This window comes from Mus caroli, unplaced genomic scaffold, assembly GCF_978045245.1.
Source record: "Mus caroli unplaced genomic scaffold, Mus_caroli_1 scaffold_1, whole genome shotgun sequence".
NCBI lineage: Eukaryota > Metazoa > Chordata > Mammalia > Rodentia > Muridae > Mus > Mus caroli.
Window position 1 is genome coordinate 184431476 of NW_028227256.1, and position 124316 is coordinate 184555791.

General features: G+C 44.8%; 1 protein-coding gene, 1 long non-coding RNA gene and 1 other non-coding gene across 8 annotated transcripts; 2 read left to right on the plus strand and 1 right to left on the minus strand.

The window, feature by feature from the left end:
• The first annotated feature begins 3496 nt into the window (after positions 1-3496).
• Positions 3497-25153, plus strand: LOC110296382 (uncharacterized). Of its 5 annotated transcripts, none has more exons than XR_015048611.1 (4): positions 3497-3583; positions 5987-6140; positions 6650-6738; positions 10240-11679. It is a non-coding gene; the product is annotated as an uncharacterized LOC110296382 (long non-coding RNA). The 5 variants fall into 5 exon arrangements; XR_002378195.2 differs by lacking the exons at positions 3497-3583; positions 10240-11679 and adding exons at positions 3628-3701; positions 22870-25153; XR_003835692.1 differs by lacking the exons at positions 3497-3583; positions 10240-11679 and adding exons at positions 3628-3701; positions 21027-21087.
• Positions 25154-33266: 8113 nt separating this feature from the next.
• Tgfb2 (transforming growth factor beta 2) lies at positions 33267-116067 on the minus strand. Of its 2 annotated transcripts, XM_021160653.2 has the most exons (8): positions 114256-116067; positions 100307-100390; positions 59248-59411; positions 41924-42056; positions 41703-41813; positions 39852-40029; positions 38169-38322; positions 33267-35265 (listed from the first exon to the last, which is right to left on the minus strand). In XM_021160653.2, exons 1-8 carry the CDS (start codon positions 114599-114601, stop codon positions 35107-35109), a joined length of 1329 nt encoding a protein of 442 aa, XP_021016312.1. In that variant the 5' UTR covers positions 114602-116067; the 3' UTR covers positions 33267-35106. The 2 variants fall into 2 exon arrangements, with proteins under 2 accessions (XP_021016312.1, XP_021016320.1); XM_021160661.2 differs by lacking the exon at positions 100307-100390 and having other exon boundaries at positions 114256-116057.
• On the plus strand, positions 86339-86473 carry LOC115032412 (small nucleolar RNA SNORA70). Its single transcript, XR_003838087.1, has one exon. It is a non-coding gene; the product is annotated as a small nucleolar RNA SNORA70 (small nucleolar RNA).
• Positions 116068-124316: the final 8249 nt, after the last annotated feature.

A 124316-nucleotide genomic window follows, 5' to 3' on the forward strand; every position in this document is an offset into this window, starting at 1 on the left:
AGAGTCCACATGGACAGACAAGATTAGCCCTGAATTAGGAGGAAGGTGGGCTACTCTTCTTACCCAAGGCCCCTTTGGGATGAGGAAGTCAAGTGATGAGAACCAGGAACCACTGTCAATTATTCTGAGAAACCATGAAGAGTATGCAAGGTGACAGAAACTTGAGAAGGCAAACTGTGGCTCTGAACCAAGTTCACTCTGACCTCTCTGAATTAAGCAAGGCATGTTAAACTGGCTTCCTGTTCTGACAGCTGAGAACTGGGTTGGCTAGGACAGTTGTCAAGGTGAGTCATGATGCCCTGTAGGGCAAGCAGGGGAATGTGAGCTGCAGTGACCCCTTGGTTGGTGACTTTGAACTGGTGGAATGACTGTGACCCACAATGGGATGACTCTGAGGGGCCCAGAACATTGACTGAGCACTGCCCCAGCAAGCTTGGTCCTCTACTGTGCCACATTGGATCAACATATTTAATCCCAGAATGAAATGGAATATTGGTGCCTTGCAAACTTCATACATACAAGTGAGTAGAGAGAATATTATTCCAAAGGGAATTTGTTCCTTAAGATATGGCCCATCTAGATGGGTAAAACACCATTGCCCAGAATAGACTAGACTATTCTGGAGCTGATGTTTTAAATATAGTCAAAAGTAAAGCATAGAGAAGTGTTTGAAGAATAGAATTGTCAAAAAGGGGGGTGAGGATTGAGGAAGGACATTGGAGGTGACAGCTGGAGATGACACTGTGTGGGTGGATATGGTGATATCTAATGGATATGGATATGGTGATATCTAATGGTGATATCTCTGTGTAGGAGTATCACAGTAAAACACACTAATCTGTACAATCAATATGGCTGGGTAATCATTTCTAAATTTTTAATAAGTAAAAGAACACTCAATGGCTACTAAAACAGAGGCCCATGGCTTGTTCCTACACAGGGAGTAAAGGACTGCGGAATCCATCATTCTGAATGAGACAACTGCCTCATGCTCCCTCTTTCCAAGGTAGGGAAATGCAGCAGCTTTCTCCTGGTATCTCTTTGTGCCTAGGCTGCTGCAGGAAGGTGACATCTACTGGGAGCAGGGAGAAAGCTGGGGGCTGTGGGGGGGCCTCCTCTCTCTCTCTCCACTCATCCTTTTTGTTGGCTTATCCTAACCCAAGGCATGTTTTTTAGTTTATTCCAGATCCAATGGAGTTGACAATCAAGAGTAGCCATCACAAAGAGAATGGATAAAAGCAAAGAGGTATAAATGGCAATTGTAGTTCACTGTAAGGAAGCACTCTTGGCATCTATAACAGTCTAAATGTGTACTGGCTCTCTGACAGACTAGGGGGTCTTTGGAACAAGTCATATTTTTAAGCCTATATAAAACTATGCTGGTTAGTCCAAGAGCCATTAGTAATGTGTGGCAAACAAGCCCATGAAGTATGAATGGTCTGCACCAAGGAAAATTCCAACTCTTTCTTTTTTTCTCTCTCTCTTTTCATTTTTTAATGTGTCTGTGTATGTGGTATGTATGTGGGTATGTCTATATATGCATGTATAGCACATGCATTTGTGTGGGTGCACATGTATGTAGTGCCTGTGGTGGGGGTGGGCTGGGGGACAAGACTGACGTTAGGAATCCATCCATCTTCTACCTTATTTACTGAGGCAGAGTCAATTAAACCCAGAGCTTAACAATGTGGCTGGTCTCCCTGGCCAGCTTTGTCTCTGCCTTCTAAGACTAGAAGTACAGTGAGGGATGTCACACTCACCTGACAGGAAGTTCCTGTCCTCGCATTCATGCGTCAAAAGCTTTAACTAGTGAGCCCCCTCCCCAGCCCTTGTTTCCCTGGCTTACTGCAGCCACTAGATGGTTTAGAATGAAGCCGTGGGCTGCACTTCCAGCTCACATTCCCTCTCGGGTGGTCAGTAGCAATGTAAGAACAGAGGCTGACCATCGTGGGCAGTCTCCAGCTGCTGAGCTGTGGGCTGGCAGCTGAGCTTCACCTCCTCAGACTCCAGCTTTCCTACTGTAGCTAAAAAGAGTGCCAGTGGGTACTTGCAAATAATGTCTTAATTGTTAGATGTTGGTGCCTGTTTAGGGACTACCCCACAGTTGTTTGAAGAGGCCTGCCTAGGTTAAGGCCATTTATGGAAGGAGCTAAACGGCAGTGACTCATTCCACAAGTATCTCTGGAATTTTCTGAGAAAGTACCATCATGTTGATCAACATTAACTAACATGGACTCTTTTTAGTTTTGTTTTGTTCTGGGTTTTGTTTTGTTTTGTTTTGTTTTGTTTTGTTTTGTTTTGTTTTGTTTAAAACAAAGCCATACAGCTCAGGTTGTCCTCAAACTCAAAACATAGCTGAAAATGACCTTGAATTCTTGATCTTCTGACTCTTCCTCTAGTGTTCTGGGGTATAGGCATATGCTGCCATACCCAGCTTCATATAGGGTCTTAAATTACCTGGTCAATTTCCTCTTAAATAGGTACAGTAACAATTGTGCTCAAGAATACTTTAAATGTGGGGGGCTAGATCTTCAGCACTGTTATCCCAGAATAGAACATCCTAATTATTATTTCTTAGAGCATTAAAGATCTAGATATAAGCAAGCCAACTCAACACTGTATCTTAAGGAAGACCAAAATGGGCAAATGTAATCTGTGTTCATAAAACCTTGACAATGACAGATCAAATCATCTCTTTAACTACATGGCCATCATCACTCTGAAATCAGGACACCAGTCCTCACTTGTGAAGCACGACCTTTGTAGAAGGAGGAAACTGTTAGGTGGAAGGTAGATGTCGCATACATACATGGCCGCCTGTCACAATGCAGCACATTGTTTTCAGAGAGGAACTGCTTTGCAGGGAAGCCCTGCAGACGACAAGAAGTTATCCCTGCAGATAATTCCTTCCCTTCCTCCCTTTAGAAGGTACATGCCCTTCAAAGAAGGCATACATACACTGTTAGCAAAGTCCAGAATCTTAGGATAAGATAGCTGGCTAATCTTAGGATAAGATAGCTGGCTATGCCACCCTGAAGCCTTTCCTGACAGCAGTCCTGACCTTTCACCTGTCCCCTACTACCTAGAAACCTTGAATAGCATGCCGGAAGATTTTAGTCATCTCTGGGAGAGAGGGAGCGCTTAGGGGGCGGAGGTGGTAAAAATGATGCTTAGCTGGAAAGATCTACTGATGTCAGTGACTATGGATTTAGGAATGCTGGTGAAATTCCACGGTCCCCACATTCTGCAGCGACCATCTATGTCCTTCTTGTGGCTACTGTTCTAACAGCTTGCAACTTGATAGAAAGCTGGTGATGGGCCTGTAAGAGTCAAAGGACACCAGTGATTAAGACTAGCCAGGAAGCATGATGTAAGGGCATCTCCATTTCAGACCGGGGAGAACACAGCAAGGCTCTGCCTCATGGATCATAGATAAAAATAGCTACTGTCTGCTGGTGCCAGGTACTTTTCATGATCTGTCACTGAGAGCTCACAGCCAATTTCATGAGACGGTGCTGCTACATTATCCTGCCTTCTTGCATGAGGAATTCAAGGCCACATGCGGTTTCGTCACTTGTCAAAGGTTAGTGTTGCTGAGGTTAGAACTGGGTCTCACTTTGATGTGATTCCAAAGCCTGATCCCTTTACTAGTGTGTGGAGCTGACTGTAGGGAGACTGCTACACCCAGGAAGCTGTCTCAGGTGAGTTTTGGTTAGACCTCATGAAACTGTCCCTCTGGAGGGAAAGTGGGTGCTTCCCACAGTGCATGGGTAGGAGGAGGTGGGGCACTTGGAGGGGTGAAGGGGCCAGGACAAGGTTCCATTTGCTGCTAGAGTATGAAGTGGCCCTGGTGATAAAGGATCTTGCTTTAAAGAATTCTGTGGGTGTCACAGCTGTGTGCCCACTCAGTATAGCAACTAAGGAAAAAGTCACCTAAAATTAGACCTGAGTATTATTAGAGGTACAAATTCAGTAATTACCCACTCTCTAATTCCTGCTGGAAATAAGTAAAGCAAAGCCTGTTGCTTCTCACTATGACTTCTGCCCCAATCATGATGTCATTCCCATTGAACTTAAACATCCCTTATGAACTAGCTATCTTTGTTTTCAGGTCTCAATTCAGTCACAAAATCCATGCTCACTTAGAGGGCAAGAAAAAAATGGATACACACACACACACACACACACACACACACACACACACACGTTACTGGCCACTGGCATCTCATCCCAAAGATGCTGGATGGGAAATAACAGAAACCAAACAGGGACAATGGTAGTGTTTCTTTCTCAGAGATAATCAGGGAAGATGCTAGAAAGGTGAACTGACCTATGAAGGGAAAAGAAGAAGAAAAGAAGGTAAAGGCTGGTTCATCTCTAAAGGAGGTTGGAAAAGAATGTGGTTTGACTGGAGATGCCAAAGAAGAGCAAGAGTTAAGCTGAGGGAACTCAGAGCATTGGCTGTCAGCTCCAGGCCATTCCAGTGCCCTACCTAGGGCCACACAGAGACGTCAACCTCAGCTGGGAAGGAAAGGCAAGGGACTAAAGAAGAGGCATACTGCTGGGTTGCTACCAAGTGTAAGCAAGAATTGGCTGCCTAAAAAAGTGGAGCCGTCCGACCTAGATGGTTCTATTCACAGTGACAGCATAGGTCTGATTCAGCCTGCTCAAGGCTGGGGCAGGCTACAGCATTCTGTGTCCATGAGAGGACACAATGTTACCTTAGAAAATGGCTATAGACTGTTAACAAGCCAAAGGGCACTGACTTGTGATATAAATATACATAAATATGTATATAATACATATATATGTATTAATTATGATCATATTATATAACACAAAACTATATACAGTTTATAGTTATATAGTTATATATATACAGTTCTAATTATATACATGGTTATAATTTTATAGTTATAAGCACTGTTATGGGGAAAATGCAGGACAGAAGGGACAGAAGTCAAGGAGGAAAGGCAGGAAGGCAGGAACAGGCTGATGGTTGAATGCCAAGAAAGCATGCCCCTAAGTTTGAAGAGTTTATGCTGGCATAACCTTTACTCTCTAGTCTATCAGCAACTGCCAAATAACAAAAGTTGTAATAAGCGTGAAACTGTTCCATGTGGCTAAATTATCCAGTGATTATGGGGAAAGGTGAGGGCATGATGTGATCGTCAATTTGGATTTTCTACCAGATCTTAAAACTATTCGTCAGGAGAGCTAGGAAAGGACACCTCTGGGCATGCCTATGAGCTGCTTCTAGAGAAGACTAGCTGAGAACTGAGTGAATGAGAGCCACCTTGAGAGGAGTGCCATCTAACAGGGTGGAGGTCCGGGTGACGTGAGAAAGTAGAAAGGGGAAGCAAGCCCTGGTTTAAGAGTTTCTTCCCCAGTGGATGTGGTTTTGTGCTGCCGATTCAGACGAACATCACACTCCAGCTTCTTCAGCCTTTGACAGACTTGCTGCAGTGAGATGCAAGGACCTTGGAGGCCCTCACCCTCAGACCCAGGACAACCGCTGGCTTCTCAGTCTCTGTTCTCACAAGCATCTTGTTCTGAGTTCCCTAGCTGACACCCAGCTCTCCAATCTACAGAGGACTGCTGTGGGGCCACAGAATACTCCAGGCTATTAGCTTCCTCTTGTTAGTGTATATATTCCTTACCCTGAATGGTCCCAATACAAGGGTGAATTATCACTCTTCTCAGATCTGTCACCATCAATCCAATAATGAAGAGAACCATTTTCATCTGAATAAGCAATTAACCTCCAAGGTAGGATGGCTCAGTGAGAGTGCAGTCCTATGCAACTACCAAATTCTATTGAGTTAAACATTGTGCCTGCTCTTGCCAAGGAGTAATCTACCAAAACACAAAGGCATTATTTAAGTGCTATTCATAAAGAGAAAAATAATTCTATATTTAATATCATCTAAAGGCATTTGGTTTATTATACAAGCATTAATCAACTGTTACTATTATTTATTAATAGTGGCAGTGTGGAACCGAGGTCTACAGTGGCTGCTGAGGTCAGACTTGAAGAAATGACTCACATGCAAGGCTGATCTACATAAGTAGCCTGTGCTAAGACTGCCATTTGGTAGAACAATCTACATCACAAGACTCCACATTTCCTGTTACCCAAGGTAAGTGCATTTCAAGCATGAGGGAAAACTTTATCAAGTTTCTCTAAGTCCCTTTACTTCGACACTAAAGTGGCTTACACAGGGAGGAGGGGAAGGAGAAGTACGAGGTGCAGGTTACTCTCTCATCTCCCCAGATTCCCTCTTCACAGAAGAGAAAGACTTTCTTAGCCATTATCACTCCTATCATTGAGTCTGTCAAATTTGCCTACTTGCCCTTTAACAATGCTCTTCAGGCTACAGAACAGGGATTTGAGATACCATTAAAAATGAATGTATTCATCTGAGTTTCTCCCACCCCATCTCCTACTACTTTCCCTCTCTTTATGTATTTTTCTTCCCTTTCTGTGTGTGTGTGTGAGTGTGTGTATGTCTGTGTGTGTGTGTGTGTGTATGTCTGTGTGTGTGTATGTCTGTGTGTGTGTGTGTCTTCCATGCAGAATTGAGTGTGTGTCACCAAGTCTATGCAAGGGAAGCCATATACCCTAAGCATCTCTCTGTTTTGTACTCAGGACTTGGCATCTGAGATAATTCTAACATGAAACTGGCATCTTCAGTTTGCTCCTGTCATAAGTAGAGCCTGCCATGAATCCTATCTCAGGTAGGTAAGAAGCCCGCTACCCCTGACACCCACCACCCACCTGCATGAGGCACCCTTGTACATCACCTCACCCTCCATTTCTCTCTGTGGAGATTCCAGGTCCACCCATCCATGAGTCCTCTAAAGGGGTTTTCAGAACACAGGACAAGCCAACATTTCTACTTAGTTCAGAGTCTTTTTTGATGTTTTATTTTCTTCAGACTTTTACAAATTTGGAATTTTGCAATTTAGATTTTAAAAAATAATTTTTGAACTATAAAATTTATATTATAATTTAGCTAAGTAACAGATATCACTGTCCCTTTTCTATTTGTAAGAAAATGTTGTCCTATACAAATTTAAAGGAAACTTTACTAGGCCTGGGAAGAAGAGCAAACTGCTGATTTAGTAACTGTGCTAATTAGCAATGATGGTGCTCACTACTAGAAATGCAAATCCCATAACACCATCGGCATTGACCCAGGGTGTCTGTCTGTGAAATTTTAGATATGTTAATCAAAGAGGTAAAAGAAAAGATATAACATGGGAGTTGATATGTAAGAGAAAAGACAAATGGAGCTTGGGTCTAGAGTTGGCTAACATTCATAATGACCCAAGTTTAATCCCATGCACCAATTTTATTAAAATGAGCCAAAAAATAGTGGGGAAGAAGAAAAGAAAGAGAAGGAGGAGGAGGAGGAAGAGGAGGCAGCAACCTTGGTTTAGACACATTTGTCTATGACACATTTAAAGCTGAAGGCAGATAGTAAGTTAGTAAGTTAGGGGTCCAACTGGAGAAAATCACAGGGTGCCATTCATATTTGATGTTGTATGATTATGGTAGCTTGGAATGAAATTATTAGCGTGTCTGTTTCCACGGAAACCAAGACTTCTAGACCAGCAAAGTAGAGATACCAAGCAGATTTCAGTAGCTTATTACTAGAAGCTAATTGCATACCTCTCTCTCTCTCTCTCGTGTGTGTGTGTGTGTGTGTGTGTGTGTGTGTGTGTGTGTGTGTGTGTGCTTGCATGTGCATAAGCCTATGTATGCTACTATGGAGGTCAGAGATTGACAGTGAGGGTCTTTATTGCTCTCCAACTTACTTTTCTGAGACATGGTCTCTTCTAGAACCTGGAGGTCATCAACTGGCTAGAATGGCAGGCCAGCAAGGCACAGGAATCCTCCTGACTCTGCCTCCAAGTGCAAGTGAGAGCTGCCACACCCGGTCTTTAACATGGATGCCACCATTCTGAACTCACCCTCTCTCACTCGCACAGCATGTACCTTATCCTTGACTCATCTCCTCAAGGAACCCATTTGTACCTCTTGAATTCTAGAATAGTAAATCCCAGCCACTAGGAAAAAGACTATACATAAGTTGGTGACTTAAAGTGTATTCCTCCAGTCTCCCAAGCTATTTATACCTAGTTGACACTGGAACTAAATCTTCAGAAGGCCATCTCACTGAACTGTAAGGACAACTGCTTCAGAGAGATGAGGAGACCAGAGAGACCAATAAATTCATGGGCATCACCAGCCCAATGCTGTACTTACCGTTCGGAACAATGGCTGGCTTTGTAGCAAGAAGAGAGACTACAGCACCCTTTAAGTCCGTAGATGGCAGTATTACAAAAGCGCTACAGGAAGTGAGGGGAAATAGGCAGCTAGAATTGAAGCCTATTCAGATGATAGCAAATTGTTGATGCCATCCCTCAGAACAGAGCAAACTGGCCCAAGCACAGTCTGTCACCAAGTGACCATTTAATAGCACAGGAGGAGTGGGGCCTCAGGGTTGCTCAGTACGGTGCACAGGCTGGATCCTCAGAGTGGATCAGCTTAACCAGCCCTGCTCATGTATGACTTACACCTCTACTTTTGTGTCCACTTCATACATGTGTACTAGAGTCCCAAGTACAAGGACAGGTTAAGTTGGAGAGAGTCACTGACAGATGTCAATATGACAAACCATCCTGTGCACACTGGTCCTTACATCCTCCTTTGCTGAGATGGTTCAACTGGCACACATTCAGAGAGGGCCTTTCATAATCCCCCTCTCCAAACTTAGTTATCATTAATTTTCTGATATGGTTTCCACTAACCATACTGCATCTAGACAACCTCTTCATTGAATCTAATTAGGCTTAGAATTGCTACTAACTAATCTTAAGAATTATCCTTAATTCCCTATTCTCTCATTCCAAGCCAAGAGCACAATAGGGTACACCACTTGGAGCTCGAGCCATTGGTTAGTGTTTTCTTTTGAATGGGACTTTAGAGTTCTGCCTATTGGGTTTAGGGAAATACTAACATAATATGAAGAACTATCCACAATCTATGTCCAGTGGGTTCCTTACCCTACATAATCCTCCTCCTATAATAAGGCTGTGCATTTCTGTTGAGAGGGAAGAGGCTGGCAAGCAGAAGTGAGTCCCTTCCAGAGGAGTGGATGTACACAGCCCACGGGCAGCTCCTCTTTGCTTCGGGAATCTGCCACAAGCTGAATTCATTTACATGGCTTCCATTTCAGCACAGTGAACCTCTATCTGCACACAGCTTATGAGCCAGATGCATGGGTCTTACTCCATTAACCGGAATTATGGTGCTCAGTCCTGAGAGAGCTCATTGCAAGCCAAAGCCATTGGACTTGCCACAGAGGGAAACAGCAGCTGATGGTCACTGGCACATCCCTCTAGCACTGACTGTGTTATCTAGCCATCTAGAGCTCAAGATTAAGGCAGGTTTGATGAGAGAGCTGTGACCTGTGGACCTCCTGAGAAAATGACAATGAGGGGGTACCTGATATATACTTCAGGACATAATAACCTGTGGCTGGTGAAAAACTCTCCCAAATTGCATATAATTTACAATATGTGTAATTTAAGTAAATAGGTACTTCTCAAAAAAAAATTTTTCTGTTCATGGTAGTCTCATGTTGTAAAACAAAACAAACAAACAAAAACAAAAACAAAAACAAAGCTCGGCCTCTTGTTAGTTCTTTGTTTCTTCAAGATTTAGAGAACAAAATAAGAAGTAAATGGTGATACTACTCAAAAGTAACATTTATTCCACCTTTCACCTGGAGAGCCCCTGGATCATGTTTTGAGCAATGTATACGTCATTTTGATTCAGGCAGAGTTGATTCCTGAATCTATGAAGAGAAAGTGAAGGAAGCATTTCTCTCATAAGTCCTAAGAAAATTAGCTTAGCTGCATAGAACGGTGTGGCACAGCCTCAGAAAGGCATTGTTTATATGGGAGCCTCACTGTTTGAGCCACAGTGGACTAAAGAAGGACTCTTCCTCAGGGGCCTCCAGGGTTGGATTGACAGAGATGTAATTTTTAAAAGTAGAGTCAGACTCCGATAATCAATCTCTCTCTCTCTCTCTCTCTCTCTCTCTCTCTCTCTCTCTCTCTCTCTTTGTGTGTCTCTGTGTGTGTGTGTATGTGTGTGTGTGTCCATGTACATGTGCACATGCATCAAGCATCTTCTTTATTCATTTGCCACCCTGTTGTTTGAGACAGAGTCTCCCACTGGACATAGAGCTCACTAATTAACTAGACTGCCTGGCTGACCTGTAAAACCCACAGACCCTTCTTTCTCTGCATCCCCGGCACTGACATTACATTTGGCTTTTCACAGGGACACTGGAGACCAAGTTTATGTTCTCTGGCTTGTATAGTAGCCCCTAGAACCTTCTTTCCAGTCTTCCAGGAGACTTTCAGTCTCTCAGCTCCCAGTGGTGACCATGACCTGCGAGTCCTATCCTTATTGCATAAATCTCTAAAGTCCCAGGGACTTCTCTAATGACTTAACAAAAAGGCAAATAAAAAGGTGCAGCCACTCTCAAGGCAAAAGTACAAAGTAACAACAGTGACAAGGGTCACTGCAGAGTTATCATTGATGCCAACTGCAAGACAATCTCAGCGTCGCAGTTAAGGTAAAGGTAAGGTTGGCTTTGGGATCTACTTCAAAATCCAGGAGTCCATCTGATATAGTCAGCTTTACTCTCTGGAGACATCTACCACCATGGCTCTGGGAAGCCAGCCTGCATGTCACATTTCCCTTCGGCTGATGTACAGAGAGGATGACCCCCACTGACCAAGGTGTATGTCCCATCTCATGCCAGTGGGGCTGAGGGGAACAGAGAGTGCTAAAACAAAAGGAAGGCTCATCTCACAGTGGAGTTACGAGACCTCCACAGTCCATGGGCAGACTCTTAGTTCTATCATCCACACTGGAGAGGATGCTTACAGCAGTCATGGGTCAACGTGCAAAACCTTCCATTCCCATGGCAAACAGTATTCAAAAGAGGAGCAATGTACAATTAAGGTTTGTTGGGATTTTTATTTTCGTTTCACATGTGGCAATATTTATCTTCAAAGTTCCCCCTCTGGCTCCCAGGCTCCTTTACAAAGCAGCTGGTCCTCTGTGGCCTCGTTGTGACATGACTCGTGTGATTCGGTAGCTTATTTGTCCAGTGGTTGGGTGGAATTTGTAAACTGCATACTATTGTTCTAGACTGTTTTCTCTTTAGTAAGAAGCCACCATGCTTTCTCCAGCGTTCACGACTGGGATTCGAATTAGTGGAGCACTTGAGATATTTCTATCCCGACTTCGACTTCCTCTGCTCAGTAATGACATTAAACAAAACAAATTATTGCAATTAAACAGAGAGATGGCAATGGGGCCTGGAAAGAGAAGTGGACTGGGAGATTAAGATGTGATCCGGCTTCGTTTTCCGGAGGAGAGCTTGTTAACAAACACTCAGATCTAACTACTACAAGCTGTGAGCATCTTCTAATTAGTCCTGGCTGTTCCCAGGAAAACAAAGTAAAATATGGAGTCTCTTAAAACAGGCCTCTTTGGCTAACTTTGTCCCTAAACAGACATTAATAAATGCTCTCAGTTACTTGTGACACTTTCCTTTAGTGATGAAATGGCTACAGAGCTGCCAGACCTATTAAAACAAAGCAAAACTCTAAAAGCAATTTATACTCTCATTTTTTTCACTAACAAGAAGTTCCTTGTATGTTTCGCCTCCATTGTTGTTTTTCCAGGAATAATATTCTGAAATGTGAATGGAAAAAACAAACAAACAAATGGATAGACCCAGAATCTTGTGTGGGGCCTAAATTCTAAAATGCGCAGTAATGTGAGGGCTGGAAAGAGGGCTTAGCAGTTAAGAATGGGTTAAGAGTGCTCTTTCACATGCCCACCTGTAACTCCGGGTCCAGGATATCTCCTGGCTTCTGTGTATGAACACATGCACACACAGAGCTGGAGAGGAATTTGAATATGGCAGAGTCAGCACATTCGCCGGTTTCCTAGCAAGGTCCATTTTAATGTTATGTAAATCAGTCACTGTTGCTAGACTTCATTCTCAGGGAGATTTTAAACAACCACCTACTGTCCCAACAAAGATAACAAAATGTTTGGCTACTGGTCCAAACTTTGACCTAAACCTCCACAGTCTTCACAGTGGTCCAGACCAGTCAGGGGCTCTCCACTGCCACCAGGATGCTGAACCAGATTCCTAGTCCTTGCTCCAGTCTCTTTCTTTCTTGGGTCCCCAGTAAACAGAATCCCCTTGGAGGTTGTGCACTGGGCATCAAACACCACTTCCTGCATCCCCAGTTCTCTCAGCAGGGCCTACCCTTCTTCTGTTGTATTGTGGTCCCTAATATTCAGGAGACCTCAGCTGGAGATAGCTACATGTGCCTACTGGCTCAGATGAGCCAGTCCTTCAGGGACTCTTACAGCTGTTGATTGTAAAGCCTTTGTCTCAAGGAGGCATTGGTGGTGGTTTTGTTCAGCTTCTTGGCTCCCCGCCCTCACTCAGAGGAGCCCATCTCCTCCCACATCCCACAGCCTCACGGGCCAAGTGTCAAGGGGCTCCCTCTGCTTATCTGAAAGTCTCCTGTAGCTCCGACAGCTGTATGATTGCATATTCTCTGATTACCCCAGTCTCCTGTACCAGACCATTGTTAGGACCCCCATCAGTATGCTAGATCACGGACCTTCCCTTACTGCACATTAAAGGTGGGACCTGAGGAGCACCTGTGGTCACTTCTAGGCCAGTCCTTTCCTCATCTCTACCTGACTTCTCCCATAGGATCTAGGGTTCGGAATTTCAGGGGTAATTTCTATATTACCGGTTTAACCTGGGTCTTCTTCACCTATTGGGACCCTAGTAAAAAACAAAACAAAACACACACACACACACACACACATACACACCAGCAGGTCAAAACCTTCATTTCTGTTTCTTTGATTCATTTCCCTGATGAATTTGAGTCAATACCAAAGATGCCAGCCACATATCCCTCTCTTGCTGCAATCCCCCTTTATACCTGCAGTCTCCCCACTGCACTATAGGAAATTCTATGTCCTATAGTAACAGCCAGGCTGCCTCGGCAGCTGCCTGCTGAGATCTCCATCCCTGATCTGCTATAGAGACAGGCCAGCATATCAAAACTTCCTCTGCAAACCACTTCAAACAGCTTTATCTTGGTTGCTTATCTCCTCCACATCAGGGACAACACCCTTGTTCTTCCACACTCATTTTCACGGTCCTCACATCTTGCTGACTACACCAAGTATTGCTGAAATCCCTTCTCAGAAGGAGACAGAAAAAAACATGGACGCTTCCTTCGGAGGTTCCCAACAATAAATCGAGTCAACCCAAGTTTACTCTGGGAAATCAGTGAATTATTGGACTTCCTTACCAAGAATAGGTAAGAGGTGATGGACTGGAATTATAGATATATTCTCCAAAAAGACCACACTGGAAAGTCTTTACCTAACAGGGATACTGGCTTTCCCATAACAACATAAATGGAGCCCCCTCTGCCGGACTCCTCCCTGGCCTATATACTGTAGTCTCTCCCAGAGGCCACGTGCAATTAGCAAAGAGGTGCACATACAAGTAACATGAAGAACCTGGATACTCAGCTGAGGGCTGTGACACTTCATGGCCCTCATGAGGTTGACATGCTGCTCCATGTAAATAGTCACCACCACCACCACCACCCTTTTTTTTTTTTTTTTTTTTGCCAAGTGGACACAGCTGAACTCTGAAAGATGGTGATTGGTTGGCTCAAAGAATAGTCCTGTACAACAATCACAAACCAAGGTTTGACTCTCAGAATTTGAAGCTGGGCAGATGGCTCTCATCAGGAACCCCACATGTCGTCTGAATCTTGAGGTGACACACTGTAAGTTCGTGGGAAATTAAGGGTCTAATCCCAAACCTTGCCCAGTGTCCTGAATGTTCTTGATTAAGCCACGGTTCTGCATGAACTGTTGGATCCATTCCCGTCTGCCCAGCTGAGAGGCTGAATGATCCATGTGAACATTGTCCATTGGCATGGAACACAAACAAGTAGATGGGAAATGTCTTGACAATCATGTCATCTGAGTCACGACAGGATGTAATGAGGTTCCCAACTTCTCACAGGGCACGTGCTCCAGAGCCACCTGTACTGTCCACTCCTCTATGGATGGACCTCAGCCATAACCTGCATCCCTGGTTCTCTGGGCCACACAATTTGCTTCAGAAGGATCTGGATTATTGACAACCAACATCAAAAAGAAGACCTGCTGTTTTCTCCCCCATATGCCTGTTTGATTTCTGACTCTTAGAAAGGACTTTTTACCTTAACTTGTCTCTAAATCTATCAGGAAAGCTTGTCCATTAACAGAGTGTGTCATCATCAGACTTCAGTCAATGATTGCTCATTGACATGGAATATATTGAGTGATTATGCACTAAGTACATAGCACTGGGTTAGAAGCAACTAATTATGTAAAAATGAAGGGCTAATATTGAACACTCAGATCAAGTTCTCGGAAAGAGCCACACACACAAATTCAAAAGAGCAATACCCTACAGTGTGTAGTTTAATGACATATACAACAAGGGGTTCAAGGAGAGAGGAAGCCAAGTCACAAAGAGTTTAATAGAAGCATTAGAAGGAACCCCACGTATGCTCCACCTTCGGTAAAGGTGGGATCTCTCTTCCAGGCATTATGGATGGAGCTGTCAGTCAGTTCTAGAGAAGAGGTCTTCACTATGCATTATGAGATGGTAGCACCTTACCAAGTCAGGAGACCAAAAATAGAGAAAGCGTCCCATGGAGAACAACTGGGTAAAGATGATGTCCCCTGAGTGAATTTTTCAGCTCAGCCTTAGAGAGGAATTGCCAGTCCTAAGGAAAGAAGCCAGACAGTCATGGATGGGGGTGGTTGAGCACATAGGGGCAACAGTGAACAGACAAAAATGCAGAGTTGTTTGGGGAATCTAAGAAGCGGGTGGGCCTAGGGCTGATGTAACCCAACACGTAATTGTAGCTAGTTTCGCACTTGGATTGATGTCTTGAAAGTGATTAAAATCTTTAAAAGTTCAGAGTTTTACAAAAGTAGACCTTTGAAATTCTTCCAAATACAGAGAACAGGTGTCTGCAGAGAACTAATTATCACGGAGACATGTAAATACTTTTGAAGACATCTGAAGGTCCTAGAGGAGGGATTAGAACTGCAAACGTGGAGGCTGGAGTTCCTTCTTTACTGTGCTAGATTTTTGCCCGTGAAGTGGAAAGCTACCCATAGTGCCAGGAATATATTGCTAGATGGTACATTTCAAAACAGCAATGTTTTCACAATTCATCATAAAATCTCTTACCACAGAGCTTTTTTTCCCAGCATGGCTTCATTCGGGTAAAATCCCAGTCAGGACCATTCACAGCCTCTGGTTTTCCCCCAAGTGCTAGTGGAACAGGTCGGCTTAGACACTAAGCTCCAAGCCTTACAGGGAGAAACTGTTGCTTCCAAATACTTTGTCACTCACTTTGCTTATGACTCTGGAGGCAGGAACAGTGAAAAGACCCACTAGCTGTATAGCACCCCATCTGTGTGCATGAAGGGACAGCTTCAGCAGGCTCCTTGTCTCCCAGATTCATTTTGTAATGGTTCTAAGAGGTCTGAGTAGCCCAGTGAGTCACTCAGAAATATATCCTTTAAAAAACAAAGAAAGGCAAAAGAACCCTACTTGACCTCCCTAAGTTGTTCAGATGTAAGCTGCTTCCTGGTTTTGCTTGTTTTCAAGTCTCCAAGCAGACAGGTACTGAGAGGAAACAGGAGGTGTCAGTCAGGGTCATTCTTTATGATGGATTTCAGAGCTGAGAGCAGGACAGTGGGCTATCTCCAAAACCTGTCCAGCCCTCCCTCCTCCTCCTCCTCCTCCTCTTCCTCCTCCTGCTCCTGCTCCTGCTCCTGCTCCTGCTCCTGCTCCTGCTCCTGCTCCTCCTCCTCCTCCTCCTTCTCCTCCTTCTTCTCCTCCTTCTCTCTCACTCTCTCTCTTCCTCCCTCCCTCCCTCCCTTCCTTCCTTCCTTCCTTCCTTCCTTCCTTCCTTCCTTCCTTCCGTCCTTCCTTCTTTCTTTCCTTCCTTCCTTCCTTCCTTCCTTCCTTTCTTCATTTCTCTTGCCTGGCCTCCAGCACCAGAGGAACAAGCAGCAAGGCAGAAACAATGCTGATTCAGAAAGTCTGGGAGCCAGACACTGTTGGAAAGAGAAGGACAAAGGGGATTCTGACAATTGGGCAGCTGGTAGGACAGGACTCTGGTCTTCTATCTTTTCTTGAACAAGAAACAAATAGTCAGAATCTTCCCAAGTTTTCTTCTTTTTTTTTTTTTTTAAAGTAAATAAAATCAGAGGGAGGTCTAGCAGCTTCTCAAAGAGTTCACTTTCGTGAGGTTTCCATATGCTGTGTTAGCCTCCAATTTGAAATGCCACAAGGGAAAGGATTCTTGAAGTATTTCTCCTCTCTATTGAGACAAAACCATTCTGATGCATGGAGTCTATGAAGTTATTGGTCGATATTAAGGATCTTGATGCATGGATTCTTCAAAGTTATTGATCAGTATTAAGGATGTTTTTACTTTTCTTTTGAAAGGGTTGGCTTAAAAAAAATAAGCAAGTGAAGCACTTTCATTAAGGCCTATACCTGACTTGTGCCAAGCCCTATTCTTAGACTGATATATAAAGAATTCACTTGCCACTCCCTTCAGGATTAAGGAGCACTGACCTTTGGAACATGGTCTTTATGTGCATGTCAGAGTATTTTTAAGAATGGGAAAATCCAGGATACGAATAAACAACAACCAGTTCCAAATGAGAGTTATTTTTAGACCTGAGATTCCAAAGTATATAAAGCCACAGATATCAGAATGGTTCTCACCCTAGTAACGTGCCTTCCTGTCCCCTCTAATATACTTTCTACCTTTTGTAGCATGTGCTCACACTCTTGGGGATGCACACACACACACACACACACACTCACTCACAATTTTTAGATTTCTCTTTTGAGACAGTGTAACTATATAGCCTAGGATAGATGGCCTTAAACACTTTGGGGTACGTGTGTGTGTGTGTGTGTGTGTGTGTGTGTGTTTGGTGTGTGTGTGCGCATGTGTTTTGGGAATGAAAAATAGAGATACACACAAATATGTTCTTATGGAGGCTTGTGATTTGTTTTAAATATAGAGTTCACTAGCCAGAACACAAATCAGGCTAGCAACACCCTATGGCCAAGATGGCTCCTGTCTTTTATTCCTGATTTAGGTGGCAACTGTGTCTCATTGCATTGGTAGGAGGTTGACTCCACAGTCCAATATAATTTGCTAACCAGAGGAAAGAGATGTGTGTGTGTGTGTGTATGTGTGTGTGTGTGTGTGTGTGTGTGTGTGTGTGTGTGAGTTTCCTTGCCTGGCTAGCAACCTTTGATAAACAACTACACAGAAAACTGGAAGTACTTCTCACATCATTGTGCCTGGAGCTGTGGATGAATCCACATGCATGGTCCGCATCTTACCTACTAGTTACTTCTCTAACCCAGATCCTCTTGCCTCAGTCTCCTATGTTCTAGGATTACCAGCATGCACTAACACAGCTGGCTATTACCTAGTTATGGTAAAAACTCACCTCATAACAAAGACTAAAAGTATACACGTTTTCTTCCGATGAGAGCCCAGCGTAGGTGAGGCTTTTCTACAAACCTTCTTCTAACTATGTGCAAGCTCCCCTATAAGCATTCAAATGTGTCTACTTCTCCCAACAAGATTTGAGCTCTCAAGGCAGACATTCTCTTTTCTGATGCCATTATCGATGCCCAGTCTTTGAGAGTTTGTCCAGTGTCTGAAAAGAGTGACATCTCCTTGCATTATCGCATATGAAATCTATAACAGAAAATAAAGTAATGCCTCTTGAAAGTGTCCCTTACTTGTGCTGATCCAGAGTTCTCAGCAGAGGAGTCCTTGTGTATTCCCATGCCAGGAGACCATCTAAGAACTAAGACACTCAGACACAGGAGTACTGTCTAACAGGTCTCCCACATCGCACTAAGATAGGAGGACATCTGCTACCCCTAAAGAGCTAATGGACTCTAAAGATAGCATGAACTCTCAGCCCACTCTAGAAAGAACAGTGGGTGTATAGTTCTGAGCCTTGGAAGAAACCAGTTTCTCTTGCTCCTTTTATCCAAATCATCTGGGCGTGATTATATTCCAGAAACTGCACCCTAGCCAGTAAAAAAAAAAAAAAAAAAAAAAAAAAAAAATCTTAGTCAATTAATAACAAAATCTGGTATTTCGTTCAAAATAATCCAGTGGGGGGGGGATCAGAATGTAAGTAGAGATATAGGCCAGCCACAGTTGGGAGTAGCAGGGAGGAAACACTGTACTGTTCTTATTACTTTGGTTTCTGTTTGAAATTTTCCATAATGATAATACATTTCAAAACTCTTTATGGAATTACTAACTTATTTGGAGTACTAAGTCTTCAAGTGTTCTCTGTCAAAGAGGAGCACTATCTTTTTAAGATACTGCCCTTCTGTGTATTTATTTTATGCTAGCAGACAAAGTAATGGAGTTTACTATGGCATTTTTATGTAGAAATGTGTAAATGTCCTGATTCTTGTCCTAATCCATCCCCTCCCAGACTGCTTCCCTCCAGCTCCCCGGTGAGCTTTCTGCTTTCATGCCTCATGTAGTCCACGACTCTCTTTTAAAAATATGTTTTCTAAGCTGGGTACGTTGGTGTACACCTGTAATTCTGCAGTCCAGGCACTGAGGGTGTGGGTGCAGGATTTGAAGTTTAAACTAGTCAGCACTACACTGAGAGACCTGATTATAACAGCAGCAACAACAACAACAACAACAACAACACACATCTTCCTAGTTTAATTCACACTGGGAAAACATTCTTGTCACAGTCACAAGGAAGTCTGGAGACACTGAAGGATAGCGTAAACAGTAAGACCCCCAGAGATGCAAATGTTAGCTTCACCAATTACAATCAGAGAGATTGTAGAGAACATTACTTAATGTCTCTGGAGTCGGCCATCTCATCTGTAACCACTGTAAGTAATGGCCACTGTATTGCTCAGCTCTGGAAGGTTACAAAGCTAAGATGGAGAAAATGGATCTGATACAGTAGGCACTGAGCAGCAAACCTGATGCTTATTTTTCACAAAACCACCCATTTGTGTGAGTTGAATGGTGATGGATGCAATACTAATATATAGCCATTGCTATAAAATCACGTAGCATAGTGGTAGACAGATATATAAATTTATGTGGCCCCTTGGGGAAGAGCTAAAATAAGAATATGTATGCAGAAGTCCTGGTGTTCTGGGAGGACACTGAGCTCTGCTGGGCAGGGGCCAGTGAGTGGTTAATCAAGAACTCAATTTGCCCATCCTACCAACAAGGAAGCCCTCCTTCATAGCCTTCCAGGACTCTCAAGCAGACCCCTGCCTCCTTTGGTCATATCCTAGGTAACAAATGGAAAGCCACCAAAACATATCATTCATAGTGGAAGAACACCAGAACAAACAGCCGCTGGCTTGCCCACTTATTTCCAGACAGTGCATCTGAACTGCTAATAAACAGAGAGAAAAGCTTCATCGAGATGCAGAGCAGACTGGAGAGTCCAGCTGGGGGGGTTGGTGGGATAGCAGCAAGGGTAGAGCCCTGCCACGCCCCCCTTGGACATCAGGAGACTGTTTGTTGCTGTGTCTGCCTCCGGTCAGGGAACAAAGAAGGTTTGGAAACTGACAGAGAGATCTAGCTGGCAGGAAAGCAAGGGTGTGGAGAGGCTCCAAGTCCCTGGCTCCACCTCTTTTCTATTGGCACTATAAATACCGTTCTGAAATGTTACGGTAACTTAAGGAGTCTCTTTTAGGAAGCATTTGGTAGTGAGTCATCGGACAGCTATGTGTGCACCCTACTGTGACTAGGCAGAGATCTGCCCCTGGCTCTCAGGATGGCTGTGTTAGAATCCCCCTCCTGTGACAAAGAAGAACATTTACCTTTTGCACACGGGTCGCCTCTACTGCCCTGGCATCACAAGCTGCTCTTCTGCCTTGTTCTGTAGCCTTCTAGGAGAGGAAGAGAAGACTCATAAGCCTGAAGGACGTGAATGCATCCACTTTAGAAAGACAAAGCTGAAGCTAAAAGCAGGGTCTGAACTGTTTCTAGAGCCAGACGTCTTTTCCACCATGAGGAAACTCAGTACAAGGAACTGAATTTTATTCCCAAATATGCTAGGCGCATACTCGTAGACTAGTAACTAGTATACTGGTTACATATATCTATTGCATGGGCATCTGCAGGAACAGTATTAAAGAAATACAGCTGCTACTTTTCACAGACGTGGAGGTGTGGCCTGCTGTTTCATCTAGTACCATTCCTATACCTATGTCTAAGCTGCCATGCTGGACACCTGCCTAAGTGCCACACACTTTCTTCCTGGGAGTCCTCTTTTAAGAAAGTCTTCCAGCCACTAGTTACCACCATCCAGGTTCTAAACTGCAGACACATGCTAGCACTCTGATGACTTGTCAGAGAAAGGGCCTTTGGTTTATATTTAACCCCGCCAAGCTCTGCGCATTGCTTATTGGTCTTAGATTGCTTATCCGTTGAATAAAAGGAGCTATTGTATACTAGTAACACATGTCTATTGCATGGACACATGAAGAAACAGTAGTGCAGAAGCATGGTTGCTCCTTTTCGACAGACATGGAGATGTGGCCTGCGATGTTTCATATGTCTTTGTGCTGGCTTGCATAGTACATGAAGACACAGACTCAAGGACCATTGCCTGCTTCGTGGTGTGTTCTTAGCTTCTCCTAAGACCTGTGTGACTTAAGCCAATTGACTCATGAATTGTGTTTGGTTTGGTTTAAGACAGAACATCTATATAGACACAACTGTCCTGGAACTCATCGTAACTCAGACTGACCTTGACTTTACAGGACTCTCCCCAGTGTCTTAGTGTGCTTCTCTGTTGTTGTGATAAATGCCATGACCCAAAACAGCTTGGAGACGAATGAGGGACCGGTGAGTTCATCTTTCACGTCTGGACCACAGATCATCCCTGAGAAGTCAGGCCAGGGAGATCAAGGCAGGAACCAAAGAGGCAGGAACTGAAGCAGAAGCCATAGAGAAGCACTGCTCATTGGCTTGCTCCCCATAGCTTGTACAACCTGCTTTCTTATTCAGCCAGGACCACCTGCCCAGGGGTGGCACTGCCCATGGTGGGTTGGCCTGCTCACATCAATCATTAATAAAGAAAATGCTCCACAGACTTGTCTGATGGAAGCAATTATGGTTCCCTCTACCCAGATGGTTCTTGTTTGTATCAGCTTGTCAAAAGCTATAGCAAACACAGTCAGCTCAGAAACTTTATATTCTTCACTAATATTTCTATGTAACTGTTTCACTTTTTCAGTAGCAGCAATGGAGTGCTAGCTGATCCATTAGCCACCACCAACATGTGGTGGGAGGGCACAAGCGGTATAGCCACTTGGGTTGCAATATTACAACCTATAGCGTACACAGCAAATCTTAAAGACAGGACTCTTAAACAAGTTTAAGATTTCTCAGTAATCAAGCAAGCTCTCTCTCTCTCTCTCTCTCTCTCTCTCTCTCTCCATATATATGTATGTATATGTATATATATATATGTGTGTGATTTTAAAGTGATAATTATTTTGATATACCATATCTAAAATTCATTTTATTCATTTCATTGTACTTTTTAAAATACAGATATTAGAATGTTTGAGACAGACATGCAGCAAGCATCTTATAGAATTTGAGAGCTGAATCTGTGGAGCTCATGTAACTGTTTAAGCATCTCAGCCAAAGCCAGGATATAGGTAACATCTTCTGGGTTTGAGGCCAGAATCTTTCCAGCTACATCCTTTGGGAAAAGGAATCAAGGTCACAGTGTGTCATTCCATGTAGGCCATTGTTTATTGATGCCTTTTCCTCGTGGTGTGACAGGAATTGTGATAGCTCTTTTGTAGACGTCTGTACATAGTCCAAGATATGTTTTTTTTCCTTGTTTTACAGCTGTATAAATCAAACTCAGTATTGCCCTTCTATATACAGAGGTTACCATATGTCTCACAGCAAAGAATTGCTAACTTTTTATGGGTGTCTGTGTGTGTATCCATGAATGAGTGTGCAAGTGTGCATCCATGTACGTGTACATATATGTGGAGGCCAGACATCAATGTTGGTTGTCTTTCTCAATAACTATCTACATTATATTATCAATATCATTATTATTATTATTATTTATTGCTTATATTTTCATTCTATTGTTATATAATTGGGATTTGTGACATTTTTTTTCTTCGTTTTTGTTTTTGAGACCAGTTCTCTCACTGAGCCTGGAGGGTGTTAGGTAGATCTGAGAGACGGCAAGCCTTAGAGAGCTTCCTGTCTAGAATAACAGGAACCTGATGCTTCACTTAGATTTGGGGGTGTTGGGGAATCTGAACTCAGGTCCATACACAGCACAGGGAGCACTTAATGAAACCAAGAATTATTCATTTTCATAATTGCATTATTCCCTAAGAGACAAACCTGGGAAAGAAGAAGGGAGATGAATAGGTATGATCAAGTTGTGAGGGGAGTATAGGAAAGAAGTATTGTGGAGGTATAAAAGGAATTATGAATAAAGAACAGTGAAGCCAGACTCTTTGTTAAGAATCATCTAATTGGAACCTTGACAATCAGTACTAGAAAATCAGTACTCTGATTTTCCTTTTTTTTTTCTTTTCTGTCTATGCCTTGCCTATACTGCAGACGACAGATTTTTTCAGTGAAAGAGTAACAGAACAGAGCCTCAGTGACCGCAGAGGAGGAAGGAGAAGAAAATTCTACTTGCTCATGAAGACTCAAGACCTGCTCAGGGCAACTAGAAAATTCAGCCCTGGTGAAGCCAAGATAATCTATGGGCCAAGAACATGCAGAGATTGTATTTTACATTGTATCTGAGACACAGATGCTCTGCTCATAAACATTCCTCATGCCTTCTTCAAGCTGTCCAAGCAAAACATGATTTGCTTTTAAATTTGAATATCTTTAAAAATTAACAAATTTAAGACTGTCCTATCTCAATCTCCCACATACTAGGATGGTGGATGTGTGCCACCTTCCCTGGCAGCAGGTGGGCGCCACCTCTTCCGGCCATGACGTAACATGTTTAACTGACTCCTTCTTCAGCATCTCCATGCTCTGCAGGTGCAGCTTCGATGGACCATGGCGATATTGCCCCATGACTATCAATCACACTGAGATGTAGTCCACACATCCAGCAAGCCACCACTCATGGGATAGGGGTTAGGCAAAAGGAACAACTAAGACAGTAGAGGAGCCCAGCACTCTGAACCCCTAACCATGCCTTTGGTGGATTCCTTTGGTAAAGTTTTCCTTTGTGGGTTTCTTTCAGCACTTGACCCATAGCCCATGGAATGTGTCAGCTCTAATTGCCTGTGTGGATTGGCACAAGTCGTGCCTCAAAATTGGAATGTTGTCACATATAACATAGCCTTTCAGAGGGATAAATGTGGAAAATGTTTTACCCATGAATTCCTTAGGAGCAATTGTGCTCTATCACGTGAAAGGCTGAGGACCTGGACAGAGCCTAATGACTATATCCCCAAGATCCCCAAGGTTCAGTGGCTTTCAGGATGTTGCTCTCCCTGACTCCATGGACATCACAGAATGACAGTTGTCCACTGGAGTATTCTTCACCCAGGCAGCTTTCTAAAAGAAGGAAATTTGAGAGTTGCAAGGACAGATGAGGGGGGTGAGGGCCTGGGATCCCTTTATGTGAAACTCGTTATTGAAGAACAACTTATACAATTATTATCTGAGGACCAGGTGACAGCTGTCAAGAAGGCCTCCTTGTAAGAGGGTGCAGAATATATGAAATTTGTCTTTAGGGAATGATCTACTACTAAGAGTGATGCTATGAGGTTGGCATCTAAGGAAAAGAAAAGAGGCTGGCATATGTTGAGCACCTAGTCTGTGCCATGAATTGTGAACTTAACCTTGAATTCTCATATGTTCATCTAAGGTCTGTTTTCTTTAAGGAGAGAATGTGACCCTCTTGGTCTGGTGGGCAAGCTGTGATGAATGCAGAGCTCTTCAGATGGATCAACCCTTTCCTTACTCACTCTACAGCTATCCTCACCAGACAGACAGACACACAGACAGACAGACAGACACAGGTAGAAGGACATGCATTTGGACCAAACACTACAGCAAAGTAGCTCAAAGATCATTTCATACATCATAGATTCAGATAACTTTCTTCTTTTTACATAAATAACTCTAATTTAAAATACACAGTCAAACACCAACATGTTGTTACCAAAAACAAAACAAAACAAAAAAAACCACTATAATATTATTTGGGGACCCTAATCTTGTCAATGAATCTGTTTAATTTTGGAGGTAAAATTAGCCAGGTTTTGAGATTGAGCTGACTAATCACAAAACCAGAACTTTCCATCAGCTGGGGAGGGGCAGTTAATAACTGCCTCGGGGGGGGGGCGTGGTGGAGAGGAAGGTCTCTCTTTGCAAGACGTTAGCATGAGAATTCCCATGCCAAACGAAGGCCCACAGGAAATGCCTAGTTGTGGTGATGACTCCCAGACAGCCCTGCTCGTCAGACCTCCATTCCAATCTCTTTTTGGCGCCACCATGTGAAGAAATTGTTTTTGTCCTAGGCTACATCTTTTTGGGAAAATAGCAGACCGTGAGCTTCTAAACATCTCATGATTGATAGTTGACATTTTTCCCAAGAGATTGGGCCAGGCTCCCATCAGGGAATGGGTTGGAGGCAAAAGAGAATCCTTTAGAGACCTGCAACCTTGCATTTGGAGAGCTAGGCAGGGACACACGCATCTCCTACTTTACAAATAAAGCCAAGATGACTGGGATTCTTGAACAAATGAGCATGGGACTCCTAGTATGAGGAATTATTGAGTATCCATCTTCTGCTTGAAAGTCTTGGGAGTCTTTCAGATACTTGTAGTCACAGGAAATCCTCTCTCACTAAAATGGTCTTTATGTTTGTGGCACTGGGCTCCATATGATTTGCTTGGAGTGTATATGTGTATGCATATATATATATATATATATATATATATATATATATATAGTAAGCGCTCCTTCCCATTTTTCCAAATTATCTCAAAAGGACCGCGATAGACTGAGAAGCTGTCAATTTAAAGCCCAAAGCCATCCTGAAAACTACCAACTACTGTGAACCCTGGTCTGAGATCAGTGACCATGGGAAGGAACAGAAACCTAAGACAGGTAGTAAGGACTGTGCCATTTCCATAGCTGTAGATATTTTCAGGAAATTGGGTAACAATGCAGTATAATTAGCCCTGATATTTACTCATTGCCAGCAGAACTATCTAGTCATTAGGAGGTTGGTAAAGCTGTCTTTTTTTCTTTTTTCTTTTTTGAATGCAGAAATTCTATTCCGTGAGCCCCTTTGGAAATAACTATTCATGCTCCTCAACAGCTTTGAGTTCCATTGACAGGGGGTGAATTGTAAGCCCTATTGTTCTAAGACATAGAGCTACAGAAGATTGACTTGTTTGGAAATAGACTCATTGCTTATAGGGCTGGAGGGATGGCTTACCAAGTAAAGGTGCTTGCCACCAAACCTGACAACCTGTGTTCAATCTCAAGGACCCACCTGCCGCAAGTTGTCCTTTACCTACACACACAGAAAAAAAATCATAAAAACAGAACAAAACCATCTTCAACAATAGTTGTCTTTTGTCATTATTGCTTTTTGTAGTTTTTGGTATTGACTAGGCTTTGGTCAGTGATTTCTATCAGAAGCCCTTTGAGTAGTTTAAGGAAGTCAGTGGGCATGATGGAAGCATGTGCAGCCCTCTTCATTTACTGATTCAGGGCTGATGTGACCGTCAGCTTGGACCTTAGCTGTGCATGCTGGCTTGAGTCATAAAACATGGTTTCTTCAGATGGCTTGAGCTTCCTAAAGCACCATGGCCAGTTTCCTTGCACGAGCGTCTCAAGAGAAGCAGGTGAAAACTATATGATTATCTTTCATGACCTAATCCTAGTACTGAGGAGTGCTGCTTCCATTATTGCCTCAGGCCAGTTCCATCTGGACTAAGAGGAGTCTCAACCTTATGTAAGGTGAGGACTCAGGGAGAGCCTGACACAGCAGCCAACGTTTGAAATCCAGGGGCTTTCCTGAAGCTATAATAATCCCTCCTTTTGACTCTCCACTTTCTATAGTATAGGCATCAGGGCCAGCTGGCATCACCTAAATTGATGCAGATCCATTTGAGGTACAGGTGAAGTCCCTACATGCACAGCTCCCCTGAGCACTGTTTCTGACATGGAGACCAGGGGAGCATACCCCACCAGGGCAGAAAAAGATGTTTTCTTTCTGAAAATGAAGTGAAGTATCACAAGCAAGTAGGGAAAGGGGGTTGGAGGGAACTGGATGCTCTTAGCTAATGAGGAGGAACAAGCCAGATAGCTTCTGCCCTGCTGTAGCCAGACACCTGAGAGAAATAATTTAAAGGAAGGGATGACCCTGGCTCACAGGATGAGAGGTTCTTGTCACTGCAGGGAAGATTAGCAAAGCAGAACAGCTCACCACCTTAGTCAATGTTTCTCTTTACTGAGGATGTCACTGAGGCCTTGGTGGCATTACAGCCCTAGCAGTGCCTCTCATCGATTTAACTAATGTCCTTTTAATATATTTTATGTTTATCTATCTATTTGTTTATCTACCTATCTATTTACTTGCTTATTTTTAAGTATAGAAATTCTGTCTGCATGTATTATTGTGTACCACATGTTTGCAGTACCCAGGGGGTGCCAGAAGAAGCTGTCAGACCCCTGAACCGGAGTTACAGGTAGCTGTGAGCCACCACGAAGCTACTGGAATCTACCCTGGGTGCTGTGGAAGAGCAGCCAGTGCTCTTAACCACTGAACCATCTCTCTAGCCCCCCCCCCCAAACAGGAGTGGGAAGCTATGTTAAATAAGCAGTGTCTAGAAGCACAGAGTAGGTATACCCATTGTTCTCTGAGGAAGAAGAACTTGGCATTCCCTAGGTCCAGGACATCAGGGCAGAGACAGGACTGGAAACCTCTCTGCAAGCATTTCTCTTCTGTAGTCTTCCTGGACACAGTGGTGCAGTTGGGTTCCGCCCTGGCTCTCCTGTTTGACAGTCCCTCACCGGCCCACTCGTTCTGTTTGTCTTGCTACACTTGTCTTCCTGCTTTGCTCCTGGTGTGGCTTGCTTGCTGTTTGAGACAGCGTCTCACTGAGCAGTTGAGGCTGACTTGGACATCATTATGTGCGCCTGTGTGGTCTCAAGTCTATGGTAATATAATCTGCATCACCCAGAGGGCTGGGGTTACAGGCAGGTATCATGACACTCCAAATAGACATCATAGACTTTATTAAAGATGCTGGTCACATAGTAGGCTCTCAGAATCACTTCTCCCTCTGTTGTCCACCTCCCTTTGTCTCTTCTCCCCTTCTGCTCCCATCCTGCTCCAAGGTCTTCCTTTGTCCCAGTTCCAGAAAGAGAGTTAAATAAGTTGATATCAATTTTAGAATTCTGGTGTGGTAATTTTTTATGCTGCACCCATAAGAACATTAAACATATCCACACATATACATATATATATATATATGGACATACACAATATACATATTTATAATTATGCATGTGCATGCATATATACATACATGGATGTATTTCTCCGCACTTTGGATAGGAATGAAGATGTCTTCAGTACTTAATATCTTCATAATAGACTGTCAGATCTATAACAAAAAAATCCATTTCAGAGGTCTCTGGGCCTCCTGGAGGGTCTCCAAGGCTTTCCCCTCCACTAGCCTCTTTCTGTGTTCCCTTTGCAAAAATCTGAATGCAATTTAAGGTCCCTCCAAACACCAGGCCAGGAGCAAGGGGAAGACACACACACAGGGAACACACACACACACACACACACACGCACTGTAATGGGAAACCTGACCCAGCACTGCCATTTGGTTGAAAGCTCTGCTCAGTTTTCTGGACTGTTTAATTTTGTTTCAAATGAAGAAACTTGTGTTCCACCCATACTTGAGATCTAGCCAAGCTGCATGACTTCACGTTGCCTTTAGAACAGAATTGGATTGCATAACTTCTTAGCTTGTTTGCTCCCAACATCCTGAGTGAGGCTGGGCATCTGCTATATGATCCAGAATGGAGCCTTGGGCCTATGTAAAGGGGTTCTGTCACCAAGGCTGGCAGAAGCTTGGTGCTGTGAACCGAGTGACACATCTGTGTTCTTTCAGTTGAGCTGGTATCAGCAGCAGAGAAAAATCCTTCCTGGGGGAGACATCCTGAAAGATTATATTGGGCCTTTCTCTTTACCACTAGGGTTTTTTTCCCTGTTTAATTATGCCTATTCTCTTTGGGTGGATCATTTCTCTAGTTCTGCTCATACAACAGTGTCCCTTGGTACATTCTGTTCCTTTTATGAGGCTCCTACTCAATTACAAGAATGCAGTCAACTCTCCTACAAACTGCCATTACTTGCTGAAAGAAGAAGAAGAAAAAAAGCAACTACAAAGAATTTTGGGGAAATAAAGACGCATGCAGGGAGAAGCCTAAAGCAATCTTTTAAAGATAAGGTCACTGGAAAACCTTTTCTTTGCATTCTCCCACAAAGTTAGATAGATAAGTAGGTAGATGATAGATAGATAGATAGATAGATAGATAGATAGATAGATAGTAATAGCTAGGTAGGTAGGTAGGTAGGTAGGTAGGTAGATAGATAGATAGATAGATAGATAGAGAGATAATAGGTAGATAGATAATAGGTAGATAGATAGATAGATAGATAGATAGATAGATAGACAGATAGATATAATATATATGCCTGATAGATGATAGAGATGATAGAGAGTATCATAGATAGGCATGACACATAAATGGTAGATGATACCCAGAGCTAGAATGTAGCTAATTGGTAGAGATAGAAGATAGATATTTACATAAATAATTGATAATAAATTTACATAACTAACGGAGGATAAACACATAAAAGATAGATGATACATGGATTCCATGGTCTAATATTTGTCTTAATCATCACTCCAGTTTCATAGCATCTAAGTGGGCACAGTGACTGCGGAGTCTCGGGAGGCAGCAGTGAACAGAGCAGGCAGCTTGCGAGATGAGTGAAGGGAGGGTGAAGCAGGTTTGTGTAGTCACCATCTTTGACAGGAAGCACGGAATCAATTACTAAAGATTGTTTGCCAGGACGACTTTGCAGCCCACATGTCCTACCTTCTCATGACCGTGTACACCTTCGAAGTCTCTAGCTTTAGTTTTATGAATAAAATATGTAACTGGGGGTGAACTACCCCAGGAATAGAAAACCTGACTGCCCCTAGAAGGTCCAATGGCTAGAGCCATACTGCATAACTTCTTTCCTGGAAAATCAATGTTGTCTCATGGCCAGTGACTCAAGCAAACACAGTAAATATTTGGGTGGTTTTTTCCCCCTTAAGTAAGTAAGGTGGGAAAGATTGCCACTGGAACATTACTGTAGCCTTTATGGGTTGAAAGCACTTGGTTCAATAGCTTAACGTCTCCAGGCAAGGATGAACGGCCTCTCTCCATTGCTAGCAGGCAGCCACCCATTTCACAGGAGCTTGGACAGTGAGGCTTATGAAATGGCCGTATTTTCCTTCTGACTTTTGCCACTGAGGACTTGCGGGTAGGTTCTCCCCCAAAGGTCTGCCATGTTTGTTTCACACAGGTTGACTGATCAAGACTGTGCTTTCACAGAATAGGTCCGAAGGCTGCTCAATGACACATGAATTACAAAAGCAACAAAAGCAACAAAGGCTGATAACACCGCTTGTAGGAATCCTTTTGTTTCCAAACAGAGCTGCTTTCAAATTCTACGGCAGAGCTAGGGAGGTACTACAGACCTGAAATCCCAGCACTGTGAGGCTGAGGCAGCCTGGCATACATAGTGAGGTCCCAGTTCACAAACCAGAAGAAGTGGAGAAAAGACAAACAAAACTCCACACCAGAACTGTCTCATGGACTACAACTCAACTCAACTCAAAAAAAAAATTTTTTTTTTTAGTAACCATGTAAAATATTTTTAAAGAAAAACAGGTGTGGTTAAAATAAAGCATTTTAGCCACATGCTTTATTTAAACTCTCACATATCCAAGAACATATATGTAATAACGATAAAAACTGCTATACTGAGACAGTTTAAATTTTGCATGTGTTTGTACCTAAGTCTTGAAAATGTTTGTGGGCATTTTATACCTTTAGCCTGTCTCAGGTCTGATTGGCTATAATTGCATAATTTCCCAGGTACCACATTGAATGATAATGTCCTCGACCCTCCTTAGCAACCCGCAGAGTTTAGAGGAGAGTAATCAACCCCCTGTGAGGCCCCATTCACTCTCCCATACCATGGTGTCATATAAAGTATATTTCTGGACTGGAGAGACTGCTGAGTGGCTAGGAAAGCATAGTGCCCTTATAGAGGACCCAAGTTCCCGTAGAACTTCAGTCTCAGGAGGTCCAGCATCCTCTTCTGGCTTGTTCAAGCATGCCATTCTCAAGTGCACATGACACACACCTACAAGTAATTAAAAATAAAATAAATCTTTAAAAAAACAAACAAACAAACTTCCACATCAAAGGCTGTGAGAGCAAATCTCCTGAGAGAAGGGGCCACAGTCAGGATTGCTATGTGATGGAGGTCATTCAACCAGCCGATTTTCAATATGTCATCAAAAGGTTAGCCCATAGAACTATGAAATCTTCTCGGGAATGGCTGATGAGAAATGTAGGTGTGGAGAGTTTCACAGATTTAGAACCAAGGTGGAGATGTATGGCCCCAAGCTACAGTCTGGACTACAAGGACTGCTGTGACCCGACACAAGAGGCACAAGACAATCAGGATGGCTGCTCAATGGTGAGTTACAACGGAGCTCAGAATTTCCCCTCATGGCTATTCACAAATAGGCAGACATGTGGGTCAGACATTCTGGGAAGGTAAAGAAACAGCTGGGGGTGTGCATCAGCCCTCAACCTTACTGCATTTGATTAGTGTATCTCCCCCCCACACACAGAGAGAGAGAGAGAGAGAGAGAGAGAGAGAGAGAGAGAGAGAGAAGAAGAAGAAGAAGAAGAAGAAGAAGAAGAAGAAGAAGAAGAAGAAGAAGAAGAAGAAGAAGAAGAAGAAGAAGGAGAAGGAGAGGGAGAGGGGGAGGGGGAGGGGGAGGGGGAGGGGGAGGGGGAGGGAGAGGGAGGAGGAGGAGGAGAGGAGAAATAAAGGGGGAAGGAGGGGTGCCTGGGAAATTTTCTCATGTTTGGGGGCTGCTGGGGTCTTTTTCCATTGCCAGGCCTGTACAACCACTTTGATTCCCATGGACCAATAATCATATGACCTGGGATGGTCGACAGCCTTTGGTTGACTCACTCTACACAGAGCCCTGGACTCAGGTTAGACTGCAACATGTCCTCCCCTTAAGATCAGACAGGATGTGATGGCAGCAGCAGGTAATAAGATGGTGAAGAAGTCGCCCATGCTCATACTGAGGGTTTCTTTTTGTAATGTATGTGCAGCACAGAGGGTGCAAACAAAGTTCTTACTTTAGACAATGCGAAATGAGTAGCCCAGGTCCCTTCTACTCTCCTAAGTTCTCTTTAGGAAGAGGCTGACAACTCCCTTGAGAAGTGGGGTCCTCTAAGTATGAACCAAGGAGATTCAAGACCATGGCCTATGTGTGTGTGTGTGTGTGTGTGTGTGTGTGTACACGTCTGTGCACAGTGCTGTGGGTAGAGCAGACAGGAGTAACCGCTCTCAAGCAGCAATCCCAAAGTGCACGTGGCTTTTGTTATATCTGGCTGGCTCACTAACTATCCGAATTATAGGGCGACAGGGGATCCTGTCTAGACCAGTACTTTTGGCCCTGGGATTGGCAGAACATAGAACCAGAAAGCCAAATCATGGCCCAAATATCTCTGCTTTTTTTTTTTTTTTTCTGGTAGACAGTCAAGCTGGGTGGAAACTAAACTCCAAACAATTACCAAATAGCAATAAATGAGAAAATAAAAAGCCAGCACAGCCTTCACTCCATCCAATCTTAGGATTGCTAAGTCCTGGCTTGGGAACCATAGTGTGGTATTTGTAAAGTGAACAGCTGTGTGACCAAAGCCTAGAGGACAGCTTTAAGCAGGACAGTCCCAGTGTAAACGTCATCTTACTACATAACACGTTCTCTAGTCTCACACAGCTCTTTGACAGGAAGAACACAGCAACATGTTACTGAAATAATTTATTTACCACTAGAGCACCACAAAACCGGACATGCATCGTGTTAAAAAAAATACAGCATAATTGGTCATCAAAACACATAACATCTGTTCTTAGATCCCATTCTTTAAAATCCATGCCAAGCATAAAACTGCGCTGTTGCTTAACAAATACAACCTGCTGCCCCACCCATATGCTAACACCCCCCTCCCCTCCTTACTACCACCGCTCCCGTGGCAATATTTACTAACGGGAAAGAAAGACCTGTAGAACCCACAGACTTAAACAAAAAAAAAGATTCAAGGACCCTTAAAATAGCAGTCAGTGCATTCAGAAGGAGAGACAAATCATACAAAACAAAAAAATGTTATTTTATCCGAGAGGGAAATATCTGCAGAAATGGGGGTGGTGGGAAGTTATACAGAAGTAACAGTGAAGTGGAAGGGGAAAGAATTGGAGCCCAGGGTGCAGATCTGGGGCTGTGTTGCACCCGACACGGGGCCATTCACCAGCAGCTGCTCTGTGTCTTCTGGCTTGCAAATTTCGTTCTTCATCTTAGTGAATTCAAGGACAGCTCCTCAGATAAGTGTACAATATCAAAGAAATTCTCCTTGCATTCACACCTCAGTGTGCTGCCCTTCGGGTGAGACCACAAATAGTCCATCATTTCATGGACTGGTTTATATTTTGAAGCTCTTGTGACGAGGATACCCACCCTGCAAAGCCCACCATCAGGTCCTGCTTCTTATGCAGCCAACCATCTCAAGCCAAATGAAAGCCAGCCTTGGCTGAAGAACATGACTGCTGGGGGGGAGGGAGGACGGAAGGATATTTTGACAAGGGCAATTTTGGTTTGTGCTTTTTTTTTTTTTTTAATCAGCCTGCAAAGAATGTCTTTCAAAACCTGAACTTCAATGAAATCAGGGAAATAATGGATGAAATTATGAATAAAATGATGAGTGCTGGCCTGGACTTTTCCCCCTTTGAAAAACTCAATCAAACTGTGTGTCTTTTAATACACCCCATGAGCACCAAAAAACCAATTAAAGATAAAGGTGCTTCCTTTGAACTGTCTGTTTTTGAACAGCAAAAAGAGTCCATAAATATATGAGTTAAGGAAACTTTTCCTAGCCCAGTCACTAAGACTCCAAGTTGAGATTCTTAAACCCTAGCTAAGCCTACATTTGTGCGCAATCTTCTGTGTTCACACAGAACATCCATCCCAGAAGCCCCACCGCTCACCCTCCACCTGACTCACACTGACGCAGAAAAGGTGAAAACACTGTGGAACTCAAACCTAGCTTTTTGGGCTTTGGTTTTGTTTGGATTTTATCTTTTGGAAAATAGAAGGAACTGGGGTTGGGGGAGGAATGGACCCAGGTAGCTCATGTCATTAAATGGACAATACATAAAATACAGGCAGAGAAGATAGTATATAAAAAAAAAATTGAATTTGTAGTGCAAGTCAAAATCTAGGGGTTTTATTCAAAGGTACTGGCCAGCTAAAGGAAACAAAGATACAATCTGAATGATCATTAAAAAAAAAAGTCCAAATTTAAGTTCAATCTAAATCATAACCATTATTACAGAATATTAAAAATGTGGTCAGATCTACACATTACATGTTAAGTAGTTACTGTTTCGATTTAATAGTTTGGAAAAACAGATCTGCAGTGTGTTTTCAATCATGCTGGCTTCTAGACCCGTCTATTTTAATAATATCCATGTAGTTACATATACCAAAACAAAGGAAAAACCTGTATTGTAGATCAACAGCCACTTCACGGTCCAAAAGTCTGACAATACACATCAAAACAGGTCAACTTTTCACCGGCTTGCTTAAACTGGCAAAGAACCATTTACAATTAAAAGGAAAAAAGAAAAAAAACCCAATCTTCTAGATTCCCACTGATTCCAAGTTTTCTTTGTTAACAGGCCTTCTGGGCATATGGCCGTCCATGAAACTTCGGCAGACACATGTTTGCTGGGGCTTTGATTTTTCCACAGACTTGCTCGGTCCTATAACAACTCACAGGGGGTCATCCAGTGTGACCCCTTTCCCCCTGGCTTATTTGAGTTCAAACTCCTTAAGCCATCCATGAGTTTGTGGCGAAGTATTTGGTCTCCATTTATACACCTGTTTTGTTTTCCAAGGGTAATGAAAGGTTCATTATATAGTAACACACAATAAATAACCCACTGTTAGCTTGGAGGAAGGGACGGGGAGGGCACCCACTGCAGAGCAATACAGAGGAACCAGGAGAGGCGTGGGATGAAATGCGGGCTGGAAACAATACGTACAACTCCACTGAACGGATTTTCCTGTTTTGTTTTGATGGGTTTTTTTTTTTCACATAATTAACACTAACAAATTCTTCCAGTGTTTATTTTTTTCCTTAAAAAAAAAAAAGATGTTTTCTTTTTGTGTCTCTCAGGAAGTAGGTGAGATGCAGACTAACGCCTTCCATTTTTGTGGTTGTTGTTGCTGTAATCTCAGATGCCCGTTTTAACAAACAGAACACAAGCTTGCAAAATGTTTGAACTAGTACCGATTTTTTTCTCCAATTTTTTAAACACTGAGGAATCCAAACTCCCTCCCTCCTGTCACAAACATCATGGTCGTTGTCGTTGTCATCATATGTCATTGTCACCGTGATTTTCGTGTCCTGGCTTTCCCAAGGACTTTAGCTGCATTTACAGGACTTGACAATCATATTGGAAAGCTGCTCGATCTTGGGTGTATTTCCAATGTAGTAGAGAATGGTCAGTGGTTCCAGATCCTGGGACACACAGCAAGGGGAAGCGGAAGCTTCGGGATTTATGGTGTTGTACAGGCTGAGGACCTACGTGACACAACACAGAGAAACACACACAAGAAAGTGATTAGTTTTGTTTTTAATTCTTGTGCACATGCGCATGTGCACCTGTGAGCAGGGGCCGGAGGGTGATGGTGGGTATCTTCCTCAGCCTCTCTCCACTTCACTGTTTGCTCATTTATTTTCGGCTAGGTCTCTCACTGAACCTGTAGCTCCTTGACTTGGCTAGATTAGCTGGGCCAGCCAACTCTCGGGATCCCCCTGTCTCCACCCTCACAGCTCTGACATCATTTCTGCCCCTCTGATGTTAGGGGAGTACAGTGGCATATCCGGCTTTTATGTAGTTGATGGAAACTGAAAGCAGGTTCTCATGTGCATACCATTTTAGCGACCAAGCCATTTCTCTAGCTCAGGGCCTCTGAGTACACAATCTTAATCATTACTGGGTTTTTGTTGTTGTTTCTTACCTCTAAATTATGGTCAGATTGACTTGTGGCCTTAGCAACAGCAAGTTTAGAATTTCCCCCCAAGTTGACTTTGGTTCTTTGTGTATGTATTAAAGAAATGACTCCATCAAAAGACAGATTGGACCAAACTGTTCAGGTAGCAGATTTTCCTAATTTTTTTCACTAAGTCTACTGGCCTTTGCTACATAAAGGCCTCCGCAGGCCTCCTGCTATTTTTTTTTTCCTATATAAATTTGGAATCAAAGTTACATGGATACCTATTTCACATCGCCACATCAATTCCGAGCTTCTGGGACTCAGGGACTCTGCTCCCTTTGTCTATGCCCTGTAAGTCCAGGAAGTCTCATCTGGATGGTCAATGATAGAGGATTTTCCATTGAAATCCACTTAAGAACTGTTATCTGCCCCGAGGTATAGAAAGCATACCTGCCTGCAGCAGGATATTTGCCAGTCACGTGTCTTCAGCCACATGTCTTCACGGGCCAATGAAATGCCACTTACGTTTTCATTTAAAACAATCTGTTTACTTACCATGACTGCATAATTACTGAGATGCTAAGAGTGGAGAAAAAAGCAACCTGAACGCCACAGGCATTCTTGGTTTTGTTTCACTTTGGTGCAGCCCTTACCTTGGTTGCTTACACTCTATCACAGATCAGGCTGGCCTTGAACTCACTATATTGCCCAGGTTGGCCATAAATTCCCAATCCTCCTGTCTCGGCTTCTTGAGTTTTAGAATTTCAGGTGTGCACCATCACTATCACCCTTCCCCTGAACCACTAATTTCTGGTCCCAGTTGCTCAACTTTCCTACAGGTCACTTAAAGCAATCATAGTACCTGACCCTCCTTTACCATTCATTCCTCACGCCACCTGGGGAGTGACTAAGTTCAAGAACTAAACAGCAAGTCCTAAGGCAGAAGAGGAAGTGCTGCATGTGGTTCTGCAGCTGTATCCCCTTCTCCATCACAGAGCTGCATGACTCTTACTGATGGAAGTGTGTAGGGCACCCAGTGATGACAGAGACATTTCCAAGGATGCCATTAATGTGCTAGTCAAACAAGTGACCTTTTCCTCGAGATTCCCTGGGATGTTTTCAACGAAGGACAAGAGACCTGTTGAGCACAGCAACACTGCCTACTTTATTAGGCTACCCCTGGCTTCTTGGGGAACTGTCCAAACCACATATTTGTGACCATGACAGTTATTCTTCCTTCTCCTTGAAAAACAAGCCAGGTCTCAGCCTTCATACACTCCCTCTGTATGTCAGGGAGGAGAAATACGCTTCGACTTGGCAACCAGGTCCTGCCTGCATTACAACTACTGCTGCTGCAGTCCAGATGAATCAGGCTGGCCAGAGAGCTTAGACAAAGGGACAGGCATGAGCCAGCTTCCCTCACATGGCCAAGCACGTGGTCACCCCCGAGTGCCAAGCCTACAGGGGCACTGGGAAAGGGACTGGAGGAGGGGAAGCCATGTTTGTCCACTTCAATTCCAGTCCAGGCAGGCATTTATAAATAAATAGGCCTTGTATTTACTAATACATAATCTTTCATATGTAAAAAGAAGCCATTTTTTGTAACATAGATTGTCTAAAATAATTGATAACCCCTAACTCTTGAATTCAGCCCAATGTGATCTCTCTGGCAGCAGATCCATTTTCCTACCCTGCAGTGAAAGCAATGTTCCTAATGCCTCTTTAATAAGGAGATTTACAGAAGCATAAAGAGCAGAGCAGAAATCTCTACTCGCAGCCACATTTTAGGAATTAAGCTCAGAGAGATGGAGTGACGGGAACTGGGTTATAAAGCAAGCAGGGCTGCAGTCCAAGGTCTGTGTCACCGCAGATTTGTTTTTATCTGGGGTTAGGCAGCCACAGCATCTATATCCTGATTCCATTGTCTATAGAGAAATTCTGTTTGAACAAGACCCTTTCTGAAGTCCTTCCCATCTTTAAATTCTACACCATGAGCCACAAAGAGGAATCTCATGGAATAATGTATATATTAGATATATTAGTATACAGAAAAAGCTAGTGTTCTCTGGGCTGGGGAAACATAGCAGCTGATGATGAATTTCTTGCTGAGTGAGCCCTTTGTCCTTGTTAAAGTAACGTGATAAAATACTTAGCTATATCTTCACTTTGAGTCCTAGTCAGAAAGATTTAGAGAGACAAATGTCATAGCACATGCCTGTAATTCCAACACTTGAGAAACACAACAGGAGGATTGCCATAAATTCAAGGCCGGTTGGTCTACATAGTGAGTTCCAGGACAGCCATGGCTACACAATTGGATCCTGTACCAAAAGGAAAAAAAGTAGCAAGCAATAAACAAACAAAAAAAAAGATCTTAAATATACAGTTTGCATTTTACAACAACTGTTGAGTTTGGCATTGTCATCATCATGGCCATCATCACTGACTTAGGCAAGAGGAGGAGAAACCAACACTCCAGATACTTACTTTGGTGTGTTGAGTGTCTGAACTCCATAGATATGGGCATGCCCCAGCACAGAAGTTAGCATTGTACCCTTTGGGTTCATGGATCCATTTCCATCCAAGATCCCTCTTAAAATCAATGTAAAGAGGGCGAAGGCAGCAATTATCCTGCACATTTCTGTTCAAAGAAAAAGCAGAAGGGATTTTGGAGTTGATTTTTGCATGCACCTCACCTTCAGTCAGAAAAATGACCCATTCACTTATTCCATTAACCTCAAGCACCATGAGATGGGCTTTGATGACTTATAACCTCATGTAATGTCAACAGTGAGACACTGTGAGTCCCTTATGTATTCTGTACTCTGACTGTCTCGTATGTGACCTGGAAAATCAATACACACCCCCAATGCCCATAGGCATAATCAGGAAGGCAGTTGAAAGGGGCAGAGTCTTTTCTGTAGAACATCTGCTGCACATTCCTGCCTCTATGGCTGGTTTATCCATACAACGGATAAAATAAAACATATTTTCAAAGAGCCCTTGGAGGCATTTTCCTTTGAGAATATATCCTCTGCTTTACCGTCTGTTACTAGATCAAGGAATGAACCAGAGTTCGAGAAATATGGATCCTGTTGGTATTCTCAATGTCTCTGGCAACCGAAATGTCCTTCTCCATTTGTGACCTATGACATAGTGAACCCCTCACAAAGAGGACCCTGCCTCTGATCCACAAGTTCCTAAAAAAGGAGTCCTTCTCCTACAGGAAACACAGAGGACCACACATCTTCCCCACATAAATTCATGTAAAAGTGGCAAACAATCTCTTGCACAGTTCTCTCGATTGTGACAGACCTTGCATCTCAAGGTATGGCCATGTGCCTTCTTGTGCTATTTCTATAACTTAGAAAAAGATCAGAACCCAGGGTAAGCTTCAAGGCATGGCATGTCTTACTGACCTAGCCAAAATCTCAGGAAACTTATGTTTCTCTTGTGGGCAGAGAGCTATGAGAACTTACCAGACCCAAGACTTGGAGAAAACACCCCATGGGCTAAATTTCTCCCTTCATACTCAGTTCACATTAAAGAGCTAAGGGCCACAGCACAAAAAAGAACTGTTGAAAGTCCTCAGGAAACCTCAACAATATGGCTGCTTAAACAAGACGTGAACAAGGACAACCAATACCAGTTGACATGCAGACAGGGATAGGGTAAATGTCACAGGACCCTGATCCCCGACGAAGACCTACAAACAATCAATGGTGGCCAACAGGTGGAGAATTAGTCTTCCCTAGGAATGCACCCCATAAGTGTTTATCCAACACAAAGTGATCAGCCTTAAAACATATACAAATTAAGTAACAGCAGGTTGTATTTAGATATTTTTGCATATATGTTACACATATATTTATTTGCATATATATTTTTTGAAGAAAAAGAAGTCATGAATTTGGGAGGAAACATAGGACAAAAGGGAGGAGATGAAGGAGGGAAATCATGTACTATAATTACATTTTAATAAAAATAAATAAATAAAATATTTTTAGAAAACCCTTGGGAAGAATGTTCTTACAAGAGTCAAAAGCGCAACCATCCTCTATACCTGGCCTTAAGCAGTGACTTCAGGTCAGGTCAATGTATGGAAGAGAAAGCAAAGGCAAGGCGAGAGCCAGCCGACTCAGACGCGTGCTTTTATTTTCATTCCTTTACCTAAAGCAATAGGCAGCATCCAAAGCACGCTTCCTCCGCCGGCTGGACTGTTGTGACTCCAGTCTGTAGGAGGGCAACAACATTAGCAGGAGATGTGGGGTCTTCCCACTGGTTTTTTTCCTAGTGGACTTTATAGTTTTCTGGTCACCACTGGCATATGTAGAGGTGCCATCAATACCTTGAAAAAAATGCATTTGGGTAATAAACATTTAGCTTTACCTTTATCAAATATAAGCAGCAATATTTTTATAATATAGTCCCTCCACCCCTGTATATGGTCACAAACAGCAGCGACGACTATCACAGCCTCATTAACTGGCTACCACCATTCCCCACAGCAGCAGATATGGCACAACGGGCTGCCCACAAATGACAAGGAACACATCTAAATGGGCCTCTTGTCCAAAGGTGGTGCTGTGTTGAAGACAGGACTGTTACTGGGAAAAGTCACTACACAAGAAGTCTTTGACCTATGGTCCAAGGGCAAGCTAGGCAGTTTATTTTAGTCCATCTTCAGTGTGGGCTGTGTGTGAGCTCTCAGCAACAGAACACACGGCCATAGAGCATGCCTTGTCGCCCGCTGGTTCCCTCTCTTCCTGAGACTGCTCCACTCAGAAGACTTCCCTAATGAGCATAAACTGAGGCTTAGCTGAACAGCCATGGACTGGGTTTAGGTGAAACAGGAGTCACCCTTACCTAATGCTATTTTGGGAAGCTGTGCAGAAAGAGCTTTTTCATTTATTTTATGGCATCCTCCACACTTTTCTGATTCCATCTGAGATTTAGAAATCTGAGCTCCCCACAGCATGCTCGAGAGGCTGCCAGTTTAAGCATTTAATCTCCACTCAGGAGAATCGTGGCTGGTCTAGAGACCGAAATAAATCTCTACACCTCTGGGAGTGTTTTTCCATGACCAAGGGGGCACTGAGGATTTTTAAAGTGGATGGAGGTCCCAGGTGGGGTCATAAGGGGACGTAGGCAGATGCCACAGCAGTGTGTGGGCAGGGACTTCTCTTTCACCTCGCCAACCAACAATTCACCGCCTAATAAGCCAAGTGACTTGGACCCTCAGCATCTTTATTCACTCTGGGTTTCGATGAGTTCAACTTAAAGATGAGCAGGGGAAATAGAGGTCTCAGTCTGTGTTTCTAGCTGCTACAGAAATCTGGAAGGGAAGGCACTCACAATGACGGGTACAAGCTAGCTAAAGGCCGTATGTCCCCACACCTAGAGGGTAAGTTACAGAAGCTGAGGAGTGAGGCAACACTCTTCTTGAGTGAAATGTACTTGTTGATGCTTGAAGTTTTGCTTAGAAATGAATTCTCTGGAATCCCTGATGCCTACTAATCTCAGCATATGGTAAGTTGATTCGCTTAAGTGAAGAAAAACAGACTTAACTGGCTGCTAGTTCACAGGATTAACTAGCTAGGTTCATTACTAGATATGAAGCAGTGAAAAACCTGGAATCTATTCTTTTCTCCCAACCCTTCCTCCTTAAAAGAAAATGCTGTTATTTTATTTCTTAACTCTGTATATGCATTGGTGTGTGCACTTGAGTACAGGTGCCACTGGAAGTCAGAAGTCAGCACATTGCCCTGGAGCAGGCACTGTAAGCAGTTTTGAGCTCTCTAGTGTGGATTCTAGGAACTAAACTCCGATCTTAACCATTGAGCCATTTCTCCAGGCCTAGTTTCTGCTTTCTTCTATCCACTGCTAAGCAAATCATTGCTCAAATAAATGAGAGTTCCCACACCTCACCAAACAACATCATTTTCACAACGCAAACTGACTTTATCACACCTCTCCCCTACCCCAAAGAGATTCTCACAGTAAAAACCAAGCTTCCGTTACCTGCGAATCTCGCCTCGAGCTCTTCGCTTTTATTCGGGATGATGTAATTATTAGACGGCACAAAGGTACAGCAGGGGCAGTGTAAACTTATTTTAAACCCCAGGTTCCTGTCTGGAAAACATTAAGTTAGGGAGTCATTTGTACGCATGTCTATGTCGGAGGACAGGTCACAAGCTGTGGGGGTCACTTCTAGAGAGAGAGAAAGAAGGTTTTTTTGTAACCTTTGTGGTGAAGCCACTCCTGCACAGCGTCTGTCACGTCGAAGGAGAGCCATTCACCCTCCGCTCTGGTTTTCACAACCTTGCTATCGATGTAGCGCTGGGTGGGAGATGTTAAGTCTTTGGATTTAAGGATCTAGAGAGAAAAAAAAAAAGAGCAGGAAAAAGCACTCAGCTGGCTGCTGACGGCATGACCAAACCCTAACCACGCGTGTTATTCTGAGTCATTATTGATACTGGGCTCTGAGTCTGGACTCCTGCACTGTCATCCTGACAACCATGTCATGGGCATGAGAACACAACACCAGGCCTTTGCTTTGTAAAGTATAACTACTCAGTTCACTGTGTGTTCTGATGAAGATGACATCCATAAAGACAACCATAAAGTCCGACATCAGAAGAAAAGTGACGACCATTATTTTACTTTGCTGACAGAAGCTCTCTGAGAACCCACCATTTTATGCTATGAAGTCTGCGACTTTGTTTTGTGAACTAAACTATGACCCTGAGTCTCCCAGGGCTCTAGCGAATCCAAAGTCCACTGCAGTGGATTATCTTTCGGTAGTGCATAGGGGCTCAGAGCACAGTGTTTTATACATGTCTTCCTAGTACTCAATCTAATTTTGAGGGTGTTTCATACTTGGTCCCTCTAGTAAATTCATAAGCTTCTTCAGGTCATGGGGCCATGCCACCAACTTGACATCATTTCAAAGTGTAGTACTCCACTGCATCAACAACTACTAATGACTCTCTAGACACCTGGTAGCTATCTATATCCATTCTCTGGTAAACCATAAAACCAAAACATGTTACCTTCCAACTAGTTGGGTGTGCATTTCCCCCCACAGCCACGATTTGTTTCAGGTAACATGGCAATAAATGCTTCCAGAATATTTGGGGTTAGTGTAGATTCTACCCCAGAACTGATAAAGTATGGCGAAGAAAGTAGCAAGAGCTGGGGCAGTACCTTACAGGGGGAGGGCTTATCTAGCATCCACAAGGCCCTGAGTTAGAGCCCCAACATACCGAAAGAAGAAAAGAAGGGAGGATGGAGGGAGGGGAGGAGGAAGGAGGGAGGGAGGGAAGGATGGAGGGAGGATTAAGAAGGGAGGAGGGAGAAACAAAGAAAGAAGGAAAGAGGAAGGAAGGAAGGAAGGAAGGAAGGAAGGAAGGAAGGAAGGAAGGAAGGAAGGAAGGAAGGAAGGAAGGAAGGAGAAAAATTCTATAAAAGGAAATAAAGCAATAAAGAAGGGGAGGGAAGGAAGGAAAAGAGGAAGAGGAGGAGGAAGGATGGAGAAGAGAAGAAAAAATTAGAAAGAAGGGAAGGGAAGGAAAGAGGGAGAGGAAGGGAAAGAAAGGGCAGGGAAGAAAGAAACCCCATCTATACATTTATGTGCTCAGGTGTCCTCATGAACTTTAGACAAACTTACCCATAGGCTTGCCCCCATGGACAAACCAACTAAGGGGAAGGATGTGGGGTGATCACCATCCTGCAATAGGCAAGAGGTTCTTTTTACCAGTTAAAGAAAATGAATGCCTGTGACTTGAAGGCTGAGTACAATGGGCTCTGGGCTTAACACACACTACTTAGTTTAATTTAATCCTCCAAAGATTCCTGTAAAGTAGATTAAGCAAATGGAAAATCAGAAAGGATTCAAAGCCCTCCCCACCCTAGAGCCATTTTCCCACTTTGTTATGACAGTCAGAGTGGAACTGTGGGGTCACGACCCTTTTTCATAGAGTAGAAAGAATTCAATAATCAAACAAAAAATCTTTGAACAGGATCATAATAACTCTTGATGCTGCAGAATGCATATGTAGTGGAGGCTGACATAAACAATGAAGACACAGCGTAGCATCCGCTGAGTCTCTAGGGATAAGAGCCTGTCTTGGATGATTAAGATACAACTTATCCAACTAAGAATAAAGGGCAAAACTGTGTGCTGTATGGAATAAGACGGACAAAAACATAGAGGAATGACTTCACTCGCTCGCCCCCCTTGTTGGACAACAGCTCAGAGTATGCCCAGAATGCACCGTTCTGCTTTGAGTTTTTCTCCTAGTAGGTTTCCTGTAGTAGTGTATTGTCATATGGTAATTTGCATCTTTTCTGTGCTATTGACTAACAGCAACAGCGTATAGCTTATTCATTTTCATATAATTAATACTTAGGGATACTACCCAGAACAAAACCTCATTTTCATTGTTAAAGCAATCATATATAAATTGACTATTATATAATTATTTGATACTATGATAGAAGTGCTTTATGACTATAAATCTCTCATGTAAAATTAAACATTTATCAAATATGTAATATATATATATATATATATATATATGACACATGTACATAATTCTATCCACACACACACACAAAACCAGACTAGACCTGTCAGCTTCCCATTATATTTTAGCCTTGGCTGCCTGAGCCTTTCTCCTGTCTCTAAAGCAGGGCCATGAATGTGAGCAGCTGCTGGCTCCTTCTGGATCCAAAGCACTTGTTTCTGTGTTTCTTTCTACACATTATCATGGCCGAGGTAATTTGGTCGGCAGTCGACGAGCAGCTGTCTTCCTTGGCCCAGTTAACCAATGCTGCCCATCCACCCCAGACTCTATCCTCTGCAGTATGCTGAGGCTCTTTTGAGTACACTACATCCTAAGCTCTTCTGGTATTTCCAGTTGAACTGTGTGCTTAGCAAACACCCATCGAGCAAGTTTCTCAACTGGTTGGTGACACCTGGGCTTGGTATTAAAATCATCCAGGCTAATTAAATGGCTAGAAGCTGTTGCCATACAAGACCAAAGGAAAAGGGAGCTAGCTGTTGCTTCTCTGGAAAAAAAAAATAGTTATTATCTTCATGATGCTGACTTTCTATAAGGGGGAAAAGGGGTATTTTTTTTAAAAAAAACAGTGTAGCAGTTCCTCCAAAGTGCAAAGCTATGTGATCCAGAATAAACAATTTCTACCTATAGCCCCAAAGAATTGAGAGTCCAGGCACGAGCACATAATATACCAGTTATCTTAGTCACCTTTCTATTGCTATGGAGAGACAGTGTGACCAGGGCAGCTTATAAAAGAAAGCATTTCATTGGGAGCTTGATTATAGTCTCAGAGGGTGAGTCCATGGTCATCACGGTGGGTAGCATGGCACCCACCAGGCGGGCATGATGCTGGAACAGTAGCTGAGAACTTCTATCCTGATACACAGGCAGAAGGGGCTGGGCCCAGCCTGGGCTTTTGAAAGCTCAAACCCCACCCCCAGTGACACACTTCCTCTAGCCAGTCCACACCTCCTAAATGCTCCTAAACATTTCACCAACACACATACGAGCCTACGGAGCCCATCCTCATTCAGACCACCACACTGATGTCCACATCGACATCACACACAGAGCCAAAGGGTGGAGAAGGACCAAATGCTCATCACTAGATGTATGCACAAGCAAAATGTAATACATGCATACCGTAGACTCTTGATCATCCAGGGAGAGAGAGGGAATCATGAAAGCTCCTACAAAATGCATGAACCTTGAGGACAGCAAACTCAGAGAAGAAGGCCAAGGCAAAACCCAAAGTACCCCACTCACATGAGAAGACAGGCCAGGAGAGTTCATACAGAAAGAAAGTCAAATGCTGTACGGGTTGCAGGTAGGGTAATAAGTCACTGTTTGGATAAATGGAAGCAGAGTTTCTGTTTTGGATGATTAATGTGAACAACACCAATCCTGAGCTGGTGAGATGGCTCAGTGGGGAAAGAAACTTTCTGCCATGACTAGTGTCCTCAGTTGACCCTCCATACCTACATCGTTGGAGCGCTGACCCCTCCAAGTTGTCCTCTGATCCCAAACTGAAGCATCATTGCATACTCACACAACCACACATGCACATACAGTTACTTCAGTTTTTTCAAAGAGAGGGGTGCCTTAAAATACTGGCAGTGGGCAGTGGTGTTAACCACAGAGCACTGAGAACACGATGCCCCTGGCAGCAAGCAGACACAGCTGAAAGATGCATTTTATTCTTTGTATATATTTTACCACAGTATTTTTTTTCTAATTTTAGATGAGAGAGAGAAAAAGCTATAAAATAAATACCAAAACAAAACAATACTAAAAACCTAGAAAGATCTGCTCTTTAGTTCTCAGTGATTTTCTTGAATCTTCTCTATTTCAAGAAAGTAAAAAGTCAGGATTAAAGATGACAAAGTCTGATAGGATCCTTAGAAAAATGTAACACACACATACACACACACATATATATATGTATATATATATATAAATAGCTTTGTTAAAGAAATTCTTCAATTCTTAAAAATTCTTGGAAAACACAGCCACAACATGCTATTGTGTGTGAGCATATATACATGTACTCATACATAATCAAGTTAAGGTAATTTAAAGTTTGTCTCATTTTTATAACCCTGTGTGTGTGTGTGTATGTGTATGTGTGTATGTGTGTGTGTATGTATGTGTATGTGCGTGTATGAGTGTGTGTATGTGTATGTGTGTGTATATTGTGTGTGTATGTGTGTGTATGTGTATGTGTGTATGTGTGTGTGTATGTATGTGTATGTGCGTGTATGAGTGTGTGTATGTGTATGTGTGTGTATATTGTGTGTGTATGTGTATGAGTGTGTGTATGTGTGTGTATGTGTGTGTGTGTGTGTGAATGTATGTATGTGTGTGTGTGCGCTCACCCATGAGTGACACAGTGAACATGTGAAGATCAGAGGACAACCTGTCACAGTCAGACTCTTGCCTTCTATCATTATGAGTCTTAGGGATCAAACTTGGGTCTTTGTGTTTGGTAGCAAGCACTTTTACCCACAGAGCCACTCCATAGTCTTGATCTCTAAGAACTGACCAACAGAAGTTTCTCCATAAATTAGAAGCCAGGACAGGGTCTCTGGCTCGGCTGCCACCCACAGGGCCACCTTCATTACGTTACTAATATGGACAAGTCATATCCAACATGTGCAACATACTCACAGCTCACCTTTGGCAAGGTTTTAAGTCCTTCGCGAGTTACAAAACTACTGCACAAAAGGATTCATTCATCCCTCCACCCCTGGAAAGCAGCCAGTTGGGGAGTGGCTGGAGGTGAAAGTCACCGTGTTACCAAATAGTTTGGGGGTTAAAAAAAATGTAAAAGTCTAGTTGGAAATTACAGCCAGAGAAAAATCTTCACCGTAAAAGAATAATACTATAAATCAACTTGGGATTTGGCTCAGTACCAAGTGTGACATCCCTCCATGAGATACCACAGCCTTGCAGGAAAGCTTTGGGAAATGGACATCACTATCCATCCGTATCCTGGCATCAATGAGCCTGCAGGAGAACTGAGGAGAAAGTTTACAACAGGGCTATAGAGAAAATCCTGAGCTGCGAGAACTGGTGTCAGCTCATCTTGCTCATATTGGCCTTAACGTTTCCAGTGTTCCAACTGTCATTAATGTCTAGGAGTGCTTAAATAGAAGTAGGATTTCCAGTGTATTAAGGAATGCTGATCCCAGTGTATGCTATCTTGGCTGCCACCATGAACCTCTTGCATGTGCTTGACCCCAAGCTATGAACTTCGGAACTATAAACCTGAAGACTGGAGAGGCTCAGCAGAGGCTGGTTCCTCCAGCCCGACCCGGCTCACTCTCATCTCTCTTTTTGTGCAAAGGCCCCTCCTCTCCTCTTGACTTTTCACGAAAGGCCTCTGTCTGTCACCTCTAGATATTTCATATTCTTTATATTCTACCTTATCTGATCATTTCACCCAAGTGCGCTCAGTTCACCGTAGTTCTGCTGCCTTGTGTCTGCACAGGCAATTGGGCTCTTCAAATATTTTCATGTTTGTTTTCAGTCCAACAAAAACCCCGTGGGGTAGACAGCATGGTTCTGAATCTCTGCACCCTATAGCCAAAGAGGGGAAAACCTGAAGTGCTGCTCACACATACTGGCGAAGCCTGGAAGGAAGAGCCAAAACACTTAGAGAAGAGGGTTTTCTAATATTGTTCTTGCTCGTTCTAGCAAATTGTGGAATTCTCTTTGTTCTCCATGACAGCTTCAGTCATAAGTGCTGGTTCTCTTCAGGTCCAATACAAGGTGCTTCACTGTTCTGGTAATGCCCCCATGCCCACCCCCAGCACTGAGCACTGGTCCAAGGCAAGTGCTTTATCACTGAGCTACATTGTCATCCCTCTTATTTTTAATTTTAACACAGGGTCTCACTGAGTTGTTCATGCCATAACTGAATTCATTCTGGACCAGGCTTTCTCTGAACTTATAGCCCTCCTACCTCTGCACCCTACCCCCACCCCCTGGGTAGCTGTGACTTAGATCTGTGCTACCAAGTAAAGATGTCTTCTCCATGTCTCTCTAAAGATTAGTTGTTCAATAAAGTCCATTATGTGGTCTAGATTATGGAAGGGATACAAAATGTGGACTGGGGGGACATTTACTTTCCTTGTTTGGGGCACACTTTTAATGTGAATTACTTTCTTGGGCAGTAGCCACATCCACCATCCATGAAGTCAATAGTTTATGTTTCTGTCTCTGACTCTCTCTCTCTCTCTTTGTGTGTGTGTGTGTGTGTGTGTGTGTGTGTGTGTCTGTCTGTCTGTCTGTCTGTCTGTCTGGGATTACAGCCATACACCATGATGCCCAGCAAATCTATCTATCTATCTATCTATCTATCTATCTATCTATCTATCTATCTATCACCAATAGATCTTAGTTGTTATACATAGCTTATTGTTAAGTCTAATTTTCTACCCCAAATCCTTTCTAAAATGAGATGAAAGAAATACAAAAAGAGGAGGGAAAGATTGATGCCCACATAGGAAAAATCTCAGGGCTCATGACCACAGATCACTAGCCCAGCTCCAGTTTCACAGGATAAGAATCTAAGAGCCTGTATGTGTGCCATATTCCCAAGTGATCCAAAGGCTTCAGGCCAGGACTCTGGACCTCACTGCTGTAATCTATACTTCTGTGATTTATATTTTGATTGAAAATACAGATGTTTCCCTTTCAAGAAACAAACATACACATCTATCTATCTATCTATCTATCTATCTATCTATCTATCTATCATCTCTATCTATCATCCTTGTCTTGACATCACATCTGCTACTGCTTTTCAATGTCTTCATCATGTTGGTGTCCAAGCTAACATCACAGCGCCCAAACCAGGACCCATTACTGGTGCAGTTCCTTCCATCCTGGTTGGTTGTCTCCAGGTCACACTTTATGATGCACTACCTACAGCAGAGAAAGTGGAATTTCAGTGAAAGAACTGCAGGGCCTGTTAGGTGAGAAGTCTCATTCACCTGGGTGAAAGGACTGCCTACTCCACCCACTCCATGGCCCTTGAGGTTCACAGGAGACTCCTCTGATCTATGCAAAGTGCCCTTGAAGATCATCAGTGCCAGGAAAAGTGTGAAGAGCTTTGGAGTCAGGCACACCCAATCTCTCACTCTCTAAACCTGTGGGTTTTCAAAACCAAGTTATGTATTAGCTAAAATGTCATGAGATGTCACTCTTCTGGTGCATCTCTGAGTTCATGGGGTCCTCTTGTAGTGGGCATTAGTCAGCCAGTCGGCTATTATGGGGCCATCCTCTTCCAGTATGGTTCCATCTTAACGAATTATCTCTGCAGTGAACTTAACTGCAAAGGAGATCATATTTTAGGAATTAGTACCTCAATATACCTTTGGAGAGGGAAAACCAACCTAGCTGGTGACAGTGCACACACGCCATGCCATGAAGGAAGCTTGTGATGTGTGACCTAACAGAAATATCCTTCAGGGCAAGGAATGTTCTCTCCATCGTTTCCTTATTGCTCCACACAATCTTCCCCTGGCACCTCATACAGCCCTGTCCTGGTAAATTCTTATCACTAACAAACCTAGAAGCACGCCTCAAGCGATAGGTAAGTCCCTGATGGATCAGTCTTTGATAGTAGCAAATGAAAACTCCCTGGGACTTTATACATATCCACACACCAGCCACAGAGCTTACACATATACTGAGAATGGAATCATTAGGGTCTGTAACTGGATAAGGGATTATACCAACAGGAGCAGGGGGCGCAGGGAGCAGAAAAGAGAATTACCAAGTGAAGGAAAGTGGAACGTTCTAGAGAATCAGAGCTAGGTGAAATGATTTTTTTCTTTTCCAGAGGCAGAACTGTAACTTTATTCCTTGTCATACTTGGCCACGTTAGAGGTGCCTCACAAATCAAGGCTGACATTATTACCTTCGGAGGTGGCTTAGCCTGCCTAGTACTTACGACTTCTGCTAAGGCCATGTCCTGTAATTGTCATGGCTCCTTTGTAATTGTACCCTTCCAAGAAGTCCCAAGTAATTTATGCCTAGCAAGGACAGCTTGCAGAGTCAGCTTGAAACACTCATGAGTGTTTTCCCTTTACAGTATGTAGCTTAGTACTTCCTAGACACCTATGATATGCATAATCATGTGTGCAGCCATGATCAAGAAGAACACACAGAATCTTTAATGACCTTTATGCTAATGCTACCAGATATGTGTTCAGATACACAGAGAGAGAGAGAGAGATACATAGCACAGACACACACACAGACATAGACACACAAACACACACACACACACACACACCACTTCACATCACTCTGTGATGGAAACACCTTACAATTCTCTCTTGTTCCCCTTTCTTTCCTTCCTTCTCTACAGATGGGCCTTTGTGCCAACTGTGACTGCATATGGCATAAACAAGTAAATTCACTTCTCCAGGTCTAAGGGATGAAAGAGACCTTTGTCACTTGAAATCTACATGCTGCCACTCAGAGGAACATGGGAGGTCATCGCTGACCTCTCTCACAGCTTGAGAAGGGATTCTACCAGACTGAATCATGTCAGTGCAGGAGAGAGACCATGCAGCATGGCACTCAATGGTTCGAGGACATGGTATCCTTTTGCTGGCTAAACTCCCTCACTCCTTGGTGGCTATGCCACCCAGGCTAGGACTATGCACTGCACCAGTGATGCAGTTGTCTCTTGCCACAGATGGGGCTGATTCTGAGATAGGCCCATGGACTGACTGCCCGGGGCTTTCTTCTGATTTTCTTCTCTGATTTCCTGTTCCAATTCTCTGAGCTGACATGAACACACATAGGCTTGAAGAACATATTTCTAATACCTTCTTTTCTACTTCCCAGTACCTACAATTCACATGAATTATAATTTGTGTATACCTTTACATTCATCTGAGTGTTTTCATTAGTGAGAGGGGCTATACAGTAATAAGCTTAAACAAGTCAATAGTAGGTCTATTTTTGTTTGTTTTTTTAAAAGATAGAGAGCTTAGTGGTTGTCATCTTAGTTTGCTTCCTGCCATAATGACAAAATGCCTGAGGCTCTGTACTTTGTAGAGAAAAGAGGATTGTCTGGCTCATAGTGTAAGGGGATGAAAGTAAGGACACATGAGTTATATCATAGCATGATGACAGTGTGTGCCAAAGTGGCATGAGTAAGCAGAGAGAGACCAACATAGGGTAGCCTTGCTTCGTGGTGTATGCAAGGGACACAGTAAAGAAAACACTGAAATGGCTGTTCCATGACCAAGGGGAAGGTTTTTATCATGGGAGAGACAGAGACATCTGGAAGAGTTCAGAGTCTAGAAAATGAGGAACAGACTGGACATGGTGGCCAGGGCTTAAGAAGCAGGGAGAATAGCAGAGAATGTTGAGAGAGAGAGAGAGAGAGAGAGAGAGAGAGAGAGAGAGAATATCAAGAAAGAGATGAATAGAGAAAGGTGGGGGAGGTGAGAAGGGCCAGGAGACTAAACTAAGGTGGGTGCTTTGGTAAGTATGTAAGTACCAAACTAAACTAAGTACTAAACTAAACTAAGTACCAAACTAAACTAAGTACTAAACTAAGGTGGGTGCTTTGGTAAGTATGTAAGTACCAAACTAAACTAAGTACCAAACTAAACTAAGTACCAAACTAAACTAAGTACCAAACTAAACTAAGTACTAAACTAAGGTGGGTGCTTTGGTAAGTATGTAAGTACGTATGACTAGGGACTGAGGGGCCTGGAGGCCAGTGTAGGCTTGGATGTGCTAATAGATATCACAGGTCTATGTCAGTGGAGAGCCATATGTCCCTTCTGCAGAGGCAAGGGAAATCCCTTATTTATTAGATGGCAATCCCTTTCTCACATTCCTGAGGAATGCCGGCTTTTATCTAACCACCAGAAATCCTTCTCTATGTGGTCCAGCTTCAATTGAGCCTAGACTCAATTTTGGACAAAGTCAGAGAGTCTGCCTTTTTAGGGGAAATTGAGGTAACCTTTGGACCCTCAATATAATAAGCCACTGTGGGAGAAAGAACAACTCAGTCTCACTAGACCTAATTCCCACCACAACATGAAAGTCAACCACTGTCAAGGTGCTTCCTTCAAGGCACTAATTTCCCATCATGCCTCACTTCTTCAATGCTCTACCATTTGACTACAGCCTCCCATTGGCAGTCATACCTTGAATACATGTGTCATTAAGAGACAAGCCATGCCTAAACCCAAGAGTATCAGTCTCATTAACTTGTTATAGAATCTTAGTTTTTAAAAACTTACATTGTTATTATGTAGGTTGCAGCTTCTTAATAAACAACACAAAATGGGTAGGTAAGTACATTCCTTTATCAATATTTGGAGAGAGATCTTTAAAAATCAATGTAGTATGTTTCCCAGAGTTAAAGAAGTGAGTGACAGTTCTTAAAGAAGCACTTAGGGTGTCAGCCATTTATTTTAACAGTGTTCTTGTGAATTTTTTTCTTGACTTCATTTAAAAGCACCTACTAAGCAGCTATTGTGCAGGCAAGGGTAATGGGGCAAGGGGAAAGCAGCATGAAGATGGACTGAGCGCACAACCAAAGGCATATGATGATGAAGAGCATCATCAAGGAGAAAAGAAAAGCTGAGGGCAGAGGTGGCTCTATTGGAAAGTAGACCCTGAGGTGACAGACAGGGTAGGGCACAACGTTACCAGCAAGTTACAGATGGAAGCCAGGCACATGGGTACCTCTAGAAGTACATTGTGGGTAGACCCAAGCCTTAGCAGGGAATGTGTAGAGAGTGGATGTGATAGACCAGGGACCAGCATTTGGGAACCATATAGTAGTCTAAGCCAGAAAGTAGCACTTTTCACACTAGCACGGACACAGCAGTCTGAAGGGGCCTGACTTCCTATCTAACTGAAAACCAGAACCATTCACCTCATTGTCTAAACTCTCCACTAGCACAGCAGTTTATATATATATATATATATATATATATATATATATATATATCACCTGTAGTGGCTTGAATAGATTTGCCCCCCCCATAGCCTCATGTGTTTGAATGTTTGGCACTCAGAAAGTGACAGTATTAGAAGGTGTGTCCTGTTAGAATAGGGTGTGGTCTTTTTGGAGGAAACATATCTCTGTGGGTGTGGCTTTAAGGACTCCTAGTGCTCAAGGTCCACTCAAGATGAAGGAGGGCCTCTTTCTACAGTGGGATAGTCTTCTCTTGACTGCCTTGTGGTCGAGATGAAGAACTCTCAGCTCCTCCTCTAGCATCATGTCTGCCTGCCTGCTTCTCTGCATCCCACCATGATGATAATGGACTGAACCTCCTAAACTGTAAGCCAGCTCACTTTATAAGAGTTGCCTTAGCCAGGCGTTGGTGGTGCACACCTTTAATCCCAGCACTCGGGAGGCAGAGGCAGGCCGATTTCTGAGTTCGAGGCCAGCCTGGTCTACAGAGTGAGTTCCAGGACAGCCAGGGCTACACAGAGAAACCCTGTCTCAATTAAAAAAAAAAAAAAAAGAGTTGCCTTATTCATTGTCGCTTCACAGCAATAGAACCCCAACTGAGAGACTACCTTTTAAATATCTAGATCTGTCCTTGCGGGGGATCCTTAAGAGCTATGTTCTAAGCCTACTTATAGAACAAAAGTCCTATCAAAAGCTATTTTGAACTTTATCAAAATGCCAGAGTCATACAATAAGCATGTTTTCTCCCTTGGGAGAGACTTTGGCCTTAAGGAGATTATAGAAGAGTTGAGAGATGAGACATTTGCTGCATGATAAAAAGAACCTTATTGAAAGTCAGTTCAGAGGGGGTTGTGGTTAGGGTCTCTTCCAGGGAACCCATTCCCAGTGTCTACACTGGGAGGTTCACAAACATTTGTAATGCCAGTTGTGGGGAATCTGATGTACCCTGTCTGGCCTCAGTGGACATGAGGCACGTGCGGCATCATATACACAAAAATTTAAAAATTAAAAATCAATTCATAATAGCAAATTTTTTGATAATGGATCAGGAGATACTAGTAAGAGACGGGGAGCAAAGCAAAGGGCTGTCCCCATTGACTTAATTGCATTACAGTAATTCTCCAAAGGACACAAAAGACACATCACGGCCCCTTGCCCACTCACCATCCTTAGAGATCTAATCAAGTGAACACACAAGCCCTAAAATGGCATTCAGCACTCTGCTCTGCTCTCTTCATAGCAGGAACCAGGTCAGACCAAGTCCAACCAGAGAGAACAGACAGCACTGTAAGTCATTTCCTAACCACAAGCCGGTTGTAGAAGAAGTACCTCCTCTAGGTGACCACTAGATCCAGATACTAGTCCACCTCTGCTTTTGATATGCAACTCTTGGAAGGCACATTGCCTCAGAGACCCATTCCAGAAAACCTTTCGCTCCAGTTTATGATGTAGAGGCTGAGAGAGGAGAGACATTTGCTGGGCCAAAAAGCCAATACGGAAAAAGGTAGGGATCACAAGCAAGCCCAGGGATGGCTAGTTACCAAGTTCCTTTTCTCCTCTACTGCAAAGGGCTCATGCTCGTGCTCAGAGGGTGTGGGAAATGTTCTCTAAGTAAGCCCTGAGGCAGCTCATGGGGGAGCAGGCAGGAATCAGACCCTGTGTGATAGGGACTACAGAGCTCAAGGTTTGTTTATGACATTTGGGAGCCAGACTATAAATTAGAGATATTGTTCTACGAAAGTTCAAAAGAGTGCTTGGGAAATTACAGTGGTAATTGCTGGAGACAGAGCCTGCCCAGGAAGTTTCCACGAATGAACTCTGCACCCGACACATCTCTGACAAGCAATGTGCTTTGTATTTGGATCACACCGACTTGCAAAGGGCCAAAGCTATACCTTCAACACACATGGTTCCAGCACCACAGCCGTGTGCTTTCTGCAGATATGGTGGAGAGGTCGAGAATATGGCTCCCAGAGCCAGACAGCCTGGATTGGAATCCAGACATAGCTCTCCTCAAGTCCAGTGGCCAACAAAGTCACTGAAGTTCATCAGGCTCTTGGTATCCTTGTTTATAACATACAGGGGATGGCAGTACCTACCTTGAAGGGTTTTTTTTTTTTTTTTTTATAAAGGGTGAATGTCTCTTTTCACACACACACACACACACAGAGAGAGAGCATCACACAGTGCATAGTACATACTGTGTGAGTTAGTACTATCAACATTGTTCTATTGTTCCTGGGTTATATTATTATAAAAACAGCAATACTAGCACCATTAGTCACTATTGAATGATTGGGATTTTTTTTTTTTTTTTTTTTTTTTTTTTTTTTAGTATGGACAAGAAGGACTGCTGTCTGTGTGACTTTCTGGGTCCCATCTCCTCACAAGGCTAGTTGACTCAGGGTAGCATCATGACTTAATAGAAATGCTAACAATTGAACCTCCTTATGAGGCAGGCAGGTCATTTGATCACTCTTAAGACCCTGAGATATCAATGGCCTTGTGTGAAGAGTGTGTTTTAATGCATCATGGTTGTTTTGTTTGTTTATTTGTTTTGGAGGGTGGCTGAAATGGTTGCTATGCTGTGTATGTCTCCGATGTGGCGCCAGAGGTAAGATCAGTCTTAAGGGGATTGTGTGTTGTAAAATTCCATACAACAGGAGCACAGTATAACTTTTTTTTTCAGTAGCATACTTTGCAAGTCTAATTTAACAGACAGTCAGGTTTTCTGGCTGACCTCTTTTTATTTTATATCCTCTTGGGCAATATGAGAAATGAAAGCTGAGCATTCTCTCTCTCTCTCTCTCTCTCCCCCTCTCTCTCTTTCACACACACATACACACACACACACACACACACACACACACTTGGTGTGGGTGGAGGAAAGAGTGGCAGTTTTCATTAACTCCATTAGCACTGTTTCCCCCACAGTAGCTAGGCACCCATCCTTTCACATCTAAGGAACCCAGATCTCTCCAAGTGAAGGTCCAGCCCATCCACTGTCATCCTAACTTACACTCTAAAGCCTCCGATGCACATTTCAGATTCCTGCCCAGATGAACTATGTAGGCCATCTGCTTCTGTGGGTGATGATTTGTTCTCTCTCCTAAAATTATTTTGCTCCACAAACATCAGTTCTCCACTTCATCTTTAAGTCTAAATATTTAATTCTTTTGCAGCTCAAACTAAAATATGAAATGGACAGAGAGGATCTATGGTTGTGCTGCTGTTTTCGTGAGCTGTTGTATCATGGCACTGTGTCTGCTCCCCTTCAGCTGGACCCTGTAGAGACCAGGTGTAATGGGGCAAGATGGAAGTTGCAGAGAGTAGGAGGTAAGAGGTCAGCTTTGATTTCCTCCTGTTAAGGTTCTTTCTTTCTTTTTAAAAAAAGATTTATTTACACTATAGTTGTCTTCAGACACTCCAGAAGAGGGCATCAGATCTCATTACAAATGGTTGTGAGCCTCCATGTGGTTACTGGGATTTGAACTCAGCACCTTCAGAAGAACAGTCAGGGTTCTTAACCACTGAGCCATCTCTCCAGCCCCCCTGCTAAGGTTCTAATGGATTACACTGGAGAGGAGCACTCTCGTGCTAAGTTCACAGTGATGCACACACACACACACACACACACACACACACACACACATATGACCAACGGCTCCAAAAACAGTACCACCATCTCCACTCCAATGGTAAGCTGACAAAAAACGGCAAAGAAAAATGGAGCTTCCAATAAAGGGATCAGAAGCAGACATCCTCTAGAGGACAGCTCGGGAGTGAAAGAGATAGAATAAGGGTGGACTTTATAGGGGTTGGTATCAAGGAAATGGTCCTCTGCAGACCTTACTTCCATGGCTGGGTTTTCTGGCCAGCATCACTCCATTATACTGGTAAAAATCTCAAGTCCAAAGGGACATCATTGCTGCTGGGGCATCTTCCATGCTCCCCCTTGTCTAATTCCATGCTTCTCACTTATGTTCTTAACTAACAACTCATAATCCAAATGAATGATGGACAAGGAAATGTATACTCCATAAGTAACTTCTGTTTAATAGTTATTCATATATTCTCATGAACTCACAGATAGCAGGTACACTGTAATTTCCCATTTTCATAATGAATGAGGAAAATCCTAATCTTGATTATTCAACTTTTCAAATAATTAAAACCCAGAACAATGACATTTCTACATATAAATGTCAATTGCTTTTTTTCTTCTTCTTCAAATAAGCCTACCTGTGAACCACACTGCCTGAACCAGGGATCTGTTCTTAGTCTCCTTAAGCCTCTCTCTGTTATACTCTGCCTGAAGGCCACCTTCTCCTGTTTTTTTTCTTAATTCCAGGCATGGAACACTTTATCCTGGGTACATACAATAAGCCCACAAAGACTCAGATGTTGGGAGCTTATGGCTTAGCTCAGTGGTAGAGTGCTTGCCCCACATACACAAAGCACTGAGCCTGATTCCCAACACTGCATAAATAAATAAATAAATAAATAAGTACAACATATTGGAATGCCTGTCACCACACTGCTGTTTCTGCTCAGAATGACCCCTCACCTTGTTTTAATATACTTTAAAATGGTTTTGGAAGCCTTATTTGAGCACTGATGCCTTGAGAGCTCCCAGTCTCTGCTTTCTACGCATGCAAATGTTGTTCCCTTGACATGATGACATTTAAGCTCTGGGTTTGTACATCTGCCTTCCTCACCAGATGTAGGGTTTTAAAGAACAGCTTCATGGTACACACAGATTACCTGAAGACAGTGGTGAAATTCTTAGAAAACTCAGTTATGTAAGTTTTATGTTCTTGTTTTAATCCCAGATGTAGAATACTAGGCTGCTTCACAGCAGGTGATTGTGATTTGCATCATGCACTAGCAGGGGTGTGATTTTTGCCAGCTGCACATAGTTTAATTCTGGGGATTCTGGAGGGGAGAGGGTATAAAGGGAAGAGACCCAAGAAGGAGGGACAGCTGCAGTTTCCCACTGCTGCTCCCATTCCCCACCCCTACCCCCACCCCTACCCCCATCCCTACCCCCATCCCTACTCCTATCCCTATCCCTGCTCCCCCACCATGCTGCTGGTCCCTGCTGGTCCCTGCTGGTCCCTGCTGCTGCATTTGCTATTGCTGGTTTGCTGATTTGCTAGATATCCTGATGACTAAGACTGGCCTTGCCCCAAGGAACTTTATATCCTTAATCAGCTGAAAGTAGCCTAATGAGGTCTACACCTTCCTTCCCTTCTAACCTTCTTTCTCTCTTACCTAGTGTTGGGGTGTTGGGAGGGGTTAGAAAGGAATAAGAGTTGGAAGGGAGGTAGAGATATAAGAACACAATAAACTTGTGTACTAAGCAATAACTAGTGTAAAAAGTACGCCAATGGGAGACCTCTTTAAAACAGAACATGTAGAAAAGGAGTATCTGCATTTCACATAGAGCCTATGATTCAAACCTCAGACCCACAAACTTCCCCTGAGACCCTTGATTCAGAGTCTATATCTGAAATCTCAAGGACCCCACTCTTCCCCTGTAGTTTAAACAGCACCTAGCAGCTCTACTGACAAGATGAGATATCAGGAGATGTCAGGGCAACTGGCACAGCGTAGAACAGAATCTGCACATGTAGGCTAGAGGCCAGTACATTCGGGATTGGCTGTGGGAGAGGGGAAAAAATGGGAAGCAGAGACAAGACAGGTTATAAGAAACAGGAAATGAGGTAGAGAGAAAAGAGATGAGGAAAAGGAGAGGCGAGTAAAGGAGAAAGGAGACCCCACTCAGCTTCTCTGCCTAGGGTGGTCCGTGTGATCTGGCTTTCTAGGCCACAGGTCTGACCTGTGCACTAGAGTCTAGGTTGAGTTCTCCAGGGTGTGCAGTGTTGGTATTCCATTCTATGTCTCTGCCTTGCCGAGTGAAGAGGGAGCAGCTGTTTCAGTGAGAGTATCAACAAAGTATCACGGAAGCATATAGAAGGAAATCCTAGGAGTAGAAAGTGTCTCACGCACTCACTCAACCAGAGCACAGGTTGGTTACCTGGTACAGTTCAATCCGCTGCTCGGCCACTCTGGCTTTGGGGTTTTGCAAGCGGAAGACCCTGAACTCTGCCTTCACCAGATTCGAAGCATTTTTCTCCATTGTTGAGACATCAAAGCGGACGGTTCTGAAGTAGGGTCTGTAGAAAGTGGGCGGGATGGCATCTGTAAAAAGTTAGCACAACCACCGTTGAGAAAGATTCAATCCATCATGCTCTCAAGAAAGACCACAGTGTGAGATAATCCCAAGGAGCCATAAAGGGAAATGGCTACAGAGTTTGGTTTCCAATGACCAATTTAATACCATTAGCAATTTAACCAGGAACAAACTAAAATCAACATGTGTGTTTGGTTCCAGGAGAAGCAGATTAAGAGCGATTAACAAACCATTTCCAACCACCACATCTGAATGCAAGCAGTTAACCCAGTCTTTTGAAGGCTGACAGACCAGTGGAAAACCCCAGATGGTTACGAATTGGAACAAGTTCATGACAGTTGATGGCTGGAGAGAGCTGCTGGGCTTGCATACACTTTAATCAGATATGCCAAGAAAATAGCTCCTAAATGGCAAGGTTTCTTTCTCCCCATGTGGCTTTTCCTTGAAAGTTTGGCACCCAGCTACCCTACTCCTATTCAGGCTCATGGACCAGGTCTTTTCTTTCTTTCTTTCTTTCTTTCTTTTCTTTTTTGTTTTTTTTTTACTTTTAAAGTCTGGGTATGCACACACATGACCAAGTCATGACAAGAAAATCTGAATAAAACAAGAGCAGACCCACAAACTGCCCACACCTGGGTCAGCCTTCAAATTCTTGGGGGAAGGCAACTTCATCTGTAGGTAAAAGGTGATCCTAGCTACGAAAGGGGAAGAATAAAGCACCAATCCCTTTACTTTGGAGTCTCATGGAAGACAACACATGTGATGTTACATGACAAGTTCAAGACCACGAATTGGTTAGAATCTTCTGTAATTTTCCAGCAACTGTCCTTTGCCTCTGAATATGGGCGTGAGATTACCCTAAGACCCAAGCAGGCTGCCCTGTCTCTTTGATTTCACTTCCAACACTTATTGAGCACCAACACTGGGTGGGCCAACAGAACACTGGCTTTTAAGTATGTTTCTATAATCACCCAATTCTCGCCTGTGAATATACCTTCCCCATTCTAGAATGTTCTAGCTGATCTGGACACTCTACTTCTTGTGCTTACACACACATGACATCATTACAACATGATCGTCCCCAGTTATGTTTCTCTTTAAACACTTTGACTGTTTCTGCATTGTTTGTTTGTTTGTTTCTTCATTTTGTTTTTTCCTGTAAAAAAATTTTAAACTCTGGAAAATAGAGACTACTTGCAAGGAATTTCTTCCTCCTCCCCACAGGGCAGGACTCTGAATATAGGGATTTCACCAAAGATTTCTTGTTTACATAGTTGATCATCAATGAGTGTCTCGAACGGGTCAGATATCTGGTTATTGGTAATACTAACTTATTAAACGAGTCATCTTGCTGATCAGCTATAAATAGCCCTCATGATTTCCTGGGAAATCCATGCCTTGACAATGTTACTGGAGTGTGAGATACAAAGCAGATTTCCTCACCTTTAGGAGCGCTGCAGGCTTTGCAGCACGGGTGCCCTTTTTTTTTTTAAGATATTTTCTTTATATACATTTCAAATGCTATCCCGAAAGTTCCTTATACCCTCCCTCTGCCCTGCTCCCCTCCCCACCCACTCCTGCTTCTTGGTCCTGGATTTCCCCTGTACTGGGGCATATAAAGTTTGCAATACCAAGGGGCCTCTCTTCCCAGTGATGTCCAACTAGGCCATCTTCTGCTACATACGCAGTTAGAGTCATGAGCTCTGGGGGTACTGGTTAGTTCATATTGTTGTTCCACCTATAGGGTTGCAGACCCCTTCAGCTCCTTGGGTGCTTTCTCTAGCTTCTCCATTGGGGGCCCTGTGTTTCATCTTATAAATGACTGTGAGCATCCACTTCTGTATTTGCAAGGCACTGGCATCGCCTCATAGGAGACAGCTATAACAGGGTCCCTTCAGCAAAATCTTGCTGGCATATGCAATAGTGTCTGGGTTTGGTGGCTGATTATGGGATGGATCCCTGGGTGGGGTATTCTCTGGATTGTCCAACAGGTGCCCTTTCTTATCTCTCCCCATATCCTCAAGACTCTGTGAATGTAGGCTCATGGACTTCCAAGTCAATTGCCTTGTGAGTTCAGGCTTCGTGGGCTCACAAACCAGAACTCTCAGAAACAAACAAACAAATAGCCCCACACATCTAAAATAAGCAGATTTTGGAGAAAAGAAAGGATTCACTGAAACACTGTGTTGGCTGTTCTCAGTGGGACAGACTTGTGTGAAGCCTTCAGACCACCTGAAGAGTCCTTGGAGCCTCTGAACATCACAATTCCACAAGGCAGCTGCCGAGACAACACTGGCTTTTCTCTGCTTGGAATATACCCATCCCAGGAGTCATGACTCCTGGTCCTATGCTAAGCAGTGCAGCTGAAAACAGGTCGGTTGTCCTGGCACAGCACGCCAGGCGGGCAGAGCTCAGGCCAGGCACTCTGGCTTTGCATGCCCTCTTGGCCAGAGCCATCTACAGGAATCATGGCCACATTCATCTTCGCTTATCCTCTGAGTTAGACAGCAGAGGCTTCAAACATCCTTTGAAAGCGCCTCCTGGAAGAGCAAGACCCGTTTTGTGTGCTTCCTGCCATTAGCCAGAGTAAACAGCTCCTCCTTTTCCTCTTTTTCTTTCCATGGAGCCCCTCCGGAACAATTTCGACTTCTACAAACAGCCGTCTTTCACACCCTTCCACCATAATCTTCTCCTTTATCAAGTTTGTAAATAAGTGCTTTGCAGATTTATTTTTATTCTCTTTTGTGTTTATTAAACTTTGAACAATTTTTTCCCCCTTTCTGGTCTTCTGCCCATACGCACACAGTTTCCTTTTTTACAGCTGCCTCGAACCATGAGGTCAATTTTGTTTCTACTTCTTCTAAGCAAATCCCCAAATGATCCTGTCCCAGGCTTTTGAGCACTGAAGGGGCATTGGCAAATATTTACAAGAGTGGCTTGACGGCTAAATGTGGTCCCTCTTCTGTGCTCCCTCCACCCCAGGCACAGAGTTGTCTCTGCTGCTTCGCAGAACCATTTAGACAGCTTATATTTCAACTGACTGATAATATCAATCTGCATTTAGGTTCCAGTTAATACGTGAGGTGGCAGGATGTCTGAGCAGGCCCAACCAATGTCTCTGGTCAGGTTTTGAAGCCGGGTGAAACAACCAGGCCTGGAGGAGGATGTGACAAGCCAATAAAAGCTGCTGACCCAAGAGCTGTCCCCTACTGTCACCTGCTTACAGATCGCAAGACCCCTGACCTGGATGAGGGGCTTGAGCAACTTGCCAAATGTTTGTGGGTAAAGGGTATTGCTGAAAACTGCTCTAAACGAAATGGGCTAGGTTACCTCCAGCCAGAACCAGAACATGGCAAGCCTGCTCCCTCAGCTCAGGCCGCCACCAGAGCAGCAGGGTAGGGGTTTAATGGCTTGTGCAGCCCAGATCCACCCACTTAGGAATGAGCTTGAAGGAATGAGCTGTTTCCTCTGCTTCCTCCAAGAACTCACTTTCCCCTCTGGGATGGGTTCTTGCTATAATCCTCTGTAATTCCAATCCCAGCTTCCGTTCTCCTTCTGGCCAGGTGGCCAGGTACTCCCACTTGACCGGCGCCAGTTTACCCACATGCACAGCCTGGCCCACTCCTCCCTCTCTGTTTCTGACCCACTTTTTCAACTCAAGCAAACTGATTTCCCTCCAACCCTTTGGCTTTCCCAGCAGCCACTGACTCTGTAATTTCCCCCAATGCATTCATTCCCATGCCTTGCACTCAGAGAAAAGCTTGTGCACTGGAGATTCCTGTGTCACGGGTCGAGTGGTCGTCTACCCCTCCCCTGCTCTGGCTACATAGTTTTGCTAAATCGAATTTGGGGAATTGGAGAGCTGGGGGCACAGGGATTTAACTCCTCAATAATTTGCAAAGTATCTGTATACAGAAAGCTAAATGCAGCATTTAATCACGTATGACTTCATAAACATAACATACTGATTTGAGTCTGTTCCAAATAAGTAATTTATTAGATATACTGCATTCTCTCTATAAAAGCACCTTGGGCTCAGGTGTCTTTTATTTACAGTTCTTTACTTCTGCATAGACCAGAGCTGACTTCTTGGCCTTGTGACCAGAGCAGGTGCGGGGGCCTCATATTCAGGCCCTTACTCTAAGTTGAATGCCCTATGGTATCATTTTGAAATATTTGATAATGTTTTAATTCATTTCTTTGATGTGAAGTCCTATAGGACAATGGGTGTGAGCTTGGAACCTCAGCCCTTGTACTGACCTATCCTGCCAGGATTTGCTGCTTCTGCCCTTTGCTCTCTGCTGGTCCTAGCCTCACACAAGGTTCTTGGATTGCATGGTGATCACTATTGTCCTCTATACTTAGAAGAGCTGGGGTCAGGCACAACACTCAAGTTATTTTGTGATGGCAACTGCCCCGTCCCTTGATGGCAGTGTCATGGTGCATTCAGGAAAACATCCACTGGGGATCCCTAGCCCACTTTACTTGCCAAGCATAAGCCACTAGGGAACTTACAATATCTTGGGATAGAGCAACAGACTTATGGGGAAGAATATGCCTGCTTGGAAATATCACAGGCAGCTAGGGTCAGAGGAGCCCTAGCAACAGGTAGGCTGAACATTTTGAGTTAACAAGTGTCTGTGAGAATCTCTCAGTGAAATATCACCTAGTACCATCACAAGGGAGCATAGCCAACATAGTCAGAGGCTAAGGGCAGACAGAGAGACAGAAAGAGACAGAGAGACAGAAACCAAGGTGAGGGGAGGCAGAGAGAGAAACAGAGAGAGACAGAGACAGAGAAAGAAACTATGAAACAAAGCCAAATGTTGTACACACTATGACCGACCTTTCTTCCTTCTTCTTCCTCCCTTCCTCCCTCCCTCCCTTCCTCCCTCCCTCCCTCCCTTCCTTCCTTGCTCCCTTCCTTCCTTCCTCCCTCCCTCCCTCCCTCCCTCCCTTCCTTCCTTCCTTCCTTCCTTCCTTCCTTCCTTCCTTCCTTCCTTCCTTCCTTTCTTCTTCACTGGTGCTTCCTTCCTGGTGGTATTAGGAAGTAATCCAGGGCCTTGTGTATGTCATGCAATTGCTCTACAACTGAGCTATATCCCCAGCTGTTCTAGAATTTTCTACAGGCTCTCTTTTTCTGACTGAGCAGGAGACCCCCATGGTTTCTCTTTGAAGAAAGGCCCTGCTACATTCACACAGAACATGAAGATCTCAGGACAGGAAAGGTCTCAGTGGGGATCTCAGTTCTAATACCAGCTTGGTGGCTGAATACACTCAGGAGCGTGATCTAGCTTTTCAGAGCCTGTCTCTTCTCTATGTACCCAGGCAAGTCAATATTGAATGGTGCTGTCGGGACCACATGAGAAAACAGAAGGGAAGTTGGAGCCCTGGATCCTGCACAAATCTATCCTCAGGTCCCTTGCAAAGCTGCCAAGTGGCCACTGGGTCTTTGTGAATGTGCCCAGGAGGGAAGCTCTCTTGCTGCCTGACAGAATTCATTAGAGGCAAAGAGAAGGAACAAAACCAGCTGCATGTCCCAGGGTACCAAATAAAGGGCTCTGTGTGCTCAAATTCCTGTCCTCTCTATGGTGGGGGGCAGGCTGAGTAGTAGTCAGAGTTTTTCAGTCCCCACCATCTTCCGCTTGTTTAACTGAAAGTCCTGGGTACTCTAAAGGGTGACAAGACAATTCCATTCTCCCATCAAAAGTCTCTACATGGAGCAATGCTACCCCTACCCCATAACGCTCAAAGAGGTCTCAAAAGGGGAGGGGGGTCAGGCATAGCAGTGCACACTCATAATCTCAATGTTTTGGAGGCTGAGGTAGGAAGACTGTCATGGGTGGGAAGCCAGCCTAGACTAGACATCAGCCGTTCTAAGCTGACTAGGGATATATAGGAAGACAAAACAAAACAAACAAGAAACAACAACAACAAAGAAACAAAATCCGACAGTGGTGGCACATGCCTTTAGTCCCAGCACTCAGGAGGCTGAGGCAGGTGAATCTCTAAGTTTGAAGTCAGCCTGGTCTACAGAGTGAGTTATAGGACAGCCAGGACTACCCTGTCTGGGGAAAAAAGACAAACAAACAAATAAAACAAAGAAACAACGTTGAAGAAAGGTCTTACATATGTGTTCTGACAAAGAACGAAGAAACAGAATCTGTAGACATGTGCTAGGATGTCCAGAGCTCTGCTCTTAGCGCTCTAGGGTTGATTCCTCCACTCAGTTGGTTACATCACAACATTGACAAGAAAAAGACAGGTGGCCTGTTGAATTCTTGGGTCAAAAAATCTACAGATATTTGCTGTATTTGCTAAATACTGGTTCTCAAAGTGCTGTTCTGGGTCCACAGCCTTGTGAACTTGGAAACCTGAGATAAAATACCCACCACTGGAAAGGGGCATATTATGCACCAGCTCTGAGATACCCTCCCTTTCCCCATGATTCAACCTGCTGGCTCAACCTCCTGGCACACTGATTGATCCCTGGCTGGTCAAGCCAGTGCTGTTACACAAGATCACTGGAGATCAGGAGAAACTCTTGGTGCCCAACAGCAGCAGTCATCTAAGCAGAACCCACCAGTGTTCTTTGTCCTTGGGGAATTTCCATGATGAGCAAGAAAGGTCAGCAGGTCAAAGTAAAACATAGACTGTGTGGGTTTGCAAGGGGTTGGTAGTAGTGTGGGGAGGTTTTGTGTGTTCTGCTCCCTGAGGCCATCATAACCTACCTGCACTTTAAATCCAGCTAGACTCCTTCCCCAAAGCTGTAAGAGGCTTCCAAGCCAATGCAGGGCCCTTCTGGAAAGAGTGGAGCTCAGACTCCTGAGGCTGGGGAAATTAGGAATACACAGGAAGGGAACCCCCCCTCACCTGGGATCTACTTTGTATTTCCTCTTGGTTGGGAATTGAAAGACTTCTGCACAACTGAGAAAACTGAACTTGCCTGCAAAGGCATCTCTTAAAAAGATGTTAAAAACAATCTCTTCTTTAGGCTAGAATGTTTGTAGCCTCTAGCTTAACTGTCAAACATTCCCCTCCCATTAAACCTAACCATACACCTCATAAAACTAGCTTACAGTTCCATCTGCCCAAGGAAATTCTTTGAGATAAGATAAATACATAAACCAGCTCATATATTTTTAGCTAATTTTTAAACCTCGTAATCTTTACATTTTGTTGGAAATTATGACATGACTTAAAGTATGGAATTCTAGATTCAGTCATTGTGGAAACAACTGAAAGCGAGGCTCTTGAGGGGCCAGCATGTAATACCTTGGTTGTATACTGTCCTTTCCTTAAGTCTCCCTCTCTGGAAACATTCACCCTTAAACCTGAGGCATGTACCACCCCTTATCTTGTCTCAATAAACTTATGTACTGCGATAAATGTTGACTGGTCTTCAGATTCTTTTCTGCAGTGTTGGCAAGGATCTGCTCTGCCTGAACAGAGATTCCTAAGTGGGGAGCACAGCCTAGGAGCACAGGGCTGAGCTCTCTGGCTTCCCACTACCGCTAGCACTCAAAGAATGGGGAGAATAGTCTACATTTGCTACATTTCCTAGGCGACTCTTGAGTACCTTAGATTTTGAGAATCACTGAAATAAAGGACAGGGGGAAAAAAGCCACAAATAAACCCCACAGCACAAAGGAGCATCTAGGCTTTTGATCAGACATTGCACATATCACATGATCACATTGCACATATCACATGAGTACAAGTATCCACCTGTCTTCCAAGATAAGAAACTCCAGCGCGGGCAGAAGAATTCACGTCCTTGCAGACAGCTGGTATAAGCAAACGTGGTAGGTCTTCATGCTATTCTCATTTTAATGGCCTCCGTTGCTTTTGTCCTCTGAATCCCACTGTTTAAGAATGGGCACTCAACCTGAGGGCTTTATCAGCATCCTAGCTGACTGGTTGGATGGCAGGTAATTCTTTGCACTGCCATTTTTGAGAACGTCGACCAAAGACTCTGATCATCGGACCCAATGAGTTTGGCCAGCCTTCCATTTCCAGTTCCTCAATTCATGAATTATCTAGGGGTGAATAAAGTGTGCCTACCCCACCCTCCCCTCCCATAAAAGAAAGGACCACTCTGCTCATACTGCGTGCGCTGCAGAAAAACCACACTACTTCTGAAATGAAGAAACGCAGTGTAGGCAAACGGAAATAACTTTTAGCTGGCATCAAGGGGAGGAGTTACTTGCAGTCAAAAGTACGTTGATTCTACACTCTCTGCCTCCTGTGAAAAGAGACTCACCACGTGGGGTGCATGAACGCCACCCGGGCAGAAGTGTCAACGATGGCATTTGATGGGCTACTGCGACAAGAACACACAGAAGGAAGCTTTGTCCCCTTCAATAAAGGTCACCTTGAGAAAGTTTGATGGGAGGAGCTACATCTTCACTCCCTAATAGACTGCTCCTTGGTTGGGTGGGGGAGCTGGGGCTGCACACTGTGACCATCTCCAGTAAGAGGGATGTTGCTAACTCCAGTATTGTCCGAAATCTTTCCGACTTCCTCCGCGCGTACCTACTCCCCTAACCCTATTAACATCTACATATAACACTGCTGGCGCCTTCCAACGAGCAGAAGGGACTCTTTGTTTCCCTTTCCACGACAGACTCCACCACCCTGAAGCTTAGCAGTGATTAGTATGGCCATGGGACATGCTTAGTGAGTGTAACGGTCCCTCGTTCCTGACATCCTCAGTGTGCAGGAAAGTAGACACCCCACCCCCACCCCAAATGCAACAAGACAATCAACGCACCCATCAGTTGGATGGCAATAAATCAGTCTTATTTGTGTGTGCATAGGTGCAGCCAGCAAGAAACCAAGACAATTGTGTTTTGGGGTTTTCTGAAATTTGTCTTGGCACACTGGCCATAGATTTAGTTTCACTGCCACATCCTGACACCGCTGACACTGAAGTCGCAGCAATTTAACACAAAATGACTGAGAAATAAACAGCACATTGGCCGTGGTTTCTGATTTTTCTCTCCGGCCATCCCACCTATTAAATGTAACAAGGCACCACAGCATCTGCAATTTACAGCAGAGTCTCCGAGAGGAGGACGGTGTCAGACTTGACATGCCTGCCGCTGGCAGTGGGGAGCCTAATTGTGCCAGCATCAGCTTGTGTGACTTGGCCTTCATCAAGTTGCTATTTGAGACCCTGCTATACTGTCAGCAGGACTGTTTGGGCCCCTTCTTACACGGCGGAAAAAAAATGAAAAAAGTGAAATAACAGTGGCGCTGGCTCGTGATGTTTGGTTTTCTTGAACTGTGACAGACACGGAGTTTCTACTTTCTATCCCAAAGTTTCCATTGCCCCCATAAAACCCCTCCTCTTTGGAGGCACCCATTTCTCTTACTGTTCCAGGTTTCTCAGCCACCTCTAGGCTGGCTGGGGAGGTTTGGGGCTTCACAGTAAAAGCTCTGGATACCGGAAAGCAGGTCAACTGTGTCTGCAAAGGCTACTGGCTAGCTTAGAAGCAATACAGGGAAGGGAATCATGGAAAGAGTATGGCTGGACCCACATTTAAAGAGCTAGTCAATGACCTCAATGGTCTTCCATGGACAAGCCACCATAGCTCTGGAGATAAGCTATGGTTTCTTTTGCTCACTTATTTCTTTGTTTTTGTTTTTTTTGGTGTTTTGTTTTATTTTGTTTTGTTTTTGTACATTTTTTTAATTGGATATTTTCTTTATTTACATTTCAAATGTTTTCCCCTTCCTAGGTCTCCCCTTCTGAAACCCCCTACCTTTTCCCCTGCCTCTATGAGGGTGCTCCCCACTTACCCACCCATTCCCGTCTTAATGCCCTGGCATTCCCCTATACCGGGGCATCAAAGACCCTCAGGCCCAAGGGCCACTCCTCCTACTGATGTCCAACAAGGCTACCCTCTGCCACATATGCTGCCGAAGCTATAGGTCCCTCCATGTGTATTCTTTGGTTGGTGGACCAGTCCTGGGGGAGCTCCAGGGGGTCTTGCTGGTTTACACTATTGCTCCCCACATGGGGCTGTAAACCCTGTCAGCTCTTTCAGTCCCTTCTCCAACTCCTTCATTGGGAACCCCACACTCAGTCCAATGGTTGGCTGAGAGCATCCACCTCTGAATTCGTCAGGCTCTGGCAGAGCCTCTCAGAAGACAGCTATATCAGGCTCCTGTCCCAGTTGCTTGCTTATTTCTACGAAAGGATCTAGCAATGTAGCACAGGCTGGCTTTGTACACATGACCGTTCTGCCTCAGCCTCCCAGTGGTAAGATTCCATGCATAGACTACCGATGCTCTGTTCAGCACTGGGATCTGATGTTTGGCATCAGTACTACAGGGTACAATATCTTTGTTTATAACACGTACATCTCTTTTTCTTCCTCCCTCATTTCCTCCTTTGTCCACATCTCCCTTCCTTTCTTCTTCCCTCCTTTCCTTCATCTCTTTCAACTTCCTCCCTCTCCCTTTCTCCTGTCTCTTCTACTCCATTCTCTTTCACTCCTTTCTTTCTTCCATTTAAACTATGCTTTTAGGAGCACTCAAGGGTGACCAGGGCTGGCTGTTTCTGCAGAGGACCTGAGTTCAGTCCCCAGCCCCCACGTGGAGGCTCACAGCTTAGTGCAACTCCAGTTACCAGGGATCTGGTACCCTCTTCTGGTCTCTCTGGCTTTGCATGCATAAGATACATACATATGCATTCAGGCAAAACATATACGTGCATACATAATACACACACATACATACATACATACATACATACATACATACATACATACCAAAGCATCTGTGCATTTTTTTTCTCTGACATCCAGTCACCTTTTTGAACCACCAGTGCAGCTAAAGAGGCTATGACCCCTGACCCCACAACATCATAATTCATACAACTACTGCAGAGAACAGCAATCACTCCAAACAAGCCCAATAGAACGACACCAACATGTGTTGATTGCTTTAGTAAATTTCACTGGAGCAATTTAAAAGTCATCCTGAACCCCTTAATAAGAACCATATTATTTTTCCTTTCTCTTTACAGATGAAGAACCTGAGGGATTAAGATTTTTCTACAATTCCACCAAACATTGGCAAAGCATGAGTTAACAGACACAACCCTTGACATCCTCGCTCTTCCTGGGACAATCTCACTTTCCCTGTGCTGCAAACAACATAGAGACAAGCCCTGGCATTCTCTCTGCTAGGGCAATGCCCCCTCCTGCAGTTCTGTTGTGATCTCTGTGCACACTGCGGGCAGAGCAGCTCCTTATCAACATGACAACATTGCCCAAATCTTAAAAGCAAGCAAGCAAACAAACAAATAAAATCAACCAACAGCTAGGGTGCTAGTTCCCTCTCCATTGCTGTGATAAAACACCACAGCCAGACTTAAAGAGGAGAGAGTTTATTTCCACTTACAGCTCCCTCCCAGGTGAACGGAAGTCAGCGAGGGGACTCAAGGCAGGAATTCAAGCAGACACGTGGAAGAGAGCTGCTTACTGGCTTGTTCCCCAGCTTCAAATTCAACTAAGCTACCTTTCTTACACCTCCCAGGATCAGCTGCCCAGGGATGGCACTGGCCTCATGAGATATTCCCTTCCATTTAAATCATTAATAAAAAATAAAATAAAATAAAATAAAATAAAATAAAAAAGTGCCCACAGGCCAATCAGATGGCATTTTTCTCTGTTGAGGTTCCCTCTTTCCCGGACATGATCCTAGTTTGTATCATGTCGACAGGATGGGTTCTTCCTGGTTTCTGCACGCTTCTTGCTTAGGGCTTTTTATTTTCCTTTTTGAAAGGCAGTCACTTAATTACTTTGAGGCGCTGTGCTGATACACTGCTCTGCCTTAAAACTAACGTTAATAAGTGGCAGGACACACCCTGCTAGAATTGCAAGCTGTGTGTCAACTGAGCCCAGTGGCATGAGATATTAGTGGGAGCATCTTAAATCCATGGCTTGGCAGAGAAGGGCATGAAAAGGAATCGACGATCCTGATGAGCCAGTCTGAAGGAAGTAAAGCAAAAGCCGAGATGCGCTGGGCGTGGTGGCGCACGCCTTTAATCCCAGCACTCGGGAAGCAGAGGAAGGCGGGTTTCTGAGTTCGAGACTAGCCTGATCTACAAAGTGAGTTCCAGGACAGCCAGAGCTACACAGAGAAACTCTGTCCCAAAAAAACAAAACAACCAACCAAACAAACAAACAAACAAAAAAGCCGAGACGCTCACTCTCTGCAGCCCTTCGGGGTGGTGTGAGCCTGTATGGAGGGGCTGCTTGTACCCCTCAGGTGTGTGCAGGGTCAGTACCATCTGACCCCTCTGACTGTCAAACCTGAGACTCAGCCCAGCAGCCTCTGAGAGCTCCTGAAAGACAAATGATCTCTGTCAGGGGCCAAGTGCAGGGCTTCAGGGGAGACCCAGGTCTGCTCCCTAAGAGAAAGGCTTCCAAGTCAGTCCCCTCAGTACTGATGAAAAATTCCGAGGCCACTACTCATCTCTTCTTCTCCTCATCTCACTTCTATGCAAATAATTTCTATTCCTTTTGCTGTTTCTCATATTCTCCTTTTCTTGTTCTTTCATATTCACTTTTCCTCGTTCTCTTTGCCCCAATATGAAAACTAATCCTTTAAGCCTAAATGTAATCATAGAGGCACAACAGGGATCCATTGCCTGCTCTGAACTTGCACTTTAAAAAAAAAAAAAAAAAACACCTACACCTCATATTGTGGATATTTTATTTTTACTTTTGTACCCACACTACAATTCTATGCATTTCTGTGGGAACAAATTTATAGTCCCTCCCCTCCCCCAACTTTTTTGGAGGCAGGATCTCACTAAGTAGCCCAGGCTAGTCTGGAACTTGCTATGTAGATCAGGCTGGCAGGGAAAGCAGAGAGAGTTCTGCCAACTTCACAAGGGCTGGAATTAAAGGTGGGGCACCACACCTGGCCAAGACACCACCATCCTGCACTGATGCCCTGAGGTGTCTGTGTATACAGCGCTCATCACTTATCACTATTCCCTGTGTGTTTAATTTGCTGAAGCTGATTTGGGAGTAGAACTCACTGAGAGGAATTTGAAGGCTGGCACAGCAGACCTGTGTATCAGTTTGTTAAATGATGTTTCAGGAGACAGGTAACCTAAATTGATAACCTAAATTCACAGATAAGAAACAACGTGTTGAACATGTGTTGAACTGGATACAGACCCCAGTGCTCGCTAAACTCACTCCTCCAGGCTCCGTGCACTGAACTGCTCAATTCCACACAGAGCAGCCGAGTCTGAAACAAGGCTGTCGCCTGTCATTATGATGGGGCTTCTGATTTAAACCAGTGGCATGCTTCAAAGTAGGTCATCAGGCCAGCTGTGCCCCTACTGAAAACAGACAGTAGGAAAGTTCTGGGAGCCGCTTTATGCCAGCATTCCCAACCTGTACTAGCCAACTCTCCAAGACTGGCTTCCAAACACATATCCTTCAAAGGCTGAATGCTAGTTTAGAGTTTTCTTTATGCTAAATGGTAGCTCTCCATCTGGACTGTAAAGATAGTGAGGTGTATGACCTGCTTGGAAGGATTGCTAAGTTCCTCAATATCTCCATTGACATTTCCGTAGATAATCACTTGGAACCTTACAGAAAACACTAGAGGTTTCCAGGATGGAGCCCTTTCTTAGGGCTGATGGGTACTTGCACAGGGTGTGCACGCATCCCTCATCCTGTTTGTACTGGCGACACAGCTATGGGCAATTAAGATATGGGAGCATATAGGAATTACAGGAATCCAGAAGAACCGTACCGCGCAGGAACTCTGGAGCACGGCCAGGGTGCGATGCTTATTTTAAGAATCCTGTTCATTTGGGCGTCAGGCGGCTTTCTGTGCTTCGAGGTCGGGTCACCATTTATAAGAGGAAAAACAAAAAACTAAAGGAGTCTTTAGTTGAGTCTTCACTGCAGAAGCAGCCCTTTCCAACGTTTAACATGCTACTTTAACAATTGAACTCGGTGAGAACAATCCTACAGAGTGACCCTACTGCTGAGCTGCGGTGCCAATATTTTTGTGTACAGAGGCCATAGAATGTCCACATTTTAATCCACTCTGAGGAAGACTGGGAAAGAGACTGAGTAAAACACGATACCCAGAGAGTCGAGCGGGTTAATCCAGCTAGTTCCAGTTTATTTGAGAGGTCAGAAAACTTAGATGGCACTGTGATTTTAAGAATGGAAAGAGGATTCTTAAGAGATAATGAGTTTCCTTTTGGGGGCAAGCTAGAGAGTTATCTCTGCTTGTCTTAGGAAGCTTGGAGAAAACTTTGTGACTGAGGTCAAAACTCAGTGGGCTTCAGACACCCCTGGCAGCCCTGGTCCCGCATAGGCTGCTGTGTAAATAGAATAGCATAAATGACCATTTAGTTGTGTCGCTGACTGCTTTCCTATGTATCTCTCTTAGCTAGGGTTTCTAATGCTGCCATGAAACACCTTGACCAAAAATTCAGTTGGGGAGAAGAGGGTTTATCTGGCTTACACTTCCATATTGTTGTTCATTATTGAAGAAAATCAGGAAGGGGCTCAAACAGGCCAGGCTCCTGGGGGCCAGAGCTGATGCTGAGGCCACTGAGGAATGTCTCCTACTGGTCTACTTAACACGGCTTGCTCGTCCAGCTTTCTTATAGAACCCAGGACCACCAGTCTAGGGATGGCACCACCCAGCCTGGGCTGGCCTCCCGCACTGATCACTAACTGAGAAAATGCCTTACAGCTGATCTTGGACGCATTTCCTCACCAGAGGCTTCTTCCTGTCTGATGATCCTTCGATCAAGTTGACACACACACCAAGCCTTATCCTTGCATCATTTACTAAATCGTCTTTTCAAAAGAGCTTTGCAGAAGACAAACCGTTATTTTACCAACGTGTTAGGATGAAATCAGAGTCCGGAGCACCACAGCGGAGTGTCCATGCATGCAAGCAAACATGAGTAAAGTTTACAAGGATACGGAGGTGGGGGGTTTACACGAAGGGGAGCTCTGCTCCTTCACTTATACCCTGAAGTCAGTGGGATCTCTCATTGTGTCGGGGGATAGGAGTGATATCACAGAAGATGCCCATTTCGTCTCATATGACGGTCTTATTAGACCCTTGTAAAGACTAACATATGAGAAAGATTCCCTTTGGATCTCTGTGGTGCTCTAAACACCACAGCCCTCATAGGCTCATATACTTGATTGCTTGGTCACCAGCGGGTGGAACTCTTCGATAGGAAGGATTAGAAGGATTAGGAGGTGTGGCCTTGTTGGAGGAACTGTGTTACTGGGGGTTGGGCTTTGAGGTTTCAAAAGCCCATGCCAGGCCCAGGCTGTCTGTCTGTCTGTCTGTCTCCCCTCCCCGCTTCCTCCCTCACCCCTAGCTTTCAGATTAGGACAGAGCTCTCAGCTACTGCACCAGCACTGACACCTCCCTTCAGGCTCCCCACCATGATGATAATGTACTAAGCTGCCGAAACTGTAAACCAGCCCCTGATTAAATGCTTTCTTTCATAAGAGTTACCTTACCTTAGTCATAGTCTCTTCTCAGTAACGGAACAATGACTAAGACAATTCCAGAGTTGAAGTCCAGCTTCCCTGGTGAAATACAAAGCAGCCAGTGGAGTCACACCATCCCCTACGGCAAGCACGCTAAATGTAGGAGGGCAATTCTGAAACCCTCATCATAGTCCAGCTTGAAGAGATAGAAAAACGTTTCAACACACAAGCTGCCTTTCAAGCAGCCTGGAAAGGATTTCTTCTCTTGGCTGTTACTGTGAACAACTCTGTTCAGTGCCAAGTGCAGAAGCGTCTTCCGGTAAGTGCACAGAGGCCTGAGGGTGACAGGACCCAAAGGGATCATGATGGAGGATGACTTATGTTCAGTGATCAGTGGCCAGCAGTTGACAGTAAACAATGATCTTCCCTGTACAGCACTTTGGGAATGCCCTGGAGGATGAAATGAGGCAAAAAGAAGGAGGAAGAAGGAAGAGAAGAAGAAAAGAGAGAGAGGAAAGGAAGACAGGCAAGTAAGAGAGAGCATATGCTGGGGTCCCTGTGATTCAGCGGGAATGAAGATGTTTTTGTGATGAAGATGTCTTTTTTTAAAATAATATTTAATATTTAATATTTTTAAAATATTATTACATTTAATAATGTAAATAAAATATTATTTACATTTAATGTAATGTAAATAATATTTTATTTACATCAAAGCTGCCCCACTCCTGGTCCCCCTTCAGAGACCCTCTCCCTCTCTCTATTCCCCCTCTCCTCCTCTGAGAGGGTGCCTCCCAACCGTAGTATGGAGATGTCTTTGGATGGGTTTGCTCTTTTGTTCCTGATGGCCCCCCGGCAGCTACACCAATAGGCAAATAGTAGGGATACCAAAATGATCATCAGACTCAGGGACAAAATTCACTTTTTGGTGCTCAAAACAATCCATAATTGTCCTGAAATTTACTGTGCTCACTGAATGTCCCTCCGGATACAGGACAACTGTGACTTCCTGTCCATCAAGAGCTCAATTAACATATGGTAGGCAATTGACTCAGGCCAACATAGACTCCAGTTGGGGCTCAAGAGGTGGCTCTGTAGATAAAGTATTTACTATGCAAACACAAGGACTGGAGTTTGGATCCTCAGAGCTCATACAAAAGCACAGAGTGAACTTGTGACACAGAGGCAAGGAAAGCTTGGGGCAAACTGGACAGTTAGACCAGCACACTCCAGGTTCCATAAGAGACCCTGCCTCAATCAGCAGCATAGAGAGCAATTAAGAAGACAGCAAACATGTACTTCTGACTTCCACACACACACTGCTACTCATGTGCACATGCACACATGCATATACATGCACTCACACATCACACATGCACGGACACCACACACATAAATACACATTTAAAAATAAATAAATATATATAAGTAACCTGAACCCTATCTCTGACTCTTTCTTTCAAAAAAAGAAACAACTGTATATGACATATTAATTTAGGAAGGCAATTGGGAGCTCTTACAACTAAATGTGCCTTTTCTACAGACTGGCTATAATTATACACAGAGTCTGTTCCCACATCCATTTCTCTGGGGTGTATGGGGCCTCTGGTTCCAGCAGCTATTCCTTCAAAGGACATCAAAACATTGTTTAAGTATCTACATATCTTCAGTATCTATGTATTCCTGCCCATGCAGTCACAGAGAGGGAGAGGCGAGACAGACCCATGAACTTCAATGGCATGTTCAGCATTCTAAATATCTTGTCTTGTTCAGATGGAATCCTAAAAGCATTTTATGAATCTAGTATAATAAAGAGGGTCAGCACAGAGGTGACTATGTCTCCAGGCTTCAATCAAGAGTATCTTGTGAGGTTAAAGGGATTTTAAAAAAATCATGCATAAACGGGTCTTGTACAGTGACCCCTGGGCTGTGTAGGAATCTGAGTTGTGCCACGTGGGAGGGCCTTTCAGAAATGAGTTTTAAGAGGATGCTGGTTGGGTTCCACTACAGATCTGCTGCGGGCACCATGACACCATCACATATAAACCAATTCCCTCATATCTAATAAGATTTGAGGCAAGACTCTACCAACTGTGGCTGGCAGAGACCTGGCTCTCTTTGATGTTCAAAGTTGGCACTCCTCTGCAGTAGCCAGGCTTGTTTGGAAGGAAGCGTCTTCTATGACTCCCACTGGATAAGACCATTGCCACTCTGTACCCCTGACTCAAGGCTTTCCGCTGTAGCTCATGTGGCAGTGATAAGCCCTTCAGTGACAATCTTCCCAGTCTCTCGGTCAATGGGACGAAGATTTCTATACAGGACTGCTGTGTCTTGGGGGGAATTCCTATTGGCCAAAACCATGTTACTTGAGGAAAAACCCATAGCTTCCTTGTACCTATGACCCTGAGATTGCCTTAGAAGACTCTAGCCATAGTTCAATATGACCATGCATGCTCAAAGCGCTGAGTTTTCCTAAATGCAAAATGATAAATAGAGGTGAGGCATTATTACTGCACTAAAACTAACTTTCATAGAACAAGCATAAGCAGTACACACATCTGCAGAGGTCATTCCAATGAGAGATGATAAAATAGAACAAGCCCACTTCCATTTTTAACTACCCCCCCAACCTCCAACAAACAGTGAAGTCTTAACACACCTAAAATACTCAGACAGACGGTTCCATCATGCTTATCTCTGTATTCTGTGGCCCCAAACTACCTTTCCAGATGCACGAGCATTCTGTCGCCTCCTCTCCACTCCCTTGGCAGCCATGTACTGGGTTCTTTACCCTCCTCCAAGCAGACCATATCACTTCCAATCTCCAGACATGCCAAGCCCTGCTGGCATGCCAACATGTCGGTCATTCTTCACCTAGAAACCCTTTACCCAAGAGAAATGCTGCCCACCCTTGAATGCCCAGCCCATGCTCCTCCCATAGGGGGAGTATTTCTAGCTCTTTGAAAGCAAACCCAGCTACTCCTTCATGTTTTGACAGCATTTGCCATGTGGAGTACATAGTCCTATTTAGGCGTTTACAGTGGCGGGAGAGGGTAACACCTCCTTCTTACTTATCATTCTGGATTTAGCAAGTCTACTTACTTTCCAGAGCACAGCCATTAGTTATTTGGATCTAACTAAAGCTTTGTAAAATATTCCCTCAATTCATAGACTTCTGCACAGAAGTCCCATGTTCCTTTTGGCCATGGATCTTTTTAACATGACCATACATCAGAACTAAAACCAAAGGCTCTTCTTCCCTGGGCTTCAGCAGACAGCCTTGAGTCAGGGGAAGCAAATGATGATGTATCTTTAAACTAAAACCTAAGTGCATTCACAGCTAAGAACAACCCTAAGAATGACAAGAGTCACTAAATGTGAGCATAGCAACTGCTCAATAAATGTAAGGTCATATCATGAACACTGTTCTGGGAGCCGAAGAGGAGAGTTATGTATACCTTCAGCCAAAATCAGCAAGTCTTTCCTAGAAAGGACAGACTATAGGAGAGGTCACAAGTCTCAAGGCAGTGGTGGTATGGGGAACCTTGTGGATGAGACCCAACTGTTTCTCTGCCCCAAAGCCCCATCAAAGCTCTTGGGGACACCTTGTAACCATTGGTATCAGGGACCTGTGGCAGATCTGAGCATGACACAGTAAAGACAACTCTTAGGATACTACCTGCTCTTATGGTTACAAACATCACTGATGTGTATGGGTGACATGGCTCAGCCTGTGCTAGACCTGATCACCTGTCTGAGCCTCAGGGCCCACAAGACATGAAATAAACACCTCTTTCATGTTGTCCTTCCATGAGGACACTGTGGCATAGGAACACACACAGGAAAGAGAGAGAGAGAGAGAGAGAGAGAGAGAGAGAGAGAGAGAGCAAGCAAATGTAATGAAGTTTTTTTTTTTGTTTTTATAAAAGTGATTAGATCCCCCCTGCCCCAAATCCAGGTATATAAGGAAACTTCCAGCAAATGAAATTACCATCAGCACTTCTCATGGCTGAATACATGGACAAAGTGCTTTCTTAGGCATAATAACCAATCTTGTAGCCTTTGTGTCATCTGGTATCTCATATAAATGCCAGCATGTAGGTAGTGCAGACTGTGCATCAAACAGTTTCTCACCTCCATCCTTCTATTGGCTGAAGAACTGGAGTTTACCACAAGGCAAGCCACTGTTCAGCCTCATAAAGCCAAAACAGATAATTGGCTGAAAAAGTGACACAAGTCTGTTTGTCTCCAAGCCTCCACCTCATAAAGAGGTGCTCTGTAGTGCTTCAAGGGATAAGAGTGGTAAAAGAAAAAAGAATTCCAAGAACAACTCAAGCTTAGCATAGGGAAGAGCCTTCTAACAGAGCACGGGAAGGACCAAAGCCACCCTAAGACCCTGAGACCAGCCAATGTCTCCTGCAGTGAGATTCAAGGAGATAACTGGTCAGCAGGTCACACTGTCCTGTGACACAGTAGTCTGGGCTAGTCTTAATTGCTCCATCAGTAAAAGATGAAACGGGGCCAGGTAGCATTACCATGTAAGGTAGAACTTCTGAAAAGCCAATTTCGGTTTGGAAGGAGATGACATGAGATCCACATTGCTGTTCGCTCAGACGGCGCTCTGCAGCCAAGCCTATTGTCGTTTCCCATTCATAACTATCTGCTAAAGCCCAGAGAAGAGACTTCAGTCTCGGTTCTGACATGTGGATGCTAAACCCTTCATGGAAAATCTTCCAAGTCTCATGGCCAAGGGATCAAGGGTTTTGACCGAGGACTGCTGCCTCTTAAGAGGAATTTCTACTGGCCTCTGAAGTCATGCAACATTGAGGAAGACTCAATCTTGTGCGTAGCAACTGTGGATCACTTTATAGGGCTCTAGCCAGAACCAAATAAGGCCATTCTCGTGAAAGGAAGTAGTCTTGCTAATTCATATTGAATAAGCCATCCTCAGATGCCCATCTGATTATATGTCCTTATCTAATTCTCTGGTCCTTTAATAACGTTTAAGTTTCATCTTCCAGTCTGCAGATAAGGCAACTAAGGCCCAGAGACAGCCACCACAAGCTACCAGTGAGGGGACAGAAAGAGTGACACCCAGGCCCTAAACTCTCTTTCCTTCCCAATCACCACATGCCCCTCAAACTGGGAAGGGATTACTTAGGCTTCAGTGTGTAAACCCTGGCTTCTGTTGGGAGAGAGAGAAGATCACGCTGTCATGGTGTCTATGGATGGCAGTTGGGAATGCAGGGGAGCACTCCCTGGAAACCTCTCAAGCACCTGCAGTCCATTCTCAAATCCTAGTGTGTGGATCCTCCACACAGATCAACCTCAAGTTCAAGAGCACCATAGTCCTTAGGAGACCAGATGTGAATTTCACCATCCACCCTTCCAAGGTCAGAACCTACAGCCTGCACGGACTGTCCATGAACTTTGAAGTTAGGTGAATTAAGTAAGTGTTTAGTTGGTCCTGGGGAGGCCAGTCTCAGTAGGTCAAGAGTCAATCACAGTAGCCAAGTCTGAAAGACTTTCTTCATTACCATTTTACAAGTGAGGGAACTAAGGCTCAGAACCGAGGCTTAGGAGAGTGACACAGTTCCTTTAGCTTTCACGGAGGGAGCCACACTGAACCACACAACTCCATTTTATCAAGTGCCAAAGGCCTGGAGCACACCCTTTTCTCTGTCCTGCTACCACATCTTCTCAGTCTCTGAAGCAACAGCCTTCGGTGCGACCCCTTTACCTTAACCCTCCTTCCTTTCCTTCATGGGCTTTCCTGGCTCCCAAGTCCTTGCTTACACTGCAGTACCACCCTGCCTGAACTAAACATCAGAGACCACACAGCTAGTAGGTGGTGGAGCCAGGAAAGAATTGGTTTATAGTACACTGTCAGGCCTTCCTTTTAAGATTCAGGTAGAATTTATTACCCAAAATATAGGTGCTTGCTGTTCTAAAAGGTCTGGGTTCTCAGCACCCACATCTGGAAGCTCACAGCCACCTGCAACTGTAGTTCGGGGGATCTGACTCCCTCTTCTAGCCTCCATGGCACTATGCTGAAGTACACATACACACACACACATACACACACACACACACACACACCTAAATGTTTTTAAAAGAAAGACTAGAGTGTGTTTGATGTGCTTGCCTGTCTATTACTTTCAAATATCCCATGCACCGCTAATGCCTTTCCACTGTGTTGCTCTCATTGTCCTGAATCTACTTCAATACGCACAGCTACCTGGATTAATTCCGTATGAAAGAAAAGAACCTCCAGTCCTGTAAAACAATGCATTATGATAACAAAATTCATTAAATATAAGACACATACCCAAGGTTCAAGGCATTCAAAATACTTATGATGTTTAATGGCGTTCCCTCTCCCTCCCACCTCACCACCTTCCCCTGGGGCTAGGGATGGACCTCAGGACGATGCCTGTTCTGGACAAGAGCTCTACCACTAAGCCACATCTCCAAACCTTGCTTTTCTTTTAATGTATCAACATGATCTGGAAGGTGACTGAATTGCCATATGTGGTTTAAATAACCTTTCCATATGCCTTCTGCACATCTCATTGCCAGAGAACTAGTAAACATAACCACAGAGTTTGCACAAATTCTAAACTCTGAGGTGTGGGAAGGGTACAAAGGCAGAGAGGAAGCACACCTGGGATGATGCACAGTGACTCTGAGTGTAAGAATTCGGGGCTTTTCCCCCAATACATGTTCAAGCTCCACCTTTCCTGATGGGGAAACTCGAAGGGAGCTCTTCCTACTTGCAATACCCTCCATGGAAATTTCTTCAGAAGTCGCTGGCTGATTCTACTGCAACTTCGAACTTCACAATTCCTGACTCATGGCCTGTGTCCCACGTCTTGTAAGTCCCCTATGCAATCGCTGGGGCTAAACCCTTTGATTAAAAAGGAAAAAGAAAGAAACAAAAACACACCCACACACTCATGATTGGTGAGTTGATACACAGCTCAAACAAGGAGTGTCAGTTCTTGGGGATTCTTATCAAGATGCCCAGTGCCAAGAGAGCACGTGTCATGCATTGCCTGTCACACACACGCACACACACACACACACACACACACACACACACACACACACGGAACTTTTGGAAGGCGAGTCAGCAATCACTCGTGGACAGTTTCATCCTTGTCTTGGTCCATGTAGACTGCTACCGCAATAGGAGAGGCGTTTTGAGAGACCCATGCTTTGCGGCCTCACCCTGTAGGAGGTTAGCAGAGTCACAGGAAAATGCCCATTCTAGCGCACGCTGACCAGCAGAGATTTCAGAATCTGCCAGAACTGAGCCCATCCATGCAGTCAGGTTGGACTGGGTAACGGAGCCCTCAGTGTGTCTCAGATACCTGCTTTCTAAAGTTGGGGTGAGGAGGGAAGAGAGAACAAGCTCAGCCCGTGCCGTCCACCACAGCGTTTGCAACGGGACATTCTCAGAAGAGCAGAGAAGCCGGTGGTGCCCGAGGATCACCAGAGCCTTGGGCTAGGAACAGGGACTGACGGCTTTAAGAATTCAGCTTCTAAACTCAGACTTCTCTACGCAAAGGGCAGTGCTTCATTTCCAGTTCATCCTTTTATCTCTCTTTTACCTGAACGTTTCCAATTATGGAAAACCATCCTTTGGATTTGGTCCCCATACCCCAGTGTTCACAGGACACAGTGGCGCTGTGAGGCCAGCAGAGAGAAACCTGATTCTCCACAAAGAAAAACCCCGACTCCTTGCTTTACTTAAGAAGTGAGAGTGGTTGCTTAGAAACAGCCATCCAGCCAGGGGTGGCCATCAAGGACCTTTGTGAATACAGCCCTGCTGTGCCTAAATGTGTGTCTTGGAGCACATCTTGTCCACGCTAGGGATGGCTGCTCTTCCATGGACACCACTCACCAAAAAGCTTCACTTCACACCTTTGCTTCTAGAATTTTCCACCTCCAGCTAAAAATATTGCTTTTGGGGTGAGATTCAACCAAAGCAGAACCTTCTGAGGCGAAAGGACTGGTAGCAGAATAAAGAACTCCTGCAAGGGGCCTGGGGGGCGGGGGGGGGGGGGGAAGAGGTCCTTCTGTTTGTGTTTCCAGCCTCTTTGGAAGGCAGCCCTGGCACTGCAGGGGGTGGAGGGGCTCATGAGGACCTTGCCTGGCAGGAAAGAAGACTGCATTTTCACAAAAGCACATCAAAGAGAATGTGGGATTATTTTGTGGGCAAATTAAGGCCAACAATGGCAATCCAACCCACTGGGTGTCTCCTAACCTTAGGTCATCAGGTGAAGGGATGAGACTTAGCTGAGACAAGACATGGGCACTCCTCTGGCACTTAGGGATTTCTTCAATCTGAAACTAATTCTTCCCTGCCCTAGTCTCAAATGCCCCTTTGCATGCATATGTTCCCATGTACACGTACCCATGCTTTCTTGCACATGCACACACGCAGACAAAGACACACCTACCTAAAAGATCTCATTGGAAGCTCTAACAGACACAGTGGTCAATACAAACCTCTAAAACGCTGCCTCAAATCCCACAATCACTTTAAATTAGAAGAATATTTTGTGTGTGCACCTGGTGTATAAATGTGCACATCTGTGAGTGAGACTGTGCACGGCACATGTCTGTGTGTACCACAGAGCATGTATATAGGTTGAAGACAACACATAGGAGCTGTTGTCTCTTTCCTTCACCCAGGTGAATCTGGGGTTGGAACTCAGGTGGGCAAGCTTGGCAGCATGTATGTTTACCCACTGAGCCACCTTGCTTGTCCTCAAACCTACTCTCCTTCAGGGATGTCATAGAGATCCCAGATGGCCCAGACTTCTAGGGTTTGTCTGTGATCTTGTCTTCGGTGCCAAATTAAGATGTAAAGAAACTTAAGGTTTGGGATCCAGCACACGTGGATTCAAGCCTGGCTCTACCAAACACCAGTGTAGCCTTTACCAAATGACTTAACCATTTACTCAGTCTCCAGGAACCTAAGACCATAACATCTGACTCCTAGGGTATATGGGATGGTTAAGGAAAGGAAAAGAATGGAAGACACGGTAGGTGGGTTCCTAGGCCTGTTTGGCTCTGCAGGATGTGGTATTAGCATTGCTGGCCTTATACCAGCTAGCTGCACTAACCAGGGACCTTAGAACAGCACAGGGTTAACAGTGGGTCATACGCGTGACTCAGCTGCACTTTCTTCACAAATAGAGGAAGAGTTAGCAGAGTCTGCCTTATAGGTGGTGAGGATAAAATAGAGATAAAAGCATCAAAGCAAAATATTCAACACAGCCCGGCACGTGCTGAGCGCCCCAAGTGGTTCAGCTCTGCTATTTCCTCCCAGATCCCGAGTTGCATTGCTTGTGGCAAACCTTCTTTTACTTTCCCAGGTAATCCCCCATCCAAATATGCCTCTGGTTATGGAGCCCACATCCAGCACCTATGCTAGTCCGTCTCTGCTCTTCATCTTGGGGGGAAAAAAATCTGTTAAATCTTCCACTTACAAGGTAAGAGGCCTGGAATGTTCGGTATCTCAGGCGGAGCTCGGTAGTGTCTTGGCACCGAGACACACACTCTCTGCAGCCTGGGGCCAAACTACATTTGGCCACTTTGTGCAATTCAAATAAAGATACTGAAAATCTCCCAGCTTATAAACGTTGGACTGCTCGCTAATCAGAGGACTTAGTGTGTGTGTGTGTGTGTGTGTGTGTGTGTGTGTGTGTGTAAAGGCTCCTAACAAGAATTTTGTATATGGTTATCTCCTTTCAGTTTGAGACCCTAGCGTATTCGATCCACTTTGACTAAAAGTTTTAGGTCAAAATGAATCTATTTCTAGACGGGAATCTCTTTCTTCAACTATTCAGACCTGAGCTATTTTCTCCCAAGGGTTTATGATGTGATACATTAATGACATCGGAGCCTTGGGTGACATAATTAGACTTGAGCTTCCCCTTCATGGGAGTGAGAGACGGTGGTATCTTTGGTGGGTGGGTGTCATGGCTCTGCCATTTAATCATCTGAAAAAGTAGTTTAGCCTCTCTTTGCCTTGGTTTCTTCAAAGAGAAATGAAGAAAATACAAATCTCATGACTGCCGGAATCAAACGAATCACAAGTCTCCACAAATGCTGGCCACCGGAAGCTCTCCTAAGTATCGCTGTTACTGCTGAGCAAGCACCAAGTGTGGCTAAAAGGAACACAGCCGGTTCTAGGCAAAGGGTACCTGGCTCCTTAAGGAAAAGCTTTAGATTCAAGGGGGCTTTTCTTCATCGTTTATCAAATAAACTAAAGGCACACAAAGAAAGGTGTAAGTGATATTATAGACCAGCCTGTAAGCGTTCATCCTGGTCTTCTCCAGTGCAGATGTCATAATAGCTGGACTCTTCACACACACACACACACACACACACACACACACACACACACACACACACACACGTGGGGTGGGGATTGTGGGGGAGGTCTTTCCATGGCTCCTCCTTCCGCACCTTCCATTTTGCCTCACCCATCCCTCCCCAGGTAGTCAGAATTTATTCCCTAACAGGTAAGGAAAACATAGCGAAACTGTATGTGTTTCTAAGGAGCTATGCAGAGGTGGTACCAGGGAAGGCCTAAGCTCAGCACTTATTTTAATGGAGATGTGAGAAGAGGCCAGAGCAGCTTTTAATTCAGTGACATCTTCAGGGGATTGCAGGCTTCATCTTTTCCATCCTGTTATCCCGAGAGTAGAGCTTTCCCCTGGGCACAGCCACCCACACAGGGACTGGGTAGGTCTCACCTTCCCAGGGGTCCTAGGTGGAGAAGCAGAGGGGGGGGGGGTGCCAGAAAAGAGTAGGACTTCTGTTCTTTACTTGAAGAGGGGTACATACCTCCCAGGGTGACATAATATTAGAAGCACAGGGCTGAATGAATCACAGTGCTGACATGGGGGGTGGGGGTGGGAAGGGATGTCCTTGTGGTTAACCACATTTTACTGGGGATTTTTATTGATTGCTGTTGTATTGAAAGAGACATGACTCAAAGGTACCGTATCCACAGTCATATGAAACACTGGGTTCTGGTGGGATTCAGCGGCTATGGATGTCAAGAACCACAGCGTGGGGTGGGAAAGGGTTTGCTGACGTCACAGTACCTGCTTCTCAACCTCTGCTGCTGAAGTGCTTGCTCTCCCTTCCTTCCCTGTGGCCGTGGCTGACTTGGGCTCTCTGAACCTGAGGGATGTTTTCCCTCACAGGTTGGCTTTGTCTGCCAGGCCACCTCTCCTGTATGTTCACATTGTGCTGAGCCTATAAATCCATTTTTTTTGTTGTTTTTGTTTTTAACAGTCTGCGTTGTGTGTCATAGTCCTTTTACAAGTCTATCTCAACAAATAGAATACTAACTGCCGAAAGGCGGGGCTAACAAAATTGAGACGTCAGAATGAATAAAAATTCTGCAGTCAATTAGGCCAGTCAGGTTCCTTTCCTCATAGGGGCCCCGCATGCAATGGCCGAAAACAGCAGCCTCCTAAAGAGTGTGTGCAGCCTGTCGCCTACGTGGATCACCCTGAGGGACTTTGGAGACAGTTTTCTGGCGGATGTTCACATCTCTGATCTCAGTGGCAGGGACGGTAAGGTATGCAGGGTACCTTAGGGAAGCCCCAGGGCACTGTTGCCAGAAGTCACACGAGCCAGGTCAGCCTGCCCGTCCATCCGGCTGCAACAATAAGAAACATGCAGCCTAGACCCTGTGTAAAGCCAAGTTCAAGTTCCCTGGCTGCCTGCAGATCCACGTCTCAAAGCGCGGCTTCACCCAGTGTGACACAGATGGATCTGAGACACACAGTAGCTCAGAGGAGGATCGTTCACAACGGCCGTGGGGTCAAACACATCCGCAGTCAAACCACAGTTCCCTTGGATGAGAGGTGGGTCTTACACTCCTTAGTGCTTCATCGTGTTCTCATACACCTGGCCAAACCATATTCCGTGATAAACCCTACATCCTAGAAAGATCGATAGCAGCAGCAGCAGCAGCAGCAGGGACAGTCCGAGGATCTGAAATAGACCGTCCGAGAGGGGACTTGCCCATTCTCTTGTCTATAGGCCTTGAGACATCTGGGCTTTACAGTCCACTCGGCAGGACCTTTGCACCTTTCTACTTGAGGCCTGTTTTCCTCTTCCAAGCAAATAGTCTTCCCACAATGCAGTGCGTGCATGGTGAAAATGAACTGAATAAATGAGATAAAAATGTTCCAGGTGGTGACTTTCAGGGACAATCCACGAAGAACTTAAACCAAGAGGTTGAAGGGGTGAGATAGTTAATTTGCTATCCACTCAGGGGCGGGGCGGGGGCGGGGCAGGGGGCGGGGCGGGGCGGGGCTGGGAACACGGAGGAGGTAGCTCTGGGAAGTGAGATGCTAGGCTACCATCAGGCCCTCAGTTCAGTCCCTAGCACCTGTGTTAAAAGCTGGGTGTGGTATGGCTGCACAGACCTCTAATCCCTGTAACCCCTATAGGGAAGTAGAGCTAGGAGGGAAGCCAGTAGCTTCCGCCTTAGTGAAAGATCCTATCTCAAGGGAAGAAGGAAGTAGGTGATAGAACAAAACACCCAATGCCCTCCTCTGGCCTCTATACACATGTAAAGAGCATATACACACAAATTATACACGACATACACGCATGCACAAACGCACACACGTTAGCTCGCGTGCACACACACAATTTAAAAACACAGGCTATCTACTTTGAGAAAGCCTTACTAATACATAGTCCTTTCAGGTGAGCTCTCAGTTTTCTGCCCTGACAAGGAATACCATTCTACCCTATTCAGGGCTTTGACCAGTCTTTCTGAGGAAGCTGGAGTGCAGCTGGTGGAAGCTCACCTCATATCTTCTCTACTGGCACAGCTTTAAGTGAACGCAGTCCTATCTCTGAGTAGCTACCACACCATTGTATGGTAGAGTTCAGGAGCTCTCTTCCTGCCGAACTGAAAGTCTAAAAACCCCATGCTCGGATGCTTTCTCCATCCACCTCCCCCGTAGCTGCCATGTCTTTTGGGATTTCTGAATTTAACAGTCTTTAGATACCTCGTATTTCTAAACAGTACCTGTAACATTCTTACATACTCTCCTGGAAACGTGTCCCTCTCTTGGCTTTTCTGTACCATGAGGTGGCATTGCTCACACCTCTCAGTGTGTATGTCAACGGTGTGGTTCTAAAAACATGAGCTGTCACTCCTGCTTCTTCAGTTGAATTCTCACAACAGAAAAGCAGGGAGGTTGAGGGCTTCAACCGTGGCCAGGAAATGAATAAAGGAAGGGAAATCCGGCCACAGCCCCTACGAGGGACCGAGTATTGTGAATTAGATCACTCTCTTCTTTAAAATTCATTAAAAAGTCAAATTTAAAAACAAAAATCCACCTTTTAAAGGAAAGAAAGTGAGGCTCTGAAAGGGGAACAGGCGTGCGGGATTTTAACCTGGTCTCTCCATGGAAAGCCTATAGTTTCTCGACACTAGCTCATAATTTCATTGTCACACACAAGACAATTGTCCGGCAGAGGTTAGGTCCCTTTCTTAGCTTATTTCTTAGCTTGGGGAGGGAGGGAGTCAACCAACAAAACAAGACATTAGCATCTTCCGAGCTGAACTGGAAGGACCACCTTCTGTTCCACAAAGCAAAAGTAAGGGAGTCCCATTACAGACACTCATCTGTCTAGACAGATGACTAAACAGGGGTCCCTCCAGGGTTACACTTGAATTTCCTCCATTCAGCCTGTTGGATATTTAGCAATAAAAAAAAAAAAATTAAAGGGAAGGGAAAAAACCCTCTATTTAAAGGCTGCAGTTCTGTTCTAACCCCTCCTCCACTGCTAAGAGAGTAGTTTAAAAGTCATTTCAACACAGACTACATGTGGTAAAAGTCTCAAGCAGAAGTCAGATTGAGACAAAGGGGGCCCTAAAAATACTCTGGTGAAGGCTGGCTACAGATACAAGAACACAGGCCTGACTGTCCCTTTATAGCCCTCGTGACAGCAGCTTGAACTCTTCGAGGGAGCCGAGTCTCATCCAGGTATTCCTGCAGCTGGGGACAGGAAGCCTCCATAGAACCCCTTCATATGGGCTGGGGCGAGAACGTCTCCTCTCTCTGCTCCTTCAGAGCCCCAGGGATGCTGAACTTCCCCTAACTTATAAAAAGAAAAATACTATATAGGGGTTTTTTTCCTTTGAAATTAGCATAGGAATTTTGACTACGATTACACACAATCTATGAACCGCTTTTGGTGGGATTCCACAATATCAAACAATTCCCAACTACGGGAGGTCTTTCTATCGTCTAGCATCTTCCTTAATTTCTTGTTTGGAGTTATAAAGTTCTCACTACAGAGGCCCTTCACCTCCTGAGTTAAGGTTCCTCCAAAGTAAGTTTTTCAAAGTCATCACAAATAGGAGCATTTCCCCGATTTCTTTCTTGGTGTGCTTATCATTAGCATGTAGAAAAGACTATTCACTTTTTATGTGTTAAGTCTGTATCCTGCCTCTTTGCTGAAAGTATTAACTCTGACAAAATGTCTAACTGCCTTCTAAATATTTATGTGTATGCCTATAGACAAATATTACTCTCGTAAACAGAGCAGCCTTTCTGACCATTGAACAGGAGTAAATACAGAGAGCCTGGGCTGTACATAGGATGAAGATACACGATTGCTCAGAGCTCAGACCCACATAAGATATTTGTGCCATCTCCTCGGCTCGGGGACACTTCAGGAGATGGGTCAGAAAGAATGTAAGAACAGAAAGATAAGGAGAAGAGCTGAAAAAGTCTACCACTGGGCAAGACACTGCCATGACAATCACACCCTCACCACAGATGCACATCTACACAAAAATGGGCCTATTGTTAACAGCTGGGCATGGAAAGGGGAGGAGGGAAGGGGCCCTGCCTGCCACTGTTGAGCTATCTGCTGATAGAGTCAGAGGGAGGGAGAGTCATTGCCTTCAGCTGTGTACCCACTGGTGACACTATTGGGCCTTGGTTAAACTAAGTGGGTTATAAAACACAATGGAAAATCATGAACCTGGGATGTGCGGGAGAGTATAGGGCAGAGAATAATTAGACTACGTTATATACACTTACAGAACGGCCAATAACGAGATTAATCAAAGAAAGAAAAATACAACATGGAGGGGGGAGTTAGCATGCCTTCATTAGCACAGAGAAATGGAAACACAGGCTGGTGGTGGTCAAATTATTATTATTATTATTATTATTATTTTAAAGCCTATTAATTAGTACTGCTACACTTAGGGGACACAGTGTTCCTCCAGGTAGGCAAGTAGGAGCTGGCCAGTCTGCCACTCAGGGAGAAATGCAAGCATCCTGTGACTAAAGCCTGCCCTCCCTCTCTCTTTTTCAGAAGCCCGCACCATGATGCACAGTGCCTTGCAAGTATTATGGTGCATACTTGCAAAAAACTCAGTCCCTGTCTCATTTAACAAATATTTATTGGGCTCCCAAATCTGCCGCATTCCTTCCCATGTGTGGGGATTGACAGGCTTGGCAGAAATGGCAATGGAAAATTTTGAGACCTACTGGTTGATCCTACCGGTGCTGGTAGGAGCCTAATCTTTCAGCAGGTGCTAGAGAATCAATGCACTCTTTAAGCAAGTGGGGAGTGCTCAAATTCGCCAGGCTGAAAACAAAACAAGGAGAAAACAAAATCAAACAAACAAACACCATCGCCGTTGTCTACACAAATGTAAGGACTGTAGATTGTACACCATAATTATTGACCAACGTAGGGAGAACGATAACACACTTGTCATGCATCTCATGTGCAGGAAAAAAAAATAGTTTTTGCTCTTCAAAGGAAACGCATGAGCCCCTGCTTCACCCTGATGTCTGTGTTTGAATCCATGGATGTCTGTCACAAGCTTCTAAGAGAGATATACTGTAGCTAAGAAACTGAAAAGAAGAGAAAGAACACATCTTTCCCTTTGCTGAAAAATGGCAACTTCCTTGTACACAAGACACACATGGCTCCCAGGCCTCCGAGTCTGTCTCTCTGTCATCTCATTCCTACAAATAAAATCTCACTTAAACTTGAAGCTGTATCCCTGAAGGGAGAGCTGCCTCTTGAGTCAGACAACAGCCCGAGTTCATGCTCTGCCGCTGCCATCTATCATCTGTGTGACTCTGGGGAAATGACACATGATCTCTGTAAGCCGTACTTCCTGCCTATAAAACTGAATAACCGTGGTCACATATAGGGCCAAAACAGACATTAGCCCAGGACCCAACTAATTAGCTACTATTAGCAACATCATTCAGAGTTTTGTTTGTTGTGTGTCTAGGTGCGTACCTGGCTGTGCATCTTCATGTATCTGTGGGTGCACATGTATGTATGAGCAGGTAGAAAGGAGAAGACAACCTGGGCGTCATTCCTCGCTTGCTGTCCATGTTTCTATTTGACACAAATAAGTTCTCTCACCGGCCAAGAACTCACCTAGTAGGCCGAGCTGGCTACAGTGAGTGTAGGGTGGCTTCTCTTCTCCCAACTCTTGCAAGCTCAAGTACTAAGTTTCCTAGCCCCACACCTGACTCCAAAGCTAGGATTATTAGCACAGAGCACAGACCTGGCTTTTTTATGTGGGTTCTGGAGATGAAACTGGCACCCTCATGCAAACCCTTTATAGCCTGTGCTATCTGTCCTGCCCTTATATTAGTAACGTCAGAACCCACTCTCTCTGCCAATCAACACTCCCATCCTAGATCCCTCAAAATATAACAAAATAGCTAGGCAGAACCACAAGGATTTATTATAAGCAATAGGTATTCCCCACAAAGAGGTTCCCAGATCACCTAGACAGCCTTTTGAAAGCTAAAGATTCTAGGACCCTCCACAGATGACTAGGTCAGTACTTCTGCAGTTGGTCTGCCTGTAGCACAGGTGATGTAGGCTTCCCAATTGACTTGGATGCACAATGGGGGCTTGAACTCTGAACTAGCGCTACCATGCCAGGACATGAGTGCTTTTCTTTGTGGAGCTCAGACAGAGTCAGCACACCTGTAGGTAGCCATGCTGGTGATTCACCTCGCTCAGGGTCTGAACAACAAGCTCCTCTGCTTCCTAACAATGAATGCTACTAGAGTTGATGACCCTTGAAGTCACCACAGTCTCAGATCCTCTGGGGGCCACCTCCAAAGTTCCCCAGATAAGGACAATGGATAAAGTCAGTAGCAGTCAGTCTTGGGAAAACAAGCAACTTGGACTAGAAGGACCCCTGCTGCTGCTGTGAGCCCATGTGGAGTCAGCTCTACTCTGGAGCAAAGACACAATCCAACCTAATATTAGAAAAATATGCTCTGACCATTTAGATTTCAGAAGGATCCAAAACCAATTTAGACTCCAGTCGGTGGACAAAGTTCACATTCAGCAGACCGGCTCCGGCCATTGCATCATACACACAACAGGGCAATTCAGAAATACAGATGTCCAGCCGTGTGCAAAACAATGCTTTCATTTTTTTCTTCTCCTTCCCACCACTGACCCCCGAGAGCAGGCTGGAAAAGCTTAGCATCTGTTGTTACTAAGAATAGGCTGTGCCGATGGTTATTTATGAACTCGTAAGACATATGCTACCTTGCTCACTCAGGGGTCCCCAGAGCAGAGAGCTGTCATGGCAGTGGGGCTCACACAGCAGCAGCCCTTTCAAGCCAGAGCTACTTACTTTCCAGTTTGCTCACTGGGTACAGCAGGTGAGAGCCTGACTCTAAAATCTGTACCTGAAGTGTCACTATCAGGAGACCAAAGTTCTAGAGAATAACATGATACAGGAGGCTTCAGCCAGAATGACGTTCGCATAAGATATACAAGGAACAGATCTGGTTCCCTCTCACAAGCTGCTAGAGACTGAGAGCCTCAGAGCCTCAGAGCCTCAAAGATGATGAGCCAGAATCCTAGCTGTGGACAACCTCTACTACAGACACCTCTGAGCATGTCAGAACTAGGACAACAATTTAGGACCCTAAGGTGAGGGAGGTCACCGCTTCGGAGGTAAGCCTATTTCAGCATTCTTCCAACCATGCCTCTGATACCAGAAACACGTGTCTTCATTGAGGGAACAAGCCATTATGAAAATAAAGGCAAGTGAACATGTATATCTCTGTAACATCTAGTCACTCACTTTTCAAAGCTGTACAGACACAGTTTGGACCGAGTTCATATCGACAATATAGAAAATTTTCAAGCCTGGTGAAACCACCTCTCTTTGCCAACTCCACTACCTACCCTATGATAGACAGTGTCATTTGTTTAAAATGTTGGCTACCCTCTTCTGTGGGCCAATCCTCACATTCCTCATCCTTTCTCTGTGCCCTTTCCTAATGCTACTAAAGTCATTCTTGGCCATGTGACTTGTGGAATATGGATAGGGACTGTCACCGTGCCTAAGATAGAGTCCCTGAATGGAGATCTTCCAGAGCATGGTATAGCTGGCTCGGAAGGCGTACTAAAACAAGATGAATAACAGATACACATTTACTGTTGGCCATTGGGACTGACAGCAGAGCTTCCCAGGTTGACCTTGAGCTTAAGAGTGATACTGTATTTCACAGAGTCCAAACGACTATAGCACAGCATTGTGTATGTCTCCAATTATTAGGCTAAATACATCTTCTCAATGAACCAACTTTGAAAAGCAAGCCCTTCATATAACTCTTTAATTCTATCCTCCAGCCTCAGTCTTTCAAGACTTACAAAAGGAGGGCTCTTGTAGACGCGCTTCAATTTTTTCAAAGACCCTGGGAAGTTTTCCTGGATGGCTGCTTCCTGACTTTTGTCATACAAGTTCACCGAAAAGGATAAATCTGTTTCCAGAAAACATAAGACACTTCCTGTTGCTGCCAGATGGCCAAACTACAAAGTACAATCCCAAAGGTCATCGTCCAGGTTCGAATCCCATCCCCCTCTCGAAGCTGTCCTTTACCTCCCTAAGCCATTGTTAAGCAACACTTTTGGCCTCTGGGATGCCTTGCTTGAAATCAATCACATAGTGGTGGCTTTTGTTTGGATGTTTGTTTTGGACTGCCTAAGTTCCTTACTAGGTTGTAGATTCCCTGAAAGTGGGGTCTGTACTAGTTAACCCTGTCAACTAGATACAGCCTAGAGTCATTTGAGAGGAGGGGCTCAGGTGAAGAAACACCTGGATCAGACAGGAAAGTCTATAAGCAATTGCCTTGACTGTTGATTGATGTAGGAGGGCCCAGCCCACTGTGGGCGGCGCTATCTTTAGGTCATCCTGGACTGTATAAGAAGACTAGCTAAACAGGAGCTGGCGAAGCAGCCTTCCTTCGTCATTTCTGATTCTACTTCCTGCCTTGGGTTCTCGTCCTGTCTACCCTCAATGATGGGCTGTTACCTGAAAGCCAAATAAACCCTTTCCTCCCCACGTTGCTTTTGGCCATGGTGTTGTTAGAGCAATAGAGAAGAAACAAGAATAGAGTCTATGCTATACTCCTACACTGGCCATCTGTAGACTCCATTGATCTTTCTTGTTCGGATAAAGGAATGAAATCAACCTCCGAGTGTGAAGCCTTTGTGCTCAGAGCTTGAATTAGACACCAAATTTGGCCCAACAGAGATCTTTTTGAGTGATTTACATGATCCCTGCTTTAAGAACTGACGTTAATACTTAAAGAAAGGTATTCTCGGTTTATTTTCTTCTATTGGGCTAAGCTGGGCAGACCCAAAGATTTGAGAGACTGGCTTTCTGCTTTGCACAGTGAAAAGCAGACTGTCATCCTTGGAGGCTAAGGCATGATCACCTATGAGTGATCTGTGTTCTTGGGCACCGAGTCAAAGGAGACGATTACTGAACATTACAACAAGCATACACTCCTCCAAAAGCCGCCTTTTCAAGTTTGTCAGTCCAGGATGGGAGGCTTTGGGAGATGTTTTCCTGTACAGAGGGAAGGATGCCAGGATAGCTCCTGGTAAGAGGAGAAAGAAGTGAGTTACTGATTACTCAGAATTACTAATTAAAAGCAATCAGGAACAGCGAGATGGCGCAATAGGTAAAGGTCCCCACAGCCAAGCCGGGCAACCTGAGTTCCACACAGCCAAAGAGAGAGAACTGACTTCTACATTGACCACATGCATATCTGTGGTACCTGACGACGCCTCATGCCACCCTACACCAAATTAACAATGGCTTCCCCTCACACATACACAAATGTTCATGGCACATGAGCCTGTGCACACAAATATCATTATGGTACAGATTTACATGGGAGTGTCCTTGGAAGGTCTCCCTCCCATGCCTTACAAAGATCTTGCTGGACTTTCTGCTTCTACCTGGGTTACTCTGTGCTCCATTCTCAAAGCAGCAGGCACAATAAACCTTTAGTAAAGCCACCCTGGCTTTCAAGAAAAAGCCAAGGCTCCACTGGCCAACAGGACCCTGCATGAACATTCCTTCATTTGCCTTCTACTTCCCTCTCCTAGGATACTTTTGAGAACCCCAGGCTATGCCAGCTCAGTCTGGCTGCTTCCTTTGCAGCTATGGTCTTCTCTCACAGACACTCTGCTCTCCTTCCAGGACCTGCTTGAACATTACCTTCTTAAACAGCTCTCCCATGCCCTGCCTGTGTGAAATTCTTACTCATCCCTCCCTCCATTCCCTTGCTCTTGTCTTGCCCATAGAGCGCTTGCACATTTACCAGATTGAGCCTTTTTCCTTTAATCTTTGTTGCTGATTGCCTTCTATCGGCAGAGTTACGATCTCTAAAGGCTACGGTTTGCTTCTGTGGTATCCACTTAACGGCAATATCAGGACTACAGTGGTGCTCAATGAAAGCAGACCCTCAATAGATTTTGTGAAATAAGTTAGTGTCTTCTAAGAAGTCCCCTCTTTACTTTTTGTTTTGCCATGATTGCTGCAAGCAGTGGATGCTTGTTTTAGGATTCTCTCAATGACTGTAGTTAATGTAGAGATCTTTCTATTAAAAGCGTGTTGTGGAGTAAAATTCACCCTCTCAGTGGGTCTCATGCCGCAGCAGTGAGGTAAGTCATGGGAGGAGAACTGGGCAGTTCTCTGAATGGTGTGGTAACTGAAACTGAAGTCAGAGCCGTGCTGAAATGTTCCTACTGTAGGATAAGACTCAGAATCCCAGGTGGTTCAAGAGTCGCATCAGAATTCTGGGAGGCACAGTGTTGCACAAGCCAATAATTAATTCTCATCAGCTCTAATACCTTTTCGAAAAATATCATTTGGAAAGCAAAAACTACAGTTATCAGAAGAAGCTTAGCTTGGTTCAGACAGTGGAGTTTACATTCTGTTGGTCAGATCCTAACCTCCATGGGATGTGTCAGAATGAGAACTCAGGTCACAATGAGGACCTCAGTGTTTGGACAAAACACCACCCTGGGAAATTATCTTGTGTCTATACATATCTTAGATGCATTAAACACACTTTGGGGGCTGAAGAGATGGCTCGGTTGTTAAGGGTGCTTGCTGCTCTTACAGAGGAGCCATGTTTGGTCCCCACTCCCTACAGAGCAGCTCACAACTCCAGTTGCAAGATTCAAGGCCTTCCTCTGTGCTCCTTGGGGACTGTATATGGTATACATACATGCACACAGGCAAAGAAAGAAAAGAGACAACTTCACACATATAAAATAAAAAATAATCTCCTTCATATCTCACAGTTGCCTGGTTGAAGGCACTTGAATGAAGAGATCACTCCCTCATCTGATTTCAAGATGGCCTCTGCTACCCCACACCCCTCCGCCCCCACCATGCACCTAAATCATTTCCCTATACACTCAAAGCCCTTCCCTGTGGTGAATCTGAAGCAGGGGCTTTGCACAATGCTTTACTAACAGTTCTACCTCAGTGTTTGTAGGTACACTGGAAAATGGAAGGCACAAAGGGAAAACTCCGATTGGGCTGTGGGTTCAGAGGCCTCCCTTGCAGCACCAGCTGATCAAACAGAGGTCCTACAGCATCCGCAGCCTGCCACGTGGGCCTCCGAGAGTAAACAGGCCAGCAGCATCAGAGGGGCCCCTGGCTCTCACAGCTGCCTACTTCAGTGACATCGGGAGCACCTGCAGACTGTTTAGAGTTTGCAACCTCCCAGCTGCCCCCTCCCAGTGCTTCTGACTCACTGGTCTGGGACAGGCCCAGGGAAGCTGCCTTGGGGTATACAAACACAGGCTATGCTTGGAATGGCACCTTTAAATCTTTGTTTTTTAAGACTTATTTATTTTCTTTTGTGTACATCTGTGCACTATGCCTGTGTTTGGTATCATGGAGGCCAGAAGAGGCTATCAGATTTGCCTGGAACTTGAATTACGGATGACTGTGAGCCACTACAGGGTTACTGTGAACCAAAACCAGGACCTCTTACCTCAGCTATCTCACCAGCTCTCATTGCTAAATCTTAATGGAGTCACGGAAATCTTTACATGATGGGAGACTGTTAATCTGGGTACCCATAGAGAGCGGCGGTTTCCCTAGTGTCCTGGGATGGTAGACATAGACTCCCCACACCTAGCCTCCTCTAGGATTGGGCACATCCAACCTTCTGACATTTGCAAAAGCATGTTGCCATTTACAAAGGTCTCCCTTGGGAACCACATAATTGAATTTTTAAAAATTGCAAAAGGCAAAACAAAACTCATGAAGTTTTAAGTAAGTTTGTGTTGAGCGGCATCGGTAGCCATCCTAGGCCAGATCAAAAGATCCTGGGGGTTGAACAGATTTTTGGAGACCAGCTTTTGTATTATATTAGAAAACACTTACACAAGTTAACCTCATATAGATAGATAGATAGATAGATAGATAGATAGATAGATAGACAGATAATTGGGGATGATGTTCTATAAGATCACCGTCTCTGACAAGCATGGGAAGGAGACTGAATGCTTCCTCTTCCAGGGCATTGTACAGATCAGCCCCATTGCCAGTGTCAGACACCTAGATGTCGCCAGCACTCAAGTTACAGGATAAAGAAAGGCAGATATCCCACCCTACTGCTGCTGTCTGCGCCCAGTGTCTCTTTGAAATGGAGGAACAGTTCAAACAAAGTGACAGGGCTGACTCTTGAGCTGGCCAATGAGGCCCAGGTATGCTCCTGTCTTCAACTCCCTGGGTTACATGTGTGTACCATAGTGCCTGCCATTTTTACATGTGTTCCGAGGATTGAACCCAAGCCCTCCTAAGAACAAAGCAAATGCTTCACTGACTGAGCCATCTCCTGGTCCTCTGTTAAGGGGTCTTGCCTGGAAGACCTGAAAGCGATTTGTCATGTGGGTTGGAAAAGCCTCCTAGTACACAAGGAGCTATCAAAGCCAGATCCCTGTATCTCTTCCTTCACCTTCAGAGATATTCAAGACAACTGCAGCATCCCAGAGGAGTGCTAGAGTTTCGCAGCATGTCTTATTCACTAAATGAAGAGGGAAACTCTGAGCAGTTACTAACTGAAAATAACTGCAACCAAATGGGAGAATGCAAAAAGAAAAACTTGTCTAGAAACTGGGAAAGGGCTCAAACCGATTGCTAGCTAGGATTCAGTCTGTTTGCTGGGCAGGAGAACGGGAGGAACCTTCTACCGAGGCAGTAGGTAAAAGACTTACAAAATGAACAGGCTTGGGTCCCCAGAGAGAGCAAAAGCACAGGTTTGGAGCCTGTGGTTAGGGGGGAGAAAAGCCAGGTCACCCCCGAATTCCAATGTCAGCCAGTTCTGAGAGAAGGACAAGGGACTCACTAGTCCACACTACAATTTCTTCTTACAAGAAGAAGAAAAAGAAGAAGAGGAAGAGAAGGAAAAGAGGATGGGAAGAGGAAGAAGAAGGAGAAGAAAAGAAGGAAGAAGAGGAGGAAGAGAAAAAGAGGAGGAAGAGAAAAAGAGGAGGAGGAGGAAGAGGAAAGGAGGAAGAGGAGGAAAAGGAGGAGGAGGAGAGGAGAAGGAGAAGGAGAAGGAGAAGGAGAAGAAGAAGAAGAAGAAGAAGAAGAAGAAGAAGAAGAAGAAGAAGAAGAAGAAGAAGAAGACAACGATAACAATGACGTTCTTCTGGTATTAACCTGGTCTTAGGATGGGTGTGTGACCTGGGTAATGGGGCTGTAGAGAGGATTTGACCAAGGTTTGTCTTTACTAGTTTGCTTCTATCCTCTCCTCCCCCAAACACCAGTCAATGAATGGCACAATTAACTCTTAGGTTTAGAGAGTGGAATGAAATAAAAATTCAGAACTGAGAACCCAGATGTAATTTGTCCCTCACAAGAGCTATCTCAGTGCAGAGTCAACATTTTACTGATTTTCTTCCCACTGTTCCCTCTAGCCACTGTGGGCCCTTCCATATCGAAATAAAACCACCAACATACACTCTTAACAGAACTGGGGCCATTGTTTTTGTTTTGGTTTGGTTTTGGTTTTGGTTTTTTCATTAGAAAACCTCAGCTGCAGCCACTGTATGTAACAGTGGTTCCTAAGAAGCAAAGCCAGGCATGGAGAGTTACAAACTGGATCTCAGTAGAATCACCTCCCCCATCCCCCATGCCTATGTAGAACCTCCACACACAGTTCGAGTCCTAACTTGGTCTATTTCTTTTCTTCCTGTGTATGGCTCAGAAACAACTCAACCACTGGTTTCCAAGAGTGTTGGCTTACTCAAATCTGATTTTCTGTGGACTCACTGTCCAGAACACAGTACACATTCAATCAGTGCTAATGGAACCAGTTGGTGGTCCAAACAGAAAGAAGTAGAGATCTGTGGTTCTGGTGGCCCGCATTCTAACATGTGCTGGTTAGGGGCTTACACCTGGTCTCCAGGCTCAGCTAGCTGAGAGTCTAACCTATCACAATCCATTTTTCTCATGCAACTCAGACATGTCAACAACGAAAATCAGAGATGATGGCATTAACACAACTCTCCCAGAAGCCTCCTTCTGCCACTCTGAAGGGCAGGGGCATGGGGGTGGCCTTCTTTCCCTTTGGTTCTATATAAGAAGCATTAATTGAACAGCGACAGTGTGTCAAAAACAGGAATGCACACACAAAGTCTGTAAAAGGGACCCCCTCCCCATTAACATAGAGGCCTTACTCCAGGGTTTTCCAGAAAATGGCCTCTGTGGGGATCAAAGGATCAATATTTTAAATCCCGTTGTGATCCCTGGCACACGTAGCTCACACTCGGTAGTAGCCATTCTTGCACATGGGGCAGCATGTCACTTCAAAGCTAGTCATCAGTCATTCTCATGAAACGGACCAGAAAATTCCAGGCACTTTTGTGACTGCACACCTACAAAGCTGTTTCTCAAAATCCTGTCTCCCCTCTGACCAATCAATTCCCCACTGGAGGCACATATAAAAGACTGGGTATCACCATGTCAAAGGAGGAATAAAGTGGACGAGTGTACTCACCAAGGTACCCACAGAGCACCTGGGACTGTCTGGAGCAAAAGCTGCCCACTGAGCCAGAGGGTGTTGTAACAACTGGGCAGACAGCTAGGAGTTTTAAAAAGCAGTCATTAGCTATTTTACTGAAGACATGCCCAGCCCAGAGCTACACTAAGATTCCAAGTAGTAAAGGGACTTGCTGGCTAGTCTTACCATCCCCCACACACCATCCCTCCAAACAGCAGGCATCTGGTACCCAGGGTGGGACATTAAACAGTCCAATTCTCAACTCCCACCCTTGATTTCTAGTTCCTGATCTCATGTCATGCCTTACCCAGCAGCCCACATTGCTCAACACAATTGTCCCGTGAAGGTGCACGGGTCGTGAAACAACAGTTTACAGTTTGTATACTGAACTGGGGAAATGTAATACCTTGCATTAGACTAAAGAGGAATGGGAAAGGCCTTTACCCGATTGGACGGAAGACAGCCTATCATTAAGAACAAAGCTTGAACTTCTGTTTGGCTGGCCTAGATTTCATGGTTCTTAAAGAGCACCTGGCCTTAGTTCTCTTCCGCATATGAAAACCCTTTCACCTATGGGTCAGAAATCCAAGGGTCTGCTGGTTTGGAGCTGTGAATCTATGGTTTCAAATGCTGACACATGTTGAAAGAGACAGAGCTCGCTGTCCTGATAGCCGACAGAGCTGTCATGACTTCCAACAGAGCAGCAATCGGCCTTAACTGAGGCTGTCTTATTCTCAGAGACAAAAGACACCTACCGGAACAAACAAAACCCCACACATGTATGCATGTGTATCAAAGGGAAGAGAAAACACTAATGAATATTCAAAGTAGCAGCTTCCCTCTTGCCACAGGATTGATTGTGTGTGTGTGTGTGTGTGTGTGTCTGTGTGTGTAAGAGAGAGAAGATGCAGATTAAAATCTGTTCGTTTCCCATGAATTTACCCATGCTTCTGTATTCAAGAGATGATAAACATGTCCTCCCCGGCCCCCAGGATGCCATATTTTAAGGACTGGTAGATAAAAGGCAATCTCATGATGCAATCCTATTAGTTATCTGGTTTGTGAAGTGATTGAAGCCTACATCCAGATCCAGCAGGGATGCAGTCCCATTCCGGCACTTCGCCCGGGTTTAGAATCCACGAGCCTTCTGTTTGTATGTCTGTATGAGTGTATCTTCAAGGAGTAACTGGCACCCGTCAGACCCGACTAGAACCTACTTTTGACGGGACAAAGGCTGGCATGAGCTTCCTCCCACTGCACTTTAGACAACGACAGCTCTTCCCACACTCTGTAACTGACCATCTCCAGCATTCACCCCACTAACAAGACCCCAGTGACAGATGTTCACACATGAACAGATTTGGCTTTCAAGACAGAAGAACATTCTTTGGTTTGGAAACGGGGCTCCACTCAGCTGGTATGGCTGGGACAATGAGGGCTACGGGTGATCCTTTCTCTGCGCACAGCGCTGTCACGTTGCTACCATATGCTGCTTCCAGCTCGCATCTGCGGCCATGTGTCCGCCCCAGTAAGCGACTGTACTGTTTAGTTTTAGAGTTTCTCCGCAGTCTGACAGGGAGAGTATCCCTCACCCTGCATATAAATTGTTTGTCCCAAGATTAGCAAAGGGGGCTTTTCTCTTTCATATCTGACCTTTACAAAGCCGTGCTGAAAGTTATCCTAAATAAAAATCTTAAGGAATATAATCAGAGACGGGCAGAGATGCAAAGCCAGCGGCTTGCTCCTCTGTGTGATGGCCCTATGCATTACTTGGGGGGAACCTAAGGCCTTTCCCCGGGAAACAGCACCTTCTTCAGGCCAGTCCATGCCCTGATACAGAAGAGACACCATTCTGCCACTGAAGTTAGAAGGCTGACGGTGCCCAAAGTCATGTAGATCACAGGAACGCTTATGAGAACAAGGAGAGGGGCGTGCTATTCTTGAATCCTCTAAATATGCACCTTTGGTTTGCTGTCATCGCACTATGAAGTTGCAATATTAATATCCCCCTTTCCCCTCTCCTCTTGTCTTATTCTGTTGCCTACTGTCTGCTTTTTAATCAGGGCCCCAGAAAAGGGGATCTCTGGTGGAAGCCAGTATGACAGACAGTAAGATCACCAACTGTGTGGCTCTATAATGAGGTCAATAGTGACTTCTCCGGCCACAGGAAGAAGTCCTGACTGTTAAAATAATCATTATTAAACTTCTATGTGATTGTATAAGCGGTGACATGGATAAATGAAGCTCTGGTTATCCATGATGCTTCTAGACATAAGAAATGCTGTGAAAAACCAGAGACATTCAGTCTTAGAGAAGATGGATGGCGTTCAAAAGTGCCTGGGTGCTAATACGTTGAGAAAGAGGAATATGAGTTACAGAGACTACGAGGTGGGGATAAAATGTTTAGCACAGACCCTTCCTAAAATAACTAAAGACTATGATGTAACTCACAAGAGCTCTGGGGTTGTTTTAGCCCAGGACTGGTAAGACATGAAGCAAACCCACGACTTACAAAGGGACACTTTTCCTTTGATGTAGCTGGTTGGATGACCCTGGGGGACACTGAGGTGTAGCAGAAGGCCTTTCTAGAGTCTAAGAAGCAAAGAGTGGAACTAGGAGTTTTCAAACTTAACTATGCCCATGAGTCCCCTCTGGTGTTTGTTATGAATGCAAATTACCAAGCCTTTGTCTCTGGCCGCTCCTGGTTGTAAAAAGCATTCCAGAAACCTCCATCTGGCCAAGGAGGTCAACAGCTCCTGGAGTGCCTCCTTTAGAAACCACCTGGGAATGCTGTGCGGAGTTCATTGGGTGTAATTAAATGTCATGTAAAACTCTCCGGTCCTCCGAATAGTTAAGACAACAGGTTACTCTTGCAGAGGACCTGGATTCAGTTCCAGTCCCTCTGTGATGGCTCAAAACTCTCTGCATTTTCAGTTGCAGGGCATCCTATTCTCTCTTCCGGCCTCCAAGGGCACTGCTTGCACATGGTGCACATACATGCATGCAGGCATGGCCATACACATAAAATAATTATATCTTTTTAAAAGTCTCAATAAACTTCATGTCAAATTAGCTCCTGAGAAACCCTCCCCAGCAATCCATTCAAGCATCCATGGTATCTCTTTAATAACAATAATTGCACAGCTGGGTTCTGCCACTACCTAACAGTACTAAACTACAATGAGTTTCAACTGCTCTTAGAATGTTGCTACAACTGTTACTGGGCAAGACAATCCTGTGGCTTGACTCAAGGCCCTCGTTGCATGATGCACACTTGTGAAATGAGATCTGGCTCTGCACACATCATTTCATTACTGACCATGATACTGTCTGACAGTGGAACTCTTCTGGAATACATCCCTGTCCAAGACACAGCACAGGCTTTGCAGGAAGCAAAGAGGCTGTTCAGGGTGCATCCCCCTTAGGTCCATCTAGTGACTTTAGCAAACTAATCACATGACTAAGGGGTACAAGAGTGGGCACTGTTCAAACCAGCAAGGTTTGCTGGTTGTTCTTAATGCTTCCAGATGTCTCAGATACAAACAAGACGCTGAAAGATAGGAGCAACTTAGGGGTTTCACAGACACCTCGAAAGGTGAGACATGCTGGGGCTTCCAGGATTGAAGGCTGGAATTCAGCTTTAGTGCTGCCCCACCACTTCCAGACCATGAAAGGGTTTTGTAGCCCGCCTTCCTCTGTCCCTGTCCTCAACTTCCAGAGCTTCAAATGCCAAGGGATGAGCTTGGATGTTTAAAGACACACCAATGGAATCCCAAGAGACATCCCTGGGGACAGTCCCTACCATAAACGCTCTTCCTCTGCAAAGAAATGGCCTTTATCTGGGATTGATCCTTTCTTCTTCTGGCCAGGGTCAGAGTACACTGTATGAACTATTTAGGACTTTCTGAGCTAGCCTCTTAATTACAGAAATTCCTTATAACTCAAGTAGGAACAACTCCGGGGCGATCGTGAAGATGTCAAAGCAGAAGTGACAATGAGATAGAACTGGTGGATGAATGGTGGACAGCCCTCTAAAAAGAAGAAGAAGAAGAAGAAGAAGAAGGAGGAGGAGGAGGGGGAGGAGGAGGAGGAGGGGGAGGAGGAGGAGGAGGAGGAGGAGGAGGAGGGGGAGGAGGAGGAGGAGGAGGAGGAGGAGGGGGAGGAGGAGGAGGAGGGGGAGGAAGAGGAGAAGAAGAAGAAGAAGAAGAAGAAGAAGAAGAAGAAGAAGAAGAAGAAGAAGAAGAAGAATTATTTCCCCAAGTGGAAAAATGACAAAGCTCTATGACATCTGGTGCAGACTCGATCATCGGCAATACACGTGGTCTGAGAAGCACTGAAATTGCCAAGAAGGAAACCAGTCCAAAGCTTGGAAATGAAATTGCATTTCCCAGAAAACTTCCACTTATATTTTGGCAACAATAAATGTCCCGGTGCTGTTAAAATTCACCAGGAAAACCTCTACCCAGTTCTTTTAGCTGCTGCTGTTTTCAGGTGGAGTGATTTGAGAGCTCCCCAGGCCTGTGACCACGTCGGCCTGATGCTCAAAGCCCACTGGAGGATTCTTGTTCACGGGACAGAATGAATGAGGTTTCCTATGGCTGCCTGAAGTTATGAATGGATGGTGATCCGTGAACTGGCTTGATGGGACAGATGTGGTGTTTGTCAGTGTGCTGTGGGCAAGATGGGGAAGGCCACGTGAACAGAGCCAAGAACTAAGGCATTTTTCTTTTTCTTTCATGAGGCTGGAAAGGTCCTGTAGAATTTCCTGAAACAAACACCACCAGAGAGCAGATCTCACATAGCTACCCCATGACTGTGCGTTCAGATATGTGGAATCTCCTCTTCAGGAACAACCTGGCTCCTAATTACCAGTGTGGAGAGAGCCAGGAAGGCCTGCGGCAGCAGAGACACTCTCCCTGGGAATGGGGGTGCATGGAGCCGGCTGGTGTGAAGGAAAACAGCTGCCTGCCGAGGGTTGGAAATGCATTCAAACTATTTTCAGATGGTTTGGGCTTCACAACATCCACAGAGTATTTCCCATCTGCCTTTGGTTTCTCAAGTCATTGTGGCTAAAGAAAAATCTAAGCCAAACATTTCTAACTTCTCAGGCCTAACAAGTCCAAGCGCTGCTTGAGAGACTGAAAGGGAAGGGAGTGGTCCACAGGACAGGGTTTGCTCAGCTCCACGAAGCTTCTCCTCTTTCCAAAGGACCTAAATCCAGTCAATTTCCTCTTGAACAGAAGAGTTTTCTGGCACCAGTGGAGTGGTGTTCCCAAGCTGCCCCAAGAAAGCCAGGGCACAAATTCACAGAGGAAACATCGTACAGTATACTGTTAAGCATGACCCGAGGGCTCAGCATGGCTGGTCCCTTTGCCACTGGTTTGGATTGCTTTCTCAAATCACTTCAGGTGACTTCCGAGAAGTCCCTTGTACCCTCTCCTCCACCCTCTGGGGTCCTTCACTTGTTGAAGCCTTGCACATAATTCAGAGCTGGGCCAGAGCTGGTCTCCAGTCAAAGTGAGTCTACCCAGCTTAACCATGGCTGTCTGATCTGGCTTGGCAGTGCTCTCTCCAATGTTTGGCTTCCTTTTTCTCAATAGAGACTCACTGGAGCAGGGGATGGGGCATGGGAAGGATGGGGGGAGGGGGAGGGTGTTGAGACAGGGAACCACTATGAAGCCACCGTGAGAGGAAGCCCTGAGGGCCAGAAGCAGTTGTGGTAGGTGTCCTTACCAGTGCTATGCCTACACCCTGGTTCAGAACACTCAGAACAGCTGTTATTGACTTCGTTCTTAACAAACTGAGAACGAAGCCCAGGCAGGTGATAAGCATGAACCCATGCTACAAGGCCAGAAACAGCACAGTTCTGAAAGCTTGTAGCGACGGGCCATGATAGACTCAGGGCAGGACCCTGTGTTTACAAACTCCACCCCAACTCCCTCTGGTCCAATCTCCTGCCACGTGTTCCTCTCTTGCTTCTACTTCTTAGCGAGTTCTAAAGTGCAGGCTCGTTTTGCCATCCAGATGGGTTAACTTTCTCAAAGCATCCTACAATGCTTGGGAGGGGTTGCAGTCCAGGTCAAAGCCAAGGACTTGATAAATCATAAGGTTTGTATCAACCAAGTGAACAGATGAAAGCTTAATAGGTTGAAGGGGAAAGAACTCCCTCCAGTTTTGTGCAGTCTTCAGAGATACGTTTGTTTCCCTAGGAAACGATTCTGAACTTGCAAATGCAGTGCTCCTCTGGAGGACAGAGTCATTCTCACAAGGATTCAGGTCAAGGAAAGTCACACTGAGCTACCCATAGTGGCACACGCCGGTGGCTCCAGTACTCAGAAGGCAGAAGCAGTAAGATAAAGAGTTCAAGGCTAGCCTGGACTACATATCCCAAGGTCTGAGCTACATATGAAGACCCCATTTCTACCAAACAAAAGGAAAGGCAATAGAGTCCATTTCCTGGACTGTGTGTTAAGGCCACCGTTATTGGCAGGGGGCACAGCCTCTATGTATATAATGCATCACTGATAGACTGACTGCTGTAACCTCAGATGTCAAAATGAAGACGCTAGGGCCAACTTCAGACTTGGCGTATGATGATGTGATGACACATGTAAATATTTAAAGCCAGGCCTGGCACACAGAAATGTTCAGTAAAGGTTCATTTTCTCCTTATCCATATCAGTATCATTCTCTAGAGATGTAGGAAGAGGAAATGAGCCTGTGCTGCCTCAGTCTGGTGAAAGTCCTCTCTCCTCTTTTAAGGGGGACAGCTGCTGTTATTCCCAGGTCTCCTGAGCAGGCCACTTTGGAGGTTCAGTCATTCTCAGAAGGCAACACTCATTTGTTGAACATTTATTGAACAAAGACAGTGTGCCAGGTTCTGTAGGAACAGAGAGAACCCGAGACATCTACAGATCCGACAGCACAAGACAGTGTAGGGAGGCAGAAATGAGAGTAAACCACAGGTCAGTATCTCAGGGTGCACAAGAGCCAATCAAATGTATTCAGACAAAACAAAGGTGGTCTCTTACAGAGAAGCCATCTTCTTACTGCAACAATCCTCAAAATAGGAAAAGACAGTTCATCCAGAAACAACATGCACAGGACCCAGAGACATGAAAATCCATGGCCTGCGCAGGGGTAAAAGCCAAAAGAAAAGCTGGCTGGAAAGTAGTACTAGCAGGTTGGTAACAGGCAGAGGCGGGGCAGAACAGGATGAGGCAGAGCTGACCTTATAGGGTTTACAGAGCTAACTACTGAAGAGAGCTGAACCTAGGAAGACATCAAAAAGCTCCAGGCCTCCTCATGTCAGAGGTCACCTCCCTTGCCATCCTCTTTCCCCTAAAGGTCATTTGAAGAATAATCAGAGTGAACCAGGGAACTGGACCCACTGGGTGGAACACCCATGGAAAGATGTGGGGATGCCAAGACATCCCTAGAACGCAGAAGTGGTTCCCTGGGACATCTCAGCTCACGTAAGTACTGCTGAACCCATGCCATCTCATAACCAGTCACGCACTAGAATCTGCTGGAGTAGTCTTACTTTCTGGTGGTGTGGAAGCAATGCTACGTCTTAAAGCCAATGACATTTGCAATGCAACGAATAATGACTGCCATACAGAGGCCTACTAAGTGCCAGAAGCTGCCCAGGGCTTCTTCACACATCAGACCTCTGCAATCTGCAGAAGTAGGTGGCCCGGTAGAAATCTGAAGGGCTGCCATATCCCGAAAACACAGCAGGGTACTAGATACGGATGGGCACGGTGGTCTGACCACCTACAGAGGGATACCCATCATCTCAAAGGGTGAGGGGCAATTTGGATTAAAAGCCAGGGGCTAAAGAGGTTATGATGTGGAGTCAAAGCCATCCGGCCAACACAGGAAGCTGGTGGTCAGAGTGCAGTCTAACACCCACTTCTGACTATCAGAGGTCAGTAAAGAAAGAGCCACCACCCAAGGCAGCTTGAGATTGGAGCAAGACACAAATGTCTTTTAAACAAAAGGTGGAAGTGAATCTTTTGGTCTAAACAAGCCTGACCCAGAATCCCTAACATGTTATTAAATTTAAAATAAGTGCCCAGAGAACAATGAATTTATAAATACTATCTCTGGGTTAAATACTATCTCTGTTCAAAATATATTAAAGAGCAGAACACAAACACACCAGATGCTTTAAAAAAAAAAAATGACAACAGAAACATCTGTTTATCTCAGCCAAAGCCACATTTCGTCAGGCTGCTGGGAATCTGCAAAGTGGATTCCTCACTGAGACCTAAGGACAGACCGGAAATGCGAGGAGACAGCAGCGGACAGGACTGCTCTGGCCAGGCACCTGCTTGCTGCCCACCTCTCTTGGGAATTTATGAAGAAGATGGCAGAGTCAGTGGGGTAGGATCTAGGCCAGGAACCCTTCCTTGCACACTTCTCCCCGGGCTCTTCCACCCTGACTTCCCGAACCTTCCAAAATTACAGCTTCCAGTGTGTTGTAATCTCTGGGCAAAGGCCCCGTAGTACTGACCTCCACGATTCTAACCCAGATTTGATGGGAGTTCAACGGTGAATCATTAGCCCTTTTTCACATCTCCATTTCCTCTAGGAAAAACGATTTGTCATTCTTTCACATCTTTACACAGAAGGTGCCTGACGAGGTTACATCGGCATCTCTCCACCATGGGGAAGGCAACTTTCAAGACCTGCATTCCCCGGCCTTGACCACAGGAGACGCTGTGGAGACGTGGGGGTGGGGGGTGTAGGTAAGCGAACCACATGCTCTTTAATCTTGGGGAACCCCTAGACTTTAGAACATGGGGGTCTACTCAAGAGAGACAGCAGCAAAACTACCCCCCTGTTCCAGCTATATAGAAACTGTGTTTTAACTCGACGCTTCACTTACCTACTCTGCAGAGTAAAAATGAAGGAGATCTGGAAGAAGGAGAGCGCAGAGGTGCTTGGGTGCAACCACAGCGAGGCAGTAACGGAGGGAATGGGAGAGTCAGCTCTGTTGTACATTAATAACTGCCATCACGGAAGTCAAGAGGTCCTAGCTAGTCTCCACTCACCAACCCCCCTTCCTCTCTCTGACTCACATTCATCTATGAACATACACAGAGAATCTTTTTTTTTAGGAGAGAAGGTAAAAATACAGCTTTTCAGTAAGGCTATGGGGCTGGAGAGATGGCTCAGTAGTTAAGAGCTCTGGCTGCTCTTCTGAAGGTCCTGAGTTCAAGTCCCAGAAACCACATGGTGGCTCACAACCCTCTGTAACAAGATCTGACTCCCTCTTCTGGTGTGTCTGAAGACAGCTACAGTGTACTTGTATGTAATAATAAATAAATCTTTAAGAAGGGAGGAGGAGGAGGAGGAGAAAGAACAAAATCAAAAAAATAATAACCAATTAAGGCTACTACTGTGTTCTGCTAATATTCCACTTCATTGGGCATTTGGCCCAATAGGCCAGCAATCTGGATATATAGAAAGACAGCTTCATGAATTGAATACTAAGTCACATTCCTCAAAACCATGCTGACATTGGCATTCATTCTACATCCCCCAATTTCACTTGGAAATTACAGGAGAACCAGAGAGGGAGAATTGCTTAGCATTGAATGTTTAGCCTGCATGTGAAAGAACTACCAAGGCTGCCTCTTTGTGATGTTTCCACGCTGTGCACTTCAGCCCACCTGATTCAGAGATAGAACAAGCCGACATGGCAAGTCACTGTCTTTGCTTGCCCAGGCTGCAGATTCCACTCTTCATCAACACAAACTGCTTATTCTATTTGAAAGGAAAATCCAAGATAATTCCTCTGTTCTTTTTGTTTTCTATGTGCTGACTTGGCGTTCCTGGTGAGTGAGGGACCAACCCCATTACTGAATGGGAATGTTGGTTGTTTCAGATGTAGGAGCTTCAATATCACAATAATAAAGAACATGTCATACAAAGTAGCCCAATCCTTATTCTATTCTGATTATTCTCTATTTGATGATTTTATTTTAATATCCTTTGCTCATAAAGATATTTTGTTGTTGCTATTACTTTTTAAAATATTACTAGGCGTAGAATTCAGCGACCCAAGCTGCACACCAGGGAACTGTGGCTTCCCACCATGGACAACATTGAAATTTGAGGCAGAATAATTCTCTGGCATATGGTGGAAGGGGTAGGCTGCCCTCTTCGTTATAATAGGATAGAAATATCCCTGGCTTCTATCTAATGAAGACCAGCAGAATCTCACCTCAAGACAGTGAAAAATATTTTCAGACATTTTCAGCTGTCACAGCAGAAGCCACACAGAGCAAGGGGAGGAGAGAGCAGGGCTCACCGTTGCCAGAGTTAGATCCACATTACTTCGTTGGGAAGAGAAGCAGAGAGGAGAGCCAAGCATGGGAGTGCACATAATCCCAGCACTAGGGACGGTGAGGACAGAGGGCCATGAGTTTGAGGATGACCTAAACTATAAGACAAGTTTGAGACCAGCTTCAGCTACAGTCTAAGACAGAATCTTAACAAACAGGTTTGGAATACAGATCAGATATAGGAAGTACGTCTTTACATGGGAGAACCTCAGACTTAAAACAAAACAAACCAAACAAACAAACAAGTAAGTAAATAATGAAAAATAGACCAAAAAAGAAAACAACCCCCCCTTTCCCCACTGGGTCTCTATTTGTTTTAATATCAATTTAGATTCTTCTTAGAAAAAGAGTCACTTTTTCAGAATTTCTAAAGCCTTATACAGTGTCTTTTGAATAGCTACACCTTGAACTTCAAAGGAATAGTCAAAGTGTTTGGCATCCATTAATTCCTGCAGGGCACAGGATCCGTAAACTCTAGCACAACTCCACTCTGAGTCTTAAACCAACAGTATGCGAAAAGATCAATATGCAGAAATTCAAAACTAATCAGATCCCTTCTTTAAATGTTGACACAGTATTATTTATACCCCCATAAATACATTCTTGGCTAAAATTCATACTAGAAGCTTGGCACCTGGCCAGTTCTATTAATATCTACTTATTTATACAGCACACTTGGCCAAGGATAATATTTAAGACAAAGTATGCCTGAGGGCATATACAATATCTCTTGTATTTTCGGTTTTCAATCTCCACATTGCTAAAAAGATTGAGTTTGAACTTTATAAAACATCCCACCAAGGGCTATCTGCCGTCTGTAGTGATATATAGTCACCAAGAATAATTAGGGCATGTTTGTAATACTTGAGTTGAAGTCACTCCCTGAACACTAATAAGTTGGTAGAAAAAAAAAAAGAGGCGGCGATCTTTCCCATGACTTCTCTATGGGCTTGTGACCCTCTTCAGATTCACTGCAAGATGTAACAGGCACATGCCCTCCCTGTATGCACCACAGTGGGGCAGAAAGTGCTGGCATAGAAGCCAGCCAGCCCTGCTCCTCCAAATCTCCTTGCTTTAAATACAATGGAATGACTCTCTGACTCTCTCTCTCTCTCTCTCTCTCTCTCTCTCTCTCTCTCTCTCTCTCTCTCTCTCTCTCTCTCTTTCTCCCTCTCTCTTCTGGAAGCACTCCCTATATTCCAGGACTAGAAAATCCTGGAAAATCAGTTAACCTACTTTCTATAACATTATCCATAGCCCCTGCTCAGTTGTGTTGAATCCGCCACTATTAATATACCTTTCTACTCCTAAGCTTCTACACTGAACACAATCTTCTTACACCTCTAGTTTTCATGTAAAAATGATAGCGTGTGTGTGTGTGTGTGTGTGTGTGTGTGTGTAGTGTGTGTGTGTGTGTGTGTGCAAGCATACTTAGGTTTTCATTTAATCGGAGGTTCAGGAGTGGGATACAGGAGAGTCCACATATTGATGCTATTGATACCCTCACATCCTCCCTATAACCTGGGCCGTTTTTCTAACCTGCTCATGACCTTGGTTCTGGGGTTGTCCCTTCTCGGCTCACCTTTCATCCATTGGACTGAAGCGCTTCCCCTGGTGGCCTGCTCCCTGCACACCTATGCAATGTGAGATTGGTACTTTCTCCTCTTTGCAGACTTCCTGACAGCTAATCTGAGCTTTGGCATGTAAACACTGAAGAAGGAGTTATTCAGCCCCGGATCACATGCCTGTCTGTCAGCCCAAACATCTGCAGAATCAACACAGGTATGTGGGAGAAAGCTTCCCTCAGCCTCAGTGGCTCTGGACTCATTACAATGAACTCCCTTCCCTAGCATCACTGTGGCTCCACCCCAGATAGAAATCCTTATTTCCCAGGGGGAATAAACAGGGCGGAGTGTAGGCATCCACTGTAGTGGATAGGGCCATAACTATAATAATAAAACCGTCCTGCTGGCCAGGGTTCCCTGCATCTGTTACGGCACTAAACAACAAGAGAACACTACAGGGTAAGAGAAGTGACCAGAAAGAGTGTGGTTAGACACATGGGTAGACCAACACTCTGAGGGCACCAAGTACAAGATGCGGCAAGTCAGACAGCTATGGCTTGTCAAACTAAAAATAAATATTAGAAGAGAAAAGCACCTCCCTGCAATTCTAACTTCTGGGATAAAATTACCAAGATGGCTGCGTTATCTATTTAGGCAAGACACAGAGACTTCACAAAGGCAGCCAGCAAGGATATAGGGCATGAAAGGGGAGGAGAGAACAGAGCAGCCAATGAGAAGTTTACGACAGGGACTTGGAACACAGGGATGCTGAAGTTTTTTTTTCTTTCTTTTAGTGTTTCTTCCTGGTGCTTAACCCTCTCAGGTATCACTCAGTGCTGTTGCTGCTGCAAAATCTCATTCTCTCTCTCTCTCTCTCTCTCTCTCTCTCTCTCTCTCTCTCTCTCTCTCTCTCTCTCTCTCTCTCTCTCCCTCCCCTCCCCTCCCCACTTTTAAAGAACTCTGAAACAAATCTACACTAACTGTACTTCTCCCCTTCCCCCACAAGGCTCCACAATAAATCGCTGCTACTGTATGCCAGCTGTTTCTGAAGCTATTGCTCCCAGCGAAACAGGGGGAAATATTTTTTTTTAAATAGCTGTCTTTCCCATCTTCGATTTCAGAACACACAGAAGACCCTGCTGCTTGTGAAAGTGCCGGGACACAGAGTTCAAGGTTGAAAAAGATCATGGAGAATCCCCCTAAGAAAAAACGACCTGCTCCCAGGCTATCGAGGACTACCTAGAAAAAACGGGAAGTGAAACCTAGTTGAGCCCAGTTAGAACCTTATTTATTCTTTCTAACTGTCCACGTGAGGTCAAAAGGGGACTTGGCAATGCGGCTTTGCAAGAAGACTGAGCGTAAAAACATCCAGAGAGAGCAATAAATGACCCCGGAGGCTTTAAGGGGTTTTGAGTGACCCCCCCCACCCCCACCCCGTGCGCCCACAATCCAGTTTGGTGTTGGTGATGCTGACATTCTTAGGGGTGAGAGACAATAGCAAAGGCTTGGGGAGTCCCCAGATAGGTCAGCAGGGAAGGGGGGCGCCTTTGGGAAGGCTAGTTTGGAAGCACTTTTTTTTAACTCTTTGTGTACCAGTTGGAGGACACCCCAACCCCCACTGCATGCCAACCCGGCAAAGAAAACAAAGTCTACCTTGGTCTCTTAGTCTAAAGTCATCCCAGGAAGCGCTTTTCTTTTGACAGAAGGGAGCTGATTCGCTAGTTGGTAGACCAGGGGAGAGGAGAAACGCAAACATCTTTTAAAAGGTCTGGGGCGTTTGTGGGTAGGGAGTTATGGAGAAATAAATAAGTAAAACAGAAGTTGAAGGTTTTCAAGCCTGTGGATCTCTCTCCACGACTGGAAAGGCAGTGGAAGGGACGAAGGACAGAACGGAAAGGAAGCGATCGGGACCTGGGGACTGGGAGAGGAAAGGGCGAACGCCTAAGGCTGCTGTGGATCTGAGGAGCTCCGGGCCAACCTTAGACTCGGGGATGGAAAAGTCAAAAACCACGGAAACTGTACTTACTTTCGGAGGGGAAGTGGGACGGCATGTCGATTTTATAAACCTCCTTGGCGTAGTACTCCTCGTCGCTCCGCTCGCGCTCGCAGGCGGCTGCCCTCCGGCTTGCCTTCTCCTGCAGTAAGTCCCTGGTACTGTTGTAGATGGAAATCACCTCCGGGGGGACCTCATCCGGCTCCGGATAGTCTTCCGGGGGGCTGGTGAGCTTCAGCTTGCTCAGGATCTGCCCGCGGATGGCCTCGATCCTCTTGCGCATAAACTGATCCATGTCGAGGGTGCTGCAGGTAGACAGACTGAGCGCCACCGGGACCAGATGCAGGAGCAAAAAGGTGCTCAGCACACAGTAGTGCATGTTTTTAAAAGGAAGAAACGTTGATGTTGTTATTTAAAGTAAGAAAATATATATATATAAAAGAAACTAGTAATTCTCAGAGCGGTCAGGTAGAGTTGTTTTTAATACGAAACTTTTGCAAAGCAGTCGAAAGTTAATGCCCAATAGAAAAACGTCCCTGGCTGGGATTCCTTTAAAAAAGAAAATGCAACGCGTTCCCAACGTGGAGATATTAATATGCGATGCTGGGGCGGGGTGGGGGGGGATCTCTCACTTTAAGGAGTAAGAAAGGTTTGGGTTTTTTTCTCCTGGAAGGGAGAGGGTGAGTGGCTCTGAAGTAGAAATAAACTTAAGAGGAAGAAATGGAGTTCAGTGTGTCAGGCTCGGTGCGGAGTGGCTGATCTGAACTCCGATCCTCCGGCCAAAAGGGACGAGACGAGAAGGTCCGGGGGCTGGCAGGAGGCACGCAGGGCCGCGGGGAGCGCTGAGCGGCGGCCGGGGCTGCGCCGGGCTCTAACTGAGATGTTCAAAGACCGAGCGGCTCGGCCCTGCCTTCCACACGTGTGTGGATGAGTGTGCGTGTGGATGTGTGCGCGTGTGCGCGCGTGCGTGCGCGCGCGCCGAGGGCGAGCCTGGCGAGCCGCGGGGAGGCAGATGCGCCCCGGAGCGGCTTACTCGGAGACTCGGTGGGATACTGTCCGCCCCGGAGATCCACTGAGGCCGGAGCAGGCGGCGAGGATCCCGCTCCTGCCGGCCGCGCTGTGGCCTACACCCGGCTGGGTCGCTCCACGTTGCAGCCGCCGCTGCTGCCTGCAAAGAGGGCCAGCCTCCAGCTCGGTCCTTCAGATCCTCCTTTTCTTGCTCCAGGCGGCCAAGGGCGACAGCGATCGGCCACCTCCTTAACCCCCTGTGGAACAACACCGCCTCCTGGGCGCGTTGGCTGCGGGCTGCCCCGGGAGCTCGCACCCTTCCCTAGCTTCTCCTAGCTTCCACCAAGGTTGCACTTTCTCGCTTAGGGTAAGTAGGTACTTGCGACCCTAAAATAGATCTCTGCCGATCCTTCTCTCCGCAGCCGGGTTGCTCCAGAAAGGCTCTTTAAACCCTAATACTTCTCTCCATCCCTGGCGCCTGCCCCAGAGCTCAGCTCTCAGCTCCTTCTCTCTCTTTCTCTCCCACTCGCTCTCCTGCCGGCAGTTTCAGCAGCTCCGCTCCGAGCAAACCTTCTGCTGCCAGCAGATAACATCACGATCCTGCCCGGAGCAGAGTTTTATAAGTGCTCCCCAAACCACGTGTTTGCCTTCAACAAAGTGACGCGCTAGGATTACAGTCAGAAGTCCTCTGTTACTAAGACCACGAGCTCTGAACCATTGGAGGGGGTGTGGAAAAGGGGACAGCCAGTAAGAGAGGGCGACTAGCATGAGGAATTTGCAGTAGTCACTGTCTGTGATCACCAAGGGTCTGTGTGTGGAGGGGCAGGCAGCTGAGCATCCCGTTTCTACACGGTGGGGATCACTCATTCGCAGCTTCCCTGAGTCCCTCCTGTGTTGAGTGCGTGCACATGCATGTACAGGCGTGTACACACACACACACACACACACACACACACACACACACACACACACTGTGTTCTATGGAGCCCCAGAATACTCAAGGCCATACCAGCCCAGCCCTGAAGACATGCCTTCCAATCTGAGACTCCTGATCTAACTCTTGAGTTCTCCGGGATTCCACAGGTTGTTTTTCATTAGTCTGTTTACAATCCAGCCCTGTTTGCCTGTGAACTAGCAGAACACAGAAGTGCCCCTTTCACCCAATGCATGCTCTGTATCACTGCTTTGAATAAAGGAACTGTTGCCTTCTTTATGTGAGCCCCTGCTCATGTGGCTTTCTCCTCAGCCTTCCTAGACAGGGATGACCCACCATCTTCTGCCTGTCGCAGCACTATCTAAGACACCTGGGTTTTAAATGTTTGCTGTCTCCTGTCACACAGTATCATAACTTGACATTTTCTACTTCAACTTGCTCAAACTGGTTGGATAACAGAATCTTTCTTCCCACTGGTCTTTTTCCCCTTTCCCTTTAGTCAAAGTCAACATTTCAATCTTAGTGATGACTAAGGAAGTTATCTGTGGCCACAATGACTACACAGGTTGTTTAAGCTGGAAACTGTTGAGAATTCCCCCAGGTTAAGGCCTCAGTATCATTTCCTAGTTCAAAAGGATCAAACCTTTAGGGATGCATACGTGTGTGTGTGTGTGTGTGGGGGGGTTATATTATTAATAGAGGGAGCTGTAATGATATAGCTGGCATACATTATATTCAGCAATGAACATTATTATTTGTATTTCACAGACAGGGAGACTGAGGCCATAGGAAGTGTGTGGGGGGGTTATATTATTAATAGAGGGAGCTGTAATGATATAGCTGGCATACATTATATTCAGCAATGAACATTATTATTTGTATTTCACAGACAGGGAGACTGAGGCCATAGGAAGTGAGGTCTGTTGTTGCAGAAAACAGGAAGGGGTGGGCCTGGGTTTTGCAGAGAAAGCCCACCTCTTGGGTTCTTTCCCACCATGCACTTGGAAGAAGTATCAATCCCAGAACATCTGACAAACAGGGATCCTGGGGTTCAGTAAGTGTGGGAGTTGCAGAATAATCTACTGCCCTCTTACAGAATCAAGACCCCCCCCACACACACACACAGTCATGTTCTATGTTCTAAGATTCCTGCAGAAAACTCTCTCATGAATTATCACCTCCCCACCCACCTTGAACACAAAATTCCTCTACTCCACTGGCCCTGCGAAACACCCTGTCATGAATGAATTGTTCTAACACGCACCTAAATGATTCTGAAAACCGTATTTAAAAAAAAACCTCCATTATTGGCAGACTTCTTCCTTCAAGGTCAGCCCCAGGCAGAGGGGTTTGACCACCACCTACGATTCTCTAAGCTGAAACAGAACTGATCAAGAACTCCTGTCTGTGAGCTGATGGTCCCATCAGCTGGAGTCTCCCAGTGAGTCCCATTCTGATCCAGCTGTACAGAGAAGACACAGAGCAGGAGGTAGAGCCAACATCACTGGTTTGTGGGGATGCTGCCAGGAAAATCTGTTGAGCACATAGGTAGGGTGTTCTCGGCAGCCACTGAGCCTTTTCCTGGGTGCTGAGACTGCCATAGGTACATCATAGGATGAGCTGACATAGCTGAGTGGGCAGAGCAGTAGCAATCCCCCTGTATTTCATGCGGGAAAGTAGGCACTCCATCCACGCAGGCAGGCGCCCCTCTCAGGATCGGTACCCACACTCCTATGCATGATAGTAGCTGAGAACTTAGAGCTCTCTACCCCTTAGGCCTGAGGCCAGACCTCTTCCTAAAAGGCTCCTTTAGTTTTCTCCCCAAAGCCCAGGAGTTGACAGACACATCTTTTCTATCTCTCGGTGTGACTGAGCACAGTGACTGAATTCAGCAGGAGAGGAACCTCTCTTGTCTCACGGGAGAGCAGTTCCCCAGAGCGGATCTTGGTTGTCATAAATGAATCCTGTCTTCGGCAACGCTAAGGCTTCTGCCATCTCCATATTCAGGAAACAAAACCACCATATTTAAGGATCATAAGTGCTCAGAGCGCTACAGGCAATAAGGTAGAGAGCACATTACATACACAGTCTTTACTACCCCAGTGGTCAGGGGGACTGGACCACGCTGTGAGTTCAAAGTCCTGCACTGTGGCTTTATGAACCTAAGGAAGTTATTCAGAGACTGTTCATCACCGGTGAGAACGGGGTCATATGCAGAAGACTATAGGGAGGGGGTCATCATACAAGGCATGGGAAATGTTTATAACAAAGTCGGACCCTAGTGTCTGCTCATTAAACTAGGTCCTGTTATCCCCTCTCCATCGCAGTTAGGGGTCACTGCCAGGCACGTCTGTGTCTGGTCTCCACTCATCACCCAGGAAACACATAGGAAAGAAGTCACCCAAATCTGCTGTGGCATTCTGCCCCTCAGTAACTAGAATAAACAGCTAAGAAACACACTTTTGATGAAATACGATACAAACCTGCTATCAAAGTTCAGTTAGGCATTAGACGTTAAGGTCTCTGAGCCCCCTAAAGTGAAATGTTTGCTTTCTAGGCCAGAGAGGTTGAGGGGGAGGAAGCAGCTGTCTCAACCAGCAGCCCTGACTACTCATTAATGGGTCTGTTATTCACCTCAGCAGTGTGGAGCACCCACAAAACAAGGCTGCTCATAGCTGACCTGGGGTTTGTCCCCTGTTTGTCACGGTTACGGTCTGGTCTGAGGTCTCCTTCCTCTTGTCATAGAGGAACTTATCTGGGACAATTTGGAAAGTGTTCTCAATGCTTTCTAGCATTCAAAACCAAACCAAACCAAACCAACCAAAAAAACAAAACAAAAACAAAAACAAACAGGAAGTTGGGGGGGGGATATGAAGCTGCAAATGTTTTTTTCAATCACTGTGACAGTAAGTGCAAGGATAATTCTTTCCCCTCTTCCTGGTGACTTCTATCTGGGCAGTTAATTATTTGTGTGAGTATGCGTGCCATGGCACAATTGTGGAGGTCAAAGATTAGCACTCCTCCTATACCATACGGCTCCTGGGACTGGAACTCAGGTCGCCATGCCTTTTCCCTCAGAGCCACTTCACTGCTCTGACTCTCATTTCATCTGAGTCTATAACTCAGTAACAATGCTTGGTCCACATCATTTTTTTTTCTCTCATGATCTGTATGTATTTCAAACAACAAGTTTAACCACGGTCTAACAAGTTCTCAGTAGTTAGACAACAATAAAAAGAACCACAGACATGGCTCAGTCAGTAAAGTCCTTGCCTTGCGAGCATAAAGACCTTAGTTTGGTCTCCAGCACCTACGTAAAAGCTAGAAGCAGCAATGTACTAGTGTAACTCCAGTCCCGGGGAGACAGACAGGAGGCTCCCTGGGGCTTGCTAGCCAGCGGAATCAGTGAGCTTAGGGCTCAGTGAGAGTCTGGCTTAAAAACTAAGATGGAGGGTGGGAGAAGAGATAGAGTCATCTGACACAAACCTCTGGCCTTGCACAAGCACATGCACATAGGCGGACAGGCACCTCTCTCCCTGAACAATAATCTATTCTATTTTACTTGACATCTGTACATTGAGCTCAGGATGAAGTGATAGGGCAGTGGCAGGGACCATGATGAGGGGCCTTTAAGAGACCTGTGCTGGTCAGAGGGAGAAGGGTTACAAGGTAAGAACAAGGAAGGCCAGCATTCAGGCAGCCTTAAAGAACGAATCACTGTGTGATGACCATGCTCCCAGGCCGGACCCCTCACTTGTCCATTCCTGCTGGAGACAGTTCCGTCAAGAGTGTAGCTGCCTGCCCAGTGACCAGGGTTGCCGCCCCTCTAGAGGTTTTTCTAACATTTAGCAATGCCTCTAATTTCTTGACCCTGGTGAAATCCATCAACTAAGACAGCACTTAACAAGGGCATTGCGCACACGATGCTAATACTGAGACGTGAGGCCCGGACTCTTTCTGTTTTTTTCTGTGGGTTTTGGGTTCAAACTTAGGTCTTCCTGCTTGTGAGACAAGGGCTTTACTGACTGCGCCATCTCCAGAGAGCCCAAATGGAAGCATTCTTAAGATGCATACGCTGTAGATAACTGTCACCTTTCCCCTCAGGGGGCTTCAGACTGTGAACAATTCTACTAGCAAAGGCATCAACCTGTATTTCAAGCAACTCTGCCTTTCTACTACCTCACTCTGCAATTTAAAAACATGAAAATAAAGCAGGAAACATAGGGCAACAGTAATTGCATTTAAAAAAAAAAAAGAAAGAAAGAAAAAAGCCTCTCTGTGGTTTGTATGACTGATGGAAAAACTGGTAAATAAGTATTTTAAGAAGCAAAAGTATATGTTAATAACTATTTCTGAAAGTACAGCCAGATAGATGGCTTTGATGCGTAAAGCTTGAGAGTCCTGACCACAACTCTCTGGTGATGACTCCAACTCTCAGAGAAGAACGTTAGAGAACTCACAGATTTAATCAAAGTTCTTATTAATGAAATTAGCCACATCATTCATTCACCACACAAACTCAGGCAGCGTGGGAAGAGAATGCAGCTCAGAAACGCACCACGAGCAAGGAGGCAGGGTACCACCGGCTGCCCTGTTAGGATGGAGCTGCTCTCGAGTCTTCATCCATAGGAATGGCTCTGGTTTTCTCGCTTGTGGGAAAAAGAGGCCATGAGACATCATGCGCGTACGCCCCCAGCCTTGTTTATCTCCACATCATTTCACAGCTCCCCTTTGAAAACACTTACTCCGCGATTTCAGTAATTCATATAAAACTACACCAACACAGCAGTGAAGTCTGCAAGAAGCTGTGGGTCACAGGCCAGCCAATCTCCCACGTGGGAAGAAAACAGGTAACAACCATGAGAAAGATGAGGAGGCCAGCAAAAGATGGTTCCGTGGATAAAGCTGCTTGCTCTAGAAGCTAGTGACCTGAGTGCCATCCCTGGAACTCGCACAACTCTATAACATTGTCCAAGTTGTCCCCTGACCTTCACACACACACACACACACACACACACTATGGACGAACACCCCCCCACACACTAATAATATAAGAAAAATTGGGAGTTAACAGGCATTTCATGCATTTTTAGAAAACAAACAAACAATAGATATCCTTAGACATGAGAAACAAGTGTCTCCCTGTCATACTGTGGTAGGGCTGGTGCGATGACTTAACAGGTAACACACACGTGCCACCAAATCTAGCCACCCAGAGTTCAATTCCCCAGGACCCACACAACACAGCACTCCCATAAGTTGCTGTCTGCCCTCCACATACTCAATAATGAACACAATTTTAAAATAGAATTTTCTTTCCTGTCTAACACAGCCTGATGCTTCCACAAGCCAGGGACTCCTGAAAAGTTAACATCAAGTAACGGAGGGAGTTGTGTCTCAAAAGGTGTGATCAATATTCCTATTTGTGGTTTTTGAATCTGGTCTGTACGTGTTTTTAAAAACAAAGGCATCATTAGAGTTCCTAACAAGTGGCAAGTGATCCATCAACCAGAGAAAGAAATCAGCAACCAACCATGTGTCATGGTGACCCGAGCCCCAGCAACTCGGAAACCATCTTACACATGACTGGTTTTATTTGCTCCTTGGAGAAGCCTCTCTGTCTTAGGATTTTACATTGAGTGGGATCATTAGTGAACAAACTGTTCTAGGGTCAGTTTGGCTATCTGACCAGCTGTAACAATTTAATCAATGCCAGTTACACTCGTGAAGAAAGCAACTACTCAATTTCTGGGGGAGAGAAATTTCGTGTAAGAGGATTCAATGAGAGCAGAAACTCTGCCACCTGGAGGACATACGTGGTATTTCACAATCTCCAGAAACTTCACATGCTCTCAAACTAGAATATTTTCCTCAGTTACTGCATCAACTGATATGAAATCATATTAAAAACCTAGCATGATTAACATTTTTATCTCAAGAATATTTTTATTACTGCCCATAAAATAAAAATGATCGTTTTTAAAGTATGACATTTTAGGAAACATGCTTGGGTCAGGAGCTGGGGATGTGGCTCAGGTGGTAGGGCTTGCTTAGTACCTGGAAAGGCCTGGGTCTGATGCCTACAGAGGATCAAAGGCTGTGCCAGTACACAGGTCTCCCTCCTAGCACTGAGGAGATAACCGGGGGCGGGGGGGGGGATATTAAGTTTAGGGCCATCCTCACAATGAGGCCTGAGCTAAATAATATCCCTGCCTTAAAACAAACACAAAGTCCTTAATCAGGGACAATGGGACATCCTTAATTAGGTTTGTCACCTGTTATGTCCTAGATGTTAACATTCTAAGCTAAATACAATCTTTATAAAGCATAACAAAAACACCAGCCACTATGTTAAGCAAAAATCAGCAGTCCATGGCAATCCACTGCATCTCAGTACTAAAGGGAGCCACACCAAGTCTGTGGGTGCTACACAGCACCCAGATAATCAAAATATATAGCCCTTTAATTATCAGACATGCTCAGGCAAGACCTTGTAATGGCTTCTCCAGCAACACACTATGCAATAAACTGGCCTCAGCTATCCAAACACACCCTGGCGGTGAGAGAACTGGAAGCCGCCACTGGCGGGAAGATAGGCAGGCATCTCTTGTTGCTTGGTGCCTGAGTTCGTCTTACACTGGCCCCACGCTCATGTCACGCTTAGGGCCACTAACTTAAACATGCTTGATCATCTTTCCCCTAAGAGTTCAATTTCTAGAATCTAATTTGCTCTCAGTCATCAGTACCAGTTAACATGGTGGGCATTCCTTATCCACAGGGGACATTTAAAGATGCCTGAAGGGGCTGTCTTAGAACTGGAAAGTAGCAAGCCCTGTTTATATTCTTTATTCCTATATATACATACCTATGGCTACTATGTACAATTAACTCCAGTATATAATTAGAATAATTACTAAAATATACTGTAATAGATGTACTCTCTCTAAAAGTAATCCACCATACTACATATCTGCAACCTCGGTAATTTTCCTAAGACAATAAGTTCACCTTTTCAGGTAAAGGAAGCCTTTTTACAGCTTCCCTATGGCACAAACTGCTGGCACCCGTTATTGTCCTTTGTGGTCCCTGTTAGGGTTACTTGAATATAAGCACTGCAATACAATGACCAGCTTGGCTACCCGTGGGCTGGCAGTACTGTGTGGATCCAGTGGCAGGAGGAGGATCCCTTCCCAGGCAGAGTCATGCATTCTCTCATGCTGCTCACTACAGCACACAGCTTAAAGCAGGTGAACTACTGACATTTTCCACGCTGTGTTTTTAAAACATGGTTTCTATGAGTAATTGAAATTGCAGAAGGTATCCTCACATGGAAGAGGACTACAATAAACCAAGAAAACAGGTGCCCATTTAAAAATCAGCTTTCACTCCTTAAGGGGCACAGGGATGCAGGTGAAAAGACAGGAAAGAGTTGGGCTTCTGTTGGCCATGTTCCCCTGGGGTAACTAGTCAACCTGCTGAGACAAAATCTCTTCCCTTCATTTCCTAAGGAGCAAAAGACTGTGGCATTCCATCAAATAATAGGTTTTTCAATAAGGGGCTTGTCTTCTCAGACTCTGGAAAGTCAGTCTTACAAAGAATGTCTTTCTCTATTAATTTTGAATACATTTAAATTCTCACCTACACCACCCATGACCACACTGGCATCATGGGTATGTTTTTCTTTGTCTTCATTGATCATTTGAAATGGGAAAATATGGAATTTTCAGGGAACATTAACACTCTCCAAAAAAAAAAAAAATCAATGAATTCGTATGTGGTTTTTGATCTATTAAAAACAATGCCAAAACACAGCATTCCTGTGAGTGGTTTCTTGAACTGTAAGGGACATCCAAGGAAGATCAGTAGACTGCTGGGTAGCTGCTGTTGCTTCCTGTCAAGCACGTTAGGGTCACGGTGTCCTGTGCAGCCGGCTGCTCCTCGCCCTGCTGCCCTTGTGGGGGATAACAACACAGTGACCCTCTTGGATCTAAGCCTTTAAGTTGGTTACAAGCTCAAGAGAACCCAGTGCTATTGTACAAAGACAAATATTATTGTGCAGATGTTATGCTTCTACGACCCAGTATTTGGGGATAACTGCTGTGTCTGGCTCCCGACCCGCCGTTTTCAGAGCTGATGTCAGCTCACTGTTTAT

Coding starts and splice junctions, on each gene's coding strand:
- Tgfb2 (XM_021160653.2), bottom strand. CDS start 114,601: ATGCACTACTGTGTGCTGAGCACCTTTTTGCTCCTGCATCTGGTCCCG. Junction 100,391..114,255: donor GTCCCACTTCCCCTCCGAAA/GTAAGTACAGTT, acceptor TAAAACTCCTAG/CTGTCTGCCCAGTTGTTACA. Junction 42,057..59,247: donor AGCGGATTGAACTGTACCAG/GTAACCAACCTG, acceptor TTTTCTCTCTAG/ATCCTTAAATCCAAAGACTT.